The sequence below is a fragment of the Oncorhynchus nerka genome, linkage group LG15, assembly GCF_034236695.1.
Source record: "Oncorhynchus nerka isolate Pitt River linkage group LG15, Oner_Uvic_2.0, whole genome shotgun sequence".
Taxonomy (NCBI): Eukaryota; Metazoa; Chordata; class Actinopteri; order Salmoniformes; family Salmonidae; genus Oncorhynchus; species Oncorhynchus nerka.
The window spans coordinates 2,268,430-2,412,608 of record NC_088410.1 but is presented as its reverse complement, the minus strand read 5'-3'; the positions used below and the strand labels follow the sequence as shown (position 1 = coordinate 2,412,608).

At 43.2% G+C, this 144,179-nt stretch overlaps 4 protein-coding genes across 4 annotated transcripts; all 4 read left to right on the top strand.

Annotated features, from left to right (window-relative positions):
* Positions 1–35,142: 35,142 nt before the first annotated feature.
* Positions 35,143–56,135, top strand: LOC135559952 (trichohyalin-like). The gene is made up of 6 exons (XM_065000846.1): positions 35,143–36,126; positions 38,254–38,296; positions 41,397–42,236; positions 52,738–52,912; positions 53,403–54,164; positions 56,008–56,135. Exons 1-6 carry the CDS (start codon positions 35,425–35,427, stop codon positions 56,108–56,110), a joined length of 2,625 nt encoding a protein of 874 aa, XP_064856918.1. The 5' UTR covers positions 35,143–35,424; the 3' UTR covers positions 56,111–56,135.
* A 13,737-nt stretch (positions 56,136–69,872) lies between these two features.
* Positions 69,873–89,803, top strand: LOC135559950 (zinc finger protein 883-like). The gene is made up of 2 exons (XM_065000844.1): positions 69,873–70,489; positions 88,398–89,803. Exons 1-2 carry the CDS (start codon positions 70,120–70,122, stop codon positions 89,633–89,635), a joined length of 1,608 nt encoding a protein of 535 aa, XP_064856916.1. The 5' UTR covers positions 69,873–70,119; the 3' UTR covers positions 89,636–89,803.
* Positions 89,804–95,221: 5,418 nt separating this feature from the next.
* Positions 95,222–112,972, top strand: LOC135559951 (zinc finger protein 501-like). The gene is made up of 2 exons (XM_065000845.1): positions 95,222–95,812; positions 111,358–112,972. Exons 1-2 carry the CDS (start codon positions 95,575–95,577, stop codon positions 112,329–112,331), a joined length of 1,212 nt encoding a protein of 403 aa, XP_064856917.1. The 5' UTR covers positions 95,222–95,574; the 3' UTR covers positions 112,332–112,972.
* Positions 112,973–119,036: 6,064 nt separating this feature from the next.
* On the top strand, positions 119,037–128,616 carry LOC135560299 (zinc finger and SCAN domain-containing protein 21-like). The gene is made up of 2 exons (XM_065002155.1): positions 119,037–119,603; positions 128,339–128,616. The coding sequence occupies exons 1-2, from the start codon at positions 119,258–119,260 to the stop codon at positions 128,614–128,616; spliced, it is 624 nt and encodes a 207-aa protein (XP_064858227.1). The 5' UTR covers positions 119,037–119,257.
* Positions 128,617–144,179: the final 15,563 nt, after the last annotated feature.

The window sequence follows — 144,179 nt, the reverse complement described above, 5'->3', positions numbered from 1 at the left end:
CTAACAAGATTGAGGAACAACACTGTTGATAACAACAACACTGTTGATAACAACCATAAGTTAGCGATTAGCATTAGCAGGGTAGGAGGGTAGAAGACACGGTTGCAGGAACAACATGCTGATTTTAGGTCTACACCATCACTGGTGTTATCAGGCTGTGTAGCTAAATTAGCGATTAGCATTAGCGGCTAACAAGATTGAGGAACAACACTGTTGATAACAACCATAAGTTAGCGATTAGCATTAGCAGGGTAGGAGGGTAGAAGACACGGTTGCAGGAACAACATGCTGATTTTAGGTCTACACCATCACTGGTGTTATCAGGCTGTGTAGCTCATTATAATAACTTCCTTATCGTTTGCACTCGCTGTATATAGACTTTTTGTTTTCTTTTGTTTTTACTGGTGTTATTGACTGTATGTTTTGTTTACTCCACGTGTATCTCTGTGTTGTTGTTTGTGGTCTCCTACTGCTTTGCTTTATCTTGGCCAGGTCGCAGTTGTAAATGAGAACTTGTTATAGAACTAAGTTAAGCCTAACCTGGTTAAACTACCATTATGACATCGTTGACCACCTGGTTAAACTACCATTATGACATCGTTGACCACCTGGTTAAACTACCATTATGACATCGTTGACCACCTGGTTAAACTACCATTATGACATCGTTGACCACCTGGTTAAACTACCATTATGACATCGTTGACCACCTGGTTAAACTACCATTATGACATCGTGACCACCTGGTTAAACTACCATTATGACATCGTGACCGCCTGGTTAAACTACCATTATGACATCGTTGACCACCTGGTTAAACTACCATTATGACATCGTGACCACCTGGTTAAACTACCATTATGACATCGGTGACCACCTGGTTAAACTACCATTATGACATCGTTGACCACCTGGTTAAACTACCATTATGACATCGTTGACCACCTGGTTAAACTACCATTATGACATCGTTGACCACCTGGTTAAACTACCATTATGACATCATGACCACCTGGTTAAATAAAGGTGAAATAAATAACATTACGCTTGCTCTTACTCAGTACATTTATTAGCTAAGTTAGCGATTAGCATTAGCGGCTAACAAGATTGAGGAACAACACTGTTGATATAACAACCATAAGTTAGCGATTAGCATTAGCGGCTAACAAGATTGAGGAACAACACTGTTGATAACAACCATAAGTTAGCGATTAGCATTAGCGGCTAACAAGATTGAGGACCAACCTGCTAATAAAATACAAACTAGCTGTTTGCAGATGCAAGAAACACAAGCTAATAGTGTAATTATATCAAATGCTAGTAGATTTATATTTTAAGAAGCAAAGTGACAACTGCATGGTTGTTATCAACCATTGACGATGCAGACTGAACGCAAGTGTCTCGTTGTTGACGCGCTCCTGTGACAGAGGGACGTGGTCTGTGTGGAAAGCCGCATAGAGAGAGAGAGACAACACTCCTTGCTGTCCCCAGTCCACCTGGCCATGCTGCTGCTCCAGTTTCAACTTCCACCTGACTGTGCTGCTGCTCCAGTTTCAACTGTTCTGCCTTATTATTATTCGACCATGCTGGTCATTTATGAACATTTGAACATCTTGGCCATGTTCTGTTATAATCTCCACCCGGCACAGCCAGAAGAGGACTGGCCACCCCACATAGCTTGGTTCCTCTCTAGGTTTCTTCCTAGGTTCCGGCCTTTCTAGGGAGTTTTTCCTAGCCACCCCTCAGAGCCTGGTTCCTCTCTAGGTTTCTTCCTAGGTTCCGGCCTTTCTAGGGAGTTTTTCCTAGCCACCCCTCAGAGCCTGGTTCCTCTCTAGGTTTCTTCCTAGGTTTTGGCCTTTCTAGGGAGTTTTTCCTAGCCACCCCTCAGAGCCTGGTTCCTCTCTAGGTTTCTTCCTAGGTTTTGGCCTTTCTAGGGAGTTTTTCCTAGCCACCGTGCTTCTACACCTGCATTGCTTGCTGTTTGGGGTTTTAGGCTGGGTTTCTGTACAGCACTTTGAGATATCAGCTGATGTACGAAGGGCTTTATAAATACATTTGATTTGAAGTATCGAAAAAAAAAATGGACGTTACACACTGCTGCTTATCACATTTTAACAAACCAAACATTCAAAATAAAATAATATAGAAGGTCAAGTTAAAAACTCAAACCGGTCCGTGCTTCAACGCAAAAAACTGTATACCACCCAACCCTACTTTAGATGTATTGATGTATTTAGTGTATCAATACACCCAGTCACTACAAAGATACAGGCGTCCTACCTAACTCAGTGTATCAATACACCCAGTCACTACAAAGATGCAGGCGTCCTACCTAACTCAGTGTATCAATACACCCAGTCACTACAAAGATACAGGCGTCCTACCTAACTCAGTGTATCAATACACCCAGTCACTACAAAGATACAGGCGTCCTACCTAACTCAGGGTATCAATACACCCAGTCACTACAAAGATGCAGGCGTCCTACCTAACTCAGTGTATCAATACACCCAGTCACTACAAAGATACAGGCGTCCTACCTAACTCAGTTGCCATAGAGGAAGGAAACTGCTCAGGGATTTCACCATGAAGCCAATGGTGGCTTTTAAACAAAGTTGAATGGTTGTGATCGGAGCTAGAGTATCTACGCTCAAGCTGGGCAAAGTTGATGTCCACGTGTAGACTTCATCTGTAGGGATGTTAGTACACTTAACAAGAAATATAAATGCAACATGTAAAGTGTTGGTTCCATGTTTCAGGAGCTGAAATAAAATATTTCAGAAATGTTCCATACGCACTTAACGCTGATTTCTCTCTAATTTTGTGTTTCCATCCCTGTTAGCACTTCTCCTTTGCCAAGATAATCCATCCACCTGACAGGTGTGGCATATCAAAAAAGCTGATTAAACATCATGATCATTACACAGGTGCACTTTGTGCTGGGGGACAATAAAAGACCACTGATATGTACAGTTTTGTCACACAACACAATGCCACAGATGTCTCAAGTTTTGAGGGAGCGTGCAATTGGCATGCTGCTGACTGCAGGAATGTCCACCAGAGCCGTTGCTAGAGAATTGAATGTTCATGTCTCTACCATAAGCCGCCTCCAATGTCGTTTTGGAGAATTTGGCAGTACATCCAACCGGCCTCATAACTGCCGACCACGTGGGACCAGCTTCTTCATTTTAAGACCAGCCACCCGGACAGCTGGTGAAACTGTGGGTTTGCGCAACTGAAGATTTTCTGCACAAACTGTCAGAAACCGTCTCCGGGATGCTCATCTGCATGCTCGTCGTCCTCACCGGGGTCTTGACCTGATATTTCTCTGTCAAATCAGTTAACTGACAGCAGCTAGCTAGCATAGCTTTGTGATAGAGAGGATACCCAGCTGCAGCTATCACCAAGCTATTCTAACTAGCTGCTGTCAGCTAACTGATTTGACAGGGAAATATTAACTAGAGAGGTTAGCCAGCTGCAGCTATCACCAAGCTATTCTAGCTAGCTGCTGTCAGCTAACTGATTTGACAGGGAAATATTAACTAGAGAGGTTAGCCAGCTGCAGCTATCACCAAGCTATGCTAACTAGCTGCTGTCAGCTGACTGATTTGACAGGGAAATATTAACTAGAGGATAGCCAGCTGCAGCTATCACCAAGCTATTCTAGCTAGCTGCTGTCACCTTGGCTAAACACAGGGTCTAGCCTTTGACAGACCTGAATTAGAGATGGTGAGAAGGGGAGAAGTCCTCAACTTCAAAACGTTATTCTCTTCAGCAAAACTAGCTTACCTCATTTTACTCACTACTAGACTAGAAGAATGGGGTAATAATGTCTAGATGCTTTTTTCCAGGGGAGATTAGTTTATGAATTTCCTGGCTAGGCTGTGGGACAGTGGAGATTAGTTTATAAATTGCCTGGCTGGGCTGTGGGACAGTGGAGATTAGTTTATAAATTGCCTGGCTGGGCTGTGGGACAGTGGAGATGAGTTTATAAATTGCCTGGCTGGGCTGTGGGACAGTGGAGATGAGTTTATAAATTGCCTGGCTTGGCTGTGGGACAGTGGAGATTAGTTAATAAATTGCCTGGCAGGGCCTTGGGACAGTGGTTGTATAGGGATAATTCAAATATAATTGTTAACAGGCATTACCCAGGGATCATCATGAATAACTAACGGCTATTAACCAATCAGTATCCACGATCCAAATGTACTGTTTTATAATGAGGGCTCTAGTCACTAGATTAAACCTCAAAGGAAGACAGTTTTTATCATGAGGAGATTTCATTCAGGTCTCTCAGTTTAACCAAATACTCTTTGTTTTTGGCAGGAAAGAGACCAGCCTCTCACTCTGACAGACGGAAGAGTCCTTCAGGGGAACCAGACCCAGAGACTCCCAAACCAGCGAGACGACACCACTGCTCCCTGTGTAATATGAGTTTTAAGTGGTCATGGAAGCTGAAAGAGCATAAAATGACACACGTAGGAGAAAAGCCATTCCAATGCTCCCAGTGTGGAAAGAGTTTTACTTTGTTAGGGAGCCTGAACAAACATAAGAGAATACACACAGGAGAAAAGCCTTATCACTGCTCCCAATGTGGAAATAGTTTTATGTGGTTAGGGAGCCTGAACAAACATAAGCGAATACACTGGGAGAGAAGCCTTTCCCTGTTCCCATTGTGGAAAGAATTTTAGGTTGTTAGATACCCTGAAGGAGCACAAGAGGACACACACAGGGGAAAACCTTACCATTGCTCCCAGTGTGGAAATAGTTTTTCCCAGTTAGGGAACCTAAACAAACACAAAAAATACACTCTGGAGAGAAACCGTACCCCTGTTCCCATTGTGGAAAGAATTTTAGGTTGTTAGATAATCTGAAAGAGCATGAGAGAACACACACAGGGGAGAAACCTTACCAATGCTCCCAGTGTGGAAAGGATTTTACCCAGTTAGGGAACCTAAAAAAGCATGAGATAATCCACTCTAGAGAGAAGCCTTACCACTGCTCCCATTGTGAAAAGAGATTTACCCAGTTAGGGAGCCTGAACAAACATAAGAGAATACACTCTGGAGAGAAGCCTTACCCCTGTTCCCATTGTGGAAAGAATTTTAGGTTGTTAGATAATCTGAAAGAGCATGAGAGAACACACACAGGGGAGAAACCTTACCATTGCGCCCAGTGTGGAAAGGATTTTACCAAGTTAGGGAACCTAAAAGAGCATGAGAGGACACACACAGGGGAGAAGTCTTATCACTGCTCCCATTGTGGAAAGAGTTTTATCCAGCTAGGGAACCTGAATAAACATAAGAGAATACACTCTGGAGAGAAGCCTTACCCCTGTTCCCAGTGTGGAAAGAGTTTTACCCAGTTGGGGAACTTAAACAAACATAAGAGAATACACTCTGCAGAGAAACCTTAACATTGTTCCAAGTTAGGGAACCTGAAAAGGCATGAGAAACATAAACACAGTTTGGATAGAGTTTTAGTTCGGGAACCTAATTGTGGAAAGACATTTTCCCGGACAGAGAATCTGAAATCACATGAGAGCATAGACAAGGCTAGTGTTCTGACTTATGTTTTTGAGTGTTGTTTTTATCAAATCCCCCCCCCCCCCCCCCCCCCCCAAAAAAAAATAGTTACAATAAAGTTACAATTTAAAATGTTTTTTGATTATGGATTTGGATTGATTGAATAGAAATATGAACCCTCAGATGTTAATGATATGATTTGGAAAGTTGTCAAATGTAATTATTAAATGGAGGAATCTAATCCATTATCTAATCCATTATCTAATCCATTATCTAATCCATTATCTAATCCATTATCTAATCCATTATCTAATCCATTATCTAATCCATTATCTAATCCATTTTTACATTTTAAAACAGGTTCTCTGGCAGAAAATGCGTATCAGCCAATTACAATCAGGGATTTACTTGCAGGCTAAATTGAAGCGGTTCTTCATCAGATAACATGGCACACGTTACAGCCCTATGCTTGTGTTGGTTGCAGGAGCAGGACGCTGCTGTTTCCTGCTCTGCAAAGATCTCAGAAAAAGTACAAATGTATCACCTAAGAAGTAGATGTGAGCCCACCACCCAAATGTATCACATAAGAAGTAGATGTGAGCCCACCACCCAAATGTATCACATAAAAAGTAGATGGTGTATCTCACAATCGATTGTCCGTCCCGAATTTAGTGTGTTCGCTGTGACAAAGTTGATTATTTTCATAGGTTTGTGATATTCCACACAGTTGTATCTAGCGCGGCAGTGAATGGGGGGGAGCCCTGTGATGTATCTCTCCCTGAGTGAGAGAGGTGGGCACTTTGACAGAGTCCAACATTGTGTTCGAGGGGTTTAGGAACTTAGAGACATTTGACAAATTTGCCAATATTCCCCTTCTAGACTGTTGATTCGAGTCCTCCTGACTCGAGATAAACGTCTTTAAAGAACTGCAATACTGCCATCTGTAGGGCGATAATGAGACTGCCATCTGTAGGATGATAATGAGACTGCAATACTGCCATCTGTAGGGTGATAATGAGCCTGCAATACTGTCATCTGTAGGGTCATAATGAGACTGCCATCTGTAGGATGATAATGGGACTGCCATCTGTAGGGTGATAATGGGACTGCAATACTGCCATCTGTAGGGTGATAATGAGACTGCCATCTGTAGGGCGATAATGAGACTGCAATACAGCCATCTGTAGGATGATAATGACACTGCCATCTGTAGGATGATAATGAGCCTGCAATACTGCCATCTGTAGGGTCATAATGAGACTGCCATCTGTAGGGTCATAATGGGACTGCCATCTGTAGGATGATAATGAGACTGCAATACTGCCATCTGTAGGATGATCATGAGACTGCAATACAGCCATCTGTAGGATGATAATGAGAATGCAATACTGCCATCTGTAGGATGATAATGAGACTGCAATACTGCCATCTGTAGGATAATAATGGGAATACAATAATGCCATCTGTAGGATGATAATGGGACTGCAATACTGCCATCTGTAGGATGATAATGGGACTGCAATACTGCCATCTGTAGGGTGATAATCAGACTGCCGTCTGTAGGATGATAATGGGACTGTAATGATAATGGGACTGCAATACTGTAGGATGATAATGAGACTGCAATACTGCCATCTGTAGGATGATAATGGGAATGCAATAATGCCATCTGTAGGATGATAATGGGACTGCAATACTGCCATCTGTAGGATGATAATGGGACTGCAATACTGCCATCTGTAGGGTGATAATCAGACTGCCATCTGTAGGATGATAATGGGACTGCAATACTGCCATCTGTAGGATGATAATGAGACTGCAATACTGCCATCTGTAGGATGATAATGGGACTGCAATACTGCCATCTGTAGGATGATAATGGGACTGCAATACTGCCATCTGTAGGGTGATAATCAGACTGCAATACTGCCATCTGTAGGGTGATCATGAGACTGCAATACTGCCATCTGTAGGGTGATCATGAGACTGCAATACAGCCATCTGTAGGATGATAATGAGACTGCAATACTGCCATCTGTAGGATGATAATGAGACTGCAATACTGCCATCTGTAGGATGATAATGGGACTGCAATACTGCCATCTGTAGGATGATAATGGGACTGCAATACTGCCATCTGTAGGGTGATAATCAGACTGCCATCTGTAGGATGATAATGGGACTGCAATACTGCCATCTGTAGGGTGATAATGGGACTGCAATACTGCCATCTGTAGGGTGATAATGAGACTGCAATACTGCCATCTGTAGGTTGATAATGAGCCCGCCATCTGTAGGGTGATAAGGAGACTGCAATACTGCCATCTGTAGGGTGATCATGAGACTGCAATACTGCCATCTGTAGGGTGATCATGAGACTGCAATACTGCCATCTGTAGGATGATAATGAGACTGCAATACTGCCATCTGTAGGATGATCATGAGACTGCAATACAGCCATCTGTAGGATGATAATGAGACTGCCATCTGTAGGGTGATAAGGAGACTGCAATACTGCCATCTGTAGGGTGATAATGAGACTGCAATACAGCCATCTGTAGGATGATCATGAGACTGCAATACTGCCATCTGTAGGATGATAATGAGACTGCAATACTGCCATCTGTAGGATGATCATGAGACTGCAATACAGCCATCTGTAGGATGATAATGAGCCTGCAATACTGCCATCTGTAGGATGATAATGAGACTGCAATACTGCCATCTGTAGGATGATAATGAGACTGCAATACTGCCATCTGTAGGATGATAATGAGACTGCAATACTGCCATCTGTAGGATGATAATGAGACTGCAATACTGCCATCTGTAGGATGATAATGAGACTGCAATACTGCCATCTGTAGGATGATAATGAGACTGCCTGATCCATCTGTAGGATGATAATGAGACTGCCATCTGTAGGGTGATAATGAGAGTTAAACCTGTAAACATACCATATTCTAAACATTGGGTTTTAGGTCTGGGTTTCTGTACAGCACTTTGAGATATCAGCTGATGTAAGAAGGGCTATATAAATACATACATTTGATTTGATTTGGTTCTTTCCACATTATGGATATCAACGTTGTCGGTCCTACATTTTGGTGTTCCTATAATATAGTCTATTCAATATGGTTATTAGGCAATAGCACTGTGTTAGCACTGTGTTTGCACTGTGTTAGCACTGTGTTTGTGTTTAAGGCTGAAGAAAGAGGTAGTTCCTTATTCAATTCACTCTTCAGTAAATTTAGGATTTTAATTTCCTGATCGGCATTTTGTGCCGTAGAACCTGTTTTAAAAATGGAAACGGTTGCTTAATGTTTTGTATTTCTTAATTCTAAACCTTCATGAATTTAGTATTTTGGTTTCATTGAGTTCATTTGTGCACCAGGGCTCTCTATTCAGTCTGAAGTGTTACAGGTTCCGCTATAAAAATATAAAAGGTCATTTCGGATTGAGCAGACACGTGCAGGGTTTACCTTGAATGCCTTTACATTACAATCACGCTGGAAAGATGAACTTGGGCATAGTGGATTCAATAGAGCCCTTAGTCTTCAAGCTAAAGGTGTATGAACATGTGATAACGTAGTTCTGATAACGATAAGTTGCTGACAAAAAAAAACATTTCCCTGCTACTTCATGAATGTTTCCCATCGGTGTTATTAAAACATTTCCCTGCTACTTCATGAATGTTTCCCATCGGTGTTATTAAAACATTAACTAGCTACTTCATGAATGTTTCCCATCGGTGTTATTAAAACATTTCCCTGCTACTTCATGAATGTTTCCCATCGGTGTTATTAAAACATTTCCCTGCTACTTCATGAATGTTCCCATCGGTGTTATTAAAACATTTCCCTGCTACTTCATGAATGTTTCCCATCGGTGTTATTAAAACATTTCCCTGCTACTTCATGAATGTTTCCCATCGGTGTTATTAAAACATTTCCCTGCTACTTCATGAATGTTTCCCATCGGTGTTATTAAAACATTTCCCTGCTACTTCATGAATGTTTCCCATCAGTGTTATTAAAACATTTCCCTGCTACTTCATGAATGTTTCCCATCAGTGTTATTAAAACATTTCCCTGCTACTTCATGAATGTTCCCATCAGTGTTATTAAAACATTTCCCTGCTACTTCATGAATGTTTCCCATCAGTGTTATTAAAACATTAACTAGCTACTTCATGAATGTTTCCCATCGGTGTTATTAAAACATTTCCCTGCTACTTCATGAATGTTTCCCATCGGTGTTATTAAAACATTTCCCTGCTACTTCATGAATGTTTCCCATCAGTGTTATTAAAACATTTCCCAGCTACTTCATGAATGTTTCCCATCGGTGTTATTAAAACATTTCCTAGCTACTTCATGAATGTTTCCCATCAGTGTTATTAAAACATTACCTGCTACTTCATGAATGTTTCCCATCAGTGTTATTAAAACATTAACTAGCTACTTCATGAATGTTTCCCATCGGTGTTATTAAAACATTTCCCTGCTACTTCATGAATGTTTCCCATCGGTGTTATTAAAACATTTCCCTGCTACTTCATGAATGTTCCCATCTGTATTATTAAAACATTTCCCAGCTACTTCATGAATGTTCCCATCAGTGTTATTAAAACATTTCCTGCTACTTCATGAATGTTTCCCATCAGTGTTATTAAAACATTAACTAGGTACTTCATGAATGTTTCCCATCAGGTATTATTAAAACATTTCCTAGCTACTTCATGAATGTTTCCATCGGTGTTATTAAAACATTTCCCTGCTACTTCATGAATGTTTCCCATCAGTGTTATTAAAACATTTCCCTGCTACTTCATGAATGTTTCCCATCGGTGTTATTAAAACATTTCCCAGCTACTTCATGAATGTTTCCCATCGGTGTTATTAAAACATTTCCCTGCTACTTCATGAATGTTTCCCATCAGTGTTATTAAAACATTTCCCTGCTACTTCATGAATGTTCCCATCAGTGTTATTAAAACATTTCCCTGCTACTTCATGAATGTTTCCCATCAGTGTTATTAAAACATTAACTAGCTACTTCATGAATGTTTCCCATCAGTGTTATTAAAACATTTCCCTGCTACTTCATGAATGTTTCCCATCAGTGTTATTAAAACATTTCCTAGCTACTTCATGAATGTTTCCCATCAGTGTTATTAAAACATTAACCAGCTACTTCATGAATGTTCCCATCAGTGTTATTAAAACATTAACTAGCTACTTCATGAATGTTCCCATCAGTGTTATTAAAACATTTCCTGCTACTTCATGAATGTTTCCCATCGGTATTATTAAAACATTAACTAGGTACTTCATGAATGTTTCCCATCAGTGTTATTAAAACATTAACTAGGTACTTCATGAATGTTTCCCATCGGTGTTATTAAAACATTTCCTGCTACTTCATGAATGTTCCCCATTGGTATTAAACATTTCCGAGCTACTTCATGAATGTTCCCATCGGTGTTATTAAAACATTTCACTTCATGAATGTTTCCCATTGGTATTATTAAAACATTTCCTGCTACTTCATGAATGTTTCACTTCAGTGTTATTAAAACATTTCCTAGCTACTTCATGAATGTTTCCCATCAGTGTTATTAAAACATTTCCTGAAAAAACTACTTCATGAATGTTTGTAATAATAATTTATTAAAACATTTTTGTATCTGAATAAAGATTAAATAAATGTTTTTTTAACTATGTTATTAAAACATTCATTATCATGAATGTTTCCCATCTAGTGTACTTAAAAATTTAGGCTATTCTGAATGTTTCCCATCTGGAAGGTTATTAAAACATTTCAGGTCTGAGTGGGTGAATGGAGGGCATCAGGTAGATAAAACAGGTCTGAGTGGTGAATGGAGGACTTCATGAATGTTTAACAGGACAGGTCTTAAAACATTTCCTAGCTACTTCATGAATGTTTCCCATCGGTGATTAAAAGGACATTTCTGAGTGGGTGAATGTTCCCACTAGAAGTTATTAAAACATTAACTAGCTACTGGGTGAATGGAGGATTAAAACATTTCCAGGTACTGAGTGGGTGAATGTTTCACTAGAAGGTAGATTAAAACATTTCAGGTCTGAGGGGTGAATGTTCCCAGGACAGTGTTATTAAAACATTAACTGAGCTGGGTGAATGAATGTTTAGAAGGTAGATTAAAACAGGTCTTAAATGGAGGGCTAGAATGATCCCCAGGACAGGTCTGATTAAAACATTAACTAGAGGACTATGTTCCCATCAGTGTTATTAAAACATTAACTAGGTAGATCATGAATGTTTGATCAGTGAATGGATTAAAGGTAGATTAACTAGGACAGGTCTGGATGAATGTTGGAGGACAGAAGGTAGATAACAGGACAGGTCTGAGTGGGTGAATGTTCCTAGAAGGTAGATAAAACAGGTCTGAGCTACTGGGTGAATGTTTCCCATCAGTGTTATTAAAACATTTCCAGGACAGGTCTGAATGTTTCCCATCGGTGTTGGAGGAAAAGGTAGATTTCCAGGTCTGAGTGGGTGAATGTTTCGAGGACTAGAAGGTAGATAACATTTCCCAGGTATGAGTGGGTGAATGGAGGACTAGAAGGTTATTAAAACAGGACAGGTCTGAGTGGGTGAATGGAGGACTAGAAGGTTATTAAAACATTTCAGGACACTGATGAATGTTTGGAGGACGGTGTTAGGTAAAACAGGACAGGTCTAGCTGGGTGAATGAATGTTTCTAGAAGGTAGATAAAACATTTCTGAGTGGGTGAATGGAGGACTATCAGGTAGATAAAACATTCTGAGTGGGTGAAATGTTCCCATCAGAAGGTAAAACATTAACTAGCTAGGTCTGAATGTGAATGGAGGACTATCGGTGATTAAAACATTCTGCTAGTGGGTGAATGTTCCCATCAGTGTTATTAAAACATTAACTAGCTACTTCTGAATGGGTGAATGGAGGGCTGTTAGGTAGAAACATTTCACAGGTCTGAGTGGGTGAATGGAGGACTAGAAGGTAGATAAAACATTCTGGCTGTAGTGGGTGAATGGAGGACTAGAAGGTAGATAACAGGACAGGTCTGAGTGGGTGAATGGAGGACTAGAAGGTAGATAACATTTCCAGGTCTGAGTGGGTGAATGGAGGACTGTAGAAGGTAAAACAGGACAGGTCTGAGTGGGTGAATGGAGGACTAGAAGTTAGATAACAACATTAACTGGAGCTAGGTCATGAATGTTTCCCATCGGACTATTATAGATAAAACATTAACTAGGTACTGTCATGAATGTATAGCACCAGGCTGTATGAAAACTTAACTCAGGGTACTGTCATGAATGTTTCCATCGGTATTATTAAAACTTTATAGCACCAGGCTGTATGAACTGTATAGCGCCAGGCTGTATGAACTGTATAGCACCAGGCTGTATGAACTGTATAGCGCCAGGCTGTATGAACTGTAAAGCACCAGGCTGTATGAACTGTATAGCGCCAGGCTGTATGAACTGTATTAGGCTTAAAACTGTATAGCGCCAGGCTGTATGAACTGTATAGCACCAGGCTGTATGAACTGTATAGCATTTCCAGGCTGTATGAATGTATAGCACCATCAGTGTATATTCACCAGGCTGTAAAGTCGGGAAAATAGCACCAGATGCTGATTTGTAAGCACCAGGCTGTAATAATGTTGAACTTAATAGCAACCATTTTGAACTGTATCTGAATAAAGATTAAATGTAATATTTGAACTTATAGCTGTATGAACTGTATAGCCCAGGCTGTATGAACATTCTGTATAGCGCCAGGCTGTATGAGCTGTATAGCACCAGGCTGTAGTGTATAGCACCAGGCCAGGGAGTATGAACTGTATAGCACCAGGCTGTATGAACTGTATAGCACCAGGCTGTATGAACTGTATGAATGGAGCACCAGGCTGTAACAGAACTGTATAGCGGGTGTGGAGGGTATGAACTGTAGGCTAGCACCAGGCTGTATGAACTGTATAGCACCAGGCTGTATAACTGTATAGCACCAGGCTGTATGAATGGAGGCTGTACTAGAACTGTATAGCACCAGGCCAGGCTGTATGAACTGTATAGCGCCAGGCTGTATGAACTGTATAGCACCAGGCTGTATGAACTGTATAGCACCAGGCTGTATGAACTGTGAATGGAGCTGTATGAACTGTATAGCTCCAGGCTGTATGAACTGTATAGCACCAGGCTGTATGAACTGTATAGCACCAGGCTGTATGAACTGTATAGCTGTATGAATGGAGGATAGCTCCAGGCTGTATGAACTGTATAGCTGTATGAACTGTATAGCTGTATGAACTGTATAGCACCAGGCTGTATGAACTGTATAGCTGTATGAACTGTATAGCTGAGGCTGTATGAACTGTATAGCACCAGGCTGTATGAACTGAAGGTATAGCAGTATGAACTGTATAGCTGAATGAACTGTATAGACCAGGCTGTATGAACTGTATAGCTGTATGAACTGTATAGCTCCAGGCTGTATGAACTGTATAGCACCAGGCTGTATGAACTGTATAGCTGTATAACTGTATAGCGCCAGGCTGTATGAACTGTATAGCACCAGGCTGTATGAACTGTATAGGGCACCAGGCTGTAGATGAACTGTATAGCACCAGGCTGTATGACTAGAACTGTAGAGCACCAGGCTGTATGAACTGTATACTGTGGGTGACCAGGCTGTAGAACTGCATAGAAGGTGTATAGCACAGGACAGGCTGTATGAACTGTATGAATGGAGCACCAGGCTGTATGGAACTGTATAGCGCAGGCTGGTATGAACTGTATAGCACCAGGCTGAATGAGGTGAAGGTAGATAACCAGGCCAGGCTGTATGAATGGAGGTATAGCTCCAGGCTGTATGAACTGTATAGCACCAGGCCAGGGCTGTATGAACTGTATAGCACCAGGCTGTATGAACTGTATAGCACCAGGCTGTATGAACTGTATAGCGCCAGGCTGTAGAACTGTATAGGGCCAGGCTGTATGAACTGTATAGCACCAGGCTGTATGAACTGTATAGCACCAGGCTGTATGAACTGTATAGCACCAGGCTGTATGAACTGTATAGCGGGACAGGCTGTAGCTGGGTGAATGACCAGGCTGTAGAACTGGTATAACAGCACCAGGCTGTGAACTGTAATGGACCAGGCTGTATGAACTGTAGATAACAGGACAGGCTGAGTGGGTGAATGGAGCGCACCAGAAGGTAGAACTGTATAGCGGACAGGCTCTGAACTGTATAGCGCCAGGCTGAATGATGGACTAGAACTGTATAGCAACCAGGCTGTGATGATGCGCCAGGCTGTATGAACTGTATAGCACCAGGCTGTATGAACTGTATAGCACCAGGCTGTATGAACTGTATAGCGCCAGGCTGTATGAACTGTATAGCTGTATGAACTGTACCAGGCTGTATGAACTGTATAGCTCCAGGCTGTATGAACTGTATAGCACCAGGCTGTATGAACTGTATAGCTCCAGGCTGTATGAACTGTATAGCTGTATGAACTGTATAGCTGTATGAACTGTATAGCACCAGGCTGTATGAACTGTATAGCACCAGGCTGTATGAACTGTATAGCTCCAGGCTGTATGAACTGTATAGCGCCAGGCTGTATGAACTGTATAGCGCCAGGCTGTATGAACTGTATAGCTCCAGGCTGTATGAACTGTATAGCACCAGGCTGTATGAACTGTATAGCGCCAGGCTGTATGAACTGTATAGCACCAGGCTGTATGAACTGTATAGCACCAGGCTGTATGAACTGTATAGCGCCAGGCTGTATGAACTGTATAGCACCAGGCTGTATGAACTGTATAGCACCAGGCCAGGCTGTATGAACTGTATAGCACCAGGCTGTATGAACTGTATAGCACCAGGCTGTATGAACTGTATAGCTGGCTGTATGAGCTGTATAGCTGTACCAGGCTGTATGAACTGTATAGCACCAGGCTGTATGAACTGTATAGCACCAGGCTGTATGAACTGTATAGCTGCCAGGCTGTATGAACTGTATAGCGCCAGGCTGTATGAACTGTATAGCTCCAGGCTGTATGAACTGTATAGCACCAGGCTGTATGAACTGTATAGCACCAGGCTGTATGAACTGTATAGCTCCAGGCTGTATGAACTGTATAGCACCAGGCTGTATGAACTGTATAGCACCAGGCTGTATGAACTGTATAGCACCAGGCTGTATGAACTGTATAGCACCAGGCTGTATGAACTGTATAGCACCAGGCTGTATGAACTGTATAGCACCAGGCTGTATGAACTGTATAGCGCTGTAGGCTGTATAACTGTATGTATGAACTGTATAGCTCCAGGCTGTATGAGCTGTATAGCACCAGGCTGTATGAACTGTATAGCTGTATGAGCTGTATAGCACCAGGCTGTATGAACTGTATAGCACCAGGCTGTATGAACTGTATAGCTCCAGGCTGTATGAACTGTATAGCACCAGGCTGTATGAACTGTATAGTGCCAGGCTGTATGAACTGTATAGCAGGCTGTATGAACTGCACCAGGCTGTATGAACTGTATAGCACCAGGCTGTATGAACTGTATAGCACCAGGCTGTATGAACTGTATAGCACCAGGCTGTATGAACTGTATACCAGGCTGTATGAACTGTATAGCACCAGGCTGTATGAACTGTATAGCACCAGGCTGTATGAACTGTATAGCGCCAGGCTGTATGAACTGTATAGCGCCTGTATGAACTGTATAGCTCCAGGCTGTATAGCTCCAGGCTGTATGAACTGTATAGCTGTATGAACTGTATAGCACCAGGCTGTATGAACTGTATAGCGCCAGGCTGTATGAACTGTATAGCGCCAGGCTGTATGAACTGTATAGCTCCAGGCTGTATGAACTGTATAGCACCAGGCTGTATGAACTGTATAGCACCAGGCTGTATGAACTGTATAGCACCAGGCTGTATGAACTGTATAGCACCAGGCTGTATGAACTGTATAGCGCCAGGCTGTATGAACTGTATAGCACCAGGCTGTATGAACTGTATAGCGCCAGGCTGTATGAACTGTATAGCACCAGGCTGTATGAACTGTATAGCGCCAGGCTGTATGAACTGTATAGTGCCAGGCTGTATGAACTGTATAGCACCAGGCTGTATGAACTGTATAGCACCAGGCTGTATGAACTGTATAGCACCAGGCTGTATGAACTGTATAGCTCCAGGCTGTATGAACTGTATAGCACCAGGCCAGGCTGTATGAACTGTATAGCACCAGGCTGTATGAACTGTATAGCACCAGGCTGTATGAACTGTATAGCTGTATGAACTGTATAGCACCAGGCTGTATGAACTGTATAGCTGTATGAACTGTATAGCTCCAGGCTGTATGAACTGTATAGCACCAGGCTGTATGAACTGTATAGCACCAGGCTGTATGAACTGTATAGCACCAGGCTGTATGAACTGTATAGCACCAGGCTGTATGAACTGTATAGCACCAGGCTGTATGAACTGTATAGCACCAGGCTGTATGAACTGTATAGCACCAGGCTGTATGAACTGTATAGCACCAGGCTGTATGAACTGTATAGCACCAGGCTGTATGAACTGTATAGCTGTATGAACTGTATAGCACCAGGCTGTATGAACTGTATAGCTGTATGAACTGTATAGGGCCAGGCTGTATGAACTGTATAGCACCAGGCTGTATGAACTGTATAGCACCAGGCTGTATGAACTGTATAGCACCAGGCTGTATGAACTGTATAGCACCAGGCTGTATGAACTGTATAGCACCAGGCTGTATGAACTGTATAGCGCCAGGCTGTATGAACTGTATAGCACCAGGCTGTATGAACTGTATAGCTGTATGAACTGTATAGCACCAGGCTGTATGAACTGTATAGCACCAGGCTGTATGAACTGTATAGCTGTATGAACTGTATAGCACCAGGCTGTATGAACTGTATAGCACCAGGCTGTATGAACTGTATAGCGCCAGGCTGTATGAACTGTATAGCACCAGGCTGTATGAACTGTATAGCGCCAGGCTGTATGAACTGTATAGCTCCAGGCTGTATGAACTGTATAGCACCAGGCTGTATGAACTGTATAGCACCAGGCTGTATGAACTGTATAGCGCCAGGCTGTATGAACTGTATAGCGCCAGGCTGTATGAACTGTATAGCGCCAGGCTGTATGAACTGTATAGCGCCAGGCTGTATGAACTGTATAGCACCAGGCTGTATGAACTGTATAGCGCCTGTATGAACTGTATAGCTGTATGAGCTGTATAGCTCCAGGCTGTATGAACTGTATAGCTCCAGGCTGTATGAACTGTATAGCTCCAGGCTGTATGAACTGTATAGCACCAGGCTGTATGAACTGTATAGCGCCAGGCTGTATGAACTGTATAGCTCCAGGCTGTATGAACTGTATAGCGCCAGGCTGTATGAGCTGTATAGCACCAGGCTGTATGAACTGTATAGCACCAGGCTGTATGAACTGTATAGCTGTATGAACTGTATAGCTGTATGAACTGTATAGCTCCAGGCTGTATGAACTGTATAGCACCAGGCTGTATGAACTGTATAGCTGTATGAACTGTATAGCGCCAGGCTGTATGAACTGTATAGCACCAGGCTGTATGAACTGTATAGCACCAGGCTGTATGAACTGTATAGCTGTATGAACTGTATAGCACCAGGCTGTATGAACTTTATAGCACCAGCACCAGGCTGTATGAACTGTATAGCACCAGGCTGTATGAACTGTATAGCAGGCCAGGCTGTATGAACTGTATAGCTCCAGGCTGTATGAACTGTATAGCTGTATGAACTGTATAGCACCAGGCTGTATGAACTGTATAGCGCCAGGCTGTATGAACTGTATAGCGCCAGGCTGTATGAACTGTATAGCACCAGGCTGTATGAACTGTATAGCACCAGGCTGTATGAACTGTATAGCACCAGGCTGTATGAACTGTATAGCACCAGGCTGTATGAACTGTATAGCACCAGGCTGTATGAACTGTATAGCTGTATGAACTGTATAGCACCAGGCTGTATGAACTGTATAGCTGTATGAACTGTATAGCGCCAGGCTGTATGAACTGTATAGCACCAGGCTGTATGAACTGTATAGCACCAGGCTGTATGAACTGTATAGCGCCAGGCTGTATGAACTGTATAGCACCAGGCTGTATGAACTGTATAGCTGTATGAACTGTATAGCTCCAGGCTGTATGAACTGTATAGCACCAGGCTGTATGAACTGTATAGCGCCAGGCTGTATGAACTGTATAGCTGTATGAACTGTATAGCACCAGGCTGTATGAACTGTATAGCGCCAGGCTGTATGAACTGTATAGCGCCAGGCTGTATGAACTGTATAGCACCAGGCTGTATGAACTGTATAGCACCAGGCTGTATGAACTGTATAGCTGTATGAACTGTATAGCACCAGGCTGTATGAACTGTATAGCACCAGGCTGTATGAACTGTATAGCACCAGGCTGTATGAACTGTATAGCACCAGGCTGTATGAACTGTATAGCACCAGGCTGTATGAACTGTATAGCGCCAGGCTGTATGAATTGGCTCCAAACAAAATCCCCGTCGGCTGCTCAAGGACCCATAACGTTTTGAAGACCTGAAGAGGCAGGAAGTGCCAGCTCGAGTCAGCAGGATCTGCAGACAGCACTTCGTGGAGGAAGACGTCGCGACGAAGGGCACTTTCGATGCGGCAACCGGGAGTTTCCGATTGGAAAGGAGTCATAGGCCTTTCTGCTGGCGCCTACATTTTAAATGTCGGGGGGGTTACGGACCGATCAACATCACTATCTTCAGAGTCAAAGAGCAAAAGCGACTGAACTGGAGGAGACGAAGAGATCCACCGGGACCGTCACTAAAGAGCTCACGACCATCCGTACACAACCGAGTCCTGCCTCAATACGCCAAAGACGGAGCTGAGATCAGTGAGACGCAGAGTGAGATCAATGAGACACAGAGTGAGATCAGTGAGATCAGTGAGATCAGTGAGACGCAGAGTGAGATCAGTGAGACGCAGAGTGAGATCAATGAGACACAGAGTGAGATCAGTGAGATCAGTGAGACGCAGAGTGAGATCAGTGAGACGCAGAGTGAGATCAGTGAGATCAGTGAGACGCAGAGTGAGATCAGTGAGATCAGTGAGATCAGTGAGACGCAGAGTGAGATCAGTGAGATCAGTGAGACGCAGAGTGAGATCAGTGAGATCAGTGAGATCAGTGAGACGCAGAGTGAGATCAGTGAGATCAGTGAGACGCAGAGTGAGATCAGTGAGATCAGTGAGACGCAGAGTGAGATCAGTGAGACGCAGAGTGAGATCAGTGAGACGCAGAGTGAGATCAGTGAGACGCAGAGTGAGATCAGTGAGACGAGAGTGAGACGCAGGGTGAGATCAGTGAGATCAGTGAGACGCAGAGTGAGATCAGTGAGACGAGAGTGAGATCAGTGAGATCAGTGAGACGCAGTGAGATCAGTGAGATCAGTGAGACGAGAGTGAGATCAGTGAGATCAGTGAGACGCAGAGTGAGATCAGTGAGATCAGTGAGACGCAGAGTGAGATCAGTGAGACGCAGGGTGAGATCAGTGAGACGCAGAGTGAGATCAGTGAGACGCAGAGTGAGATCAGTGAGACGCAGAGTGAGATCAGTGAGACGCAGAGTGATATCAGTGAGCTCAGTGAGACACAGAGTGAGATCAGTGAGACGCAGGGTGAGATCAGTGAGACGCAGAGTGAGATCAGTGAGACACAGAGTGAGATCAGTGAGACGCAGAGTGAGATCAGTGAGATCAGTGAGACACAGAGTGAGATCAGTGAGACACAGAGTGAGATCAGTGAGACGCAGAGTGAGATCAGTGAGACGCAGAGTGAGATCAGTGAGATCAGTGAGACACAGAGTGAGATCAGTGAGATCAGTGAGACGCAGAGTGAGATCAATGAGATCAGTGAGACGCAGAGTGAGATCAGTGAGATCAGTGAGACGCAGAGTGAGATCAGTGAGACGAGGGTGAGATCAGTGAGACGCAGGGTGAGATCAGTGAGACAGAGTGAGATCAGTGAGACGAGTGAGATCAGTGAGACAGAGTGAGATCAGTGAGACGCAGTGAGATCAGTGAGACGCAGAGTGAGATCAGTGAGATCAGTGAGACGAGAGTGAGATCAGTGAGACGCAGAGTGAGATCAGTGAGACGCAGAGTGAGATCAGTGAGACGAGAGTGAGATCAGTGAGACGCAGAGTGAGATCAGTGAGACGCAGAGTGAGACGCAGGGTGAGATCAGTGAGATCAGTGAGACGAGAGTGAGATCAGTGAGACGCAGAGTGAGATCAGTGAGATCAGTGAGACGAGAGTGAGATCAGTGAGACGCAGAGTGAGATCAGTGAGATCAGTGAGACGCAGAGTGAGATCAGTGAGACGCAGAGTGAGATCAGTGAGACGAGAGTGAGATCAGTGAGATCAGTGAGACGCAGGGTGAGATCAGTGAGATCAGTGAGACGAGAGTGAGATCAGTGAGACGCAGAGTGAGATCAGTGAGATCAGTGAGACGCAGAGTGAGATCAGTGAGACGCAGAGTGAGATCAGTGAGATCAGTGAGACGAGAGTGAGATCAGTGAGATCAGTGAGACGCAGAGTGAGATCAGTGAGACGAGAGTGAGATCAGTGAGATCAGTGAGACGCAGAGTGAGATCAGTGAGACGCAGGGTGAGATCAGTGAGACGAGGGTGAGATCAGTGAGACAGAGTGAGATCAGTGAGACGCAGTGAGATCAGTGAGACAGAGTGAGATCAGTGAGACGAGTGAGATCAGTGAGACGAGAGTGAGATCAGTGAGATCAGTGAGACACAGAGTGAGATCAGTGAGACGAGAGTGAGATCAGTGAGACGAGAGTGAGATCAGTGAGACGAGAGTGAGATCAGTGAGACGCAGAGTGAGATCAGTGAGATCAGTGAGACGAGAGTGAGACGAGGGTGAGATCAGTGAGATCAGTGAGACGCAGAGTGAGATCAGTGAGACGCAGAGTGAGATCAGTGAGATCAGTGAGACGCAGAGTGAGATCAGTGAGACGCAGAGTGAGATCAGTGAGATCAGTGAGACGAGAGTGAGATCAGTGAGACGCAGAGTGAGATCAGTGAGATCAGTGAGACGCAGAGTGAGATCAGTGAGACGAGAGTGAGATCAGTGAGACGCAGAGTGAGATCAGTGAGATCAGTGAGACGCAGAGTGAGATCAGTGAGACGAGAGTGAGATCAGTGAGACGCAGAGTGAGATCAGTGAGACGCAGAGTGAGATCAGTGAGATGCAGAGTGAGATCAGTGAGATCAGTGAGACGCAGAGTGAGATCAGTGAGATGCAGAGTGAGATCAGTGAGACGCAGAGTGAGATCAGTGAGATGCAGAGTGAGATCAGTGAGACGCAGAGTGAGATCAGTGAGATCAGTGAGACACATAGTGAGATCAGTGAGATCAGTGAGACGCAGAGTGAGATCAGTGAGATCAGTGAGACGCAGAGTGAGATCAGTGAGACGAGTGAGACGCAGAGTGAGATCAGTGAGATCAGTGAGACGCAGAGTGAGATCAGTGAGACACAGAGTGAGATCAGTGAGACGCAGTGAGATCAGTGAGACACAGAGTGAGATCAGTGAGACGCAGAGTGAGATCAGTGAGACACAGAGTGAGATCAGTGAGACGCAGAGTGAGATCAGTGAGATCAGTGAGACGCAGAGTGAGATCAGTGAGATCAGTGAGACGCAGAGTGAGATCAGTGAGATGCAGAGTGAGATCAGTGAGATCAGTGAGACGCAGAGTGAGATCAGTGAGATCAGTGAGATGCAGAGTGAGATCAGTGAGACACAGAGTGAGATCAGTGAGATCAGTGAGACGCAGAGTGAGATCAGTGAAGACCATATCTCGCTGTATGAGCATGAGAGCTCAGAATCACAATCATCACTTAGCCAAGATATACTATCGATCACTTTGGGGGAAGCAGGCTGGTGTTCCTTGATATGGAGGAGCGGGCTGGTGTTCCTTGATATGGAGGAGCGGGCTGGTTTTATATGGAGAAGGAGAAGGCTGGTGTTCCCAGATATGGAGGAGGAGAAGGCTGGTGTTCCCTGATATGGAGGAGCGGGCTGGTGTTCCTTGATATGGAGGAGCGGGCTGGTTTTATATGGAGAAGGAGAAGGCTGGTGTTCCCAGATATGGAGGAGGAGAAGGCTGGTGTTCCCTGATATGGAGGAGGAGAAGGCTGGTGTTCCCAGATATGGAGGAGGAGAAGGCTGGTGTTCCCAGATATGGAGAAGGAGAAGGCTGGTGTTCCCAGATATGGAGGAGGAGAAGGCTGGTGTTCCCAGATATGAAGGAGGAGAAGGCTGGTGTTCCCAGATATGAAGGAGGAGAAGGCTGGTGTTCCCTGATATGGAGGAGCGGGCTGGTTTTATATGGAGAAGGAGAAGGCTGGTATTCCCAGATATGGAGGAGAAGGCTGGTATTCCCAGATATGGAGGAGGAGAAGGCTGGTGTTCCTGATATGGAGACGGAGAAGGCTGGTGTTCCCAGATATGGAGGAGAAGGCTGGTGTTCCCAGATATGGAGGAGAAGGCTGGTGTTCCCTGATATGGAGGAGAAGGCTGGTGTTCCCAGATATGGAGGAGAAGGCTGGTGTTCCCTGATATGGAAGAGGAGAAGGCTGGTGTTCCCAGATATGGAGGAGAAGGCTGGTGTTCCTGATATGAAGGAGGAGAAGGCTGGTATTCCTGATATGGAGGAGAAGGCTGGTGTTCCCAGATATGGAGGAGGAGAAGGCTGGTATTCCCAGATATGGAGGAGAAGGCTGGTGTTCCTGATATGGAGACGGAGAAGGCTGGTGTTCCCAGATATGGAGGAGAAGGCTGGTGTTCCTGATATTGAGACGGTGAAGGCTGGTGTTCCTGATATGGAGGAGGAGAAGGCTGGTATTCCCAGATATGGAGGAGAAGGCTGGTGTTCCTGATATGGAGAAGGAGAAGGCTGGTGTTCCCAGATATGGAGGAGGAGAAGGCTGGTATTCCCAGATATGGAGGAGCGGGCTGGTGTTCCTTGATATGGAGGAGGAGAAGGCTGGTGTTCCCAGATATGGAGAAGGAGAAGGCTGGTGTTCCCTGATATGGAGGAGGAGAAGGCTGGTGTTCCCAGATATGGAGGAGGAGAAGGCTGGTGTTCCTGATATGGAGGAGGAGAAGGCTGGTGTTCCCAGATATGGAGGAGGAGAAGGCTGGTGTTCCCAGATATGGAGGAGGAGAAGGCTGGTGTTCCCAGATATGGAGGAGGAGAAGGCTGGTGTTCCCAGATATGGAGGAGGAGAAGTCTGGTGTTCCTTGATATGGAGGAGGAGAAGGCTGGTATTCCCAGATATGGAGGAGGAGAAGGCTGGTGTTCCCTGATATGAAGGAGCGGGCTGGTGTTCCCTGATATGAAGGAGGAGAAGGCTGGTGTTCCCAGATATGGAGGAGGAGAAGGCTGGTGTTCCCAGATATGGAGGAGGAGAAGTCTGGTGTTCCTTGATATGGAGGAGGAGAAGGCTGGTGTTCCCAGATATGGAGGAGAAGGCTGGTATTCCCAGATATGGAGGAGCGGGCTGGTTTTATATGGAGAAGGAGAAGGCTGGTGTTCCCAGGTATGGAGGAGAAGGCTGGTATTCCCAGATATGGAGGAGCGGGCTGGTTTTATATGGAGAAGGAGAAGGCTGGTGTTCCCAGGTATGGAGGAGGAGAAGGCTGGTGTTACCAGATATGGAGGAGAAGGCTGGTGTTCCTGATATGGAGAAGGAGAAGGCTGGTGTTCCCAGATATGGAGGAGGAGAAGGCTGGTGTTCCCAGATATGGAGAAGGAGAAGGCTGGTGTTCTGGATATGGAGGAGGAGAAGGCTGGTGTTCCCAGATATGGAGGAGGAGAAGTCTGGTGTTCCCAGATATGGAGGAGAAGGCTGGTGTTCCCAGATATGGAGAAGGAGAAGGCTGGTATTCCCAGATATGGAGGAGAAGGCTGGTATTCCCAGATATGGACGAGAAGGCTGGTGTTCCCTGATATGGAGGAGAAGGCTGGTGTTCCCAGATATGGAGGAGAAGGCTGGTGTTCCCTGATATGGAAGAGGAGAAGGCTGGTGTTCCCAGATATGGAGGAGGAGAAGGCTGGTGTTCCCAGATATGGAGAAGGAGAAGGCTGGTGTTCCTGATATGGAGGAGGAGAAGGCTGGTATTCCCAGATATGGAGGAGAAGGCTGGTGTTCCTGATATGGAGGAGGAGAAGTCTGGTGTTCCTTGATATGGAGGAGCGGGCTGGTGTTCCCTGATATGGAGGAGCGGGCTGGTGTTCCCAGAAATGGAGAAGGAGAAGGCTGGTGTTCCCAGATATGGAGGAGGAGAAGGCTGGTGTTCCTGATATGGAGGAGGAGAAGGCTGGTGATCCCAGATTGTTGTTTTACCTGTTTCAACGGATGTGTTGACTTGTCCTGTTGTTTTACCTGTTTCAACTGATGTGTTGACTTGTCCTGTTGTTTTACCTGTTTCAACGGATGTGTTGACTTGTCCTGTTGTTTTACCTGTTTCAACTGATGTGTTGACTTGTCCTGTTCTACCTGTTTCAACTGATGTGTTGACTTGTCCTGTTGTTTTACCTGTTTCAACTGATGTGTTGACTTGTCCTGTTGTTTTACCTGTTTCAACGGATGTGTTGACTTGTCCTGTTGTTTTACCTGTTTCAACTGATGTGTTGACTTGTCCTGTTGTTTTACCTGTTTCAACTGATGTGTTGACTTGTCCTGTTGTTTTACCTGTTTCAACTGATGTGTTGACTTGGCATGTTGTTTCACCTGTTTCAACTGATGTGTTTACTTGTCCTGTTGTTTTACCTGTTTCAACGGATGTGTTGACTTGTCCTGTTGTTTTACCTGTTTCAACTGATGTGTTGACTTGTCCTGTTGTTTTACCTGTTTCAACTGATGTGTTGTCTTGTCCTGTTGTTTTACCTGTTTCAACTGATGTGTTGACTTGTCCTGTTGTTTTACCTGTTTCAACGGATGTGTTGACTTGTCCTGTTGTTTTACCTGTTTCAACTGATGTGTTGACTTGTCCTGTTGTTTTACCTGTTTCAACTGATGTGTTGACTTGTCCTGTTCTACCTGTTTCAACTGATGTGTTGACTTGTCCTGTTGTTCTACCTGTTTCAACTGATGTGTTGACTTGTCCTGTTGTTCTACCTGTTTCAACGGATGTGTTGACTTGTCATGTGGTTTTACCTGTTTCAACGGATGTGTTGACTTGTCCTGTTGTTTTACCTGTTTCAACGGATGTGTTGACTTGTCCTGTTGTTCTACCTGTTTCAACTGATGTGTTGACTTGTCCTGTTGTTTCACCTGTTTCAACTGATGTGTTTACTTGTCCTGTTGTTTTACCTGTTTCAACGGATGTGTTGACTTGTCCTGTTGTTTTACCTGTTTCAACTGATGTGTTGACTTGTCCTGTTGTTTTACCTGTTTCAACTGATGTGTTGTCTTGTCCTGTTGTTTTACCTGTTTCAACTGATGTGTTGACTTGTCCTGTTGTTTTACCTGTTTCAACGGATGTGTTGACTTGTCCTGTTGTTTTACCTGTTTCAACTGATGTGTTGACTTGTCCTGTTGTTTTACCTGTTTCAACTGATGTGTTGACTTGTCCTGTTCTACCTGTTTCAACTGATGTGTTGACTTGTCCTGTTGTTCTACCTGTTTCAACTGATGTGTTGACTTGTCCTGTTGTTCTACCTGTTTCAACGGATGTGTTGACTTGTCATGTGGTTTTACCTGTTTCAACGGATGTGTTGACTTGTCCTGTTGTTTTACCTGTTTCAACGGATGTGTTGACTTGTCCTGTTGTTCTACCTGTTTCAACTGATGTGTTGACTTGTCCTGTTGTTTTACCTGTTTCAACAGATGTGTTGACTTGTCATGTTGTTTTACCTGTTTCAACTGATGTGTTGACTTGTCCTGTTGTTTTACCTGTTTCAACGGATGTGTTGACTTGTCCTGTTGTTCTACCTGTTTCAACGGATGTGTTGACTTGTCCTGTTCTAGCTGTTTCAACTGATGTGTTGACTTGTCCTGTTGTTTTACCTGTTTCAACAGATGTGTTGACTTGTCCTGTTGTTTTACCTGTTTCAACAGATGTGTTGACTTGTCCTGTTGTTTTACCTGTTTCAACTGATGTGTTGACTTGTCCTGTTGTTTTACCTGTTTCAACGGATGTGTTGACTTGTCCTGTTGTTCTACCTGTTTCAACAGATGTGTTGACTTGTCCTGTTGTTCTACCTGTTTCAACTGATGTGTTGACTTGTCCTGTTGTTTTACCTGTTTCAACGGATGTGTTGACTTGTCCTGTTGTTCTACCTGTTTCAACGGATGTGTTGACTTGTCCTGTTGTTCTACCTGTTTCAACTGATGTGTTGACTTGTCCTGTTTTACCTGTTTCAACGGATGTGTTGACTTGTCCTGTTGTTTTACCTGTTTCAACTGATGTGTTAACTTGGCCTGTTCTACCTGTTTCAACGGATGTGTTGACTTGTCCTGTTGTTCTACCTGTTGCAACTGATGTGTTGACTTGTCCTGTTGTTTTACCTGTTTCAACTGATGTGTTGACTTGTCCTGTTGTTCTACCTGTTTCAACGGATGTGTTGACTTTTCCTGTTGTTTTACCTGTTTCAACTGATGTGTTGACTTGTCCTGTTGCTCTACCTGTTTCAACGGATGTGTTGACTTGTCATGTTGTTTTACCTGTTTCAACTGATGTGTTGACTTGTCCTGTTGTTTTACCTGTTTCAACTGATATGTTGACTTGTCCTGTTGTTCTACCTGTTTCAACTGATGTGTTGACTTGTCCTGTTGTTCTACCTGTTTCAACTGATGTGTTGACTTGTCCTGTTTTACCTGTTTCAACGGATGTGTTGACTTGTCCTGTTGTTTTACCTGTTTCAACTGATGTGTTGACTTGTCCTGTTGTTCTACCTGTTTCAACAGATGTGTTGACTTGTCCTGTTTTACCTGTTTCAACTGATGTGTTGACTTGTCCTGTTGTTTTACCTGTTTCAACGGATGTGTTGACTTGTCATGTTGTTTTACCTGTTTCAACGGATGTGACTTGTCCTGTTGTTTTACCTGTTTCAACGGATGTGTTGACTTGTCCTGTTGTTTTACCTGTTTCAACGGATGTGTTGACTTGTCATGTTGTTTTACCTGTTTCAACGGATGTGACTTGTCCTGTTGTTTTACCTGTTTCAACGGATGTGTTGACTTGTCCTGTTGTTTTACCTGTTTCAACGGATGTGTTGACTTGTCCTGTTGTTCTACCTGTTTCAACGGATGTGTTGACTTGTCCTGTTGTTTTACCTGTTTCAACTGATGTGTTGACTTGTCCTGTTTTACCTGTTTCAACGGATGTGTTGACTTGTCCTGTTGTTTTACCTGTTTCAACAGATGTGTTGACTTGTCCTGTTCTACCTGTTTCAACGGATGTGTTGACTTGTCCTGTTGTTTTACCTGTTTCAACTGATGTGTTGACTTGTCCTGTTGTTCTACCTGTTTCAACTGATGTGTTGACTTGTCCTGTTGTTTTACCTGTTTCAACTGATGTGTTGACTTGTCCTGTTGTTCTACCTGTTTCAACTGATGTGTTGACTTGTCCTGTTGTTTTACCTGTTTCAACTGATGTGTTGACTTGTCCTGTTGTTTTACCTGTTTCAACGGATGTGTTGACTTGTCCTGTTGTTTTACCTGTTTCAACTGATGTGTTGACTTGTCCTGTTGTTTTACCTGTTTCAACAGATGTGTTGACTTGTCCTGTTGTTTTACCTGTTTCAACTGATGTGTTGACTTGTCCTGTTGTTTTACCTGTTTCAACAGATGTGTTGACTTGTCCTGTTGTTCTACCTGTTTCAACTGATGTGTTGACTTGTCATGTTCTTTTACCTGTTTCAACTGATGTGTTGACTTGCCCTGTCATGTTTTGTTTTTGACTCTCTCTCTCTCTCAATCTATGAATGCTCTGCTATGAAAAGCCAACTGACATCCTGAGGCGTTGAACTGTTCCACCCTCTCCATGTTTTGACAGTGGGGATGGTGTGTTCAGGGTGATGAGCTGTGTTGCTTTTACGCCAAATTGAACTGTTGCACCCTCTATAGGTATTATTCTGATGTAAAAAACATTTGATTGATTGTTTGCTGGATGGATGGATGCTGTGTAGAAACAATACAAGGACTGACCAATAAGAGGCAAGGACTGACCAATAAGAGGCAAGGACTGACCAATAAGAGGCAAGGACTGACCAATAAGAGGCAAGGACTGACCAATAAGAGGTAAGGACTGACCAATAAGAGGTAAGGACTGACCAATAAGAGGTAAGGACTGACCAATAAGAGGTAAGGACTGACCAATAAGAGGCAAGGACTGACCAATAAGAGGCAAGGACTGACCAATAAGAGGTAAGGACTGACCAATAAGAGGCAAGGACTGACCAATAAGAGGTAAGGACTGACCAATAAGAGATGGATGGATGCTGTGTAGAAACAATACAGTGTCACCTTGTTCCTCTAGAGGCAAGGACTGACCAATAAGAGGCAAGGACTGACCAATAAGAGGTAAGGACTGACCAATAAGAGGCAAGGACTGACCAATAAGAGGTAAGGACTGACCAATAAGAGATGGATGGATGCTGTGTAGAAACAATACAGTGTCACCTTGTTCCTCTAGAGGCAAGGACTGACCAATAAGAGGTAAGGACTGACCAATAAGAGGCAAGGACTGACCAATAAGAGGTAAGGACTGACCAATAAGAGGTAAGGACTGACCAATAAGAGATGGATGGATGCTGTGTATTCACCTACTGTCTGAGTGATGGGACATTTGTGTAGTATCTGTAACATATTTTGGTATGTGTTTAATCTGCATCTTTAAACCTCGTAAAGTGTCCATCAGTAGTAGAAACAATACAGTGTCACCTTGTTCCTCTAGAGGCAAGGACTGACCAATAAGAGGCAAGGACTGACCAATAAGAGGTAAGGACTGACCAATAAGAGATGGATGGATGCTGTGTATTCACCTACTGTCTGAGTGATGGGACATTTGTGTAGTATCTGTAACATATTTTGGTATGTGTTTAATCTGCATCTTTAAACCTCGTAAAGTGTCCATCAGTAGTAGAAACAATACAGTGTCACCTTGTTCCTCTAGAGCAGGGGTGTCAAACTCATTTCGCATCGTGGGCCACATACGGCCTAGGGAGATGTCAAGTGGGCCGGACCATTAAAATTATACCATACTCTGCTACACTGCTCCACGAAATTGAAAATTTATGGAGTTGTATGAACAGTAGAATTCCATCACACAACTTTTGTTTTGAAGCTGCTGACTAACATTAAAGTGCACATTTTTTAAATCACCACAGTAAGGATTCATCTTCACAGAGCTGTATTCTTTCAATGCAAACAGTATCTAAGGCAGCATTTTAAAGGTGTTAGTCTAGTCTGGACTTGTATTTGTTCCTGAAACTTGGCATCTTTTGGCCTGTACAAGTGCATCAACACCAGGTGTCATGTCCTGACTAGCTGTCACTTTCAGAATGTCATTTAAGTGCTTGTTTGTGAGCCTTGAACGCATTTTTGTTTTATTGATATTCATCACTGAGAAAATTTGTTCACAAAGGTAGGTTGTCCCAAACATGCACAAAATTTTAGCAGCCAGGGCTGTTAATTTGGGGTACCCTGGTAGTAGATACTGATAAAATCTGTCCAGACCTACAGAGGCAAATTTGCCCTTGAAATCTGCATCACACTGCAAATCAATTATCTCTAGCTGAATTTCGACCGGCAGATCAGAAGCTTTAACTGTGAAAGGTGAGCGAAAAACTGAAAATTCTGTCTCAAGTTCACCAAATACCTGAAAACATTTCTCAAACTCCCGCAGTAGTCCTGCAATTTTGTCTTTGTACCGTTTCATGTCCGCATCAGGTCTGGTCACACACACATCTCTCAGACAGGGGAAATGAGCAGGGTTGCCATTTGCCAGTTGCATCTCCCACAAAGTCAGCTTCAACTTAAATGCATGTATGTTGTCAGAAAACTGTGTGACAACTTTTTTGCGGCCTTGCAACATTTTGTTCAGATTGTTCAAGTGTTCAGTAATATCAACCAAGAATGCAAGGTCCCGTAGCCATTCCTGAGATTGTAATTCCAACACCGGTTTTCCTTTTTCTCCATGAACTGTCCGATTTCCTCTCGTAGATCAAAGAAATGCCTCAGCACAGCGCCTCGGCTTAACCATCTCACTTCAGTGTGGTATGGCAGGCTGTGGGTAATGTTGCTGTCGCTGAGAAGTTTGTCAAACTGACGATGGTTCAGACCTCTGGACCGGATGAAATTTACAGTGCGAACAACCACCTCCATGACGTGGTCCATTTTCAGCGACTTGCAACACAATGCCTCCTGGTGCAAAATACAGTGAAATGTCCAGAAACGATCTCCTCCATTAAGGGCTTGTACTTTGTCTTTGAACTTTGTCGCGACACCTGCTTTCTTTCCGACCATGGATGGCGCGCCGTCTGTAGCCAGGCTGACAGCGCGGGACCAGTCCACTCCAACTCTGTCCAATGCAGCAACGACAGAGCCGAAAATGTCCTCGGCTGTTGTGGTGTCCGTCATTGGCACCAACTCAAGAAACTCTTCAGTAACAGTCAATGTCTCATCAACTCCTCGAATAAATATGGCCAGTTGGGCCACGTCTGTGATGTCAGTGCTCTCGTCAATTGCCACGGAAAATGCAATAAATGACTTGACTCTCTGTTTCAATTGACTGTCTAAATCTGCCGATAGTTCCGAAATCCTCTCTGCTATAGTATTCCTCGTCAGGCTAATATTGGCAAAAGCTTGTCGCTTCGGGACATACAAGTTCAGCCGCCTTCATCATGCATCGTTTAACAAAGTCACCGTCGGAATACGGCTTCGATGCTAATGCTATTTCGCTAGCAATTAGGTAGCTGGCTTTTACCGCTGCTTCACTGACTTCTCGGCTCTGGATGAAAGTTGACTGCTGTTTCCTCAGACCCGCCAGCAATTCGTTAATCTTATCTCTTCTCAGTTGTCCTTGCAAGCCGTCATATTTTTCGCTGTGATGAGTCTCGTAGTGGCGTCGAATATTATATTCCTTCAATACCGAAACTTGTTGCAAACACACCAAGCACGAAGGTTTTCCGTGCATCTCTGTAAATAAATAGGACGTGGTCCATTTTTCTTTGAAAATTCTACACTCCTTATCTACTTTTCTCCGTTTGGATAACGACATTTTGGCTAATGAGGGTGTAGCGGAGAGGTAGAGACCAAGGTATTAACAACGTCGTAACAAGCAGCAGATGGCGCATTGATACCGTCTGCTGTTTTCAGTCTGTCTCAGTGATGCGGCTTGTCTTCTACTCTGATGGAAAGAGTGCGCCCCTTAGCGGATAATCCATGAATTGCAGCGAATTAAAAATATTAATTCCATGTCTTTTATGCATTTTTTCCACTTTCAAATTATCCTGCGGGCCTGATCGAACCTCCTTGGGGGCCGGTTCCGGCCCGCGGGCCGTATGTTTGACACCCCTGCTCTAGAGGCAAGGACTGACCAATAAGAGGCAAGGACTGACCAATAAGAGGCAAGGACTGACCAATAAGAGGCGAGGACTGACCAATAAGAGGCGAGGACTGACCAATAAGAGGCAAGGACTGACCAATAAGAGGCAAGGACTGACCAATAAGAGGCAAGGACTGACCAATAAGAGGTAAGGACTGACCAATAAGAGGCAAGGACTGACCAATAGATGCAAGGACTGACCAATAAGAGGCAAGGACTGACCAATAAGAGGCAAGGACTGACCAATAGAGGCAAGGACTGACCAATAGAGGCAAGGACTGACCAATAGAGGCAAGGACTGACCAATAGAGGCAAGGACTGACCAATAAGAGGTAAGGACTGACCAATAAGAGGTAAGGACTGACCAATAGAGGCAAGGACTGACCAATAGAGGCAAGGACTGACCAATAAGAGGTAAGGACTGACCAATAGAGGCAAGGACTGACCAATAGAGGCAAGGACTGACCAATAGAGGCAAGGACTGACCAATAGAGGCAAGGACTGACCAATAGAGGCAAGGACTGACCAATAAGAGGCGAGGACTGACCAATAAGAGGCAAGGACTGACCAATAGAGGCAAGGACTGACCAATAGAGGCAAGGACTGACCTATAGAGGCAAGGACTGACCAATAGAGGCAAGGACTGACCTATAGAGGCAAGGACTGACCAATAGAGGCAAGGACTGACCTATAGAGGCAAGGACTGACCAATAGATGCAAGGACTGACCAATAGAGGCAAGGACTGACCAATAGAGGCAAGGACTGACCAATAGAGGCAAGGACTGACCAATAAGAGGCAAGGACTGACCAATAAGAGGCAAGGACTGACCAATAAGAGGCAAGGACTGACCAATAGAGGCAAGGACTGACCAATAAGAGGCAAGGACTGACCAATAGAGGCAAGGACTGACCAATAGAGGCAAGGACTGACCTATAGATGCAAGGACTGACCAATAAGAGGTAAGGACTGACCAATAAGAGGCAAGGACTGACCAATAGAGGCAAGGACTGACCAATAGAGGCAAGGACTGACCAATAAGAGGCAAGGACTGACCAATAAGAGGCAAGGACTGACCAATAAGAGGCAAGGACTGACCAATAGAGGCAAGGACTGACCAATAAGAGGCGAGGACTGACCAATAGAGGCAAGGACTGACCAATAGAGGCAAGGACTGACCTATAGAGGCAAGGACTGACCAATAGAGGCAAGAACTGACCTATAGAGGCAAGGACTGACCAATAGAGGCAAGGACTGACCAATAGATGCAAGGACTGACCAATAGAGGCAAGGACTGACCAATAGAGGCAAGGACTGACCAATAGAGGCAAGGACTGACCAATAGAGGCAAGGACTGACCAATCGAGGCAAGGACTGACCAATAAGAGGCAAGGACTGACCAATAGAGGCAAGGACTGACCAATAGAGGCAAGGACTGACCAATAGAGGCAAGGACTGACCAATAAGAGGCAAGGACTGACCAATAAGAGGCAAGGACTGACCAATAGAGGCAAGGACTGACCAATAAGAGGCAAGGACTGACCAATAGAGGCAAGGACTGACCAATAGAGGCAAGGACTGACCAATAGAGGCAAGGACTGACCTATAGATGCAAGGACTGACCAATAAGAGGTAAGGACTGACCAATAAGAGGCAAGGACTGACCAATAGAGGCAAGGACTGACCAATAAGAGGCAAGGACTGACCAATAAGAGGCAAGGACTGACCAATAAGAGGCAAGGACTGACCAATAAGAGGCAAGGACTGACCAATAGAGGCGAGGACTGACCAATAAGAGGCGAGGACTGACCAATAGAGGCAAGGACTGACCAATAAGAGGCAAGGACTGACCAATAAGAGGCAAGGACTGACCAATAAGAGGCAAGGACTGACCAATAAGAGGCAAGGACTGACCATCCATGAGATCAACATTCTAATCCTGTTTCTAGGATTTGTTTCACAACCATGTAGCCAGTTTCGCTTTGGATAAAAGGCTAAATGGTATATATTATTAAGAGCCTACTTTGACTTTGACAACTAGCTGTCCAGTGTAGGTACCATTCATTTCCACTAGATGGCAGCCACAGTTAGTTGAAGTCACTACTCTAGCGACAGAGACACGGGATTAGTGCGCGTTGAAAGTAGTTTTGTCTCCAAAGCCAAGTTTATCTGGTTACGCTTGAACCTGTTGTTATAGCGGACAAGCTAACTAATACTATTTTTTTTACATAAGGCGCAGGCATTAGGTCTATGTCTTGAAAAAAATTACAGCAGGCTAGATTTACTAAATGAACTGTTTTTTTTTTATTCAACCTCAAACCCACTATGTTAAATTCATTTTATTATGGGTATTGCGAGCTTTATAGATGAGACGATACGCAGGGATGACGCGCAGTATACCCCCTTCTCCGATAAACTGCCAGCCGATACGCCCTGCAAACAAAATCACAACACAAAAGTTAGTCTGATACCGAAACTAAATCACAATGTGTTTATAATGAGCACGTCCCATTATTTGGTTAGCATGAGATTTTGTATTAATCATGATGCCGTCTGCGATTCCAACTCCGGTCGTCGAATCAAAAAAAAAGGTTGACTGTGTTACCAGGACGACAAAACAGCACTGGTGACAATGTTTTTGCGGTTGTAGTGAAATACTTGACGATGCCCATCCACCAACGTAGAAATAGAAACAGAACAGATTTACTCTCTTCTTAGACTGGATTTCAATGAGAATGACATTTCTATAACACATATTTCTATGTCAATTTAGTTGTTGCGACCATTCCAGCTTTGTCTTTCCTAAACTGCGTTTACCCCACTCCAGTCAGCAGCAGAGATAGCGGATGTGCGTCTGTGACGTATAATCTAGTGGACGAGGTGTTTCTCCACCGTCATCAACAACAGCCAGTCAGACACCTCGGGAGTTTTCTAGCCGAAACAAAACCGAAACATTAGAGCTCTTGAGACGCTTTCAGTGTATATCATTCACTGTGTTTTAAAACAAATTTCGGTCGTATAGATAGTTACCTCCCCCCCTTCCATTTAATTTAATATGTACGTTACTAATCAGCAAGCTGAATAGCTAAAATAGCCTAGCACTAGGCTAGTCGCACGTGTTAACTAGCTATTGTATTTATTTTACCAGGTAGTTAGCTAACATCCCCGAACATGAGCTCACTAAACTTCTCTCCTCCTGTTAAAGAAGAGGAGGATGTCTGCCGGACGGAGAAAGAGGGTCTGTGGCTGAACCATGTCGTGAAAGAGGAGGAAGAAGCTCTGGTCAAAGAGGAGGAGGAAGAGGAGGCAGTTACAATACAACAACAAGTAGAGGGTGAGACTGTTGCCGTGAAAGAGGAAGAGGAAGACGTCTCAGTTAAAGAAGAGGAATACGAGTTCAGAGTGAAAGAGGAAGAGGAAGATGTTACGGTAAAAGAAGAGGTGATGGAAGTTACAGTGAAAGAAGAGGAAGACGAGTTCAGAGTGACAGAGGAGTTTACTGAGGAGGAAGACGAGTTCAGAGTGACAGAGGAAGAGGAGGTTGTTACTGAGGAGGAAGAGGAAGACGAGTTCAGAGTGACAGAGGAGTTTACTGAGGAGGAAGAGGAAGACGAGTTCAGAGTGACAGAGGAGGAGGAGGAAGTGGATGCACCATTGAGAGCATCCTGTCGGGCTGTATCACAGCTTGGTACGGCAACGGCTCCGCCCACAACTGCCAGAGGGGGGCGTGGTCTGCCCAACGCATCACCGGGGACAAACTACCTGCCCTCCAGGACACCTACACCACCCGATGTCACAGGAAGGCCAAAAATATCACCAAGGACAACAGCCACCCGAGACACTGTCTGTTCACCCCGCTATCATCCAGATCAGGTCAGTACAGGTGCATCAAAGCTGAGAGACTGAAAAAACAGCTTCTATCTCAAGGCCATTGGACTGTTAGACAGCCATCACTAGCACATTAGAGGCTGCTGCCCTATAGGCATAGACTTTAAGGAATGACTGGCCACTTTAAGGAATGGAACACTAGTCACTTTAATCATGTTTACACATTAGAGGCTGCTGCCCTATAGACTATAGACTAGGAATCACTGGCCACTTTAAGGAATGGAACACTAGTCACTTTTAATCATGTTTACACATTAGAGGCTGCTGCCCTATAGACTATAGACTAGGAATCACTGGCCACTTTAAGGAATGGAACACTAGTCACTTTAATCATGTTTACACATTAGAGGCTGCTGCCCTATAGACTATAGACTAGGAATCACTGGCCACTTTAAGGAATGGAACACTAGTCATTTTAATAATGTTTACACATTAGAGGCTGCTGCCCTATAGACTATAGACTAGGAATCACTGGCCACTTTAAGGAATGGAACACTAGTCACTTTAATCATGTTTAAATATAATGTCTAAATATTTATATATTCTTAATTCCATTCCTTTAGATTGTGTGTTTCGTTAGATATTATATATTATATATATATATAGATATTACTCGTTAGATATTGCTGCACTGTAGGAACTAGAAAACACAAGCATTTCACTACACCCGCAATAACATCTGCTGACCATGTGACCAATAACATCTGCTAACCATGTGACCAATAACATCTGCTGACCATGTGTATGTGACCAATAACATCTGCTAACCATGTGTGTGACCATTAACATCTGCTGACCATGTGACCATTAACATCTGCTAACCATGTGTATGTGACCAATAACATCTGCTAACCATGTGACCAATAACATCTGTTAACCATGTGACCAATAACATCTGCTAACCATGTGACCAATAACATCTGCTAACCATGTGTATGTGACCAATAACATCTGCTAACCATGTGTATGTGACCAATAACATCTGCTAACCATGTGACCAATAACATCTGCTAACCATGTGACCAATAACATCTGCTAACCATGTGACCAATAACATCTGATAACCATGTGTATGTGACCAATAACATCTGATAACCATGTGACCATTAACACCTGCTAACCATGTGACCAATAACATCTGCTAACCATGTGTATGTGACCAATAACATCTGCTAACCATGTGTATGTGACCAATAACATCTGCTGAACACGTGTATGTGACCAATAACATCTGCTAACCATGTGTATGTGACCATTAACATCTGCTAACCATGTGACCAATAACATCTGCTAACCATGTGTATGTGACCATTAACATCTGGTAACCATGTGACCAATAACATCTGCTAACCATGTGACCATTAACATCTGCTAACCATGTGACCAATAACATCTGCTAACCATGTGTATGTGACCAATAACATCTGCTAACCATGTGACCATTAACATCTGCTAACCATGTGTATGTGACCATTAACATCTGCTAACCATGTGACCAATAACATCTGCTAACCATGTGTATGTGACCAATAACATCTGCTAACCATGTGACCAATAACATCTGCTAACCATGTGTATGTGACCAATAACATCTGATAACCATGTGACCATTAACACCTGCTAACCATGTGACCAATAACATCTGCTAACCATGTGTATGTGACCAATAACATCTGCTAACCATGTGTATGTGACCAATAACATCTGCTGAACACGTGTATGTGACCAATAACATCTGCTAACCATGTGTATGTGACCATTAACATCTGCTAACCATGTGACCAATAACATCTGCTAACCATGTGTATGTGACCATTAACATCTGGTAACCATGTGACCAATAACATCTGCTAACCATGTGACCATTAACATCTGCTAACCATGTGACCAATAACATCTGCTAACCATGTGTATGTGACCAATAACATCTGCTAACCATGTGACCATTAACATCTGCTAACCATGTGTATGTGACCATTAACATCTGCTAACCATGTGACCAATAACATCTGCTAACCATGTGTATGTGACCAATAACATCTGCTAACCATGTGACCAATAACATCTGCTAACCATGTGTATGTGACCAATAACATCTGATTTGATCTATAGGATGCCGTGTTTGGAGTGAAGGAGGAGGAGGGAGTGATAACTGGTAAGTTGGTGGAAGAGGAGACCAGATTAACTCCCGTATGTTCTGTTTATAGAATGAATCTCAACAGAGTGTTTTAGTGGGGAGGAGGAGTGTTTTAGTGGGAGGAGGAGACCTGATTAACTCCAGTATGTTCTGTTTATAGAATGAATCTCAACAGAGTGTTTTAGTGGGAGGAGGAGACCTGATTAACTCCAGTATGTTCTGTTTATAGAATGAATCTCAACAGAGTGTTTTAGTGGGAGGAGGAGACCTGATTAACTCCAGTATGTTCTGTTTATAGAATGAATCTCAACAGAGTGTTTTAGTGGGAGGAGTGTTTTAGTGGGAGGAGGAGGGAGAGATAACTGGTAAGTTGGTGGAAGAGGAGGAGACCTGATTAACTCCAGTATGTTCTGTTTTAAAACAGATCTGGAAATAGAATAGATTCAAATCCAGGCTGACAACAGAGGAGGAGTGTTTTAGTGGGGAGGAGGAGTGTTTTAGTGGGGAGGAGGAGTGTTTTAGTGGGGAGGAGGAGTGTTTTAGTGGGGAGGAGGAGTGTTTTAGTGGGGAGGAGGAGTGTTTTAGTGTGGAGGAGGAGTGTTTTAGTGGGGAGGAGGAGTGTTTTAGTGGGAGGAGTGTTTTAGTGGGGAGGAGGAGTGTTTTAGTGGGAGGAGGAGTGTTTTAGTGGGAGGAGGAGTGTTTTAGTGGGAGGAGGAGTGTTTTAGTGGGGAGGATGAGTGTTTTAGTGGGAGGAGGAGTGTTTTAGTGGGGGGAGGAGTGTTTTAGTGGGAGGAAGAGTGTTTTAGTGGGGAGGAGGAGTGTTTTAGTGGGAGGAGGAGTGTTTTAGTGGGAGGAAGAGTGTTTTAGTGGGGAGGAGGAGTGTTTTAGTGGGAGGAGGAGTGTTTTAGTGGGGAGGAGGAGGAGGAGTGTTTTAGTGGGAGGAGGAGTGTTTTAGTGGGGAGGAGGAGTGTTTTAGTGGGGAGGAGGAGTGTTTTAGTGGGGAGGAGTGTTTTAGTGGGAGGAGGAGTGTTTTAGTGGGGAGGAGGAGTGTTTTAGTGGGAGGAGGAGTGTTTTAGTGGGGGAGGAGTGTTTTAGTGGGAGGAAGAGTGTTTTAGTGGGGAGGAGGAGTGTTTTAGTGGGAGGAGGAGTGTTTTAGTGGGGGAGGAGTGTTTTAGTGGGAGGAAGAGTGTTTTAGTGGGGAGGAGGAGTGTTTTAGTGGGAGGAGGAGTGTTTTAGTGGGAGGAAGAGTGTTTTAGTGGGGAGGAGGAGTGTTTTAGTGGGAGGAGGAGTGTTTTAGTGGGGAGGAGGAGGAGGAGTGTTTTAGTGGGAGGAGGAGTGTTTTAGTGGGGAGGAGGAGTGTTTTAGTGGGAGGAGGAGTGTTTTAGTGGGGAGGAGGAGTGTTTTAGTGGGAGGAGGAGTGTTTTAGTGGGGAGGAGGAGTGTTTTAGTGGGAGGAGGAGTGTTTTAGTGGGGAGGAGGAGTGTTTTAGTGGGGAGGAGGAGTGTTTTAGTGGGGAGGAGGAGGAGGAGTGTTTTAGTGGGAGGAGGAGTGTTTTAGTGGGAGGAGGAGTGTTTTAGTGGGAGGAGGAGTGTTTTAGTGGGGAGGAGTGTTTTAGTGGGGAGGAGGAGTGTTTTAGTGGGGAGGAGGAGTGTTTTAGTGGGAGGAATGTTTTAGTGGGGAGGAGGAGTGTTTTAGTGGGAGGAAGAGTGTTTTAGTGGGAGGAAGAGTGTTTTAGTGGGGAGGAGGAGTGTTTTAGTGGGAGGAGGAGTGTTTTAGAGGAGGAGTGTTTTAGTGGGGAGGAGGAGTGTTTTAGTGGGGAGGAGGAGTGTTTTAGTGGGAGGAGGAGTGTTTTAGTGGGGAGGAGTGTTTTAGTGGTGAGGAGGAGTGTTTTAGTGGGAGGAATGTTTTAGTGGGGAGGAGGAGTGTTTTAGTGGGAGGAGGAGTGTTTTAGTGGGAGAGGAGTGTTTTAGTGGGGAGGAGGAGTGTTTTAGTGGGAGGAGGAGTGTGTTAGTGGGGGAGGAGGAGTGTTTTAGTGGGGAGGAGTGTTTTAGTGGGGAGGAGGAGTGTTTTAGTGGGGAGGAGGAGTGTTTTAGTGGGAGGAGGAGTGTTTTAGTGGGAGGAGGAGTGTGTTAGTGGGGGGAGGATGAGTGTTTTAGTGGGGAGGAGGAGTGTTTTAGTGGGAGGAGGAGTGTTTTATGTTTTAGTGGGAGGAGGAGTGTTTTAGTGGGAGGAGGAGTGTTTTAGTGGGGAGGAGGAGGAGGAGTGTTTTAGTGGGAGGAGGAGTGTTTTAGTGGGGAGGAGGAGTGTTTTAGTGGGGAGGAGGAGTGTTTAGTGGGAGGAGGAGTGTTTTAGTGGGAGGAGGAATGTTTTAGTGGGAGGAGGAGTGTTTTAGTGGGAGGAGGAGTGTTTTAGTGGGAGGAGGAGTGTTTTAGTGGGAGGAGGAGTGTTTTAGGAGTGTTTTAGTGGGAGGAGGAGTGTTTTAGTGGGGAGGAGGAGTGTTTTAGTGGGAGGAGGAGTGTTTTAGTGGGAGGAGAAGTGTTTTAGTGGGAGGAGGAGTGTTTTAGTGTGGAGGAGGAGTGTTTTAGTGGGGGAGGAGTGTTTTAGTGGGAGGAGGAGTGTTTTAGTGTGGAGGAGGAGTGTTTTAGTGGGGGAGGAGTGTTTAGTGGGAGGAGGAGTGTTTTAGTGGGGAGGAGAAGGAGGAGTGTTATAGTGGGAGGAGGAGTGTTTTAGTGGGGAGGAGGAGTGTTTTAGTGGGGAGGGGGAGTGTTTTAGTGGGAGGAGGAGTGTTTTAGTGGGGAGGAGGAGTGTTTTAGTGGGGAGGAGGAGTGTTTTAGTGGGGAGGAGGATTGTTTTAGTGGGGAGGAGGAGTGTTTTCGTGGGAGGAGGAGTGTTTTAGTGGGGAGGAGGAGTGTTTTAGTGGGGAGGAGGAGTGTTTTAGTGGCTCGAGTGGAAGGCGGGGTTAAAGATGTTCTTGAGTGAGAAGGTGTGGTCTCAGGTGTTGTTTCTAAGCAACAACTAATCAGCCTGGAGCATTCTACTTGTCGGATCACTGATTGTGTGGTGTTTTTTTAAATATATTTTTTAAATGTTCTTTTGACTTTTTTTTTTTTTCATACCAGAGAGAACTCCGGTGCGCTCTGCAGTGCGTTCCTGTCCGCTTTGCCCTAAGGTTGTGGTCGGCTTCAGCCAGCACCTGAGGCACACGCACAACGTGAGGAACACGGAGGAGAGGATCCTCCTTTGTAATTGGCAGTCGGGCCGTGTCAACATCAGGCAGGAGCCGTGCCCAGTGACGGGATGCTCCGCCCACGCCAGCCGGCTGGACCGGCACATGGAGTCGCACACAGAGCTCGACAGATCGCAGAGGAGACGAGCTTTAGGGGAACTCAGGAGACGGCTGACCATGGAGCGGCTGGCCGCGTTGAGGGCGTCCAACCCTGTCGTCCCGCTGGCCACCCATTTGGATATTGCGGAAACAAAGCAGGAAGAGGAGGAAGAGGAGGAAGAGGAGGACGTGAGCTGCGGAGATTATTCCTGCCACTGCCAGGCGCCCATCCTGAGGCTGCGGAAAGCTTTGCAAGAGCGCGATGAGGCCCTGACCAAGAGAAGTGCGACATTCCAATCCCTTAGAGAGGACAACCTGAAGCTGACCTCTGAACTGAATAGAGCGAGGAAGAGGTATCAGCTACTGAAAAGGCAGAAGGAGACGAGTGTCAGGGCGAGGTCAGCGAACGCGAGGTCAGGGAAGACGAGGTCAGGGAAGACGAGTGTCAGGGCGAGGTCAGCGAACGCGAGGTCGGGGAAGACGAGGTCAGCGAAGAGGTCCAGGTTTCAGACCGCGTCAGACACAGAACAAGAGGAGCTACAGCAGGACCAAGTCGTAGGTTCAGGAGCCCAGATAGAGGAGGCCACGGCGCCCAAATCTAGCAGCCAAACTCCCTTCCCGGGCTCTGCTCTGAGTAAGTACTGTCTTTAAATAGTATTTTTGTATTTGAATAGCCTAAAGGCTTTTTGTTTTGCCTCACTGTTTTTGTGTTCACGTTGTAGAAAAGGGTCCAGCTGATCACAGTTAGTCCGCTGGGTCTGGCCTGCTTCACTCTGCCCCAGACTCCACCCGTCCTCCGCTGTGTCTGGCCTGCTTCACTCTGCCCCAGACTCCACCCGTCCTCCGCTGTGTCTGGCCTGCTTCACTCCGCCCCAGACCCCACCCGTCCTCCGCTGTGTCTGGCCTGCTTCACTCCGCCCCAGACCCCACCCGTCCTCCGCTGTGTCTGGCCTGCTTCACTCCGCCCCAAACCCCACCCGTCCTCCGCTGTGTCTGGCCTGCTTCACTCTGCCCCAGACCCCACCCGTCCTCCGCTGTGTCTGGCCTGCTTCACTCCGCCCCAGACTCCACCCGTCCTCCGCTGTGTCTGGCCTGCTTCACTCCAGCCCAGACCCCACCCGTCCTCCGCTGTGTCTGGCCTGCTTCACTCCGCCCCAGACTTCACCCGTCCTCCGCTGTGTCTGGCCTGCTTCACTCCGCCCCAGACTCCACCCGTCCTCCGCTGTGTCTGGCCTGCTTCACTCCGCCCCAGACTCCACCCGACCCAGAAAAGGGTCCAACTGATCACAGTAACGACCTTCAGAAAGTATCCTCACCCCTTATTTCACATTTTGTTGCTTCAACTTGAATTCAAAATGGATGAAATTGATTTCTCTCTACAGACCCCCCCATTATGACAAAAGCTAAACATGTTTGTAGAAATGTTTTGCAAATTTATTGCAAATTAAATACAGAAATATCTCATTTACTTAAGTATTCACACCCCTGAGTAAATACATTGTAGAAGCACCTTTGGCAGCGATTACAGCTGTGAGTCTGTCTGTCTGGGTCTCTAAAAGTTTTTCACACCAGGATTGTGCAACATTTGCCCATTAATTCTTTTCAAAATTCTTAAAGTTTTGTCAAATTGTCTGTTGATCATTGCTAGACATCCATTTTCAGGTCTTGCCATAGATTTAAGTCAAAACTGTAAACTTGGCCGCTCAGGAACATTCACTGTCTTGTTAAAGCAACTCCCGTGCAAACTGAACCAGACTTCCCTCTAGGATTTGGCCTTGTGTTTTAGGTTATTGTCCTGCTGAAAGGTGAATTCATCTCCCAGTGTCTGGTGGAAAGCAAACTGAACCAGACTTCCCTCTAGGATTTGGCCTTGTGTTTTAGGTTATTGTCCTGCTGAAAGGTGAATTCATCTCCCAGTGTCTGGTGGAAAGCAGACTGAACCAGGTTATTGTCCTGCTGAAAGGTGAATTCATCTCCCAGTGTCTGGTGGAAAGCAGACTGAACCAGGTTATTGTCCTGCTGAAAGGTGAATTCATCTCTGTTAGAGGAAATTATAGTTGAAATGATTAATTATGTATACATTATTGATTAGAACCATTTATTCTAATACTATTATGTTATGATATGAAAAGGATGAGTTTTTGGTTCAGCTGTTACTGAAAATGTAAGCAGAACGAATTAATTGTCTGTGCCTCTTGGGGGGGGGGGGTTTAAGGGGAAGGGATGAGATAGCATTTCAGACAGATAAGAATGTTTTGGTTGGATTCCATTAGTGGAGAGATGCTAGTGGTTGGAATGTAGTTTTATGGGAGGAGCAGGAAGATAGTACCAGACCTAATAAACAATGGGCTCTTGTGAGAATCGGAGAGAGGGTGGGAAACTGATGATGTCATTTTCAGTTTATAACCTGTGAAAATGTGTGTAAGCATTTAGTACTCTCTTGTAATAAACGCTGTTACTTTTGGCTTTTAAGACTGGTCTCAATCTACTTCATGCATAATTAATGAACTTACACCTCATTAATGAATTAGAAATTAGTGCGAATTGGTTTTGGCAATAAAACATAAAGGAATTTAGAATTCCTCTATCAATCTCCCAGTGTCTGGTGGAAAGCAAACTGAACCAGACTTCCCTCTAGGATTTGGCCTTGTGTTTTAGGTTATTGTCCTGCTGAAAGGTGAATTCATCTCCCAGTGTCTGTTGGAAAGCAAACTAAACCAGGTTTTCCTCTAGGATTTTGCCTGTGCTTAGTTCCATTCTGTAGATTTTTTTATCCTGAAAAACTCTCCAGTCCTTAACAATGACAAGCATACCCATAACATGACGCATGATGCTTGAAAATATGGAGGAGTGGTACTCACATTTTTTGTTTTTTTTACCCATCTACCAATAGGTGCCCTTCTTTACGAGGCATTGGAAAAACCCTCCCTGGTCTTTGTGGTTGAAGCTGTGTTTGAAATGCACTGCTCGACTGAGGGACATTACAGATAATTGTATGTGTAAGGTACAGAGATGAGGTAGTCATTCAAAAATAATTTGAAACACTATTATTACACACACACAGTGAGTCCATGCTACTTATCTTATACCTGGTAAAATAAGGGTTAGATAAACTTAAGTGCATTTTTACTCCTCGGCGTTACCATAACATAAGGGTTTGAAAACTTATTGACTCATCACATTTCAGCTTTTTAATTTTTAATTCATTTGTAAAAACAAAATATGAAAAACGTAATTCCACTTTGACATTATGGGGTATCGTGTGAAGGCCAGTGACAAACATATGTGGACGGACCACTAGAGGGCAGGCTGGGCTCATGGATAGTTGCCCAACAGAGCCTGGGAGACAAGGTAACCAGAGTCAATTAAGCACAGCTGACGGTACTAATGAGATACTCTCCTTCCCCTATAAAAGAGAGAATGGAACCAGAAGAGAGAGGGGAAACTATCTCTGGAAGATGGCCACCGAGAGAGAGAAGCTGTGCTGAAAGAACCACTAAGACGGTGACAAAACCGTGATTTATGTTTGTTGTAGTTTAAAGATTATCCTATTGTGTTCTTGTTTCATCTGGAGAAGAAGATGTGTGTTTTTCCTTGGAAGATTTTTCATTGATTATGTTTGAATGTTTTTGTTGACAAAATACTCTCAATAGAGAACCGTGTTCAATCAGAAAAACCTTTTTCCTGACTCGTTTATTCCACCTTCCCGCTTTAGAGTGACGCCTAATTACTTGGTACGCTCACATTGGTGGAGGATGCTGGCATTAGGTGGACGAGTGACACAAGGATAAGTGAGTAAATCAAGATTCTTCCAGTAGACCCGGAGGAACCATTCAAGAACAATGGATAACGCCCTACTACAACAATTGATCACGGCACAGCGGACAACCATAGAACTCCTGCAACAACAGCTGAACCGACTAGAAGAACCTAGAGTTAAGCCAAGAGCGGCTGCTCACGCCATCTTACCTCGTCTCTCCAAGGAGGATGATATTGAGGCCTTCCTCATGACCTTCGAAAGGACGGCCACCTTGGAAGAGTGGCCGCCCACAGAATGGGCGAGCGCATTAGCCCCTCTTTTGACCGGGGTGGCTCAGGAAGCCTATTTTGACCTGGATTCCCACGAAGCTGCGGACTATGGGCGACTAAAAAACCGAGATCCTGTCCCGGTACCAGCTGACTGCCAGAGATAGGGCTGTAAAGTTCCATCAATGGACCTATACAGCTGATCAACCCGTCCGTGCCCAGATCTTCGCCTTAATACGACTGACGAAACAGTGGCTAGAACCTGGAAAGGGAGTAGGACATGTGATAGAGACTCTCGTAGTGGACAAGATATTGAGAGAATTACCCAGTGACTTAAAAAGGGTTGTGGGGCAAGCCAACCCGTTGTCAGCCGACGACATAGCCCAGGCGGTGGAAACATATCGGTCTACAGGGGAGTTGTTAAAAAGTGACAAGGAGGAACGGAAGGAGTCTTGCAATCCCGTACCACGACTCACCCCGGCGCTCGCCACCGAAACGTCCAAGCCCCTCCCGGAGGTGGGAGAAGTCAGCCACCACACAGCAGGGTCGGTGTTATAAATGTCAGTCTCCCAACCATTATGCCCCACAATGTCCTAGCAAGGATGAGCCCATGGTCACGGAGTCATCACTGCCTACCCCCACACATCCCGTTTTGAGGGGGCAGGATCAACACTGTTGGTTAGCAGAGATAGCCCCAGCATCAGAGATTCCGGTGCAAGTCGAAGGACAAGATGTGGTAGCTATTCTCGACTCGGGAAGTATGGTTACGTTAGTAGAGGAGCGGATGGTGACCTCCGCAACACTGCTACCAGACAAAGTAGCCGTATCCTGTATCCATGGAGACACCCACTATTACCCCACTGTGAATCTGCCTATTCTCACTCCAAAAGGAAGGTGTACAGTCAGGGCCGGGAAAGTGCCGCAGCTGAAGGTGCCATTATTGATCGGGAGAGACTGTCCCTTATATAAGGAGCTTCGGCAGATGACGTTATGCACGGGAAGAAGGGGGACAGGAAAGAAGAGAAAATCCAAGCCCGAGGTAGTAGTCCTACAAGGAGACGTAGCCGCGTCCTCGTCCTCTGCAGCAGAGGAAGAAATAGCGACCCAACGTTTACGACAGATATTCCAAGAAACCACCGATGAAGACACATGTGAAGGGCTATACACAACGCAGGAAGGAAGGAGCAACCAGGCGTTAAGGGATATATTTGAAGCTCCATCCGAGGAGGGAACCTGGAAGGGATTCTCCTCGGTCACCCCTGATGGGGATGTGGAACAACCTCCACATCCCTCTACCGAGGTCGACCTGCCCCAGGAATTAAAGGGACAGTTCGGCACCTCGCAGCATAGAGACCCAGACCTAAGGGAGGCCATGAGGAAGGTGAAGGTGATCGACGGGAGGAACGTCGATGGATCAGGTGAGCCCCCTCTTCCTTACTATGCAATCAGGCGGGGTCTCTTATACTGGGTCGTACGACGAAGGGGGGAAAACCAGGAATTACTAATGGTGCCTAGGCCATACAGAGATACAGTTCTACAGTTAGCCCATTCCCACGTCCTAGGAGGACACCTGGCACGAGACAAGACTATTGACAGAATCATGCAGAGATTCTATTGGCCCCGGGTCACCCGGGATGTGGCCAGGTATTGTAGGACGTGTGATCAATGTCAACGTACAGCCCCACGGCCACACCTACGTAACCCTTTGATTCCTCTCCCCATCATAGAGACTCCCTTTGAACGCATAGCTATGGACCTCGTAGGACCCCTCCCAAAATCCGCCAGAGGACACGAGTACATCCTAGTGGTTATAGATTACGCTACCAAGTTCCCGGAGGCCATACCCCTGCGTAACATGTCGTCAAAGGGAATTGCCAAGGAGTTATTCCTGATGTTCTCTCGTGTGGGCCTCCCCAAGACTATCTTGACTGATCAAGGAACCCTGTTCATGTCCCGGTTGATGAAGGACTTGTGTCGGTTATATCAGGTTCAACAGATACGTACAAGCATATTCCACCCTCAAACAGACGGGTTGTGTGAACGCTTGAACAAAATGATAAAAAGCATGTTGAGAAGGGTGGTGTCCCGAGATGGGAAAAACTGGGACATGCTTCTCCCACACTTAATGTTTGCCCTGCGAGAAGTACCCCAGGCATCCACTGGATTCTCTCCGTTTGAATTGCTCTATGGCAGACCCTGTCGAGGAATCCTCGACTTAGCCAAGGAGACCTGGGAGACCCAACCATGCCCCTTTCGATCCACAATAGAACACGTTACCCTGATGAGAGACCGCCTGTCAGCAGTGTGGCCCATAGTCAAGGAGCATATGGAGAAGGCCCAAAGGACCCAAGGCCGGGCCTATGATAAGTCTGCGACCCCCGTGAGTTCACCGTGGGAGAGAAAGTGATGGTGCTTGTGCCCACGGCCGAACATCGCTTGCTGGCGCAGTGGAGGGGGCCCTACGAGGTAATAAAAAGGGTCTCACCGGTCAATTACCTCATCAAGCAACCTGACAGGAGGAAGAAGGTCCAAATCTATCACATAAACCTGCTGAAGACATACCATGGACGAGAGGAGGAGGTGGCTTTGATGGCCCTGGAGGGCAAAGGAAAAGAGGAGGCTCTACCACAGGTGCGCCGTGGCCAAACTCTCCTACCGGAGCAGTCAAGACAGCTAGACAAGCTGATTATGAACTTCGGTCGAATATTCTCTCCATTCCCAGGACAAACAGATGTCCTGTTCCACCATATCCACACTGAACCCGGCAAGAAGGTGCATATCCGCCCTTACAGGATTCCTGAGGCTCGCAGAGTCATCGCTAAGAAAGAGGTGAGGGAGATGTTGAGGATGGGCGTGATCGAGCCCTCGACGAGTGAGTGGTCCAGTCCCATAGTCCTGGTCCCCAAATCCGATGGTAGTATGAGACTCTGCAACGACTTTAGGGGCGTGAATGCCATCTCTACATTCGATGCGTATCCCATGCCCCGCGTGGATGAACTCTTGGAGCGCTTAGGAAAGGCCAAGTTCATCACTACCCTGGATTTGACGAAGGGATATTGGCAAGTGCCGGTGGCTCCGGAGGATCGCCCAAAGACTGCCTTCGCCACTCCAGAGGGGCTTTTCCAGTATGTGAGGATGCCCTTCGGACTGCACGGTGCCGCTGCAACCTTCCAACGCCTCATGGATGCCATTCTACGGCCCCATCAAGAGTATGCAGCGGCGTACATAGACGATGTGGTCATCCACAGCGAGGACTGGGATAGTCACCTCCTGCGATTACGGGCGGTGCTCGTGAGTTTGGAAGCCACAGGGTTGACAGCCAATCCAAATAAATGCTGCCTGGGTTTGTCCGAAGCGGAATACCTGGGGTACACCGTGGGGAATGGGAAAATACGCCCACAGGCAGAGAAGACCAGGGCAATTCGTGACTGGCCTCGACCCCGGACCAAGCGAGACGTTCGGGCCTTCTTAGGGATAACAGGATATTATCGCCGTTTTATCCCGGGATATGCAACCATTGCCAACCCCCTCACAAACCTCATCAGGAAAAACCTGCCAAACCAGGTAGAGTGGAAAGACGAGACGGAAGAGGCCTTTCAATTGTTAAAAGATGGCCTGTGTTCTGATCCCGTTCTACAGGCTCCGGACTTCTCACAAGAGTTCATTGTGCAGGTCGACGCCTCGGATACAGGGCTCGGGGCCGTACTAGCTCAGGGTAAAGGTGAAGCAGAGAAGCCGATTCTCTTCATTAGTAGGAAACTCAGCGATCGGGAACAGAGGTATGCGACCGTAGAGAAAGAGGCCTTAGCCATCAAGTGGGCCCTCGATTATCTCCGGTACTACCTACTGGGTCGGAGGTTTGCATTAGTTACTGACCATGCGCCCCTCACGTGGATGGCTGGTAAGAGAAACAATAACAACAGAATAGCCAGATGGTTTTTGTCTTTACAACCATTCTCTTTCCATGTCATCCACAGGGCCGGATCGAGGAACGGGAATGCAGACGCGCTGTCCCGACGCGACCAAGACGGTGCGTCTGGCGCCCGACCCTCCGGTTCGGTCCTGGGGGGGAAGGTATGTGGACGGACCACTAGAGGGCAGGCTGGGCTCATGGATAGTTGCCCAACAGAGCCTGGGAGACAAGGTAACCAGAGTCAATTAAGCACAGCTGACGGTACTAATGAGATACTCTCCTTCCCCTATAAAAGAGAGAATGGAACCAGAAGAGAGAGGGGAAACTATCTCTGGAAGATGGCCACCGAGAGAGAGAAGCTGTGCTGAAAGAACCACTAAGACGGTGACAAAACCGTGATTTATGTTTGTTGTAGTTTAAAGATTATCCTATTGTGTTCTTGTTTCATCTGGAGAAGAAGATGTGTGTTTTTCCTTGGAAGATTTTTCATTGATTATGTTTGAATGTTTTTGTTGACAAAATACTCTCAATAGAGAACCGTGTTCAATCAGAAAAACCTTTTTCCTGACTCGTTTATTCCACCTTCCCGCTTTAGAGTGACGCCTAATTACTTGGTACGCTCACACATATCTATGTTTAATTCTTGTTCAATTCAAGCTGTGACAATAAGTGGAAAAAGTTAAGCGGTGTGAAGGTCCTGTAACTTTAGGGTCACTTCTGTAGGGCCCGTCCTCCGCTGTGTCTGGCCTGCTTCACTCCGCCTCAGACCCCACCCGTCCTCTGCTGTATCTGGCCTGCTTCACTCTGCCCCAGACCCCACCCGTCCTCCGCTGTGTCTGGCCTGCTTCACTCCGCCCCAGACCCCACCGTCCTCCGCTGTGTCTGGCCTGCTTCACTCTGCCCCAGACTCCACCCTGAGTTCACTTTGAGTCCACTGCCCTGTCCTATTTGTCCTGACTGTGCAGGTGACTATTCAAGTCTGATTTGATTCATCTGAGGGAATAGAATCAAATGCTTCTTTGTCTTCAAATGATTTGTGTTAGAAACATATTTAGAAAAACAGCCTGTCTGATTTATGTTGTGAGGTCTATCTTAAGTCCTAAATGTTATGTGTCCTAAAATATTATGTTTCTATGATTAGGTGTGTTTATAGAGGGGTTCAGGAAGATCTGTGAAGGATGTTTCTATGATTAGGTGTGTTTATAGAGGGGTTCAGGAAGATCTGTGAAGGCCCCAGTCTAAAATATTATGTCTTTGATTAGGTGTGTTTATAGAGGGGTTCAGGAAGATCTGTGAAGGATGTGTCTTTGATTAGGTGTGTTTATAGAGGGGTTCAGGAAGATCTGTGAAGGCCACAGTCCTAAAATGTTATGTGTCTTTGATTAGGTGTGTTTATAGAGGGGTTCAGGAAGATCTGTGAAGGCCCCAGTCCTAAAAATGTTATGTCTTAGATTAGGTGTGTTTATAGAGGGGTTCAGGAAGATCTGTGAAGGCCCCAGTCCTAAAATGCTATGTGTCTTTGATTAGGTGTGTTTATAGAGGGGTTCAGGAAGACCTGTGAAGGTCCCAGTCCTAAATTTTATGTGTCTTTTATTAGGTGTGTTTATAGAGGGGTTCAGGAAGATCTGTGAAGGATGTGTCTTTGATTAGGTGTGTTTATAGAGGGGTTCAGGAAGATCTGTGAAGGATGTGTCTTTGATTAGGTGTGTTTATAGAGGGGTTCAGGAAGATCTGTGAAGGATGTGTCTTTGATTAGGTGTGTTTATAGAGGGGTTCAGGAAGATCTGTGAAGGATGTGTCTTTGATTAGGTGTGTTTATAGAGGGGTTCAGGAAGATCTGTGAAGGCCCCAGTCCTAAAATGTTATGTGTCTTTGATTAGGTGTGTTTATAGAGGGGTTCAGGAAGATCTGTGAAGGCCCCAGTCCTAAAATGTTATGTCTTTGATTAGGTGTGTTTATAGAGGGGTTCAGGAAGATCTTTGATTAGGTGTGTTTATAGGGGGTTCAGGAAGATCTGTGAAGGCCAGTCCTAAAATGTTATGTTTCTTTGATTAGGTGTGTTTATAGAGGGATTCAGTTCCTAAAATGTTATGTTTCTTTGATTAGGTGTGTTTATAGAGGGGTTCAGGAAGATCTGTGAAGGATGTGTCTATGTGTCTTTGATTAGGTGTGTTTATAGAGGGGTTCAGGAAGATCTGTGAAGGCCCCAGTCCTAAAATGTTATGTGTCTTTGATTAGGTGTGTTTATAGGCCCTGTGAAGGCCCCAGTCCTAAAATGTTATGTGTCTTTGATTAGGTGTGTTTATAGAGGGGTTCAGGAAGATCTGTGAAGGCCCCAGTCCTAAAATGTTATGTTTCTTTGATTAGGTGTGTTTATAGAGGGGTTCAGGAAGATCTGTGAAGGATGTGTCTTTGATTAGGTGTGTTTATAGAGGGGTTTCAGGAAGATCTGTGAAGGCCACAGTCCTAAAATGTTATGTGTCTTTGATTAGGTGTGTTTATAGAGGGTTTCAGGAAGATCTGTGAAGGCCCCAGTCCTAAAATGTTATGTGTCTTTGATTAGGTGTGTTTATTAGGTGTGTTTATAGGGGTTTCAGGAAGATCTGTGAAGGTCACAGTCCTAAAATGTTATGTGTCTTTGATTAGGTGTGTTTATAGAGGGTTTCAGGAAGATCTGTGAAGGCCCCAGTCCTAAAATGTTATGTGTCTTTGATTAGGTGTGTTTATAGAGGGGTTCAGGAAGATCTGTGAAGGCCCCAGTCCTAAAATGTTATGTTTCTTTGATTAGGTGTGTTTATAGAGGGGTTCAGGAAGATCTGTGAAGGCCCCAGTCCTAAAATGTTATGTGTCTTTGATTAGGTGTGTTTATAGAGGGGTTCAGGAAGATCTGTGAAGGCCCCAGTCCTAAAATGTTATGTGTCTTTGATTAGGTGTGTTTATAGAGGGGTTCAGGAAGATCTGTGAAGGCCCCAGTCCTAAAATGTTATGTGTCTTTGATTAGGTGTGTTTATAGAGGGGTTCAGGAAGATCTGTGAAGGCCACAGTCCTAAAATGTTATGTTTCTATGATTAGGTGTGTTTATAGAGGGGTTCAGGAAGATCTGTGAAGGCCACAGTCCTAAAATGTTATGTTTCTATGATTAGGTGTGTTTATAGAGGGGTTCAGGAAGATCTGTGAAGGATGTGTCTTTGATTAGGTGTGTTTATAGAGGGGTTCAGGAAGATCTGTGAAGGCCCCAGTCCAAACAATAAGCTGAAGCAAAACTGTGTCGCGAAGCTCAAGAGTGTGCTGCAATTTTTGAAGTTCATGGCGAAGGATGAGAAATATCCATCCACTCTCAGTTTCCTGGCACACCGGGACAACATGAGGAGGTGAGCAGAGATTAACAACACACTAATGTATGTGGTGATGTGTGTGTGTGTGTGTGTGTGTGTGTGTGTGTGTGTGTGTGTGTGTGAGCAGAGATCTGTCTTTCTCCTTTAGTCTCATCAGCGTTCATTAACAACACACTAATGTGTGTGTGTGTGTGTGTGTGTGTGTGTGTGTGTGTGTGTGTGTGTGTGTGTGTGTGTGTGTGTGTGGAGGTGAGCAGAGATCTGTCTTTCTCCTTTAGTCTCATCAGCGTTCATTAACAACACACTAATGGATGTGGTGGTGTGTGTGTGTGTGTCTGTGTGTGTGTGTGTGTGTGTGTGTCTGTGTGTGTGTGTGTGTGTCTGTGTGTGTGTGTGTGTCTGTGTGGTCCTAAAATGTTATGTTTCTTTGATTAGGTGTGTTTAGGGGTTCAGGAAGATCTAAAAAAAATGTACGTGTGCGTGTGGTGTGTGTGTGTATTGGTGTGTGTGTGTATGTGTGTTTTAGATGGTTTCAGACCCTTCAGCAGAACAAGGCCGTCGCCACGGTCAACCACTACACCTCGACTATCGGTGCATTTCTCCAATACTCCGAGGAGACCCCTCCGCCCGGCTGCCGGCTGACCAAAAACCACTGGAAGGACATCAACAGGGCCATGAAGGAGATCAACAAGTCAGTGAAAGGAGCCGTCTCCAACCAGGAAGGCAAGGGGGTGTCCACAAAGAGCCTGCTGGAGTGCAAGGGGGTGTCTACAAAGAGCCTGCTGGAGTGCAAGGGGGTGTCCACAAAGAGCCTGCTGGAGTGCAAGGGGGTGTCCACAAAGAGCCTGCTGGAGTGCAAGGGGGTGTCCACAAAGAGCCTGCTGGAGTGCAAGGGGGTGTCCACAAAGAGCCTGCTGGAGTGCAAGGGGGTGTCCACAAAGAGCCTGCTGGAGTGCAAGGGGGTGTCTACAAAGAGCCTGCTGGAGTGCAAGGGGGTGTCTACAAAGAGCCTGCTGGAGTGCAAGGGGTGTCTACAAAGAGCCTGCTGGAGTGCAAGGGGTGTCTACAAAGAGCCTGCTGGAGTGCAAGGGGGTGTCTACAAAGAGCCTGCTGGAGTGCAAGGGGGTGTCTACAAAGAGCCTGCTGGAGTGCAAAGGGGTGTCTACAAAGAGCCTGCTGGAGTGCAAGGGGGTGTCTACAAAGAGCCTGCTGGAGTGCAAGGGGGTGTCTACAAAGAGCCTGCTGGAGTGCCAGTCTCTTGCCAAGGACAAGATCCCCCAAGTGCTGAGTAAGTCAATCTGGGATGTCACTGTTATTCCACTCTTCTAGACGTCAGAGATGTTCACAGGATATTATGGGAAGCTGTCTGTTATTATTATAGATGTTCACATGACATTATGGGAAGCTGGCTGTTATTATTATAGATGTTCACAGGACATTATGGGAAGCTGGCTGTTATTATTATAGATGTTCACAGGACATTATGGAAGCTGGCTGTTATTATTATAGATGTTCACAGGACATTATGGAAGCTGGCTGTTATTATTATAGATGTTCACAGGACATTATGGGAAGCTGTCTGTTATTATTATAGATGTTCACAGCACATTATGGAAGCTGGCTGTTATTATTATAGATGTCAGAGATGTTCACAGGACATTATGGAAGCTGTCTGTTATTGTTATAGATGTTCACAGGACATTATGGAAGCTGTCTGTTATTATTCTAGATGTTCACAGGACATTATGGAAGCTGTCTGTTATTATTATAGATGTCCACAGGACATTATGGAAGCTGTCTGTTATTATTATAGATGTTCACAGGACATTATGGAAGCTGTCTGTTATTATTATAGATGTTCACAGGACATTATGGAAGCTGTCTGTTATTATTATAGATGTTCAAAGGACATTATGGGAAGCTGTCTGTTATTATTATAGATGTTCACAGGACATTATGGAAGCTGTCTATTATTATAGATGTTCACAGGACATTATGGAAGCTGTCTGTTATTATTATAGATGTTCACAGGACATTATGGAAGCTGTCTGTTATTATTATAGATGTTCACAGGACATTATGGAAGCTGTCTGTTATTATTATAGATGTCAGAGATGTTCACAGGACATTATGGAAGCTGTCTGTTATTGTTATAGATGTTCACAGGACATTATGGGAAGCTGTCTGTTATTATTATAGATGTTCACAGGATATTATGGAAGCTGTCTGTTATTATTATAGATGTTCACAGGACATTATGGAAGCTGTCTGTTATTATTATAGATGTCAGAGATGTTCACAGGACATTATGGAAGCTGTCTGTTATTATTATAGATGTTCACAGGACATTATGGAAGCTGTCTGTTATTATTATAGATGTTCACAGGATATTATGGAAGCTGTCTGTTATTATTATAGATGTTCACAGGACATTATGGAAGCTGTCTGTTATTATTATAGATGTCAGAGATGTTCACAGGACATTATGGAAGCTGTCTGTTATTATTATAGATGTTCACAGGACATTATGGAAGCTGTCTGTTATTATTATAGATGTTCACAGGACATTATGGGAAGCTGGCTGTTATTATTATAGATGTTCACAGGACATTATGGGAAGCTGGCTGTTATTATTATAGATGTCAGAGATGTTCACAGGACATTATGGAAGCTGTCTGTTATTATTATAGATGTTCACAGGACATTATGGAAGCTGTCTGTTATTATTATAGATGTTCACAGGACATTATGGAAGCTGTCTGTTATTATTATAGATGTTCAAAGGACATTATGGAAGCTGTCTGTTATTATTATAGATGTTCAAAGGACATTATGGAAGCTGTCTGTTATTATTATAGATGTCAGAGATGTTCACAGGACATTATGGAAGCTGTCTGTTATTATTATAGATGTTCACAGGACATTATGGAAGCTGTCTGTTATTATTATAGATGTTCACAGGACATTATGGAAGCTGTCTGTTATTATTATAGATGTTCAAAGGACATTATGGAAGCTGTCTGTTATTATTATAGATGTTCACAGGACATTATGGAAGCTGTCTGTTATTATTATAGATGTTCACAGGACATTATGGAAGTTATCCTGTTTTTATTCTCATGTTCCCACAGAAACCTTGGAAGAAACAATGACCCAGAGGAACCAGAACCGATTTTATGGATTCCTGTGTGCCTATTTCACCTCCATGTACGGCCACAGCCCGGGCCTTTATAGAAACATGATGGTGAAGGAGGTGGAGGAGGTCCAACGCGGCCTGTCTGGGACCTGTCTGATCAACGTAAGTCTATAACCAACCGTACACCTGAACATGGTCCAGTGGGGCCTGTCTGGGACCTGTCTGATCAACGTAAGTCTATAACCGTACACCTGAACGTGGCCCAGTGGGGCCTGTCTGGGACCTGTCTGATCAACGTAAGTCTATAACCGTACACCTGAACGTGGCCCAGTGGGTCCTGTCTGGGACCTGTCTGATCAACTTAAGTCTATAACCGTACACCTGAACGTGGCCCAGTGGGGCCTGTCTGGGACCTGTCTGATCAACGTAAGTCTATAACCAACCGTACACCTGAACGTGGCCCAGTGGGGCCTGTCTGGGACCTGTCTGATCAACGTAAGTCTATAACCAACCGTACACCTGAACGTGGCCCAGTGGGGCCTGTCTGGGACCTGTCTGATCAACGTAAGTCTTTAACCGTACACCTGAACGTGACCCAGTGGGGCCTGTCTGGGACCTGTCTGATCAACGTAAGTCTATAACCGACCGTACACCTGAACGTGGCCCAGTGGGACCTGTCTGGGACCTGTCTGATCAACGTAAGTCTATAACCGTACACCTGAACGTGGCCCAGTGGGGCCTGTCTGGGACCTGTCTGATCAACGTAAGTCTATAACCGTACACCTGAACGTGGCCCAGTGGGGCCTGTCTGGGACCTGTCTGATCAACGTAAGTCTATAACCGTACACCTGAACGTGGCCCAGTGGGGCCTGTCTGGGACCTGTCTGATCAACGTAAGTCTATAACCTGAACGTGGTTTGTTGGTTTTGGAAACGACTGCAGGCACCACAGCGTTAATGCCTGTTTTTTTCTTCCCCTCCATTTTCTAATAGGTGGGAAACGCAAAACAAATGCAAACCAGGATCCAGATGTCCCTGACCGAAGAGGAGTACTCTTGGTTTTCAGACTTCCTGAAATTAATGCACTGCCTCCCAGGGGGAAAGAAAGCCCAGTACTTCTTTTTCAATTCCACCAACACTGAGATCAAGAACCTGCCCGTCTACCTGAGGGAGGCGTGGAAGGAGATGGGCCTGCCTGGAAGCCCGACCTTCACTGACCTGCGGACTTCCATCTTCAGTCATGTCAGTCAAATGGGATATAAATGAAAAGATACTACTCTCAACCGGCTGACCCCTGAAAGCCATCAAAATATCATATTTTATCTGTTTGTTTGTGTTTCTTACAGGTCAAAAACGTTCTCCCGAATGCCGACGGGGAAACGTTGGCCGACTTCGTGCGCCACGACAGCCGGATGGAAGCCAAACGTTACGCGGTGAATCCTTCCAAAGCTGGTGAAACCAGCGCCTTCCGTGAGACGCCGTTGAAGGGGAGAAGGTACCGCACCGCGGGCGCCGCAGAGAACCAGCCATCCACCTCCAGAAAGCAGAAGACGAGAGAGAGGAAGTCTCCGAGCGGAGCACCACCCCTGAAGAGACCGAGGTGCAGTACTAGGAGTCTGGCACGTCCCCCGGGGAGGAGCAGCAGGAACGGACAAACTCTAGGAAAATAAGATATTCAGAGACAACGCAGATCAGATTACACTTGTACACCGTTTAACACTCAAGAACAAACAGATACTCGGGCGTGGTGGTCTCCTCCAACTGAAGGGCATGGTGGTCTCCTCCAACTGAAGGGCATGGTGGTCTCCTCCAACTGAAGGGCATGGTGGTCTCCTCCAACTGAAGGGCGTGGTGGTCTCCTCCAACTGAATGGCATGGTGGTCTCCTCCAACTGAAGGGCATGGTGGTCTCCTCCAACTGAAGGGCATGGTGGTCTCCTCCAACTGAAGGGCATGGTGGTCTCCTCCAACTGAAGGGCATGGTGGTCTCCTCCAACTGAATGTCGTCGCTCGCCTCCCACTGTGTCAGGTTCTGAAACAGCTGAGGTCCATTTAAAGCCCCAAACAGACTCCAGGAGAAAGAAGGATGAGGAAAGAGGGGGGTTGACCTCTGACAGTCAGGTGAAAGAGGGGGGGTTGACCTCTGACAGTCAGGTGGAAGAGGGGGGGTTGACCTCTGACAGTCAGGTGGAAGAGAGGGGAGCTGTCTTCTGACAGTCAGGTGGAAGGAGGGGAGCTGTCTTCTGACAGTCAGGTGGAAGGAGGGGAGCTGTCTTCTGACAGTCAGGTGGGAGGGGAGCTGTCTTCTGACAGTCAGGTGGAAGGAGGGGGAGCTGTCTTCTGACAGTCAGGTGGAAGGAGGGGAGCTGTCTTCTGACAGTCAGGTGGAAGGAGGGGAGCTGTCTTCTGACAGTCAGGTGGAAGGAGGGGAGCTGTCTTCTGACAGTCAGGTGGAAGGAGGGGAGCTGTCTTCTGACAGTCAGGTGGAAGGAGGGGAGCTGTCTTCTGACAGTCAGGTGGAAGGAGGGGAGCTGTCTTCTGACAGTCAGGTGGAAGGAGGGGAGCTGTCTTCTGACAGTCAGGTGGAAGGGGGGAGCTGTCTTCTGACAGTCAGGTGGAAGGAGGGAGCTGTCTTCTGACAGCCAGGTGGAAGGAGGGGAGCTGTCTTCTGACAGTCAGGTGGAAGGAGGGGAGCTGTCTTCTGACAGTCAGGTGGAAGGAGGGGAGCTGTCTTCTGACAGTCAGGTGGAAGGACTCAGACTTCCACTCAGACACACCACTCAGACACACCACTCAGACACACCACTCAGACACACCACTCAGACACACCACACAGACACACCACAGACACACTCAGACACACACTCAGACAGACACACCACTCAGACACACCACTCAGACAGACACACCACTCAGACACGACACACTCAGACACACCACTCAGACACACCACACAGACACACTCAGACAGACACACCACTCAGACACACTCAGACAGACACACCACTCAGACACACCAGTCAGACAGACACACCACTCAGACACAGACACACTCAGACAGACACATTATTAAAAGTCATTTAATGTCATTTCATTTTATTTCTCGTTTAGATTCAATAAAATATTGTTACTAGTTCTCCAATGTGTTGTTTTCATTTCAGAGGTTGAATGTCAAACAGGAAGGGAGATTTAAAACAGGATGGAGTGAAGTAACATATGGTCATATCTCAGGGAATGTTAAACAGGAAGGGAGATTTAAAACAGGAAGGGAGATTTAAAACAGGATGGAGTGAAGTAACATAGGATCATATCTCAGGGAATGTCAAACAGGGATGGAGATTTAAAACAGGATGTAGTGAAGTAACATATGGTCATATCTCAGGGAATGTCAAACAGGAAGGGAGATTTAAAACAGGATGGAGTGAAGTAACACAGGATCATATCTCAGGGAATGTCAAACAGGAAGTAGTGAAGTAACATAGGATCATATCTCAGGGAATGTCAAACAGGAAGTAGTGAAGTAACATAGGATCATATCTCAGGGAATGTCAAACAGGAAGGGAGATTTAAAACAGGATGGAGTGAAGTAACATAGGATCATATCTCAGGGAATGTCAAACAGGAAGTAGTGAAGTAACGTAGGATCATATCTCAGGGAATGTCAAACAGGAAGTGAGATTTAAAACAGGATGGAGTGAAGTAACAGGATCATATCTCAGGGAATGTCAAACAGGAAGGGAGATTTAAAACAGGATGGAGTGAAGTAACAGCATCATATCTCAGGGAATGTCAAACAGGAAGGGAGATTTAAAACAGGATGGAAAGTAACAGGATCATATCTCAGGGAATGTCAAACAGGAAGGGAGATTTAAAACAGGATGGAGTGAGTAACAGGATCATAACATAGGATCATATCTCAGGGAATGTCAAACAGGAAGGGAGATTTAAAACAGGATGGAGTGAAGTAACATAGGGTCATATCTCAGGGAATGTCAAACAGGAAGGGAGATTTAAAACAGGGTGGAGTGAAGTAACATAGGATCATATCTCAGGGAATGTCAAACAGGAAGGGAGATTTAAAACAGGATGTAGTGAAGTAACATAGGATCATATCTCAGGGAATGTCAAACAGGAAGGGAGATTTAAAACAGGATGGAGTGAAGTAACATAGGATCATATCTCAGGGAATGTCAAACAGGAAGGGAGATTTAAAACAGGATGGAGTGAAGTAACACAGGATCATATCTCAGGGAATGTCAAACAGGAAGGGAGATTTAAAACAGGAAGTAGTGAAGTAACATAGGATCATATCTCAGGGAATGTCAAACAGGAAGGGAGATTTAAAACAGGATGGAGTGAAGTAACATAGGATCATATCTCAGGGAATGTCAAACAGGAAGGGAGATTTAAAACAGGATGGAGTGAAGTAACACAGGATCATATCTCAGGGAATGTCAAACAGGAAGGGAGATTTAAAACAGGATGGAGTGAAGTAACATAGGATCATATCTCAGGGAATGTCAAACAGGAAGTAGTGAAGTAACAGGATCATATCTCAGGGAATGTCAAACAGGAAGGGAGATTTAAAACAGGATGGAGTGAAGTAACATAGGATCATATCTCAGGGAATGTCAAACAGGAAGGGAGATTTAAAACAGGATGGAGTGAAGTAACATAGGATCATATCTCAGGGAATGTCAAACAGGAAGTAGTGAAGTAACATAGGATCATATCTCAGGGAATGTCAAACAGGAAGGGAGATTTAAAACAGGATGGAGTGAAGTAACAGGATCATATCTCAGGGAATGTCAAACAGGAAGTAGTGAAGTAACATAGGATCATATCTCAGGGAATGTCAAACAGGAAGGGAGATTTAAAACAGGATGGAGTGAAGTAACATAGGATCATATCTCAGGGAATGTCAAACAGGAAGTAGTGAAGTAACGTAGGATCATATCTCAGGGAATGTCAAACAGGAAGTGAGATTTAAAACAGGATGGAGTGAAGTAACACAGGATCATATCTCAGGGAATGTCAAACAGGAAGGGAGATTTAAAACAGGATGTAGTGAAGTAACATAGGATCATATCTCAGGGAATGTCAAACAGGAAGTGAGATTTAAAACAGGATGGAGTGAAGTAACATAGGATCATATCTCAGGGAATGTCAAACAGGAAGGGAGATTTAAAACAGGATGGAGTGAAGTAACATAGGATCATATCTCAGGGAATGTCAAACAGGAAGGGAGATTTAAAACAGGGTGGAGTGAAGTAACATAGGATCATATCTCAGGGAATGTCAAACAGGGAAGGGAGATTTAAAACAGGATGGAGTGAAGTAACATAGGATCATATCTCAGGGAATGTCAAACAGGAAGGGAGATTTAAAACAGGATGGAGTGAAGTAACATAGGATCATATCTCAGGGAATGTCAAACAGGAAGGGAGATTTAAAACAGGAAGTAGTGAAGTAACGTAGGATCATATCTCAGGGAATGTCAAACAGGAAGTGAGATTTAAAACAGGATGGAGTGAAGTAACATAGGATCATATCTCAGGGAATGTCAAACAGGAAGGGAGATTTAAAACAGGATGGAGTGAAGTAACACAGGATCATATCTCAGGGAATGTCAAACAGGAAGGGAGATTTAAAACAGGATGTAGTGAAGTAACATAGGATCATATCTCAGGGAATGTCAAACAGGAAGGGAGATTTAAAACAGGATGGAGTGAAATAACATAGGATCATATCTCAGGGAATGTCAAACAGGAAGTAGTGAAGTAACAACAGGATCATATCTCAGGGAATGTCAAACAGGAAGGGAGATTTAAAACAGGATGGAGTGAAGTAACATAGGATCATATCTCAGGGAATGTCAAACAGGAAGTAGTGAAGTAACATAGGATCATATCTCAGGGAATGTCAAACAGGAAGGAGATTTAAAACAGGATGGAGTGAAGTAACATAGGATCATATCTCAGGGAATGTCAAACAGGAAGTAGTGAAGTAACATAGGATCATATCTCAGGGAATGTCAAACAGGAAGGGAGATTTAAAACAGGATGGAGTGAAGTAACATAGGATCATATCTCAGGGAATGTCAAACAGGAAGGGAGATTTAAAACAGGAAGGGAGATTTAAAACAGGGTGGAGTGAAGTAACATAGGATCATATCTCAGGGAATGTCAAACAGGAAGGGAGATTTAAAACAGGATGAGATTTAAACATAGGATCATATCTCAGGGAATGTCAAACAGGAAGGGAGTTTAAAACAGTGAAGTAACATAGGATCATATCTCAGGGAATGTCAAACAGGAAGTCAAACAGGAGATTTAAAACAGGATGGAGTGAAGTAACATAGGATCATATCTCAGGGAATGTCAAACAGGAAGGAGATTTAAAACAGGATGGAGTGAAGTAACACAGGATCATATCTCAGGGAATGTCAAACAGGAAGGGAGATTTAAAACAGGATGTAGTGAAGTAACATAGGATCATATCTCAGGGAATGTCAAACAGGAAGGGAGATTTAAAACAGGATGGAGTGAAATAACATAGGATCATATCTCAGGGAATGTCAAACAGGAAGTAGTGAAGTAACACAGGATCATATCTAATGTCAAACAGGAAGGGAGATTTAAAACAGGATGGAGTGAAGTAACATAGGATCATATCTCAGGGAATGTCAAACAGGAAGTAAAACAGGAAGTAACATAGTGATAACATAGGATCATATCTCAGGGTCAAACAGGAATGTCAAACAGGAAGTAGTGAAGTAACATAGGATCATCATCTCAGGGAATGTCAAACAGGAAGGGAGATTTAAAACAGGATGGAGTGAAGTAACATAGGATCATATCTCAGGGAATGTCAAACAGGAAGTAGTGAAGTAACATAGGATCATATCTCAGGGAATGTCAAACAGGAAGGAGATTTAAAACAGGATGGAGTGAAGTAACATAGGGTCATATCTCAGGGAATGTCAAACAGGAAGGGAGATTTAAAACAGGAAGGGAGATTTAAAAAACAGGGTTTAAAACAGGAGTGAAGTAACATAGGATCATATCTCAGGGAATGTCAAACAGGAAGGGAGATTTAAAACAGGATGGAGTGAAGTAACATAGGATCATATCTCAGGGAATGTCAAACAGGAAGTAGTGAAGTAACAGGATCATATCTCAGGGAATGTCAAACAGGAAGGAGATTTAAAACAGGATGGAGTGAAGTAACATAGGATCATATCTCAGGGAATGTCAAACAGGAAGGGAGATTTAAAACAGGATGGGAGTGAAGTAACATAGGATCATATCTCAGGGAATGTCAAACAGGAAGGGAGATTTAAAACAGGATGTAGTAACATAGAAGTAACATAGGATCATATCTCAGGGAATGTCAAACAGGAAGGGAGATTTAAAACAGGATGGAGTGAAGTAACATAGGATCATATCTCAGGGAATGTCAAACAGGAAGTAGTGAAGTAACACAGGATCATATCTCAGGGAATGTCAAACAGGAAGGAGATTTAAAACAGGATGGAGTGAAGTAACATAGGATCATATCTCAGGGAATGTCAAACAGGAAGTAGTGAAGTAACATAGGATCATATCTCAGGGAATGTCAAACAGGAAGGAAGTAGTGAAGTAACATAGGATCATATCTCAGGGAATGTCAAACAGGAAGGGAGATTTAAAACAGGAAGTAGTGAAGTAACATAGGATCCTATCTCAGGGAATGTCAAACAGGAAGTAGTGAAGTAACATAGGATCATATCTCAGGGAATGTCAAACAGGAAGGAGATTTAAAACAGGAAGGAGTGAAGTAACATAGGATCATATCTCAGGGAATGTCAAACAGCAAGTCAGTGAATGTAACAGGAAGTAGGATCATATCTCAGGGAATGTCAAACAGGAAGGGAGATTTAAAACAGGAAGTAGTGAAGTAACATAGGATCCTATCTCAGGGAATGTCAAACAGGAAGTAGTGAAGTAACATAGGATCATATCTCAGGGAATGTCAAACAGGAAGGGAGATTTAAAACAGGAAGTAGTGAAGTAACATAGGATCCTATCTCAGGGAATGTCAAACAGCAAGTAGTGAAGTAACATAGGATCATATCTCAGGGAATGTCAAACAGGAAGGGAGATTTAAAACAGGAAGTAGTGAAGTAACATAGGATCATATCTCAGGGAATGTCAAACAGGAAGTAGTTTAAAACAAGTAACATAGGATCATATCTCAGGGAATGTCAAACAGGAAGGGAGATTTAAAACAGGATGGAGTGAAGTAACACAGGATCATATCTCAGGGAATGTCAAACAGGAAGGGAGATTTAAAACAGGATGGAGTGAAGTAACATAGGATCATATCTCAGGGAATGTCAAACAGGAAGGGAGATTTAAAACAGGAAGTGAGATTTAAAACAGAACTGAGTGAAGTAACAGCAAATACGTTGAATGAACAACTTCTGAGCATGTAGATCCTCACAAGGTTGACGAAATGACCTCATATCTTTCTGTCTAATACGGCTATTTACTGCTGTTGCTCTCATTAGAGGCTTTCTGTAAGTCGTCAGGCCTAACTGTCCTGTCCAAGTTTAGCTGGAGTTTAGTCCCAAAGGATTTAAGAGGATTGGTTGACTACAGGCTTAACTGTCCTGTCCAAGTTTAGCTGGAATTTATCCCCAAAGGATTTAAGAGGATTGGTTGACTACAGGCCTAACTGTCCTGTCCAAGTTTAGCTGGAATTTATCCCCAAAGGATTTAAGAGGATTGGTTGACTACAGGCCTAACTGTCCTGTCCAAGTTTAGCTGGAATTTATCCCCAAAGGATTTAAGAGGATTGGTTGACTACAGGCCTAACTGTCCTGTCCAAGTTTAGCCCCAGAGGATTTAAGAGGATTGGTTGACTACAGGCCTAACTGTCCTGTCCAAGTTTAGCCCCAAAGGATTTAAGAGGATTGGTTGACTACAGGCCTAACTGTCCTGTCCAAGTTTAGCTGGAATTTAGCACCAAAGGATTTAAGAGGATTAGTTGACTATAGGCCTAACTGTCCTCTCCAAGTTTTGTAAGTATACTGAACAAAAATATAAACACAACAGGGTTGGTCCCATGTTTCATGAGCTGAAATAAAAGATCACATAATTTTTTTCATACACACACAAAAAAAAGTTTTTTTTTTCTCTCTCAAATTTTGTTCAGAATTTCTCGTTTGTCAAGATAATTCAACCACCTGACAGGTGTGGTATATCAAGAAGCTGATTAAACAGCATGATCATTACACAAGTGCACCTTGTGCTGGGGACATTAAAAAGCCACTCTAAAATGTGCAGTTTTGTGTCGCGACACAATGCCACAGATGTCTTAAGTTTTGAGGGAGCGTGCAATTGGCATGCTGACTGCAGGAATATCAAACAGAGCTGTTGAATGTTCATTTCTCTACCATAAGCCACCCCCAATGGCTTTTTTGAGAATTTGGCAGCACGTCCAACCGGCCTTACAACCACATACCATGTGCAAACACATCCAGCTTCTTCACCTGTGGGAGGGGAGAGATTCTGAGGAGTATTTCTGTATGTAATAAAGCTATTTTGTGGGGGGGGGGGGGATTCTGATTGGCTGGGCCTGGCTCACTAGTGGGTGGGCCTCTGCCCTCCCAGCCCCACCCATTGCTGGGACTGGCTCCACAGTGGGTGGGCCTATGCCCTCCCAGCCCCACCCATGGCTGTGCCTGATTCACTAGTGGGTGGGCCTCTGCCCTCCCAGCCCCACCCATGGCTGTGCCTGATTCACTAGTGGGTGGGCCTCTGCCCTCCCAGCCCCACCCATGGCTGTGCCTGATTCACTAGTGGGTGGGCCTCTGCCCTCCCAGCCCCACCCATGGCTGGGCCTGGCTCCCTAGTGGGTGGGCCTATGCCCTCCCAGCCCCACCCATGGCTGGGCCTGGCTCCCTAGTGGGTGGGCCTCTGCCCTCCCAGCCCCACCCATGGCTGGGCCTGGCTCCCTAGTGGGTGGGCCTCTGCCCTCCCAGCCCCACCCATGGCTGTGCCTGATTCACTAGTGGGTGGGCCTCTGCCCTCCCAGCCCCACCCATGGCTGGGCCTGGCTCCCTAGTGGGTGGGCCTATGCCCTCCCAGCCCCACCCATGGCTGGGCCTGGCTCCCTAGTGGGTGGGCCTCTGCCCTCCCAGCCCCACCCATGGCTGGGCCTGGCTCCCTAGTGGGTGGGCCTCTGCCCTCCCAGCCCCACCTATGGCTGTGCCTCTGCCCAGTCATGTGAAACCCATAGATTAGGGCTTAATTCATTTGTTTCAATTGGTTGATTTTCTTCTATGAACTGCAACTCTGTAAAAATCTTTGCAATTGTGTTGCGTTTATAATTTCGGGTCAGTATAGTTAGGCTTAAGTGTCGTCTCGAATTTTAGCTGGAATTTAGCGCCGAGAGGATTTAAGAAATGTGATTGGTTGACGATAGGCCAATGACTGATTTAGAGGTGTCGGGTTAAATGCGGAAGACGCATTTGGGTTGAATGCATTCAGTTATGCAACTGATTTGAGTATCTCCCCCTTTGCCCTACTTCACGTTGTGCAATTTGAGCTACTCCAGGAAGTGACGTTGCAGACTAGCTCAATGCTGCCCCCTCTCATTGAGGAACTCCAATTGAAGGCCGACCGGGGTACTGCAGGCTTCTATTCGAGACTAAATTATCATTAGAACTTCTGTGTCCGGTTTTAAAATAATCGGTTCAAGGACATACATCTGGTGTATTAAAAGCAATTATTAGTAAAATAATTGTTTTCGAAATTGTATTTTATTTACACGAAGATTTACCACGAAGAATGCATTTTGTTTCTTCCCATTCACTATAATTGGGGATCCTGTTTTCTGCCTGTTGAACCGGAGTCGGCTTTGAACTTCCGTGGTTCAAAAGAAGGGGCGGTCGTTCCCCCCTGATTCATATTTACAGTCAGCGGTTGGAATCGGCGGTTTGCGTTACAAAATAAAAGTCCCTCACTGAAAGGGATGTATACGAAGACAAATGGTGAAATCATATTTGGACTAGATAAAGCTAAACAAGGTTGGAATGTTGTTATATAAATTCAACTAAATACAATAATTAGTTAATTTGACCTTATATTGTATTTGATTTTTTAAATCAGTTGAAAACGCATTGTGGATGTATTAGTCTTCAGGATTTGAAGTGACGACATACTGCTACGTCACAGCCTTACCTACAGTATGGGTTGTATCAGTCTACTCAGTGACAACAACTGGGAAGTTTGTTTTTTTACCAATATGTCCCGTATTGTGGGATTGTGGGAAATCCTCATCCCAGTCAGTCTATTGTGTGTATTGGACATTCATATTGCCCATTTAGTAAAGGGGCAGATCAGCTTTAATAATGCAGATAGATTGTAGCTTCCATCCATGTAATTGTCTGCATCATTTCCAATCCCCCATATATATATATATACTGTTCCTAGGCCGTCATTGAAAATAAGAATTTGTTCTTAACTGACTTGCCTAGTTAAATAAAGGTAAAATAAAAAAATAAAAAAATATATTGTAAACATATACAGTACCAGTCAAACGTTTGGACACACCTCCTCATTCCAGGTTTTTTCTTTATTTTTTTTTATTTTTTACTATTTTCTACATTGTAGAATAATAGTGAAGACATCAAAAATATGAAATAACACATATGGAATCATGTAGTAACCCCCAAAAAATTGTTAAACAAGATTCTTCAAATTCTTCAAAGTAGCCACCCTTTGCTTTGATGACAGCTTTGCACACTCTTGGCATTCTCTCAACCAGCTTCATAAGGTATTCACCTGGAATGCATTTCAAAGAACAGGTGTGCCTTGTTAAAAGACCATTTGTGGAATTTATTTCCTTCTTAATGAGTTTGAGCCAATCAGTTGTGTTGTGACAAGGTAGGGGTGGTGTACAGAAGATATCCCTAATTGATTCCATATGTGTTATTTCACAGTTTTGATCTCTTAACTATTATTTTACAATGTAGAAAATAGTAAAATAAAGAAAACCCCTTGAATGAGTAGGTGTTTCCAAACCTTTGACTGGTACTGTATTAGTAATCAGTTTCATTCTTGCCTTGCAGTGTACACAGACGGTTCCAAGGATCCCGTGAAGGGGTTTACTGAAGCAGGTGTATTTATGAGTGTACACAGACGGTTCCAAGGATCCCGTGAAAGAGTTTACAGAAGCAGGTGTATTTATGAGTGTACACAGACGGTTCCAAGGATCCCGTGAAGGGGTTTACAGAAGCAGGTGTATTTATGAGTGTACACAGACGGTTCCAAGGATCCCGTGAAAGAGTTTACAGAAGCAGGTGTATTTATGAGTGTACACAGACGGTTCCAAGGATCCCGTGAAGGGGTTTACAGAAGCAGGTGTATTTATGACTAGTAATCTGATGGGACTGCATCAGTTTAGTGCATTAATTAAAGATCAGGAGAGTCAGAACGTGAGGATTTATGGGTAGAAATAAATGACGCTGTCGATTGGCTTACAGAGATACGCTATTGATGTTCAGTTGTATTGGATTTCCGGGCTCAAACAGGAGTTAATGGACATTAATATTGTCGAGATAAGTAGCGATCAAGAGCAGTGCAGGATACACAGGTGGAGTTGTGTTAAGAGAGGAAATTAAAACCTTCTGGAAAATAGGTTATTTAATTTATTATAATTTATTGTACATTTTTTACATTTGAGTCATTTAATAAAGCAGACAGAGCGACTAACCCTAGTGAGTGCGTTCGCTTTCGTACTGCCCCCCCCCCCCCCCCAGACAGAGCGACTAACCGTAGTTAATAAAGCAGACAGAGAGACTAACCCTAGTGAGTGCATTCGCTTTCGTACTGCCCCCCCCCAGACAGAGCGACTAACCGTAGTTAATAAAGCAGACAGAGCGACTAACCGTAGTGAGTGCGTTCGCTTTTAATAAAGCGTACTGCCCCCCCCCCCAGACAGAGCGACTAACCGTAGTTAATAAAGCAGACAGAGCGACTAACCCTAGTGAGTGCATTCGCTTTCGTACTGCCCCCCCCCAGACAGAGCGACTAACCGTAGTTAATAAAGCAGACAGAGAGACTAACCCTAGTGAGTGCATTCGCTTTCGTACTGCCCCCCAGACAGAGCGACTAACCGTAGTTAATAAAGCAGACAGAGCGACTAACCGTAGTGAGTGCATTCGCTTTCGTACTGCCCCCCTGTTATGGTTGTAAGATGGCACAATGATGCCATCTGTTGGTAAATGTTCGTTACTGCAACTCGTGGGCTTTACCGGTTCTGCTTGAGATACCCGGTTGAGTTGTGATGTACTGAACAAGACTGGATACTCGCATCAATGCCTCTGTCTCGTCATTTAACATTCAACCCCCCCCCCCTGCGATACAAGGAAATCTGTACGGGCGATCGTGTCGTGCTAACAGAAGGGATGGAGTTATGTGATCTAGGAATAAGATGAGGGCATACGGAATTTAATTCGGAATTTAATTTCTCTTTGGAATTGATAGAGGAACAAGGGGCTCTGGAATGGGTAATGGGGCTGTATGGTAGAGGGAATGGGTTGGGGAAATGTAACGATGTAGACAGGGAGAGGTTGTATGACAGGGTCAGAGACGTTTGGACTGGGAATAGGATTGGGTGGTGGTGATGGGAGTAGTTTGGACTGGGAATAGGATTGGGTGCTAGTGATGGGAGTAGTTTAGTTTGTAGGGAATTATTTTATTTAGTTAGATATGCAGGGTTAGATAAGAGAAGATTATAGCGGTAGTGATAGGTCGTAACCGGACTCACACTCCAGTACAGTAGGGGGCGGTGTTTGCACCTCTCGGTCGGTTAAATAAAATCTAAAAGAAGAAAGACAACAACAGCTGGTCAGCCATCACCGTAGCTTGCTAACCAACATAGCGGAACCGTCCCATTTAGACGCTTTCTGGTATATGAGCCACTCTGATTTGAACACATTTCTGTCGTTTAGCTAATTGTCTCATTTAATGTCCTATTTACCTTGTTATTAGTCAGCTAGCTGGCTTGTTAAGTTAGCATTAGCCTAGCTAGCTAACTGTTAGCTAACATCCCCCGACCATGAGTTCACCAAGCTACTCGCCTCCTGATGAAGAGGAGGAGGTCTGCTGGACGGAGAAAGAGGGTCTGTGGCTGAACGTTGTCGTGAAAGAGGAGAATCAAGAGGAGGATGTTACAGTAAAACAAGAAGTAGAGGAAGAGGAGGATGTTACAATACAAAAACAAGTAGAGGGTGAGGCTGTTACAGTGAAAGAAGAAGAGAAATACGTTTCAGTGAAAGAAGAGGAAGACCCGATCAGAGTGAAAGAAGAAGAAGAAGAGGAGGATGTGACTGTAAAAGAAGAGGTTGCAGTTTTTGGAGTGAAGGAGGAGAAAGAGGGAGAGATAACTGTCATATTGGAAGAGGAGTCAGGAGATCTTATTAACACCGGTAAGTACTGTCTTAAGGAAGACGAGTTCTAGAATCTAGTGAGTTTTAGGAAGACGAGAGTTCTAGAATCTAGTGAGTTTTAGGAAGACGAGAGTTCTAGAATCTAGTGAGTTTTAGGAAGACGAGAGTTTTAGAATCTAGTGAGTTTTAGGAAGACGAGAGTTCGAGAAGCTAGTGAGTTTTAGGAAGACGAGAGTTCGAGAAGCTAGTGAGTTTTAGGAAGACGAGAGTTCGAGAAGCTAGTGAGTTTTCGTATTCTAAAATAAATCAAATTAAAATGAATAAAAGATGGGATAAAGGATCTCAGATTGTTATAATGGGGATACAGTACAATATCTCCTAGAGGACAATTGACCAATAGACACACATTATTCCCCATTTGCCTCACTCAATACATTTGGAAAACACAAAACCTAACCGGAGACTGAACTAAATTATATTACAGAACAAACAAATGGCTCATCTTTCTGGGCCAGATTCCCCTAGACCCAGACAGTTTACTTACTGAACTAAATTATATTACAGAACAAACAAATGGCTCATCTTTCTGGGCCAGATTCCCCTAGACCCAGACAGTTTACTTACTGAACTAAATTATATTACAGAACAAACAAATGGCTCATCTTTCTGGGCCAGATTCCCCTAGACCCAGACAGTTTACTTACTGAACTAAATTATATTACAGAACAAACAAATGGCTCATCTTTCTGGGCCAGATTCCCTAGACCCAGACAGTTTTACTTAATGAACTAAATTATATTACAGAACAAACAGACAGTTTTACTTGTTACCTAAAATCCACAAAGCCTCGGATACTTGGACTGTCCCTTTTCGGTGTTCCATACGGACCTCAGATAGTGAGTGATTGTGGCTCAGAGTCCTATAATATAGCAGAGAGTATATAGACTCTTACATTAAATCCTCTTATCTCAGAAACATTCTAGTTATGTTCAAGATACTTACGAATTCCTCAACAAATGGAAGGAAATGAAAATATCCAAGAATACATTTTCTCTCGTCTATTGATATTGTTTCTCTTTACACTAATATAGAGACCAGACTAGGATTACAAGCAGTTTACACTAATATAGAGACTAGACTAGAATTACAAGCAGTTTACACTAATATAGAGACTAGACTAGGATTACAGGCAGTTTACACTAATATAGAGACTAGACTAGGATTACAAGCAGTTTACACTAATATAGAGACTAGACTAGGATTACAAGCAGTTTACACTAATATAGAGACTAGGATTACAGGCAGTTTACACTAATATAGAGACTAGGATTACAGGCAGTTTACACTAATATAGAGACTAGACTAGGATTACAAGCAGTTTACACTAATATAGAGACTAGACTAGGATGACAAGCAGTTTACACTAACATAGAGACTAGGATTACAGGCAGTTTACACTAATATAGAGACCAGACTAGGATTACAATCAGTTTACACTAATATAGAGACCAGACTAGGATTACAGGCAGTTTACACTAATATAGATACTAGGATTACAAGCAGTTTACACTAATATAGAGACTAGACTAGGATTACAAGCAGTTTACACTAATATAGAGACTAGGATTACAAGCAGTTTACACTAATATAGAGACTAGACTAGGATTACAGGCAGTTTACACTAATATAGAGACTAGGATTACAAGCAGTTTACACTAATATAGAGACTAATATAGAGACTAGGATTACAAGCAGTTTACACTAATATAGAGACTAGGATTACAAGCAGTTTACACTAATTATTTACACTAATATAGAGACTAGGATTACAAGCAGTTTACACTAATATAGAGACTAGACTAGGATTACAAGCAGTTTACACTAATATAGAGACTAGGATTACAAGCAGTTTACACTAATATAGAGACTAGACTAGGATTACAAGCAGTTTACACTAATATAGAGACTAGACTAGGATTACAAGCAGTTTACACTAATATAGAGACTAGGATTACAAGCAGTTTACACTAATATAGAGACTAGGATTACAAGCAGTTTACACTAATATAGAGACTAGACTAGGATTACAAGCAGTTTAGAGACTAGGATTACTAATATTTAGAGACTAGGATTACAAGCAGTTTACACTAATATAGAGACTAGACTAGGATTACAAGCAGTTTACACTAATATAGAGACTAGGATTACAAGCAGTTTACACTAATATAGAGACTAGGATTACAAGCAGTTTACACTAATATAGAGACTAGGATTACAGGCAGTTTACACTAATATAGAGACTAGACTAGGATTACAAGCAGTTTACACTAATATAGAGACTAGGATTACAAGCAGTTTACACTAATATAGAGACTAGGATTACAAGCAGTTTACACTAACATAGAGACTAGACTAGGATTACAAGCAGTTTACACTAATATAGAGACTAGGATTACAAGCAGTTTACACTAACATAGAGACTAGACTAGGATTACAAGCAGTTTACACTAATATAGAGACTAGGATTACAAGCAGTTTACACTAATATAGAGACTAGGATTACAAACAGTTTACACTAACATAGAGACTAGGATTACAAGCAGTTTACACTAATATAGAGACTAGACTAGGATTACAAGCAGTTTACACTAATATAGAGACTAGACTAGGATTACAAGCAGTTTACACTAATATAGAGACTAGGATTACAAGCAGTTTACACTAATATAGAGACTAGGATTACAAGCAGTTTACACTAATATAGAGACTAGGATTACAAGCAGTTTACACTAATATAGAGACTAGGATTACAAGCAGTTTACACTAACATAGAGACTAGGATTACAAGCAGTTTACACTAATATAGAGACTAGGATTACAAGCATTTTACACTAATATAGAGACTAGACTAGGATTACAAGCAGTTTACACTAATATAGAGACTAGGATTACAAGCAGTTTACACTAACATAGAGACTAGGATTACAAGCAGTTTACACTAATATAGAGACTAGGATTACAAGCAGTTTACACTAATATAGAGACTAGGATTACAAGCAGTTTACACTAATATAGACATTTACATTTACATTTAAGTCATTTAGCAGACGCTCTTATCCAGAGCGATTTACAAATTGGTGCTTTCACCTTATGACATCCAGTGGAACAGCCACTTTACAATAGTGCATCTAGGTCTTTTAAGGGGGGTGAGAAGGATTACTTTATCCTATCCTAGAGAGACTAGGATTACAAGCAGTTTACACTAATATAGAGACTAGGATTACAAGCAGTTTACACTAACATAGAGACTAGGATTACAAGCAGTTTACACTAATATAGAGACTAGGATTACAAGCAGTTTACACTAATATAGAGACTAGACTAGGATTACAAGCAGTTTACACTAACATAGAGACTAGACTAGGATTACAAGCAGTTTACACTAATATAGAGACCAGACTAGGATTAGTGCCAGGTTAATATTCCCCTAACCTTAACCGTGCCAGGAACGTTCTATAAAGCTATAGGGAACAGCCCCTTTGGGCATAATTTGTTTGACCAATCAGCAGCAGCTACAGGTTGGGTGAAACAGCCCCTTTGGGCATAATTTGTTTGACCAATCAGCAGCAGCTACAGGTTGGGTGGAACAGCCCCTTTGGGCATAATTTGTTTGACCAATCAGCAGCAGCTACAGGTTGGGTGGAACAGCCCCTTTTACTCCTTTTGAAGTTCCTATTTGTTCGTTGTCTAGTTATCTTAAATGATTACCTTCAGGACAATGAAGTCAAGGTATTGGAGTGTCCATCACAAAGCCCTGACCTCAAGCCTATAGAAAATGTGTTTGACCAATCAGCAGCAGCTACAGGTTGGGTGGAACAACCCCTTTACCTTCAGGCCAATGAAGTCAAGGTATTGGAGTGTCCATCACAAAGCCCTGACCTCAATCCTATAGAAAATGTGTTGGGCAGAACTGAAAAAGCGTGTGCGAGCAAGGAGGCCTACAAACCTGACTCAGTTACACCAGCTCTGTCAGGAGGAATGGGCCAAAATGCACCCAATTTATTGTGGGAAGCTTTTTGAAGGCTACCTGAAACGTCTGACCCAAGTTAAACAATTTAAAGCCAATGCTACCGAATACTAATTGAGTGTATGAGAAATTTCTGACCCACTGGGAATCTGATAAAAATAAATAAAATCTGAAATAAATAATTCTTTCTACTATTATTCTTAAAATAAAGTGGTGATCCTAACTGTCCTAAAACAGGGATTTTTTTACTAGGATTAAATGTCAGGAATTGTGAAAAACTGAGTTTAAATGTTTTTGGCTAAGGTGTATGTAAACGTTTCCGTCTTCAACTGTAGTTTGTGTTTATAAATAGTTTGTGAAAATTGTGAGTTTCTTTGTTTTGTAGGTGTTTCCAATGACATCATCAACCAATTAGTACGCAATTAAGTAGGCAAAGCTAGGAGCCTCTTTGGATTCCCAATACCCTGGGTCCATAGTGAAACAGCTGCCAACAACGTCTCTCTTCTTACAACCAGCGGGGCAACTGAGAGACCTTGTTGGCAGCTGTTTACATGTAGACCCTGGAATAGGGTGTTGGGAAGCCATACCATTACCAGAGAGGCTCCTGGACTGGTCTAGACCCTGGAATAGGGTGTTGGGAAGCCATACCATTACCAGAGAGGCTCCTGGACTGGTCTAGACCCTGGAATAGGGTGTTGGGAAGCCATACCATTACCAGACATGCTCCTGGAATGGTCTAGACCCTGGACTGGTCTAGACCCTGGAATAGGGTTTTGGGAAGCCATACCATTACCAGAGAGGCTCCTGGACTGGTCTAGACCCTGGAATAGGGTGTTGGGAAGCCATACCATTACCAGACAGGCTCCTGGACTGGTCTAGACCCTGGAATAGGGTGTTGGGAAGCCATACCATTACCAGACAGGCTCCTGGACTGGTCTAGACCCTGGAATAGGGTGTTGGGAAGCCATACCATTACCAGAGAGGCTCCTGGACTGGTCTAGACCCTGGAATAGGGTGTTGGGAAGCCATACCATTACCAGAGAGGCTCCTGGACTGGTCTAGACCCTGGAATAGGGTGTTGGGAAGCCATACCATTACCAGAGAGGCTCCTGGACTGGTCTAGACCCTGGAATAGGGTGTTGGGAAGCCATACCATTACCAGACAGGCTCCCGGACTGGTCTAGACCCTGGAATAGGGTGTTGGGAAGCCAGTGAGGCCCCTGGAGCAGCAGAACTTTGGTAATGGTATGAGATTCACTGCTGTCTGAATGTAGAAGGTTCTGGAATGGTCACCAATTAGAGTTGTAGATGGTAAGGCTCTGGACTGGTCACCCATTAGAGCTGTAAGGCTCTGGACTGGTCACCCATTAGAGTTGTAAGGCTCTAGACTGGTCACCCATTAGAGTTGTAGATGGTAAGGCTCTGGACTGGTCACCCATTAGAGTTGTAGATGGTAAGGCTCTGGACTGGTCACCCATTAGAGTTGTAAGGTTCTGGACTGGTCACCCATTAGAGTTGTAGATGGTAAGGCTCTGGACTGGTCACCCATTAGAGTTGTAAGGTTCTGGACTGGTCACCCATTAGAGTTGTAGATGGTAAGGCTCTGGACTGGTCTCCCATTAGAGTTGTAAGGTTCTGGACTGGTCACCCATTAGAGTTGTATATGGTAAGGTTCTGGACTGGTCTCCCATTAGAGTTGTAAGGTTCTGGACTGGTCACCCATTAGAGTTGTAAGGTTCTGGACTGGTCACCCATTAGAGTTGTAAGGTTCTGGACTGGTCACCCATTAGAGTTGTAAGGTTCTGGACTGGTCACCCATTAGAGTTGTAAGGCTCTGGACTGGTCACCCATTAGAGTTGTAAGGCTCTGGACTGGTCACCCATTAGAGTTGTAGATGGTAAGGCTCTGGACTGGTCACCCATTAGAGTTGTAAGGCTCTGGACTGGTCACCCATTAGAGTTGTAGATGGTAAGGTTCTGGACTGGTCTCCCATTAGAGTTTTTTTGTTGTTGTGTGATTTGGACTAATCCCCTCTACAACACGGAACTCCACTAATCTACTGACGGAACGCAAGAGGTGGCTAACAACAGACCTCCATCCTATGCTAGCTTGCTACCGATGTCCTGGCTAGCTGTCTAAATCGCCGTGACCCCCAAACCAACCTCTCCACTCCCTGGACCCTTTTGATCACTCGACTAAGGATGCCTCTCCTTAATGTCAATATGTCTTGTCCATTGCTGTTCTGGTTAGTGTTTATTGGCTTATTTCACTGTAGAGCCTCTAGTCCTGCTCACTATACCTTATCCAACTTATTAGTTCCACCACCCACACATGCAATGACATCTCCTGGTTTCAATGATGTTTCTAGAGACAATATCTCTCTCTTCATCACTCAATACCTAGGTTTACCTCCACTGTACTCACATCCTACCATACCTTTGTCTGTACATTATACCTTGATGCTATTTTATCGCCCCCAGAAACCTCCTTTTACTCTCTGTTCCAGACGTTCTAGACGACCAATTCTTTTTGCTTTTAGCCGTACCCTTATTCTTCTCCTCCTATGTTCCTCTGGCGATGTAGAGGTGAATCCAGGCCCTGCAGTGCCTAGCTCCACTCCTATTCCCCAGGCGCTCTCTTTTGATGACTTCTGTAACCGTAATAGCCTTGGTTTCATGCATGTTAACATTAGAAGCCTCCTCCCTAAGTTTGTTCTTTTCACTGCTTTAGCACACTCTGCCAACCCGGATGTTCTAGCTGTGTCTGAATCCTGGCTTAGGAAGACCACCAAAAATTCAGAAATTTTAATTCCAAACTACAACATTTTCAGACAAGATAGAACTGCCAAAGGGGCGGTGTTGCAATCTACTGCAAAGATAGCCTGCAGAGTTCTGTCCTACTATCCAGGTCTGTACCCAAACAATTTGAACTTCTACTTTTAAAAATCCACCTCTCTAAAAACAAGTCTCTCACCGTTGCCGCCTGCTATAGACCACCCTCTGCTCCCAGCTGTGCTCTGGACACCATATGTGAACTGATTGCCCCCATCTATCTTCAGAGCTCGTGCTGCTAGGCGACCTAAACTGGAACATGCTTAACACCCCAGCCATCCTACAATCTAAACTTGATGCCCTCAATCTCACACAAATTATCAATGAACCTACCAGGTACCCCCAAAGCCTTAAACACGGGCACCCTCATAGATATCATCCTAACCAACTTCCCCTCTAAATACACCTCTGCTGTCTTCAACCAAGATCTCAGCGATCACTGCCTCATTGCCTGCATCCGTAATGGGTCAGCGGTCAAACGACCTCCACTCATCACTGTAAAACGCTCCCTGAAACACTTCAGCGAGCAGGCCTTTCTAATCGACCTGGCCGGGGTGTCCTGGAAGGATATTGATCTCATCCCGTCAGTAGAGGATGCCTGGATATTTTTTTAAAATGCCTTCCTAACAATCTTAAATAAACATGCCCCATTCAAGAAAATTAGAACCAGGAACAGATATAGCCCTTGGTTCTCCCCAGACCTGACTGCCCTTAACCAACACAAAAACATCCTATGGCGTTCTGCATTAGCATCGAACAGCCCCGTGATATGCAGCTGTTCAGGGAAGCTAGAAACCGTTATACACAGGCAGTTAGAAAAGCCAAGGCTAGCTTTTTCAAGCAGAAATTTGCTTCCTGCAACACTAACTCTAAAAAGTTCTGGGACACTGTAAAGTCCATGGAGAATAAGAACACCTCCTCCCAGCTGCCCACTGCACTGAAGATAGGAAACACTGTCACCACTGATAAATCCACCATAATTGAGAATTTCAATAAGCATTTTTCTACGGCTGGCCATGCTTTCCACCTGGCAACTCCTACCCCGGTCAACAGCACTGCACCCCCAACAGCAACTCGCCCAAGCCTTCCCCATTTCTCCTTCTCCCAAATCCATTCAGCTGAAGTTCTGAAAGAGCTGAAAAATCTGGACCCCTACAAATCAGCCGGGCTAGACAATCTGGACCCTTTCTTTCTAAAATTATCTGCCGAAATTGTTGCCACCCCTATTACTAGCCTGTTCAACCTCTCTTTCGTGTCATCTGAGATTCCCAAAGATTGGAAAGCAGCTGCGGTCATCCCCCTCTTCAAAGGGGGACACTCTTGACCCAAACTGCTACAGACCTATATCTATCCTACCATGCCTTTCTAAGGTCTTGAAAGCCAAGTCAACAAACAGATTACCGACCATTTCGAATCTCACCATACCTTCTCTGCTATGCAATCTGGTTTCAGAGCTGGTCATGGGTGCACCTCAGCCACGCTCAAGGTCCTAAACGATATCTTAACCGCCATCGATAAGAAACATTACTGTGCAGCCGTATTCATTGATCTGGCCAAGGCTTTCGACTCTGTCAACCACCACATCCTCATCGGCAGACTCGACAGCCTTGGTTTCTCAAATGATTGCCTCGCCTGGTTCACCAACTACTTCTCTGATAGAGTTCAGTGTGTCAAATCGGAGGGTCTGCTGTCCGGACCTCTGGCAGTCTCTATGGGGGAGCCACAGGGTTAAATTCTTGGACCGACTCTCTTCTCTGTATACATCAATGAGGTCGCTCTTGCTGCTGGTGAGTCTCTGATCCACCTCTACGCAGACGACACCATTCTGTATACTTCCGGCCCTTCTTTGGACACTGTGTTAACAACCCTCCAGGCAAGCTTCAATGCCATTACAACTCTCCTTCCGTGGCCTCCAATTGCTCTTAAATACAAGTAAAACTAAATGCATGCTCTTCAACCGATCGCTACCTGCACCTACCCGCCTGTCCAACATCACTACTCTGGACGGCTCTGACTTAGAATACGTGGACAACTACAAATACTTAGGTGTCTGGTTAGACTGTAAACTCTCCTTCCAGACCCATATCAAACATCTCCAATCCAAAGTTAAATCTAGAATTGGCTTCCTATTTCGCAACAAAGCATCCTTCACTCATGCTGCCAAACATACCCTTGTAAAATTGACCATCCTACCAATCCTCGACTTTGGCGATGTCATTTACAAAATAGCCTCCAATACCCTACTCAACAAATTGGATGCAGTCTATCACAGTGCTATCCGTTTTGTCACCAAAGCCCCATATACTACCCACCATTGCGACCTGTACGCTCTCGTTGGCTGGCCCTCGCTTCATACTCGTCGCCAAACCCACTGGCTCCATGTCATCTACAAGACCCTGCTAGGTAAAGTCCCCCTTATCTCAGCTCGCTGGTCACCATAGCATCTCCCACCTGTAGCACACGCTCCAGCAGGTATATCTCTCTAGTCACCCCCAAAACCAATTCTTTTTTGGCCGCCTCTCCTTCCAGTTCTCTGCTGCCAATGACTGGAACGAACTACAAAAATCTCTTAAATTGGAAACACTTATCTCCCTCACTAGCTTTAAGCACCAACTGTCAGAGCATCTTACAGATTACTGCACCTGTACATAGCCCACCTATAATTTAGCCCAAACAACTACCTCTTTCCCAACTGTATTTAATTTATTTATTTATTTTGCTCCTTTGCACCCCATTATTTTTATTTCTACTTTGCACATTCTTCCATTGCAATACTACCATTCCAGTGTTTTACTTGCTATATTGTATTTACTTTGCCACCATGGCCTTTTTTGCCTTTACCTCCCTTCTCACCTAATTTGCTCACATTGTATATAGACTTGTTTTTTTTTTTTTTTTTTTACTGTATTATTGACTGTATGTTTGTTTTACTCCATGTGTAACTCTGTGTCGTTGTATGTGTCGAACTGCTTTGCTTTATCTTGGCCAGGTCGCAATTGTAAATGAGAACTTGTTCTCAACTTGCTTACCTGGTTAAATAAAGGTGAAATAAAAAATAAATCAATAAAGAGTTGTAGATGGTAAGGCTCTGGACTGGTCTCCCATTAGAGTTGTAGATGGTAAGGCTCTGGACTGGTCACCCATTAGAGTTGTAGATGGTAAGGTTCTGGACTGGTCTCCCATTAGAGTTGTAGATGGTAAGGCTCTGGACTGGTCTCCCATTAGAGTTGTAGATGGTAAGGCTCTGGACTGGTCACCCATTAGAGTTGTAAGGCTCTGGACTGGTCACCCATTAGAGTTGTAAGGTTCTGGACTGGTCACCCATTAGAGCTGTAGATGGTAAGGTTCTGGACTGGTCACCCATTAGAGTTGTAAGGCTCTGGATTGGTCACCCATTAGAGTTGTAAGGCTCTGGACTGGTCACCCATTAGAGCTGTAAGGCTCTGGACTGGTCACCCATTAGAGTTGTAGATGGTAAGGCTCTGGACTGGTCACCCATTAGAGTTGTAGATGGTAAGGTTCTGGACTGACTGGTCACCCATTAGAGTTGTAGATGGTAAGGTTCTGGACTGGTCACCCATTAGAGTTGTAGATGGTAAGGCTCTGGACTGGTCACCCATTAGAGTTGTAAGGCTCTAGACTGGTCTCCCATTAGAGTTGTAAGGCTCTGGACTGGTCACCCATTAGAGTTGTAAGGTTCTGGACTGGTCACCCATTAGAGTTGTAAGGCTCTGGACTGGTCACCCATTAGAGTTGTAAGGCTCTGGACTGGTCACCCATTAGAGTTGTAAGGTTCTGGACTGGTCACCCATTAGAGTTGTAAGGCTCTGGACTGGTCACCCATTAGAGTTGTAAGGCTCTGGACTGGTCTCCCATTAGAGTTGTAGATGGTAAGGCTCTGGACTGGTCTCCCATTAGAGTGGTAAGGCTCTGGACTGGTCACCCATTAGAGTTGTAGATGGTAAGGTTCTGGACTGGTCACCCATTAGAGTTGTAGATGGTAAGGCTCTGGACTGGTCACCCATTAGAGTTGTAGATGGTAAGGTTCTGGACTGGTCACCCATTAGAGCTGTAAGGCTCTGGACTGGTCACCCATTAGAGTTGTAGATGGTAAGGTTCTGGACTGGTCACCCATTAGAGCTGTAAGGCTCTGGACTGGTCACCCATTAGAGTTGTAGATGGTAAGGCTCTGGACTAGTCACCCATTAGAGTTGTAAGGCTCTGGACTGGTCACCCATTAGAGTTGTAAAGGCTCTGGACTGGTCACCCATTAGAGTTGTAAAGGCTCTGGACTGGTCACCCATTAGAGTTGTAGATGGTAAGGTTCTAGACTGGTCTCCCATTAGAGTTGTAGATGGTAAGGCTCTGGACTGGTCACCCATTAGAGTTGTAAGGTTCTGGACTGGTCACCCATTAGAGTTGTAAGGTTCTGGACTGGTCACCCATTAGAGGTGTAAGGTTCTAGACTGGTCACCCATTAGAGTTGTAAGGCTCTGGACTGGTCACCCATTAGAGCTGTAGATGGTAAGGTTCTGGACTGGTCACCCATTAGAGCTGTAAGCCTCTGGACTGGTCACCCATTAGAGTTGTAGATGGTAAGGTTCTGGACTGGTCACCCATTAGAGCTGTAAGGCTCTGGACTGGTCACCCATTAGAGTTGTAGATGGTAAGGCTCTGGACTAGTCACCCATTAGAGTTGTAAGGCTCTGGACTGGTCACCCATTAGAGTTGTAAAGGCTCTGGACTGGTCACCCATTAGAGTTGTAAAGGCTCTGGACTGGTCACCCATTAGAGTTGTAAGGTTCTGGACTGGTCACCCATTAGAGCTGTAAGGTTCTAGACTGGTCACCCATTAGAGCTGTAAGGCTCTGGACTGGTCACCCATTAGAGTTGTAGATGGTAAGGTTCTGGACTGGTCACCCATTAGAGCTGTAAGGCTCTGGACTGGTCACCCATTAGAGTTGTAGATGGTAAGGCTCTGGACTAGTCACCCATTAGAGTTGTAAGGCTCTGGACTGGTCACCCATTAGAGTTGTAAAGGCTCTGGACTGGTCACCCATTAGAGTTGTAAAGGCTCTGGACTGGTCACCCATTAGAGTTGTAGATGGTAAGGTTCTAGACTGGTCTCCCATTAGAGTTGTAGATGGTAAGGCTCTGGACTGGTCACCCATTAGAGTTGTAAGGTTCTGGACTGGTCACCCATTAGAGTTGTAAGGTTCTAGACTGTTCACCCATTAGAGCTGTAAGGTTCTAGACTGGTCACCCATTAGAGTTGTAAGGTTCTAGACTGTTCACCCATTAGAGCTGTAAGGTTCTAGACTGTTCACCCATTAGAGCTGTAAGGTTCTAGACTGGTCACCCGTGTGTTAATGTTATGCAAGGTATCCAGTACATGACAGAGATTCACTATCTAACATGATAATAACCATCTCCTAACTCAGAGACAAAGTGGAAATCAGCATGTGACATTCAAGAAGAAACTGAGCAAAGAGCAAGTTTCCATGACTTGAGTTTCATTAAGTTTCATTAAGAGGCAGGCTAGGATAACCTCATATCCTATATTCAGAAACACCCAGAGGGAGGCTAGGATAACCTCATATCCTATATTCAGAAACACCCAGAGACAGGCTAGGATAACCTCATATCCTATATTCAGAAACACCCAGGGGAGGCTAGGATAACCTCATATCCTATATTCAGAAACACCCAGAGACAGGCTAGGATAACCTCATATCCTATATTCAGAAACACCCAGAGACAGGCTAGGATAACCTCATATCCTATATTCAGAAACACCCAGAGGGAGGCTAGGATAACCTCATATCCTATATTCAGAAACACCCAAGGCATGGTGAGAGACAGGCTAGGATAACCTCATATCCTATATTCAGAAACACCCAGAGGGAGGCTAGGATAACCTCATATCCTATATTCAGAAACACCCAGAGGCAGTCTAGGATAACCTCATATCCTATATTCAGAAACACCCAGAGGGAGGCTAGGATAACCTCATATCCTATATTCAGAAACACCCAGAGGCAGGCTAGGATAACCTCATATCCTATATTCAGAAACACCCAGAGGGAGGCTAGGATAACCTCATATCCTATATTCAGAAACACCCAAGGCATTGAGAGAGACAGGCTAGGATAACCTCATATCCTATATTCAGAAACACCCAGAGGGAGGCTAGGATAACCTCATATCCTATATTCAGAAACACCCAGAGGCAGTCTAGGATAACCTCATATCCTATATTCAGAAACACCCAGAGGGAGGCTAGGATAACCTCATATCCTATATTCAGAAACACCCAGAGGCAGGCTAGGATAACCTCATATCCTATATTCAGAAACACCCAGAGGGAGGCTAGGATAACCTCATATCCTATATTCAGAAACACCCAGAGGGAGGCTAGGATAACCTCATATCCTATATTCAGAAACACCCAAGGCATGGTGAGAGACAGGCTAGGATAACCTCATATCCTATATTCAGAAACACCCAGAGGGAGGCTAGGATAACCTCATATCCTATATTCAGAAACACCCAGAGGCAGTCTAGGATAACCTCATATCCTATATTCAGAAACACCCAGAGGGAGGCTAGGATAACCTTCATATCCTATATTCAGAAACACCCAGGGGGAGGCTAGGATAACCTCATATCCTATATTCAGAAACACCCAGAGGGAGGCTAGGATAACCTCATATCCTATATTCAGAAACACCCAGAGGCAGGCTAGGATAACCTCATATCCTATATTCAGAAACACCCAGGGGGAGGCTAGGATAACCTCATATCCTATATTCAGAAACACCCAGAGGCAGTCTAGGATAACCTCATATCCTATATTCAGAAACACCCAAGGCATGGTGAGTTTCATTAAGAGAGGCTAGGATAACCTCATATCCTATATTCAGAAACACCCAAGGCTTGGTGAGTTTCATTAAGAGAGGCTAGGATAACCTCATATCCTATATTCAGAAACACCCAGAGGGAGGCTAGGATAACCTCATATCCTATATTCAGAAACACCCAGAGGGAGGCTAGGATAACCTCATATCCTATATTCAGAAACACCCAAGGCTTGGTGAGTTTCATTAAGAGAGGCTAGGATAACCTCATATCCTATATTCAGAAACACCCAGAGGGAGGCTAGGATAACCTCATATCCTATATTCAGAAACACCCAGAGGGAGGCTAGGATAACCTCATATCCTATATTCAGAAACACCCAGGGCATGGTGAGTTTCATTAAGAGACAGGCTAGGATAACCTCATCCTATATTCAGAAACACCCAAGGCATGGTGAGTTTCATTAAGAGAGGCTAGGATAACCTCATATCCTATATTCAGAAACACCCAGAGGGAGGCTAGGATAACCTCATATCCTATATTCAGAAACAACCAAGGCATGGTGAGTTTCATTAAGAGAGGCTAGGATAACCTCATATCCTATATTCAGAAACACCCAGAGGGAGGCTAGGATAACCTCATATCCTATATTCAGAAACACCCAAGGCATGGTGAGTTTCATTAAGAGACAGGCTAGGATAACCTCATATCCTATATTCAGAAACACCCAGAGACAGGCTAGGATAACCTCATATCCTATATTCAGAAACACCCAGAGGCAGGCTAGGATAACCTCATATCCTATATTCAGACACACCCAGAGGGAGGCTAGGATAACCTCATATCCTATATTCAGAAACACCCAGAGGGAGGCTAGGATAACCTCATATCCTATATTCAGAAACACCCAGAGGGAGGCTAGGATAACCTCATATCCTATATTCAGAAACACCCAGAGACAGGCTAGGATAACCTCATATCCTATATTCAGAAACACCCAGGGGGAGGCTAGGATAACCTCATATCCTATATTCAGAAACACCCAGAGACAGGCTAGGATAACCTCATATCCTATATTCAGAAACACCCAGAGACAGGCTAGGATAACCTCATATCCTATATTCAGAAACACCCAGAGGGAGGCTAGGATAACCTCATATCCTATATTCAGAAACACCCAAGGCATGGTGAGAGACAGGCTAGGATAACCTCATATCCTATATTCAGAAACACCCAGAGGGAGGCTAGGATAACCTCATATCCTATATTCAGAAACACCCAAGGCATGGTGAGTTTCATTAAGAGACAGGCTAGGATAACCTCATATCCTATATTCAGAAACACCCAAGGCATGGTGAGTTTCATTAAGACAGGCTAGGATAACCTCCTATCCTACATTCAGAAACACCCAGAGGGAGGCTAGGATAATCTCATATCCTATATTCACAAACACCCAGAGAAAGGCTAGGATAACCTCATATCCTATATTCAGAAACACCCAGAGGGAGGCTAGGATAACCTCATATCCTATATTCAGAAACACCCAGAGACAGGCTAGGATAACCTCATATCCTATATTCAGAAACACCCAGAGGGAGGCTAGGATAACCTCATATCCTATATTCAGAAACACCCAAGGCATGGTGAGAGACAGGCTAGGATAACCTCATATCCTATATTCAGAAACACCCAAGGCATGGTGAGTTTCATTAAGAGACAGGCTAGGATAACCTCATATCCTATATTCAGACACACCCAGAGGGAGGCTAGGATAACCTCATATCCTATATTCAGAAACACCCAGAGGGAGGCTAGGATAACCTCATATCCTATATTCAGAAACACCCAGAGGGAGGCTAGGATAACCTCATATCCTATATTCAGACACACCCAGAGGGAGGCTAGGATAACCTCATATCCTATATTCAGAAACACCCAGAGACAGGCTAGGATAACCTCATATCCTATATTCAGAAACACCCAGGGGGAGGCTAGGATAACCTCATATCCTATATTCAGAAACACCCAGAGACAGGCTAGGATAACCTCATATCCTATATTCAGAAACACCCAGAGACAGGCTAGGATAACCTCATATCCTATATTCAGAAACACCCAGAGACAGGCTAGGATAACCTCATATCCTATATTCAGAAACACCCAAGACATGGTGAGTTTCATTAAGAGACAGGCTAGGATAACCTCATATCCTATATTCAGAAACACCCAAGGCATGGTGAGTTTCATTAAGACAGGCTAGGATAACCTCATATCCTATATTCAGAAACACCCAAGGCATGGTGAGAGACAGGCTAGGATAACCTCATATCCTATATTCAGAAACACCCAAGGCATGGTGAGTTTCATTAAGAGACAGGCTAGGTTCTTATAGGCTTATAGTGTTTTGATTATTGATTGATTATCAATAATTATATCTGGTTGTGATAGTTGCAAAATATTTTTGGGGGATGCAGCAGTTGTTAGTGCAAATGCTAATGCTAGACTGGTAGCAAAGAATGCTAACATTTATTGACATAGGCTGGTAGCAAAGCTGTTAGCTAGGATGCTAATGCTAGGCTGGTAGCAAAGCTGTTAGCTGGAATGCTAACGCTTATTGACATAGACTGGTAGCAAACCTGTTAGCTGGAATGCTAACGCTTATTGACATAGGCTGGTAGCAAAGCTAGCCAACGCGCATTTTACTGGTTGAAGTGTTTTTTAAAAGTTGATTTGCGACAACACAAACATTATAGGACATTCAAACGAGCCTTTACAATCCAATAATCCAAAAGTAGTGTGAAATGCACTCATATTCAACCTGTAAATGGAGGCTATTTTTGCTGTCAGCCTATGAGAACTCCCCTGAGTTTAGAGCTTATAGAGCTTTTTTTATTTTAATTGTTTTTTTTACCCCTTTTTCTCCCATATTTCATGGTATCCAATTGTTGTTTTTAGTAGCTACTATCATGTCTCATCGCTACAACTCCCGTACAGGCTCGGGAGAGACGAAGGTTGAAAGTCATGCGTCCTCCGATACACAACCCAACCAAGCCTCACTGCTTCTTAACACTGCGTGCATCCAACCCGGAAGCCAGACGCACCAATGTGTCATGTTTGTGTTGTCGCAAATCAACTAGGTTAGCCCGGCCCGCCACAGGAGTCGCTGGTGCGCAATGAGACCAGGATATCCCTACCGGCCAACCCTAACCCGGACCTCTAGGCCAATTGTGCGTCGCCCCACGGATCTCCCGGTCGGTTACGACAGAGCCGGTGACGACAGAGCCGGATACGACAGAGCCTGGGCGCGAACCCAGAGTCACAGCTGGCGTTGCAGTACAGCGCCACCCCTAGACACAGAGCTTAATGTGAGTTTCCTTCAGTAGCACTCCTGATCTTGCACTTATATTGCGCTGTAATATTCAGAATACATCGGGTGGAAGGGTAGCTTAGTGGTTAGAGCGTTGGACGGTTGCAAGTTCAAATCCCCAAGCTGACAAGGTACAAGGTCTTTCTGTCCCTGAACAAGGCAGTTAACCCACTGTTCCTAGGCTGTCAATGAATTTGTTCTTAACTGACCTGCCTAGTTAAATAAAAGTAAAATAAATGTAAAAAACATTGTGAAAAACTAAAAACAACCTGAGGATTATTAACATTGTTTGAAATGTTTCTATGAACTATTTGGATTTTTCATCTGGCTGTTGTGATTGCCTTTGAGCCTGTGGATTACTGAACAAAACGCGTGAACAAAACTGAGGTTTTTGGATATAAAAAGAGACTTTATTGAACAAAACTAACATTTATTGAGTAAATGGGAGTATTGTGAGTGCAACCATATGAAGATCATCAAAGGTAAGTGATTCATTTTATTGCTATTTCTGACTTGTGTAACTTCTCTACTTGGCAGGTTAATGTTTGTAATGATTTGTCTGCCGGGCGCTGTTCTCAGATTATCACATGGTAGGCTTTCGCCATAAAGCCTTTTTGAAATCTGACACCGTGGTTGGATTAACAAGAAGTTGATCTTTAAACTTGTATGTTTTATGAATTTTTATAATGACTATTTCTGTTTTTGAATTTGGATGTTTGCAATTTCACTGGATGTTAGTCGTGTGCTAGCGTCCCACGTACCCTAGTGAGGTTAAACATTCATTAAAGACGTACATTATTGTACAACTTTTACCTCAAACAGTGGATTTCAGCCTTTAACCGTTTGACTTTGTTGTTCACACAGGAGAGAGACTGAACTATCGTGGATCCTCTGGGGAGCCTCAACAACCTCATGATGCTGACAGGGCAGAGACGAGTTTCTCCAGATCAGAACACCTCAAGAAACACCAGCAGAGACCGTCAGGGAAGAAACCTCACCGCTGCTCTGACTGTGGGAAGAGTTTCACCTCTTCTTCAGATCTTAAAATACACCAGAGAATCCACACGGGAGAGAAACCTTACAGCTGCTCCGACTGTGCAAGGAGTTTTACTACACGTAGCCAGATGATATCTCATCGGAGAACACACACAGGAGAGAAACCTTTCAGTTGTGATCGATGTGGGAAGAGTTTTGCTCAGTCAGGCAACCTGACAATTCACCAGAGAACACACACGGGTGAGAAACCTTACCACTGCTCCGACTGTGGAATGAGTTTTACTACCTCAGGTGGACTGATATCACACCAGAGAACACATACAGGAGATCAGTGTGGGAAGAGTTTTCCTGCCGCAAGGAACCTGAATCTATCACACACAGCTGATCTGACTGTACACCAGAGAAGCCACACTGTAGAGAAACCATACCGTTGCTCAGACTGTGGGATGAGTTTTACTACATCAAGCGGACTGATATCACACCAGAGAATCCACACGGGAGAGAAACTATACCACTGCTCAGATTGTGGGATGACTTTTGCTGGATTAGACAAACTGACGATACACCAGAGGTTACACACAGAGAGGACTTTTAGTTGTGGTCAATGTGGGAAAAGCTTTGCCGCAGCAACAAACCTGATAGTTCACCAGAGAACACACACGGGAGAGAGGCCTTATAGCTGCGATGAATGTGGCAAGAGATTCACTCAGTCAGCACACCTGACTGTACACCAGAGAACCCACACGGGAGAGCAGCCGTATAGCTGCGATGAATGTGGGAAACATTTTGCTTTGCCAGGAAACCTGACTGTACACAAGAGAACACACACCGGAGAGAAACCTTACAGCTGTGATGTATGCGAGGATAGTTTTGCAACCTGGACTGCCCTGGCTACACACAAACGAATCCACACGGGTGAGAAACCGTACCACTGCTCCGACTGTGGAATGAGCTTTACTTCCTCAAGCGACTTGAGAAGACACCAGAGAAAACACACAGGAGAGAAGCCTTATAGCTGTGATCAGTGTGGGAAGAGCTTTATTCGCTCAGACTCCCTGGCAAAACACAAGAAAATACATGCAGGAGAACCACAGAGTGTGGAATGATCTCCAACACCAGACCTTGGTAGTAGAGCACAGAGTGTGGAATGACATCCAACACCAGACCTGGGTAGTAGAACACAGAGTGTAGCATGATCTCCAACACCAGACCTGGGTAGTAGAACACAGAGTGTAGAATGACCTGGGTAGTAGAACACAGAGTGTAGAATGATCTCCAACAACACCAGACCTGGGTAGTAGAACACAGAGTGTGGAATGATCTCCAACACCAGACCTGGGTAGTAGAACACAGAGTGTGGAATGATCTCCAACACCAGACCTGGGTAGTAGAACACAGAGTGTGGAATGAACACAGAGTCTCCAACACCAGACCTGGGTAGTAGAACACAGAGTGTGAAATGACATCCAACACCAGACCTGGGTAGTAGAACACAGAGTGTGGAATGATCTCCAACACCAGACCTGGGTAGTAGAACACAGAGTGTGGAATGATCTCCAACACCAGACCTGGGTAGTAGAACACAGAGTGTGGAATGAGCTCCAACACCAGACCTGGGTAGTAGAACACAGAGTGTGGAATGACCTCCAACACCAGACCTGGGTAGTAGAACACAGAGTGTGGAATGATCTCCAACACCAGACCTGGGTAGTAGAACACAGAGAGTAATGATCTATTTGTAATCGAACTATTGATGTCGTAGTGTTTGTGTTCAACTTGTTACATAATAATATAATTTATAATATTGTAAAATCCCACAACTTTTGACAGCTCTAAACTCAAATGATTTTTAATTTTGTAAATGGAACATTTATAGAAAATGTTATAGAGAGGAGGAACAATACATGTGATGTTTTGATGTAGTTGCTTTCCAAAAGCCTGAGGAAGTTCATGTTGGAAAAGTAGGGTATGAGACATATCATGTAGCCTCGGCTCCAGGTTTCATTATTGTAATCTGTTTTTCACAGCTACTATAAAAATCTAGAATAAACTAAGTGCTCTTTCCAAACATCCCTATGACCACAAGACGTTGACAATACGTCTTATTTAACGTATTGTCGACCACAAGACTTTGACAATACGTCTTATTAACGTATTGTGCTCACTGGGATGTATAGTGTTCGACATGTCTTATTGTTGTCATGTTATGATCTCTTATCTTTTTGTCTGTTTGGGGGGGTATGAGAGGGGGGAGCGAGGGTCAGAGATGACAATATGTCTTATTAACGTATTGTGCTCACTGGGATGTATAGTGTTCGACATGTCTTATTGTTGTCATGTTATGATCTCTTATCTTTTTGTCTGTTTGTTTTATAAAAATGACCATAGGGTCAGAGACGGGGGAGAGAGCGAGGGTCAGAGACGGGGGAGAGAGCGAGGGTCAGAGACGGGGGAGAGAGCGAGGGTCAGAGAGGGAGAGCGAGGGTCAGAGAGGGAGAGCGAGGGTCAGAGAGGGAGAGCGAGGGTCAGAGGGAGAGCGAGGGTCAGAGGGAGAGCGAGGGTCAGAGAGGGAGAGCGAGGGTCAGAGATGGAGAGCGAGGGTCAGAGGAAGAGGGAGCGAGGGTCACAGAGGGAGAGCGAGGGTCAGAGATGGAGAGCGAGGGTCAGAGGAAGAGGGAGCGAGGGTCAGAGAGGAAGAGGGAGCGAGGGTCAGATGGAGCGAGCGAGGGTCAGAGAGAGAGTGAGGGTCAGAGAGAGAGCGAGGGTCAGAGGGAGAGCGAGGGTCAGAGAGGAAGAGGGAGAGCGAGGGTCAGAGAGGAAGAGGGAGAGCGAGGGTCAGAGGGAGAGCGAGGGTCAGAGGGAGAGCGAGGGTCAGAGGGAGAGCGAGGGTCAGAGGGAGAGCGAGGGTCAGAGGGAGAGCGAGGGTCAGAGGGAGAGAGCGAGGGTCAGAGAGAGAGAGCGAGGGTCAGAGAGGGAGAGCGAGGGTCAGAGAGGGAGAGCGAGGGTCAGAGGGAGAGCGAGGGTCAGAGGGAGAGCGAGGGTCAGAGAGGGAGAGCGAGGGTCAGAGAGAGAGCGAGGGTCAGAGGGAGAGCGAGGGTCAGAGAGGGAGAGCGAGGGTCAGAGAGGGAGAGCGAGGGTCAGAGAGGGAGAGCGAGGGTCAGAGAGAGAGTGTGAGGGTCAGAGGGAGCGAGCGAGGGTCAGAGAGAGATTGAGGGTCAGAGGGAGAGCGAGGGTCAGAGGGAGAGCGAGGGTCAGAGGGTCAGAGGGAGAGCGAGGGTCAGAGAGGGAGAGCGAGGGTCAGAGAGGGAGAGCGAGGGTCAGAGAGAGAGAGCGAGGGTCAGAGGGAGAGCGAGGGTCAGAGAGGGAGAGCGAGGGTCAGAGAGGGAGAGCGAGGGTCAGAGAGGGAGAGCGAGGGTCAGAGAGGGAGAGCGAGGGTCAGAGAGGGAGAGCGAGGGTCAGAGAGAGAGAGAGTGAGGGAGGAAAAGTATTGTCATGTTTTGTTGATTTTCAGAATGCTTTTGATCCATGATGGATTATATATTTTTTAAACTCCAATGTGACGTTGGGGGTAAAGTATCATCAAATATATTTACTCAAACAACAGCTAAACGCTCCAAACATCCCTATGAGCAACAAGTGTTTTTGGTTGAATAGTTTCTGCCACTAAATGTCATATTGTTGTCTTTTTGTCTGTTTGAAATTGACACCATATATACAGTGCCTTGCGAAAGTATTCGGCCCCCTTGAACTTTGCGACCTTTTGCCACATCATCATTAGTCATTTAGGTCAACATTGGATCATTCAGAGATCCTCACTGAACTTCTGGAGAGAGTTTGCTGCACTGAAAGTTAAAGGGGCTGAATCATTTTGCACGCCCAATTTTTCAGTTTTTGATTTGTTAAAAAAGTTTGAAATATCCAATAAATGTCGTTCCACTTCATGATTGTGTCCCACTTGTTGTTGATTCTTCACAAAAAAATACAGTTTTATATCTTTATGTTTGAAGCCTGAAATGTGGCAAAAGGTCGCAAAGTTCAAGGGGGCCGAATACTTTCGCAAGGCACTGTACCTGTTATGATCTGCCTTCTTGTCTACTGTTTTAAATTAACACCATTTATACATCATGGATCAATTGATTATTATTCATTTTATATAATTGAATGTTGTGACAAATAGTTTTAAAAAAAAGTGTACAGTATGTTAAAGGACCTCTGAGAGAGAGGGTCAGAGTATAAGGGGTCAGCTGGTGCGCGATGTCTATAATATTAAAGAAGTCTCAAGGTATTGCACGCCTGAGGTAGAGTACCTCATGATAAGCTGTAGACCACACTATCTACCTAGAGAGTTTTCATCTGTATTATTCATAGCCATCTATTTACCACCACAGACCGATGCTGGCACTAAGACCGCACTCAACCAACTCTGAGGCCATAAGCAAACAGGAAAGTGCTCACCCAGAAGCGGTGCTCCTAGTGGCCGGGGACTTTAATGCAGGCAAACTGAAATCAGTTTTACCTCATTTCTACCAGCATGTTAAATGTGCAACCAGAGGGGAAAAACTCTCTCCATACAGAAATGGTTTTTTTGAGATCGGTGTGGAAAAACTTGACTGGCCTGCACAGAGCCCTGACCTCAACCCAATCGAACTCCTTTGTGATGAATTGGAAGGCCCGACTGCGAGCCAGGCCTAATCGCCCAACATCAGTGGCCCGAGCAGGTGTCCACATACTTTTGATCACATTAGTATTCGTAATGTAGTTATATGGGGTCATTAATAGTAGTAATAGTTCGTATTCCCCTGAGTCCATAGAGAGACCTAAGACAACAACATGGCAAGGCAGCAACACAACATGGTAGCAACACACCATGACAACAACATAGCAAGGCAGCAACACAACATGGTAGCAACACACCATGACAACAACATAGCAAGGCAGCAACACAACATGGTAGCAACACACCATGACAACAACATAGCAAGGCAGCAACACAACATGGTAGCAACACACCATGACAACAACATAGCAAGGCAGCAACACAACATGGTAGCAACACACCATGACAACAACATAGCAAGGCAGCAACACAACATGGTAGCAACACACCATGACAACAACATAGCAAGGCAGCAACACAACATGGTAGCAACACAGCATGGTAGCAACACACCATAGCAAGGCAGCAACACAACATGGTAGCAACACACCATGACAACAACATAGCAAGGCAGCAACACAACATGGTAGCAACACACCATGACAACAACATAGCAAGGCAGCAACACAACATGACACACAACATAGCAAGGCAGCAACACACCATGACAACAACATAGCAAGGCAGCAACACAACATGGTAGCAACACACCATGACAACAACATAGCATGGCAGCAGCACAGCATGGTAGCAACACAACATAGCATGGTAGCAACACAACATAGCAAGGCATTAGCACAACATGGTAGCAACATAGCAAGGCAGCAACACAACATGGTAGCAACACAACATAGCAAGGCAGCAACACAGCATGGTAGCAACACAACATAGCAAGGCATTAGCACAACATGGTAGCAACACAACATAGCATGGTAGCAACACAACATAGCAAGGCATTAACACAACAAGGCAGCAACACAACAAGGCAGCAACACAGCATGGCAGCAACACAACATAGCAAGGCATTAGCACAACATGGTAGCAACACAACATAGCAAGGCAGAAACACAACAAGGCAGCAACACAGTATGGCAGCAACCCTTCATGGTAGCAACACAACATAGCAAGGCATTAACACAACATGGTAGCAACACAACATAGCAAGGCAGCAACACAACAAGGTGGTAGCAGAACAAAACATGGTACAAACATTATTGGGCACAACATCACAAAGGGCAAGAAGGTAGAGAACAATACATCACACAAAGCAGCCACAACTGTCAGTAAGAGTGTGGTAGTCTCAGGGTTGTCTGGGATAGCTCTGTGTGTGGTAGTCTCAGGGTTGTCTGGGATAGCTCTGTGTGTGGTAGTCTCAGGGTTGTCATGGTTGTGTCAGGGTTGTGTAGCTCTGTGTGTGGTAGTCTCAGGGTTGTCTGGGATAGCTCTGTGTGTGGTAGTCTCAGGGTTGTCTGGGATAGCTCTGTGTGTGGTATCCTCAGGGTTGTCTGGGATAGCTCTGTGTGTGGTATCATCAGGGTTGTCTGGGATAGCTCTGTGTGTGGTAGTCTCAGGGTTGTCTAGGATAGCTCTGTGTGTGGTATCCTCAGGGTTGTCTGGGATAGCTCTGTGTGTGGTATCCTCAGGGTTGTCTGGGATAGCTCTGTGTGTGGTAGTCTCAGGGTTGTCTGGGATAGCTCTGTGTGTGGTATCCTCAGGGTTGTCTGGGATAGCTCTGTGTGTGGTATCCTCAGGGTTGTCTGGGATAGCTCTGTGTGTGGTAGCCCTGTGTGTGGTAGTCTCAGGGTTGTCTGGGATAGCTCTGAGTGTGGAATCCCTGTAATTTCATCAGCAGAGTCTCTAAACATATTCCAAGTAGCGATAGCAAAGCAGTCCTGTAGCATAGTCTCTGAATCAGGTCACCATTTTTAAGCATAATCGAGGGAAATTGGTTGGGGGGGGGGGGGGGGGGTTCATGGGGAGGGGGGCTGTATGTTATACATTAGTAGGGATGTATTTGTTTATTTAATTTGACAAAAAATGGCACAGAGTGAAGCAAACCATGATTTGATCGTTTCCTCCAGCAGGTGGCAGTATGCCCCTTAAAACGTCTGTTTGCTGAGCTCTGTTATACTGGAGAAGAAGAAGAAGAAGAAGTTAGCCAGTCGGCCACCTCGGTAGCTTGCCAGACAATATAACCGAACCAGTAAAGCTCTTTAGACGGTTTAATGTATATTAGCCACTGTGTTTTGAACACACTTCTGTCAATCTAGCTAATTATATAATTTCATTGCCTATTTACGTTGTTATTGTTATTAGTTAGCTAACGGTAGCTGGCTGGTTAAGTTAGCATTAGCCTTGTTAGCTAACTGTTATCCCTCATCCCCGACCATGAGTTCACCAAGCTACTCGCCTCCTGATGAAGAGGAGGAGGAGGAGGTCTGCTGGACGGAGAAAGAGGGTCTGTGGCTGAACGTTGTCGTGAAAGAGGAAGAGCAGGATGTTACAGTGAAAGAGGAAGAGGCTTTTTCAGTGAAAGAGGAAGAGGAGGATGAGGCTTTTACAGTGAAAGAAGAAGAGGAAGACTCGTTCAGAGTGAAAGAGGAAGAGGAAGCCGAGGAGACGGGAGGTAAACGATTAACACACCAGTAAATACTAATCTTACAAAACAGGGGGCACAAACTGCAGTTGTTGAACTGATGTGGGGGGTAAAGGGGTAATCTGTAGTTGTTGAACTGATGTGGGGGTTTAAAGGGATGATCTGTAGTTGTTGAACTGATGTGGGGGGTTTAAAGGGGTGATCTGTAGTTGTTGAACTGATGTGGGGGTTTAAAGGGGTGATCTGTAGTTGTTGAACTGATGTGGGGGTTTAAAGGGGTGATCTGTAGTTGTTGAACTGATGTGTGGGGGGTTTAAAGGGGTGATCTGTAGTTGTTGAACTGATGTGGGGGTTTAAAGGGTGATCTGTAGTTGTTGAACTGATGTGGGGGGGTGTAAAGGGGTGATCTGTAGTTGTTGAACTGATGTGGGGGGTTTAAGGGGTGATCTGTAGTTGTTGAACTGATGTGGGGGGTTTAAAGGGGTGATCTGTAGTTGTTGAACTGATGTGGGGGGTTTAAAGGGGTGATCTGTAGTTGTTGAACTGATGTGGGGGGGTTTAAAGGGGTGATCTGTAGTTGTTGAATTGATGTGGGGGGTTTAAAGGGGTGATCTGTAGTTGTTGAACTGATGTGGGGGGTAAAGGGGTGATCTGTAGTTGTTGAACTGATGTGGGGGTTTAAAGGGGTGATCTGTAGTTGTTGAACTGATGTGGGGGGTAAAGGGGTGATCTGTAGTTGTTGAACTGATGTGGGGGGTTTAAGGGGTGATCTGTAGTTGTTGAACTGATGTGGGGGGTTTAAAGGGGCGATCTGTAGTTGTTGAATTGATGTGGGGGGTTTAAAGGGGGTGATCTGTAGTTGTTGAACTGATGTGGGGTTTAAGGGGTGATCGGCATCCATATTTGGACTTATATAGCCATTGATACTTGAAGAATAAAACACATGCCTTAGTTCAACTGTCGTATCCCAAACACTGTATAGCCTCAACATGGGAAACACTATAAGGTTCGATGTCATGGATGGTCAGTCCTTTGGTCTGTGAATGGGAGTGGATACAGTTCTCCAGCCACATCTGTCAGGTTTTAAGAACGGGCAATTCCATGGTAAAGTACCCCCCCCCCTCTGCAAATACAAAGCAAAGTTGATGATGATTATAAATATAAATGCTGATGATTATATATATATATATAAATACTGATGATTATATATATAAATACTGATGATTATATATATAAATACTGATGATTATATATATATATATAAATGCTGATGATTATATATATATATATAAATGCTGATGATTATATATATATAAATGATGATGATTATATATATATATATAAATGCTGATGATTATATATATAAATGCTGATGATTATATATATATATAAATGCTGATGATTATATATATAAATGCTGATGATTATATATATAAATGCTGATGATTATATATATATATAAATGCTGATGATTATATATATAAATGCTGATGATTATATATATAAATGCTGATGATTATATATATATATAAATGCTGATGATTATATATATATATAAATGCTGATGATTATATATATATATAAATGCTGATGATTATATATATATATAAATGCTGATGATTATATATATATATAAATGCTGATGATTATATATATAAATGCTGATGATTATATATATATATATAAATGCTGATGATTATATATATATATATAAATGCTGATGATTATATATATATAAATGATGATGATTATATATATAAATGCTGATGATTATATATATATATATAAATGCTGATGATTATATATATATATAAAAATGCTGATGATTATATATATATATATAAATGCTGATGATTATATATATATATATAAATGCTGATGATTATATATATATATAAATGCTGATGATTATATATATATATAAATGCTGATGATTATATATATATATATAAATGCTGATGATTATATATATATATATAAATGATGATGATTATATATATATATATAAATGCTGATGATTATATATATATATATAAATGCTGATGATTATATATATATATATAAATGATGATGATTATATATATAAATGCTGATGATTATATATATATATAAATGATGATGATTATATATATATATAAATGCTGATGATTATATATATATAAATGATGATTATATATATATATATAAATGCTGATGATTATATATATATATATAAATGATGATTATATATATATATATATATAAATGCTGATGATTATATATATAAATGCTGATGATTATATATATATATATAAATGCTGATGATTATATATATATATATAAATGCTGATGATTATATATATATATATAAATGATGATGATTATATATATATATATAAATGCTGATGATTATATATATATATATAAATGCTGATGATTATATATATAAATGATGATGATTATATATATATATATAAATGCTGATGATTATATATATATATAAATGATGATTATATATATATATAAATGCTGATGATTATATATATAAATGCTGATGATTATATATATATATAAATGATGATTATATATATATATAAATGCTGATGATTATATATATAAATGCTGATGATTATATATATATATAAATGCTGATGATTATATATATATATAAATGCTGATGATTATATATATAAATGCTGATGATTATATATATATATATAAATGATGATGATTATATATATATATATAAATGATGATGATTATATATATAAATGCTGATGATTATATATATATATATAAATGCTGATGATTATATATATATATATAAATGCTGATGATTATATATATATATAAATGATGATGATTATATATATAAATGCTGATGATTATATATATAAATGCTGATGATTATATATATATATATAAATGCTGATGATTATATATATAAATGCTGATGATTATATATATATATAAATGCTGATGATTATATATATAAATGCTGATGATTATATATATATATATAAATGATGATGATTATATATATATATATAAATGATGATGATTATATATATAAATGATGATGATTATATATATATATAAATGCTGATGATTATATATATATATATAAATGCTGATGATTATATATATATATAAATGCTGATGATTATATATATAAATGCTGATGATTATATATATAAATGATGATGATTATATATATATATAAATGCTGATGATTATATATATAAATGCTGATGATTATATATATATATATAAATGCTGATGATTATATATATATATATAAATGATGATGATTATATATATATATAAATGCTGATGATTATATATATAAATACTGATGATTATATATATATATATAAATGCTGATGATTATATATATATATATAAATGCTGATGATTATATATATAAATGCTGATGATTATATATATATAAATGATGATGATTATATATATATATAAATGCTGATGATTATATATATAAATGCTGATGATTATATATATAAATGCTGATGATTATATATATATATATAAATGATGATGATTATATATATATATAAATGCTGATGATTATATATATAAATGATGATGATTATATATATAAATGCTGATGATTATATATATATATGCTGATGATTATATATATATATAAATGATGATGATTATATATATAAATGCTGATTATATATATATATATAAATGCTGATGATTATATATATATATATAAATGATGATGATGATTATATATATAAATGCTGATGATGATTATATATATATATATAAATGCTGATGATTATATATATATATATAAATGCTGATGATTTATATATATACATATAAATACTGATGATTATATATATATATATAAATGCTGATGATGATTATATATATATATATAAATGCTGATGATTATATATATATATATAAAATGCTGATGATTATATATATAAATGCTGATGATTATATATATATATATATAAATGCTGATGATTATATATATATTTATATATGCTGATGATTATATATATATATAAATGCTGATGATTATATATATATATATAAATGCTGATGATTATATATATATATAAATGCTGATGATTATATATATATATATAAATGCTGATGATTATATATATATATATAAATGCTGATGATTATATATATAAATACTGATGATTATATATATAAATACTGATGATTATATATATAAATGCTGATGATTATATATATATATATATATATAAATGCTGATGATTATATATATATATATAAATGCTGATGATTATATATATATATATAAATGCTGATGATTATATATATATATATAAATGCTGATGATTATATATATATATATAAATGCTGATGATTATATATATATATATAAATGCTGATGATTATATATATATATATAAATGCTGATGATTATATATATATATATATAAATGCTGATGATTATATATATATATATAAATGCTGATGATTATATATATATATATAAATGCTGATGATTATATATATATATAAATGCTGATGAATAATACAGTCCCCTCTCCATCTATATAATAATACAGTCCCCTCTATATAATAATACAGTCCCATCTCTCCCTTTATATAATAATACAGTCCCCTCTCTCCCTCTATATAATAATACAGTCCCCTCTATATAATAATACAGTCCCATCTCTCCCTCTATATAATAATACAGTCCCCTCTCTCCCTCTATATAATAATACAGTCCCCTCTCTCCCTCTATATAATAATACAGTCCCCTCTATATAATAATACAGTCCCATCTCTCCCTCTATATAATAATACAGTTCCCTCTCTCCCTCTATATAATAATACAGTCCCCTCTATATAATAATACAGTCCCATCTCTCCCTCTATATAATAATACAGTCCCCTCTATATAATAATACAGTCCCATCTCTCCCTCTATATAATAATACAGTCCCCTCTATATAATAATACAGTCCCCTCTCCCCCTCTATATAATAATACAGTCCCTTCTCCCCCTCTATATAATAATACAGTTCCCTCTCCCCCTCTATATAATAATACAGTCCCCTCTATATAATAATACAGTCCCCTCTATATAATAATACAGTCCCATCTCTCCCTCCATATAATAATACAGTCCCCTCTCTCCCTCTATATAATAATACAGTCCCCTCTCTCCCTCTATATAATAATACAGTCCCCTCTCTCCCTCTATATAATAATACAGTCCCCTCTATATAATAATACAGTCCCATCTCTCCCTCTATATAATAATACAGTCTCCTCTCTCCCTCTATATAATAATACAGTCCCCTCTCTCCCTCTATATAATAATACAGTCCCCTCTCCCTCTATATAATAATACAGTCCCCTCTATATAATAATACAGTCCCCTCTATATAATAATACAGCCCCCTCTCTCCCTCTATATAATAATACAGTCCCCTCTATATAATAATACAGTTCCCTCTCTCCCTCTATATAATAATACAGTCCCCTCTCTCCCTCTATATAATAATACAGTCCCCTCTCTCCCTCTATATAATAATACAGTCCCCTCTCTCCCTCTATATAATAATCCAGTCCCCTCTATATAATAATACAGTTCCCTCTCTCCCTCTATATAATAATACAGTCCCATCTCTCCCTCTATATAATAATACAGTCCCCTCTATATAATAATACAGTCCCCTCTCTCCCTCTATATAATAATACAGTCCCCTCTCTCCCTCTATATAATAATACAGTCCCCTCTCTCCCTCTATATAATAATACAGTCCCCTCTCTCCCTCTATATAATAATACAGTCCCCTCTCTCCCTCTATATAATAATACAGTCCCTCTCTCCCTCTATATATAATAATACAGTCCCCTCTCTCCCTCTATATAATAATACAGTCCCCTCTCTCCCTCTATATAATAATACAGTCCCCTCTATATAATAATACAGTCCCCTCTCTCCCTCTATATAATAATACAGTCCCCTCTATATAATAATACAGTCCCCTCTATATAATAATACAGTCCCCTCTCTCCCTCTATATAATAATACAGTCCCCTCTCTCCCTCTATATAATAATACAGTCCCCTCTCTCCCTCTATATAATAATACAGTCCCCTCTATATAATAATACAGTCCCCTCTCTCCCTCTATATAATAATACAGTCCCCTCTCTCCTCTATATAATAATACAGTCCCCTCTATATATATAATACAGTCCCCTCTCTCCTCTATATAATAATACAGTCCCCTCTCTCCCTCTATATAATAATACAGTCCCCTCTCTCCCTCTATATAATAATACAGTCCCCTCTCCCTCCCTCTATATAATAATACAGTCCCCTCTCTCCCTCTATATAATATACAGTCCCCTCTCTCCTCTATATAATAATACAGTCCCCTCTCTCCCTCTATATAATAATACAGTCCCCTCTCTCCCTCTATATAATAATACAGTCCCTCTATATAATAATACAGTCCCCTCTCTCCCTCTATATAATAATACAGTCCCCTCTATATAATAATACAGTCCCCTCTATATAATAATACAGTCCCCTCTCTATATAATAATACACCCTCTATATAATAATACAGTCCCCTCTCTCCCTCTATATAATAATACAGTCCCTCTCTCCTCTATATAATAATACAGTCCCCTCTATATAATAATACAGTCCCCTCTCTCCCTCTATATAATAATACAGTCCCCTCTCTCCCTCTATATAATAATCCAGTCCCCTCTCCCTCTATATAATAATACAGTCCCCTCTCTCCTCTATATAATAATACAGTCCCCTCTATATAATAATACAGTCCCCTCTCTCCCTCTATATAATAATACAGTCCCCTCTCTCCCCCCTATATAATAATACACTCCCTCTCTCCCTCTATATAATAATACAGTCCCCTCTATATAATAATACAGTCCCCTCTCTCCCTCTATATAATAATACAGTCCCCTCTCTCCCTCTATATAATAATACAGTCCCTCTCTCCCTCTATATAATAATACAGTCCCCTCTCTCCCTCTATATAATAATACAGTCCCCTCTATATAATAATACAGTCCCCTCTCTCCCTCTATATAATAATACAGTCCCCTCTCTCCCTCTATATAATAATACAGTCCCCTCTCTCCCTCTATATAATAATACAGTCCCCTCTATATAATAATACAGTCCCCTTTCTCCTCTATATAATAATACAGTCCCCTCTCTCCCTGTATATAATAATACAGTCCCCTCTCTCCCTCTATATAATAATACAGTCCCCTCTATATAATAATACAGTCCCCTCTTTCCCTCTATATAATAATCCAGTCCCCTCTATATAATAATACAGTCCCCTCTCTCCCTCTATATAATAATACAGTCCCCTCTCTCCCTCTATATAATAATACAGTCCCATCTCTCCCTCCATATAATAATACAGTCCCCTCTCTCCCTGTATATAATAATACAGTCCCCTCTATATAATAATACAGTCCCCTCTCTCCCTCTATATAATAATACAGTCCCCTCTCCCCTCTCAGTCCCCTCTATATAATAATACAGTCCCCTCTCTCTCTATATAATAATACAGTCCCCTCTCCATCTATATAATAATACAGTCCCCTCTCAGTCCCTCTATATAATAATACAGTCCCCTCTATATAATAATACAGTCCCATATAATAATACTCTCCCTCTATATAATAATACAGTCCCCTCTCTCCCTTTATATAATAATACAGTCCCCTCTATATATTAATACAGTCCCCTCTCTCCCTCTATATAATAATACAGTCCCCTCTCCATCTATATAATAATACAGTCCCCTCTCTCCCTCTATATAATAATACAGTCCCCTCTCTCCCTCTATATAATAATACAGTCCCATCTCTCCCTCTATATAATAATACAGTCCCCTCTCTCCCTCTATATAATAATACAGTCCCCTCTCTCCCTCTATATAATAATACAGTCCCCTCTCTCCCTCTATATAATAATACAGTCCCCTCTATATAATAATACAGTCCCCTCTATATAGTAATACAGTCCCCTCTATATAATAATACAGTCCCCTCTCTCCCTCTATATAATAATACAGTCCCCTCTCTCCCTCTATATAATAATACAGTTCCCTCTCTCCCTCTATATAATAATACAGTCCCCTCTCTCCCTCTATATAATAATACAGTTCCCTCTCTCCCTCTATATAATAATACATTCCCATCTCTCCCTCTATATAATAATACAGTCCCCTCTATATAATAATACAGTCCCCTCTATATAATAATACAGTCCCCTCTCTCCCTCTATATAATAATACAGTCCCCTCTCTCCCTCTATATAATAATACAGTCCCCTCTATATAATAATACAGTCCCCTCTCCCCTCTATATAATAATACAGTTCCCTCTCTCCCTCTATATAATAATACAGTCCCCTCTCTCCCTCTATATAATAATACAGTCCCCTCTCTCCCTCTATATAATAATACAGTCCCCTCTATATAATAATACAGTCCCCTCTATATAATAATACAGTCCCCTCTATATAATAATACAGTCCCCTCTATATAATAATACAGTCCCCTCTATATAATAATACAGTCCCTCTCTCCCTCTATATAATAATACAGTCCCCTCTCTCCATCTATATAATAATACAGTCCCCTCTATAATAATCTCCCTCTAATACAGTCCCATCTCTCCCTCTATATAATAATACAGTCCCCTCTCTCCCTCTATATAATAATACAGTCCCCTCTCTCCCTCTATATAATAATACAGTCCCTCTCTCCCTCTATATAATAATACAGTCCCCTCTATATAATAATACAGTCCCCTCTCTCCCTCTATATAATAATACAGTCCCCTCTCTCCCTCTATATAATAATACAGTTCCCTCTCTCCCTCTATATAATAATACAGTCCCCTCTATATAATAATACAGTTCCCTCTCTCCCTCTATATAATAATACAGTCCCATCTCTCCTCTATATAATAATACAGTCCCTCTCTCCCTCTATATAATAATAATATAATAATACAGTCCCCTCTATATAATAATACAGTCCCCTCTCTCCCTCTATATAATAATACAGTCCCATCTCCCTCTCTATATAATAATACAGTCCCCTCTATATAATAATACCCCTCTCTCCCTCTATATAATAATACAGTCCCTCTATATAATAATACAGTCTCTCTCTCTCCCTCTATATAATAATACAGTCCCCTCTCTCCCTCTATATAATAATACAGTCCCCTCTCTCCTCTATATAATAATACAGTCCCCTCTCCCTCTATATAATAATACAGTCCCCTCTATATAATAATACAGTCCCCTCTATATAATAATACAGTCCCCCTCTCTCCTCTATATAATAATACAGTCCCTCTCTATATAATAATACAGTCCCTCTCTCCCTCTATATAATAATACAGTCCCCTCTCTCCCTCTCCCCCTCTATATAATAATACAGTCCCCTCTATATAATAATACAGTCCCCTCTATATAATAATACAGTCCCCTCTCCCCCCTCTATATAATAATACAGTCCCCTCTCTCCCTCTATATAATAATACAGTCCCCTCTCTCCCTCTATATAATAATACAGTCCCCTCTCTCCCTCTATATAATAATACAGCCCCCTCTCTCCCTCTATATAATAATACAGTCCCCTCTCTCCCTCTATATAATAATACAGTCCCCTCTCTCCCTCTATATAATAATACAGTCCCCTCTATATAATAATACAGTCCCCTCTATATAATAATACAGTCCCCCTCTCTCCCTCTATATAATAATACAGTCCCCTCTCTCCCTCTATATAATAATACAGTCCCCTCTATATAATAATACAGTCCCCCTCTCTCCCCTCTATATAATAATACAGTCCCCTCTCTCCCCCCTCTATATAATAATACAGTCCCCTCTCTCCCTCTATATAATAATACAGTCCCCTCTCCCCTCTATATAATAATACAGTCCCCTCTATATAATAATACAGTCCCCTCTCTCCCTCTATATAATAATACAGTCCCCACTATATAATAATACAGTCCCCAATATAATAATACAGTCCCCTCTCTCCCTCTATATAATAATACAGTCCCCTCTCTCCCTCTATATAATAATACAGTCCCCTCTCTCCCTCTATATAATAATACAGTCCCCTCTATATAATAATACAGTCCCCTCTCTCCCTCTATATAATAATACAGTCCCCTCTCCCTCTATATAATAATACAGTCCCCTCTCTCCCTCTATATAATAATACAGTCCCCTCTCCCTCTATATAATAATACAGTCCCCTCTATATAATAATACAGTCCCCTCTCTCCCTCTATATAATAATACAGTCCCCTCTCTCCCTCTATATAATAATACAGTCCCCTCTCTCCCTCTATATAATAATACAGTCCCCTCTATATAATAATACAGTCCCCTCTCTCCCTCTATATAATAATACAGTCCCCTCTCTCCCTCTATATAATAATACAGTCCCTCTCTCCCTCTATATAATAATACAGTCCCCTCTCTCCCTCTATATAATAATACAGTCCCCTCTCTCCCTGTATATAATAATACAGTCCCCTCTCTCCCTCTATATAATAATACAGTCCCCTCTCTCCCTCTATATAATAATACAGTCCCCTCTCCCCTCTATATAATAATACAGTCCCCTCTATATAATAATACAGTCCCCTCTCTCCCTCTATATAATAATACAGTCCCCTCTCTCCCTCTATATAATAATACAGTCCCCTCTCTCCCTCTATATAATAATACAGTCCCCTCTATATAATAATACAGTCCCCTCTCTCCCTCTATATAATAATACAGTCCCCTCTCTCCCTCTATATAATAATACAGTCCCCTCTCTCCCTCTATATAATAATACAGTCCCCTCTCTCCCTCTATATAATAATACAGTCCCCTCTCCCTCTATATAATAATACAGTCCCCTCTATATAATAATACAGTCCCCTCTCTCCCTCTATATAATAATACAGTCCCCTCTCCATCTATATAATAATACAGTCCCCTCTCTCCCTCTATATAATAATACAGTCCCCTCTATATAATAATACAGTCCCCTCTCTCCCTCTATATAATAATACAGTCCCCTCTCTCCTTTATATAATAATACAGTCCCCTCTATATAATAATACAGTCCCTCTCTCCCTCTATATAATAATACAGTCCCCTCTCCATCTATATAATAATACAGTCCCCTCTCTCCCTCTATATAATAATACAGTCCCCTCTCTCCCTCTATATAATAATACAGTCCCCTCTCTCCCTCTATATAATAATACAGTCCCCTCTCTCCCTCTATATAATAATACAGTCCCCTCTATATAATAATACAGTCCCCTCTATATAATAATACAGTCCCCTCTATATAATAATACAGTCCCCTCTATATAATAATACAGTCCCCTCTATATAATAATACAGTCCCCTCTCTCCCTCTATATAATAATACAGTCCCCTCTCCCTCTATATAATAATACAGTCCCTCTCTCCCTCTATATAATAATACAGTCCCCTCTCTCCCTCTATATAATAATACAGTTCCCTCTCTCCCTCTATATAATAATACAGTCCCATCTCTCCTCTATATAATAATACAGTCCCCTCTATATAATAATACAGTCCCCTCTATATAATAATACAGTCCCCTCTCTCCCCTCTATATAATAATACAGTCCCCTCTCTCCCTCTATATAATAATACAGTCCCCTCTATATAATAATACAGTCCCCTCTATATAATAATACAGTTCCCTCTCTCCCTCTATATAATAATACAGTCCCCTCTCTCCCTCTATATAATAATACAGTCCCCTCTCCCTCTATATAATAATACAGTCCCCTCTATATAATAATACAGTCCCCTCTATATAATAATACAGTCCCCTCTATATAATAATACAGTCTCCTCTATATAATAATACAGTCCCTCTCTCCCTCTATATAATAATACAGTCCCCTCTCTCCATCTATATAATAATACAGTCCCCTCTATATAATAATACAGTCCCATCTCTCCCTCTATATAATAATACAGTCCCCTCTCTCCCTCTATATAATAATACAGTCCCCTCTCTCCTCTATATAATAATACAGTCCCCTCTCTCCTCTATATATAATAATACAGTCCCCTCTATATATATAATACAGTCCCCTCTCTCCCTCTATATAATAATACAGTCCCCTCTCTCCCTCTATATAATAATACAGTCCCCTCTCTCTATATAATAATACAGTCCTCTATATAATAATACAGTCCCCCCTCTATATAATAATACAGTCCCCTCTCCCTCTATATAATAATACAGTCCCCTCTCTCCCTCTATATAATAATACAGTCCCTCTCTCCCTCTATATAATAATACAGTCCCCTCTATATAATAATACAGTCCCCTCTATATAATAATACAGTCCCTCTCTCTCCCCTCTATATAATAATACAGTCCCATCTCTCCCTCTATATAATAATACAGTCCCTCTATATAATAATACAGTCCCCTCTCTCCCTCTATATAATAATACAGTCTCCTCTATATAATAATACAGTCTCCTCTCCTCTATATAATAATACAGCCCCCTCTCTCCCTCTATATAATAATACAGTCCCCTCTCTCCCTCTATATAATAATACAGTCCCCTCTCCCTCTATATAATAATACAGTCCCCTCTATATAATAATACAGTCCCCTCTATATAATAATACAGTCCCCTCTCCCCTCTATATAATAATACAGTCCCCTCTATATAATAATACAGTCCCCTCTCCCTCTATATAATAATACAGTCCCCTCTCTCCCTCTATATAATAATACAGTCCCCTCTATATAATAATACAGTCCCCTCTATATAATAATACAGTCCCCTCTATATAATAATACAGTCCCCTCTCCCCTCTATATAATAATACAGTCCCCTCTCTCCCTCTATATAATAATACAGTCCCCTCTCTCCCTCTATATAATAATACAGTCCCCTCTCTCCCTCTATATAATAATACAGTCCCCTCTCTCCCTCTATATAATAATACAGTCCCCTCTCTCCCTCTATATAATAATACAGTCCCCTCTCCCTCTATATAATAATACAGTCCCCTCTATATAATAATACAGTCCCCTCTATATAATAATACAGTCCCCCTCTCTCCCTCTATATAATAATACAGTCCCCTCTCTCCCTCTATATAATAATACAGTCCCCTCTATATAATAATACAGTCCCCCTCTCTCCCTCTATATAATAATACAGTCCCCTCTCTCCCTCTATATAATAATACAGTCCCCTCTCTCCCTCTATATAATAATACAGTCCCCTCTCTCCCTCTATATAATAATACAGTCCCCTCTCCATCTATATAATAATACAGTCCCCTCTATATAATAATACAGTCCCCTCTCTCCCTCTATATAATAATACAGTCCCCTCTCTCCCTCTATATAATAATACAGTCCCCTCTCCATCTATATAATAATACAGTCCCCTCTATATAATAATACAGTCCCCTCTCTCCCTCTATATAATAATACAGTCCCCTCTCCCTCTATATAATAATACAGTCCCCTCTATATAATAATACAGTCCCCTCTCTCCCTCTATATAATAATACAGTCCCCTCTATATAATAATACAGTCCCCTCTCTCCCTCTATATAATAATACAGTCCCCTCTATATAATAATACAGTCCCCTCTATATAATAATACAGTCCCTCTCTCCTCTATATAATAATACAGTCCCCTCTCTCCCTCTATATAATAATACAGTCCCCTCTCTCCCTCTATATAATAATACAGTCCCCTCTCTCCTCTATATAATAATACAGTCCCCTCTCTCCCTCTATATAATAATACAGTCCCCTCCTCCCCCTCTCCCTCTATATAATAATACAGTCCCCTCTATATAATAATACAGTCCCCTCTCCATCTATATAATAATACAGTCCCCTCTATATAATAATACAGTCCCATCTCTCCCTCCATATAATAATACAGTCCCCTCTATATAATAATACAGTCCCTCTCTCCCTCTATATAATAATACAGTCCCCTCCTCCCTCTATATAATAATACAGTCCCCTCTCTCCCTCTATATAATAATCCAGTCCCCTCTATATAATAATACAGTCCCCTCTCTCCCTCTATATAATAATACAGTCCCCTCTCTCCCTCTATATAATAATACAGTCCCCTCTCTCCCTCTATATAATAATACAGTCCCCTCTCCCTCTATATAATAATACAGTCCCCTCTATATAATAATACAGTCCCCTCTCTCCCTCTATATAATAATACAGTCCCCTCTCAGTCCCCCTATATATAATAATACAGTCCCCCCTCTCTCTCCCTCTATATAATAATACAGTCCCCTCTATATAATAATACAGTCCCCTCTCTCCCTCTATATAATAATACAGTCCCTCTCTCCCTCTATATAATAATACAGTCCCCTCTCTCCCTCTATATAATAATACAGTCTCCTCTCTCCCTCTATATAATAATACAGTCCCCTCTATATAATAATACAGTCCCCTCTCTCCCTCTATATAATAATACAGTCTCCTCTCTCCCTCTATATAATAATACAGTCCCCTCTCTCCCTCTATATAATAATACAGTCCCCTCTCTCCTCTATATAATAATACAGTCCCCTCTATTTAATAATACAGTCCCATCTCTCCCTCTATATAATAATACAGTCCCCTCTCTCCCTCTATATAATAATACAGTCCCCTCTCTCCCTCTATATAATAATACAGTCCCCTCTATATAATAATACAGTCCCCTCTATATAATAATACAGTCCCCTCTCTCCCTCTATATAATAATACAGTCCCCACTATATAATAATACAGTCCCCTCTCTCCCTCTATATAATAATACAGTCCCCTCTATATAATAATACAGTCCCCTCTCTCCCTCTATATAATAATACAGTCCCCTCTATATAATAATACAGTCCCCTCTATATAATAATACAGTCCCCTCTCTCCCTCTATATAATAATACAGTCCCCTCTATATAATAATACAGTCCCCTCTATATAATAATACAGTCCCCTCTATATAATAATACAGTCCCATCTCTCCCTCTATATAATAATACAGTCCCCTCTATATAATAATAACCATAATATTGGTGACCTAAAGTCATCTGGATCACTGCCTAATGTTTCAGCAACTGTAATAACTTATTGGAAGAATAAAATAATTGACTAATGTTTCTGAAAAATGAAGGTTGTTCACTTGACTGTCTTATTAATGGTAGAAGAAAGACAATGACAAATTACAGTGACTGTCTGACTTTGTTGTTCACACAGGAGAGAGACGTGACTATAGTGGATCCTCTGGGGTGACTGTCTGACTTTGTTGTTCACACAGGAGAGAGACGTGACTATAGTGGATCCTCTGGGGTGACTGTCTGACTTTGTTGTTCACACAGGAGAGAGACGTGACTATAGTGGATCCTCTGGGGAGACTGTCTGACTTTGTTGTTCACACAGGAGAGAGACGTGACTATAGTGGATCCTTTGGGGTGACTGTCTGACTTTGTTGTTCACACAGGAGAGAGACGTGACTATAGTGGATCCTCTGGGGAGCCTCAACAACATCATGATGCTGAAGAGGCAGAGAAGAGTCTCTCCAGAGCAGAACACCTCAAGAAACCCCAGCAGAGACCCACAGGGAAGAATCCTCACTGCTGCTCTGACTGCGGGAAAGGTTGCAAATCTTCATCAGAACTTAAAATACACCAGAGAACACACACAGGAGAGAAACCTTATAGCTGTGGTCAATGTGGGAGGAGTTTTACTATATCAAGCCATTTGACTTCACACCAGAGAACACACACAGGAGAGAAACCTTATAGCTGTGATCAATGTGAGAAGTGTTTTACTATATCAAGCCATCTGACTTCACACCAGAGAACACACACAGGAGAGAAACCTTATAGCTGTGATCAATGTGGGAAGAGTTTTGCTGCATCAAGCAATCTGACTTCACACCAGAGAACACACACAGGAAAGAAACCTTATAGCTGTGATCAATGTGGGATGAGTTTTGCTGCCTCAAGCAATCTGACAAGACACCAGAGAATACACACAGGAGAGAAACCTTATAGCTGTGATCAATGTGGGAAGTGTTTTACTATATTGAGCTCTCTGACTTCACACCAGAGAACACACACAGGAGAGAAACCTTATAGCTGTGATCAATGTGGGAAGAGTTTTACTATATCAAGCTCTCTGACTTCACACCAGAGAATACACACAGGAGAGAAACCTTATAGCTGTGATCAATGTGGGAAGTGTTTTACTATATCAAGCTCTCTGACTTCACACCAGAGAACACACACAGGAGAGAAACCTTATAGCTGTGATCAATGTGGGAAGTGTTTTACTATATCAAGCCATCTGACTTCACATCAGAGAACACACACAGGAGAGAAACCTTATCTCTGTGATCAATGTGACAAGAGATACTCCGATAAAAGATCTCTGATTAAACATCAGAAAATACATGAAGAAGTTGTTTCATGATATCAATGAAATAATGTCACAATGTAGAATGTCTTAACATTGTAGTAGGAGTAGTTTAATGATGTCACAATGTAGAATGTTTTAACATTGTAGTAGGAGTGTTATAATGATGTCACAATGTAGAATGTTTTAACATTGTAGTAGGAGTGTTTTAATGATGTCACAATGTAGAATGTTTTAACATTGTAGTAGGAGTATTTGAATGATGTCACAATGTAGAATGTTTTAACATTGTAGTGGGAGTGTTTTAATGATGTCACAATGTAGAATGTTTTAACATTGTAGTAGGAGTATTTGAATGATGTCACAATGTAGAATGTTTTAACATTGTAGTAGGAGTATTTGAATGATGTCACAATGTAGAATGTTTTAACATTGTAGTAGGAGTGTTTTAATGATGTCACAATGTAGAATGTTTTAACATTGTAGTAGGAGTGTTTTAATGATGTTACAATGTAGAATGTCTTAACATTGTAGTAGCAGCACTTCAACATTCAAAATGTAGCCAGTGGTTTTCTACAAGTTGAAAAAGCTGCTTGTTTAAAAAAATACATGTAATTGATAATTGTTGCAGATGTTTGTGTATAAACACACATGAAAGCAGTACAATAAATTGGACTATAATCCATTTTTATTAACAATCTGATATCACTCCAGTATTTCTTGACAGCATTCAAATGCTAATTGTCTTTATTCCGCCTCCTGAAGAAGCATGACTCAAGTCACCTTCTCATATTTCAAACATTCAGCCTGATAAAAGATACATGTTTTATTATTCCATGCGTCACCATTAAGTGAAGTATTGCCAATACGTATTAACAAAGGGGTGAACATTTGGTTTTACACCAGCGAGTACACACAGGAAATAAACCTCACTGCTGCCCTGACTTTGGGAAGAGTTTTTCAACATCACGGTCTTTACAATCTCACCAAGGAATTCACACGAGAGAGAGAGAACCAATGGCTGTGAGGTATGTGGAATGACTTTTACTGCCTCGAGTGAACTGATTTTACACCAGAGAACACACCACACGCATTCCAGAGAACCATACCACTGCTCCGACCAGAGAACACACCACACGCATTCCAGAGAACCATACCACTGCTCCGACCTTGGGAACAGATGTGTTTCATCAAGCAGCCTGAAAATACACAGGAGAGAAGCTTTATAACTGTGATGTATGTGGGAATTATTGTGTTCTCTGGCTGTACACCAGCGAACCCACACAGAAGAAAGACCTTACCTCTGCTCTGACTGTGGCACGAGTTTTGTTAGGACACACACAAGAGCCAAGCCGTATGTCTGTGATCAGTGTGGGAAGGGATTCACTCAAATCGGTACTCTGGCTTCACACCAGAGAACTCACACCGGAGTGTCAGGAAGACTGACTATACACAAGCTAACACACACACAAGAGAGGCCTCACCACTGCTCTTGACTGTGGTAAGAGTTTCACTTTTATTGGGACTTTAAAACGCCACAAGCGAATCCACACAGGAGAGAAATCTTATGGCTTTGATCAGTGTGACAAGAGATACTCTCATTCAAGTTCTCTGATTAAACATCAGAAAATACCTGCAGGAGATCCACAGAGTGTGGAATGATCTCCAACACCAGACCTGGGTAGTAGAACACAGAGTGTGGAATGATCTCCAACACCAGACCTGGGTAGTAGAACACAGAGTGTAGAATGATCTCCAACACCAGACCTGGGTAGTAGAACACAGAGTGTGGAATGATCTCCAACACCAGACCTGGGTAGTAGAACACAGAGTGTGGAATGATCTCCAACACCAGACCTGGGTAGTAGAACACAGAGTGTAGAATGATCTCCAACACCAGACCTGGGTAGTAGAACACAGAGTGTGGAATGAGCTCCAACACCAGACCTGGGTAGTAGAACACAGAGTGTGGAATGATCTCCAACACCAGACCTGGGTAGTAGAACACAGAGTGTGGAATGATCTCCAACACCAGACCTGGGTAGTAGAACACAGAGTGTAGAATGAGCTCCAACACCAGACCTGGGTAGTAGAACACAGAGTGTAGAATGATCTCCAACACCAGACCTGGGTAGTAGAACACAGAGTGTAGAATGACCTCCGCCAAGACCTGGGTAGTAGAACACAGAGTGTAGAATGATCTCCAACACCAGACCTGGGTAGTAGAACACAGAGTGTGGAATGATCTCTAACACCAGACCTGGGTAGTAGAACACAGAGTGTAGAATGATCTCCAACACCAGACCTGGGTAGTAGAACACAGAGTGTAGAATGATCTCCAACACCAGACCTGGGTAGTAGAACACAGAGTGTAGAATGATCTCCAACACCAGACCTGGGTAGTAGAACACAGAGTGTGGAATGATCTCCAACACCAGACCTGGGTAGTAGAACACAGAGTGTGGAATGATCTCCAACACCAGACCTGGGTAGTAGAACACAGAGTGTAGAATGATCTCCAACACCAGACCTGGGTAGTAGAACACAGAGTGTGGAATGATCTCCAACACCAGACCTGGGTAGTAGAACACAGAGTGTGGAATGATCTCCAACACCAGACCTGGGTAGTAGTAGAATTATGGTCAGATTTGCCAAATGGAAGATGAGGGAGAGCTTTGTACGTGTGTATAGAGTTTTCTCCTCTTGCACATTTAACATGTTGATAGAGATTTGGTAAAATTTGGTAAAACTGATTTACATTTCCCTGCATTAAAGTCCCCGGCCACTAGGAGCGCCGCCTCTGGATGAGCACTTTCTTGTTTGCTTATGGCGGAACACAACTCATTCAATGCGGTCTTAGTGCCATCCTCCAGCTGTTTATATACCACAGTCAAAGAATACAGTTGAAAACTCTCTAGGTAGATAGTGTTGTCTACAGCTTATCATGAGAAACTCTACCTCAGACCAGCAATAGCTCGAGACTTCCTAAGATATAGTGCACCAGCTGTTGTTTACAAAAATACATAGTCTGCTGCCCCTTGTCTTACCAGACGCCGCTGTTCTATCCTGCCGGTACAGCGTATAACCAGCTGTATGTTGATAGTGTCGTCGTTCAGCCACGACTCAGTGAAGTATAAGATATTACAGTTTTGAATGTCCCGTTGGTAGTTTAATCTTCTGCGTAGGTCATCGATTTTATTGTCCAAAAGATTGCACATTTGCTAGCGAAATGGAAAGAAGTGGGGGCTTATTCGATCGCCTACGAATTTCCAGAAGGCAGCCCGCCCTCTGGTCTCTTTATTTCTCCACCTCCTCTTCACACAGATGGCAGGTTGTCCTGGAAACAGACACGCAAGGCTCTGGGCCTGTTCCCGAGGGAGCTGTTTATCAGAGTCGTCAGAAAAGATAAATGTTTCTGCTAGTCCGTGAGTAATCGCAGTCTTGATGTCTAGAAGTTATTTTTGGTCATAAGAGACAACATTAAAAAGAGTTACAAACAATGCAAATAAACAATTTAAAAAAACACAATCGGTTGGGGGCCTTCTTCTCCGGCGCCATTCCACTCTGTGTTCTACTACCCAGGTCTGGTGTTGGAGATCATTCCACACTCTGTGTTCTACTACCCAGGTCTGGTGTTGGAGATCATTCCACACTCTGTGTTCTACTACCCAGGTCTGGTGTTGGAGATCATTCCACACTCTGTGTTCTACTACCCAGGTCTGGTGTTGGAGATCATTCCACACTCTGTGTTCTACTACCCAGGTCTGGTGTTGGAGATCATTCTACACTCTGTGTTCTACTACCCAGGTCTGGTGTTGGAGATCATTCTACACTCTGTGTTCTACTACCCAGGTCCAAAAGGGTCCCAGTTACATCACAAATTGTCATTTTGTTCGATAAACTCCTTCTTTTATATCCATAAAAACTCAGTTTAGCTGGCGCGCTTCAGTCAATAATCCACCCAGTTTCCCCTCCATCAAAATGCATACGAAATGTATCCAAACAAGTCAATCAACGTTTATAATCAAACCTAGTACGCAAATAAAACGATCAAATTTAAAAGACGGAGAATCGGTTATTATCTTTACCGCAGAAAAATACCAGAGAACGCGCTCTCAATCATGCGCATGAAAACACGACAGCCAAAATGGGAGCCACCTAGAAAAACTACAATTTCTGGCTCATTTTTCAAAAAAAAACAGCCTGAAACTCTTTCTAGCGAATGTTGACATCTAGTGGAAGCCCTAGGAACTGCAGGTCTGGACAGCACCCATCATAATGTTGACATCTAGTGGAAGCCCTAGGAACTGCAAGTCTGGACATCACCCATCACATCACATAACATAACATTGACATCTAGTGGAATCCCTAGGAACTGCAAGTCTGGACAGCACCCATCACATCACATAACATAACATAATGTTGACATCTAGTGGAAGCCCTAGGAACTGCAAGTCTGGACAGCACCCATCACATCACATAATATAATGGTGACATCTAGTGGAAGCCCTGGGAACTGCAAGTCTGGACAGCACCCATCACATCACATAACATAACATAATGGTGACATCTAGTGGAATCCCTAGGAACTGCAAGTCTGGACAGCACCCATCACATCACATAATATAATGGTGACATCTAGTGGAAGCCCTGGGAACTGCAAGTCTGGACAGCACCCATCACATCACATAACATAACATAATGGTGACATCTAGTGGAATCCCTAGGAACTGCAAGTCTGGACAGAACCCATCACATTACATAACATAACATAATGGTGACATCTAAATCAGGAACTGCAAGTCTGGACAGAACCCATCACATTACATAACATAACATAATGGTGACATCTAGTGGAATCCCTAGGAACTGCAAGTCTGGACAGCACCCATCACATCACATAATATAATGGTGACATCTAGTGGAAGCCCTGGGAACTGCAAGTCTGGACAGCACCCATCACATCACATAACATAACATAATGGTGACATCTAGTGGAATCCCTAGGAACTGCAAGTCTGGACAGAACCCATCACATTACATAACATAACATAATGGTGACATCTAGTGGAATCCCTAGGAACTGCAAGTCTGGACAGAACCCATCACATTACATAACATAACATAATGGTGACATCTAGTGGAAGCCCTAGGAACTGCAAGTCTGGACAGCACCCATCATAATGTTGACATCTAGTGGAAGCCCTAGGAACTGCAAGTCTGGACAGAACCCATCACATTACATAACATAACATAATGGTGACATCTAGTGGAAGCCCTAGGAACTGCAAGTCTGGACAGCACCCATCATAATGTTGACATCTAGTGGAAGCCCTAGGAACTGCAAGTCTGGACATCACCCATCACATAACATAATGGTGACATCTAGTGGAAGCCCTGGGAACTGCAAGTCTGGACAGCACCCATCACATCATGGTGACATCTAGTGGAAGCCCTAGGAACTGCAATCGGACACAATTACACCCTGTTATAAAAGTTGCAGCCATTGAAATCAGTGGTGGGATGACGTTTTCTTTGGGGGGGGGATGGTGGTTTGTCCTCTGGGTTTTAACTGCCATTTTTTATTTTTTTTATTTTACCTTTATTTTACCAGAACAAGTTCTTATTTTCAATGACGGCCTAGGAACAGTTGGTTAACTGTCTGTTCAGGGGCAGAACGACAGATTTGTACCTTGTCAGCTCAGGGGTTTGAACTTGCAACCTTCTGGTTACTAGTCCAACGCTCTAACCACTAGGATACCCTGCCGTCAGTTCTGTTGTACATCACATACATTATTTTAACATTTTTAGAAACTTAGAAACTAGAGTGTTTTCTATCCAAATCTACCAATTATATGCAGATCCTATCTTCTGGGCAGAGTAGCAGGCAGTTTACTCTTTTCATCTAGACGTCAAAATACCGCCCCTTAGACCAAAGAGGTTCATTCATGTTCCACTTTTTAAGTAATAAAATAAGCATGGCATTCAAATTGCCCCCCTGTCGTTTTACAAGATATAAACCCCAGTAACAGTTAAAACAATTATTTGGGAGATAGTTTATCTGTTACAAATGTCAACAACTAAAAAATCTGACATGAAGAAATGCACTTTATTTTTTTATATATAATTTGGAACGCCTCTCCATTCTTTTTTTTTGTGAAATTGAGCAAACTCAAAAATAACACAGTGCCTTACAGGATTATTTTCTGTGTGTAAACATCTTACAAAAACCCCTGGCTCTGCGAGAATCAGTCCACTACATGTGTTTAGTACTGGGAGGCCTAGGAACAGTGGGTTCATTGCCTGTTCAGGGGCAGAATGACAGATTTCTACCTTGTCAGTTTGGGGATTTGAACTTGCAACCTTTCGGTTACTAGTCCAACGGGGGTGAATGGAGGAATGTGTGTGTGTGTACTGGTATGTTGCATTAATCAACTCCTTATCCAATCAGAACACACAGTGTGTCAGGTTTGTGTGTGTGTAAAATATACACATTGTTTCAAGTGATCACCGTGAAAGTGAATTGATCAACTATAAGTATCATTACTATTATACTGTATGTTGTAACGTTATAAAAAACAATTGAAAGTGATTCACTTTTGTTGTTGTCTCGATAATAAAATAAACGGGTTTCCCCCACTCGGTTCAGCGGACGGTGATGTGGATCATTTATTTGGTTTCGCTGGTGTGACGTATAATCTAGGGGACGGGACGCGTCTTCAACAACAACAACAACACGGCTACTATGGATTTAACTGCCTCGGTAGCTTGCTAGCCAAAATTTAAAAAAAAACTAAAATATTAAAGCTCTTTTACATGGTTTCGGTGTATATTAACCACTGTATTTTAAACACACTTTTGTCGTCTTATCCCGTTTAAATTAACATTTACTCTGTTGTTATTAGTCAGGTAGCCCGGTTTGATAAATTGGCCTAGCACTAGGCTAGTCGCTAATGCTAACTAGCTAGCTGTCATCCTTGACCATGAGTTCACTAAACTACTCTCCTCTTGCTAAAGAAGAAGAGGTCTGCTGGACGGAGAAAGAGGGTCTGTGGCTGAATGTTGTCGTGAAAGAGGAGAAGGAAGAAGAGGATGTCACAGTAAAACAAGAAGTAGAAGGTGAGGCTTTTACAGTGAAAGAAGAAGAGAAAGACGTTTCAGTGAAAGAAGAGGAAGACTCGTTCAGAGTTAAAGAGGAGGAGGATGTTACTGTAAAAGAAGAGGAGGAGGAGAGAGAGGAAGATGCAGTTTTTGGAGTGAAAGAGGAGATGACTGTCATATCGAAAAAGGAGGAAGAGGAGGAGGAGACAGGAGACCTGATTAACACCGGTAAGTACTGTCTTAAGAACAGGGTCACAACATCTGCAGTTGAACTGATGTGCGATTTCAAAGGGTCAATCTGCAGTTCCTACATCTGTTTTTGGACTATAAATAGCCGTTGTTTCTTGAATAATAGAACTTATAAACTTAAACTTTCTTTAAAAAAAAAATAAAAGAATGTAGGTTATATTATTTAGATTATTTCAAGGCTATAGCCAACAAAGAAATACGCTCAGCATTTTAAACAACATTTCGTTCTATTAAATCATTACAGTCTGAACTGTATAGCCTATAGCCTGTGATTTATTCAGAGTTAAATACAAATTAAATGGAAAAAGGACTTAGTGCCTTTGAATTCATTTTTAGAAACACGAGTTTGGCCAGTCTGGGGCTTCAGGCTCATGCGATGGTGGCTGGAGAATATCCTCTCCACACATGCAGAGCCACTGGAGAAGCTAAACACCCATTTGGTCACTCTTGACAGGCAGAGATGCAGAGCCCCTGGGGATGCTAAACACCCTTCAGGCCACTCTTGACAGGCAGAGATGCAGAGCCACTGGGGATGCTAAACACCCTTCAGGCCACTCTTGACAGGCTGGGCAGAGATGCAGAGCCCCTGGGGATGCTAAACACCCATTTGGTCACTCTTGACAGGCAGAGATGCAGAGCCCCTGGGGAAGCTAAACACCCTTCAGGCCACTCTTGACAGGCAGAGATGCAGAGCCCCTGGGGATGCTAAACACCCTTCAGGCCACTCTTGACAGGCAGAGATGCAGAGCCACTGGGGATGCTAAACACCCTTCACGCCACTCTTGACAGGCAGAGATGCAGAGCCCCTGGGGAAGCTAAACACCCTTCAGGCCACTCTTGACAGGCAGAGATGCAGAGCCCCTGGAGAAGCTAAACACCCTTCAGGCCACTCTTGACAGGCAGAGATGCAGAGCCACTGGGGATGCTAAACACCCTTCAGGCCACTCTTGACAGGCAGAGATGCAGAGCCCCTGGGGAAGCTAAACACCCTTCAGGCCACTCTTGACAGGCTGGGCAGAGATGCAGAGCCCCTGGGGATGCTAAACACCCTTCAGGCCACTCTTGACAGGCAGAGATGCAGAGCCCCTGGGGATGCTAAACGCCCTTCAGGCCACTCTTGACAGGCAGAGATGCAGAGCCCCTGGGGATGCTAAACACCCTTCAGGCCACTCTTGACAGGCAGAGATGCAGAGCCCCTGGGGATGCTAAACGCCCTTCAGGCCACTCTTGACAGGCAGAGATGCAGAGCCCCTGGGGATGCTAAACACCCTTCAGGCCACTCTTGACAGGCAGAGATGCAGAGCCCCTGCGGAAGCTAAACACCCTTCAGGCCACTCTTGACAGGCAGAGATGCAGATTTGAGATTTTTCTATAGATAGGCCTAAAGGTTTTTAGGCAAAAATCAAAACGGAAAGCGCTCCTTGAACGTGGGAAAATGACTATTGGGCCAAAAATCAATTATGGCCTATAGTATAGATAATAAAACCAAAAATTAACTAACCGTTTAAGAGATCAGATTTTTTTGTTTATAAATACTTTGCTACAATGACACACTTAGTTATCTACCTACTTTGTTCCATTCTTTTAGCATCTAGTAATCTACACCACCATTGCTTTTGGGATACGTGTCTGTTCAGATTATTTAGTTGTGGACAGTCCATCACCACACTCCCTCTCTTGCTCTTGGTCCTCAGTCCATCACCACACTCTCTCTCTTGGTCCTCAGTCCATCACCACACTCCCTCTCTTGGTCCTCAGTCCATCACCACACTCCCTCTCTTGGTCCTCAGTCCATCACCACACTCCCTCTCTTGCTCTTGGTCCTCAGTCCATCACCACACTCCCTCTCTTGCTCTTGGTCCTCAGTCCATCACCACACTCCCTCTCTTGCTCTTGGTCCTCAGTCCATCACCACACTCCCTCTCTTGGTCCTCAGTCCATCACCACACTCCCTCTCTCTCTTGGTCCTCAGTCCATCACCACACTCCCTCTCTTGCTCTTGGTCCTCATCTTTGTAAGTCACTTTGATTTTGTACCTGTGTGTTTTATCAGTTTCTATATGTAAAATATTTGAGTGAACTCCATGACAGTAGATTAAGGGGATAATAGAAGCACGTAAATAGACGACAGATGCATGCTGGGCCGGGCCCTGAGCTCGTGAAGTGAAGAGCTACTGGAGCGAAATTGGAGAAAGCCGACGGTCTTCTGGGTAGTTTGGGTGAGACCCAGGTGGTATACCCTCTAGCCTTCTGGGTAGTTTGGGTGAGACCCAGGTGGTATACCCTCTAGCCTTCTGGGTAGTTTGGGTGAGACCCAGGTGGTATACCCTCTAGCCTTCTGGGTAGTTTGGGTGAGACCCAGGTGGTATACCCTCTAGCCTTCTGGGTAGTTTGGGTGAGACCCAGGTGGTATACCCTCTAGCCTTCTGGGTAGTTTGGGTGAGACCCAGGTGGTATACCCTCTAGCCTTCTGGGTAGTTTGGGTGAGACCCAGGTGGTATACCCTCTAGCCTTCTGGGTAGTTGGGTGAGACCCAGGTGGTATACCCTCTAGCCTTCTGGGTAGTTTGGGTGAGACCCAGGTGATATACCCTTCAGCCTTCTGGGTAGTTTGGGTGAGACTCAGGTGGTATACCCTCCAGCCTTCTGGGTAGTTTGGGTGAGACCCAGGTGGTATACCCTCTAGCCTTCTGGGTAGTTGGGTGAGACCCAGGTGGTATACCCTCTAGCCTTCTGGGTAGTTTGGATGAGACCCAGGTGGTATACCCTCTAGCCTTCTGTGTAGTTTGGGTGAGACCCAGGTGGTATACCCTCCAGCCTTCTGGGTAGTTTGGGTGAGACCCAGGTGGTATACCCTCTAGCCTTCTGGGTAGTTTGGGTGAGACTCAGGTGGTATACCCTCTAGCCTTCTGGGTAGTTTGGGTGAGACCCAGGTGGTATACCCTCTAGCCTTCTGGGTAGTTTGGGTGAGACCCAGGTGATATACCCTCTAGCCTTCTGGGTAGTTGGGGTGAGACCCAGGTGGTATACCCTCTAGCCTTCTGGGTAGTTTGGGTGAGACCCAGGTGGTATACCCTCTAGCCTTCTGGGTAGTTTGGGTGAGACCCAGGTGATATACCCTCCAGCCTACTCGGTAGTTTGGGTGAGACCCAGGTGGTATACCCTCTAGCCTTCTGGGTAGTTGGGTGAGACCCAGGTGGTATACCCTCTAGCCTTCTGGGTAGTTTGGGTGAGACCCAGGTGATATACCCTTCAGCCTTCTGGGTAGTTTGGGTGAGACTCAGGTGGTATACCCTCTAGCCTTCTGGGTAGTTTGGGTGAGACCCAGGTGGTATACCCTCTAGCCTTCTGGGTAGTTTGGGTGAGACCCAGGTGGTATACCCTCTAGCCTTCTGGGTAGTTGGGTGAGACCCAGGTGGTATACCCTCTAGCCTTCTGGGTAGTTTGGGTGAGACCCAGGTGATATACCCTTCAGCCTTCTGGGTAGTTTGGGTGAGACTCAGGTGGTATACCCTCCAGCCTTCTGGGTAGTTTGGGTGAGACCCAGGTGGTATACCCTCTATCCTTGTGGGTAGTTGGGTGAGACCCAGGTGGTATACCCTCTAGCCTTCTGGGTAGTTTGGGTGAGACCCAGGTGATATACCCTTCAGCCTTCTGGGTAGTTTGGGTGAGACTCAGGTGGTATACCCTCCAGCCTTCTGGGTAGTTTGGGTGAGACCCAGGTGGTATACCCTCTATCCTTCTGGGTAGTTGGGTGAGACCCAGGTGGTATACCCTCTAGCCTTCTGGGTAGTTTGGGTGAGACCCAGGTGGTATACCCTCCAGCCTACTCGGTAGTTTGGGTGAGACCCAGGTGGTATACCCTCTAGCCTTCTGGGTCGTTTGGGTGAGACCCAGGTGGTTGTATTTTGAACCAGAAGCCAACAACAGCAGTTTCCAGGCAACAATAGATGTATAAAAGACCTGCCTTGACTACCTCATAGTTCTACACCAAAGGCTCTGTGACAGACCTGCCTTGACTACCTCATAGTTCTACAACAAAGGCTCTGTGACAGACCTGCCTTGACTACCTCATAGTTCTACACCAGACCTGCCTTGACTACCTCATAGTTCTACACCAGACCTGCATTGACCTCCTCATAGTTCTACAACAAAGGCTCTGTGACAGACCTGCCTTGACTACCTCATAGTTCTACACCAGACCTGCCTTGACTACCTCATAGTTCTACAACAAAGGCTCTGTGACAGACCTGCCTTGACTACCTCATAGTTCTACACCAAAGGCTCCGTGACAGACCTGCCTTGACTACCTCATAGTTCTACACCAAAGGCTCTGTGACAGACCTGCCTTGACTACCTCATAGTTCTACAACAAAGGCTCTGTGACAGACCTGCCTTGACTACCTCATAGTTCTACACCAGACCTGCCTTGACTTCCTCATAGTTCTACACCAGACCTGCCTTGACTACCTCATAGTTCTACACCAGACCTGCCTTGACTACCTCATAGTTCTACACCAAAGGCTCTGTGACAGACCTTCCTTGTCTTTCTCATAGTTCTACACCAAAGGCTCTGTGACAGACCTTCCTTGTCTTTCTCATAGTTCTACACCAAAGGCTCTGTGACAGACCTGTCTTGTCTTCCTCATAGTTCTACACCAAAGGCTCTGTGACAGACCTGCCTTGACATCCTCATAGTTCTACACCAAAGGCTCTGTGACAGACATCGAAATTGAGTTCAGGTGCATCCTGTTTCCATTGATCATCCTTGAGATGTTTCTACAACTTAATTGGAGTCCACCTGTGGTCAATTCAATTAATTGAACATGATTTGGAAAGGTACACACCTGTCTATATATATATATTTTTTTTTTTAAAATTTTACTAGGCAAGTCAGTTAAGAACAAATTCTTATTTTCAATGACGGCCTAGGAACAGTGGGTTAACTGCCTGTTCAGGGCAGAACGACAGATTTGTACCTTGTCAGCTCGGGGATTTGAACTTGCAACCTTTCGGTTACTAGTCCAACGCTCTAACCACTAGGCTACCCTGCTGCCCCCTATATAAGGTCCCACAGTTGACAGTGCATGTCAGAGAACAAAAAAACCAAGGTAGAAGGAAGACAGGACAGGATCGTGTCGAGGCACAGTTCTGGGGAAGGATACCAAAAAAATGTCTGCAGCATTGAAGGTCCCCAAGAAGACATTGGCCTCAATCATTATTACATGGAATAAGTTTGGAACCACCAAGACTCTTCTGGCTGCCCGGCCAAACTGAGCAATCAGGGGGGAAGGGCCTTGGTCAGGGAGGTGATCAAGAACTCGATGTTCACTCTGATCATCATGTCTGGAGGAAACCTGGCACCATCCCTACGGTGAAGCATAGTGGCGGCAGCACCATGCTGTGGGGATGTTTTTCAGCGGCAGGGACTGGGAGACTAGTAAGGATCGCAGAGCAGCCAGAGCCTGAACTTGAACCCAACCGAACATCTCTGGAGAGACCAGAAAAAAGCTCCCCGTCCAATCTGACAGAGAGGATCCTCGACTTCGGCGATGTCATCTACAAAATAGCCTCCAACACTCTAACTCAGCAAATTGGATGCAGTCTATCACAGTGCCATCCGTTTTGTCACCAAAGCACCATACACTACCCACCACTGCTACCTGTATGCTCTCGTTGGCTGGTCATTGGCTTCATATTCGTCGCCAAACCCACTGGCTCCAGGTCATCTGTAAGTCTTTGCTAGGAAAAGCCGCGCCTTATCTCAGCTCACTGGTCACCATAGCAGCACCCACTCGTAGCACGCGCTCCAGCAGGTATATCTCATTGGTCACCCCCAAAGCCAAAATCCTCCTTCGGCCGCCTTTCCTTCCAGTTCTCTGCTGTCAATGACTGGAACGAACTGCAAAAATCACTGAAGCTGGAGACTCATATCTCCCTCAGTAGCTTTAAGCACCAGCTGTCAGAGCAGCTCACAGATCACTGCACCTGTACATAGTCCATCTGTAAACAGCCCATCCAACTACTCCCCATACTGTTATTTATTTTATTTATTTTGCTCCTTTGCACCCCAGTATCTCTACTTGCACGTTCATCTTCTGCACATCTATCACTCCAGTGTTTAATTGCTATATTGTAGTTATTTAACCACCATGGCCTATTTATTGCCTTACCTCTCTTACCTTACCTCATTTGCACACACTGTATATAGACATTTTCTATTATATAATAGACTGTATGTTTTGTTTATTCCATGTGTAACTCTGTGTTGTTGTATGTGTCGAACTGCTTTGCTTTATTCTTGGCCTGGTCGCAGTTGTCAAATGAGAACTTGTTCTCAACTAGCCTACCTGGTTAAATAAAGGTGTTCTCAACTAGCCTACCTGGTTAAATAAAGGTGTTCTCAACTAGCCTACCTGGTTAAATAAAGGTGTTCTCAACTAGCCTACCTGGTTAAATAAAGGTGTTCTCAACTAGCCTACCTGGTTAAATAAAGGTGTTCTCAACTAGCCTACCTGGTTAAATAGAGGTGTTCTCAACTTGCCTCCCTGGTTAAATAAAGGTGAAATAAATACAATTAAAATAAATAGACATTACTACTAACGTGAAATGACGAAATATGACTGATGTTCATCACTAGACTGTCTTATTAGTTTAGTACTATTAGTTAATGCTAGCAGATATCAGACTTCCAGTCATTGTGCTAACAATTAGCTACGCAAATCTACCGCTAATGTCCTTCAATACTGGACACCGAGACCAAAATGGTATCTGTGAGTTAGAGACCTTCAGTACTGGACACTGGTATCTGTGAGTTAGAGACCTTCAGTACTGGACACAGAGACCAAAATGGTAGCCGTGAGTTAGAGACCTTCAATACTGGACACAGAGACCAAACTGGTATCCGTGAGTTAGAGACCTTCAATACTGGTTACACAGAGACCAAACTGGTATCCGTGAGTTAGAGACCTTCAATACTGGACACAGAGACCAAACTGGTATCCGTGAGTTAGAGACCTTCAATACTGGACACAGAGACCAAAATGGTATCCGTGAGTTAGAGACCTTCAATACTGGACACAGAGACCAAAATGGTATCCGTGAGTTAGACCTTCAATACTGGACACAGAGACCAAAATGGTATCCGTGAGTTAGAGACCTTCAATACTGGACACAGAGACCAAAATGGTATCCGTGAGTTAGAGACCTTCAATACTGGACACAGAGACCAAACTGGTATCGGTGAGTTAGAGACCTTCAATACTGGACACAGAGACCAAAATGGTATCCGTGAGTTAGAGACCTTCAATACTGGACACAGAGACCAAACTGGTATCCGTGAGTTAGAGACCTTCAATACTGGACACAGAGACCAAAATGGTATCCGTGAGTTAGAGACCTTCAATACTGGACACAGAGACCAAAATGGTATCCGTGAGTTAATCTGAGACCTTCAATACTGGACACAGAGACCAAAAATGGTATCCTTGTCCAAACCGTGAGTTAGACCTTCAATACTGGACACAGAGACCAAAATGGTATCCGTGAGTTAGACCTTCAATACTGGACACAGAGACCAAAATGGTATCCGTGAGTTAGAGACCTTCAATACTGGACACAGAGACCAAACTGGTATCGGTGAGTTAGAGACCTTCAAACTGGTACTGGACACAGAGACCAAAATGGTATCTGTGAGTTAATCTGACTGGGGAAGTGAATGGTTCTGGACACAGAGACCAAAATGGTATCCGTGAGTTAGAGACCTTCAAACTACTGGACACAGAGACCAAAATGGTATCCGTGAGTTAGAGACCTTCAATACTGGACACAGAGACCAAACTGGTATCGGTGAGTTAGAGACCTTCAATACTGGACACAGAGACCAAAATGGTATCGGTGAGTTAATCTGACTGGGGAAGTGAATGGTTCTCCTTGTCCAAACTGGTATCCGTGAGTTAATCTGACTGGGGAATGGTTCTCCTTGTCCAATGGTATCCGTGAGTTAATCTGACTGGGGAAGTGAATGGTTCTCCTTGTCCAAACTGGTATCCGTGAGTTAATCTGACTGGGGAAGTGAATGGTTCTCCTTGACCAAACTGGTATCCGTGAGTTAATCTGACTGGGGAAGTGAATGGTTCTCCTTGTCCAAACTGGTATCCGTGAGTTAATCTGACTGGGGAAGTGAATGGTTCTCCTTGTCCAAACTGGTATCCGTGAGTTAATCTGACTGGGGAAGTGAATGGTTCTCCTTGACCAAACTGGTATCCGTGAGTTAATCTGACTGGGGAGGTAAATGGTTCTCCTTGTCCAAACTGGTATCCGTGAGTTAATCTGACTGGGGAAGTGAATGGTTCTCCTTGTCCAAACTGGTATCCGTGAGTTAATCTGACTGGGGAAGTGAATGGTTCTCCTTGACCAAACTGGTATCCGTGAGTTAATCTGACTGGGGAAGTGAATGGTTCTCCTTGACCAAACTGGTATCCGTGAGTTAATCTGACTGGGGAAGTGAATGGTTCATTAAAGGTTAGAAGAAATGTGTAACAATAAAAAAGTTTGTAAAATAATTGTAAATTGTTCTCCTTGTCCAAAAAATCCCCAAAGAAAATCAATTTAAAAAAAGGTTAATTGAAATGAAAAATTAATTAAAAAAAAATTAGTTTGTAAAATAATTTACATATTCACTATATTGACTTGTGTGACTTTGTTGTTCAAACAGGAGAGAGACGTGACTATAGTGGATCCTCCGGGGAGCCTCAACAACCTCATGATGCTGACGAGGTTGAGAAGAGTCTCTCCACGTCAGAACACATCAAGAAACACCCGCGGAGATTAATCTATTCAGCAGAACTTAAAAGACATCAGAGAATCAACACAGGAGAAAAATCTCATAGCTGTGATCAATGTGGGAAGAGTTTTGCTAAGGCAGGAGGCCTGGCAACACACCACAGAATACACACGGAGAAAAACCGTACCACTGCTCCGACTGTGGAATGAGCTTCGCTACCTCAAGCCAGCTGATAAGACATCAGAAAACACACACAGGAGAAAAGCCTTATTGCTGTGATCAGTGCGGGAAGAGATTCATTCAATCAGCGAACCTGACCGTACACAAGAGAATACACACCGGAGAGAAACCGTACCACTGCTCCAACTGCGCGAAGAGCTTTTCTACTTCAAGCGGATTGATAACACACCAGCGAACACACACAGGAGAGAAGCCTTACCACTGCTCTGACTGTGGAAAGAGCTGTACCACCTCGAGTGCACTGATATCACACCAGCGTACACACACAGGAGAGAAGCATTACCACTGCCTTGATTGCGGGAAGAGTTTTGCTACTTTAAGCAACCTGACACAACACCAGCGAACACACACAGTAGGAAAGCCTCATAGCTGTGATCAATGTGAGAAGAGATACTCCCATCTAATGTCTCTGATTAAACATCAGAAAATACATGAAGAAGATCCAGACCTGGGTAGTAGAACACAGAGTGTAGAATGATCTCCAACACCAGACCTGGGTAGTAGAACACAGAGTGTAGAATGATCTCCAACACCAGACCTGGGTAGTAGAACACAGAGTGTGGAATGGTCTCCAACGCCAGACCTGGGTAGTAGAACACAGAGTGTGGAATGACCTGGGTAGTAAAACACAGAGTGTGGAATGATCTCCAACACCAGACCTGGGTAGTAGAACACAGAGTGTGGAATGACCTCCAACACCAGACCTGGGTAGTAGAACACAGAGTGTAGAATGACCTGGGTAGTAGAACACAGAGTGTGGAATGATCTCCAACACCAGACCTGGGTAGTAGAACACAGAGTGTGGAATGATCTCCAACACCAGACCTGGGTAGTAAAACACAGTGTGGAATGATCTCCAATACTAGACCTGGGTAGTAGAACACAGAGTGTAGAATGATCTCCAACACCAGACCTGGGTAGTAGAACACAGAGTGTGGAATGAGCTCCAACACCAGACCTGGGTAGTAGAACACAGAGTGTAGAATGACCTCCAACACCAGACCTGGGTAGTAGAACACAGAGTGTGGAATGATCTCCAACACCAGACCTGGGTAGTAGAACACAGAGTGTAGAATGACCTCCAACACCAGACCTGGGTAGTAGAACACAGAGTGTGGAATGAGCTCCAACACCAGACCTGGGTAGTAGAACACAGAGTGTAGAATGATCTCCAACACCAGACCTGGGTAGTAGAACACAGAGTGTGGAATGAGCTCCAACACCAGACCTGGGTAGTAGAACACAGAGTGTGGAATGATCTCCAACACCAGACCTGGGTAGTAGAACACAGAGTGTGGAATGAGCTCCAACACCAGACCTGGGTAGTAGAACACAGAGTGTGGAATGAGCTCCAACACCAGACCTGGGTAGTAGAACACAGAGTGTGGAATGAGCTCCAACACCAGACCTGGGTAGTAGAACACAGAGTGTGGAATGATATCTTTTGATGCAGCTGGTTCAACTCGTTTCATCCTTCAGTATTTCTTAAATAATACTATTGACAGCTCTAATGTCAAGTGATTAGATGTCCTAGTTTTTAAATGATCAAACATTTATAGAAACATTTTATAGAATAAACATCAGGGACATATGAAAACACCTGTGGTTGCACAGAGTGTGGAATGACCTCCAACTGGGTAGTAGAACGTGAATGACTGCCAATACAGACCTGGGTAGTAGAACAACAATTCCCATTACTGTGATGCTGCCACCACTAGAACACAGAGTGTAGAATGACTAGTAAACATTAATGACGACCTGGGTAGTACTTGAAAAAAAACCTACAGAGGGTTTTACTCAGTGTTGTGCTGTATTGGATTTTGTCATTACGGGGTATTGTGATGTCATTACGGGGTATTGTGATGTCATTACATTGTGATGTCATTACATTAATACAGAGGGTTTTACTCAGTGTTGTGCTGTATTGGATTTTGTAAAACACAACCAGACCTGGGTATTGTGATGTTATTGTGATGTCAACACATTAATACAGAGGGTTTTACTCAGTGTTGTGCTGTGGATTGGATTTTGACCTCATCGTATTTCACCATTATTTTTAACTAGGCAAGTCAGTTAAGAACAAATTCTTATTTTACAATGACGGCCTATCCCGGCCAAATCCGGACGACGTTGGGCCAATTGTGTGGCTCCCTATGGACTGAACCGGCTGACGGAACATTGAACCGGCTAACGGAACATTGAACCAGCTAACGGAACATTGAACCAGCTGACGGAACGTTGAACCAGCTGACGGAACGTTGAACCAACTAACGGAACATTGAACCAACTAACATTGAACCAACTAACGGAACATTGAACCAGTTACTACGGAACTAACGGAACATTGAACCAGCTGACGGAACATTGAACCAACTAACATTGAACCAACTAACGGAACATTGAACCAGTTACTACGGAACTAACGGAACATTGAACCAGCTAACGGAACATTGAACCAGCTAACGGAACATTGAACCAGCTAACAGAACATTGAACCAGCTAACGGAACATTGAACCAGCTAACGGAAAACATTGAACCAACTAACGGAACGTTGAACCAGCTGACGGAACGTTGAACCAGCTGACGGAACGTTGAACCAGCTAACGGAACATTGAACCAGCTAACGGAACATTGAACCAGCTGACGGAACGTTGAACCAGCTAACGGAACGTTGAACCAGCTAACGGAACGTTGAACCAGCTAACGGAACATTGAACCAGCTGACGGAACATTGAACCAGCTAACGGAACATTGAACCAGTTACGGAACATTGAACCAGCTAACAGAACATTGAACCAGCTAACGGAACGTTGAACCAACTAACGGAACATTGAACCAGCTAACGGAACATTGAACCAACTAACGGAACATTGAACCAGCTAACGGAACATTGAACCAGCTAACGGAACATTGAACCAGCTGACGGAACATTGAACCAGCTGACGGAACATTGAACCAGCTAACGGAACATTGAACCAGTTACGGAACATTGAACCAGCTAACAGAACATTGAACCAGCTGACGGAACATTGAACCAGCTAACGGAACATTGAACCAGTTACGGAACATTGAACCAGCTAACAGAACATTGAACCAGCTAACGGAACATTGAACCAGCTAACGGAACATTGAACCAGCTAATGGAACATTGAACCAGCTGACGGAACATTGAACCAGCTGACAGAACATTGAACCAGCTAACGGAACATTGAACCAGCTGACGGAACATTGAACCAGCTAACGGAACATTGAACCAGCTAACGGAACATTGAACCAACTAACGGAACATTGAACCAGCTAACGGAACATTGAACCAGCTGACGGACATTGAACCAGCTGACGGAACGTTGAACCAGCTAACGGAACGTTGAACCAGCTAACGGAACGTTGAACCAGCTGACGGAACATTGAACCAGCTGACGGAACATTGAACCAACTAACGGAACATTGAACCAGTTACTACGGAACATTGAACCAGCTGACGGAACATTGAACCAGCTGACGGAACATTGAACCAGCTAACGGAACATTGAACCAGCTAACGGAACGTTGAGTCAGCTAACGGAACGTTGAACCAGCTAACGGAACGTTGAACCAGCTAACGGAACGTTGAGTCAGCTAACGGAACGTTGAACCAGCTAACGGAACGTTGAACCAGCTAACGGAACGTTGAACCAGCTAACGGAACGTTGAGTCAGCTAACGGAACGTTGAACCAGCTGACAGAACGTTGAGTCAGTTCTACATGTTCCTAAACATGTACAATGTTCCAAATGTCATATTGTTGATAAATATGTAATTCTCTTATATTTTAGTTGAATCTGTATTTGTCTTCTACAAATCACACCGTAATACCTGAGGGTAAATCATTTCTATTTTATTCAATTGAGTATTGTAACAAGTACAAAAAAGCTAATGTGTTTGAGAATGAGTCAACTGTGTTGGGTGTATTGTGAGGGTCAAAAGAGAGAGGGAGGGAGGGAGGGAGAGAGAGGGCAGGTAAGAGAGGAGAGAAATAGACAAATGGAGGGAGAGAGAGAGAGGGCAGGTGGGTAAGAGAGAAATAGACAACTGGAGGGAGAGAGAGAAGTAGACAGATGGAGAGGAAGAGAGAGGGCAGGTGGGTAAGAGAGGAGAGAAATAGACACACCGAGAGAAAGGGTGGGTAAGAGAGGAGAGAAATAGACAGAGAGAGAGAGGGCAGGTGGGTAAGAGAGGAGAGAAATAGACAACTGGAGGGAGAGAGAGAAGTAGACAGATGGAGAGGAAGAGAGAGGGCAGGTGGGTAAGAGAGGAGAGAAATAGACACACCGAGAGAAAGGGTGGGTAAGAGAGGAGAGAAATAGACAGAGAGAGAGAGGCAGGTGGGTAAGAGAGGAGAGAAATAGACAGAGAGAGAGAAAGGGTGGGTAAATAGAGAGAGAGAAAGGTGGGTAAGAGAGAGAAATAGACAGAGAGAGAGAAAGGGTGGGTAAGAGAGGAGAGAAATAGACAGAGAGAGAGAAAGGGTGGGTAAGAGAGAGAGAGAAAGAAAGGGTGGGGTAAGAGAAGGAGAGAAATAGACAGAGAGAAGAGGGTGGGTAAGAGAGGAGAGAAATAGACACACCGAGAGAAAGGGTGGGTAAGAGAGGAGAGAAATAGACAGAGAGAGAGAGGGCAGGTGGGTAAGAGAGGAGAGAAATAGACAGAGAGAGAGAAAGGGTGGGTAAGAGAGGAGAGAAATAGACAGAGAGAGAGGGCAGGTGGGTAAGAGAGGAGAGAAATAGACAGAGAGAGAGAAAGGGTGGGTAAGAGAGGAGAGAAATAGACAGAGAGAGAAAGGGTGGGTAAGAGAGGAGAGAAATAGACAGAGAGAGAGGGCAGGTGGGTAAGAGAGGAGAGAAATAGACAGAGAGAGAGGGCAGGTGGTTAAGAGAGGAGAGAAATAGACAGAGAGAGAGAAAGGGTGGGTAAGAGAGGAGAGAAATAGACAGAGAGAGAGAAAGGGTGGGTAAGAGAGGAGAGAAATAGACAGAGAGAGAGAAAGGGTGGGTAAGAGAGGAGAGAAATAGACAGAGAGAGAGAAAGGGTGGGTAAGAGAGGAGAGAAATAGACAGAGAGAGAGAAAGGGTGGGTAAGAGAGGAGAGAAATAGACAGAGAGAGAGAAAGGGTGGGTAAGAGAGGAGAGAAATAGACAGAGAGAGAAAGGGCAGGTGGGTAAGAGAGGAGAGAAATAGACAGAGAGAGAGAAAGGGTGGGTAAGAGAGAAGGAGAGAAATAGACAGAGAGAGAGAAAGGGTGGGTAAGAGAGGAGAGAAATAGACAGAGAGAGAGAAAGGGTGGGTAAGAGAGGAGAGAAATAGACAGAGAGAGAGAAAGGGTGGGTAAGAGAGGAGAGAAATAGACAGAGAGAGAGAAAGGGCAGGTGGGTGAGAGAAGGAGAGAAATAGACAGAGAGAGAGAAAGGGTGGGTAAGAGAGGAGAGAAATAGACAGAGAGAGAAAGGGCAGGTGGGTGAGAGAAGGAGAGAAATAGACAGAGAGAGAGGGAAGGAGAGAAGTAGACAGATGGAGAGAGAGAGAGGGTAATCATAATAATATTATATAAATATATATAAAACCATAATCATTATGCTTAATTCTATGTAAAAAAATATGTAAATTTGTCTGCATATCTCTTGATCTGTCTGTATCCTGACTGGTGGTTCTTTCTGTTAAAGAAAATAAATATGCTTCTCTGCTTCTCTGCTAAAATCTGGGTAGAAGAGTGACATGTGTGAGTCTTATTCAGTACCTTTAGTTATTGCTTGATTTCCCAAGTCTACCAGCCTTACCAGCAGACAGATAGTACATACTATATATACTATATATACATATACATACTATATATACATATACATACTATATATACATATATATACTATATATACATATACAGACTATATATACATATATATACTATATATACATATAAAGACTATATATACATATATATACTATATATACATATACATACTATATATACAGATATATACTATATATACATATAAAGACTATATATACATATATATACTATATATACATATACATACTATATATACATATACAGACTATATATACATATACATACTATATATACATACTATATATACATATACAGACTATATATACATATACATACTATATATACTATACTATATATATAGATATACATATATATACATATACATAGACATACTATATATACATACAAATATATATACATACTATATATACATACTATAGATACATATACATACTATATATACATATACAGACTATATATACATACTATATATACATACTATATATACATATACATACTATATATACATATACATACTATATATACATACTATATATACATATACAGACTATATATACATACATACTATATTACATACTATATATATACATACATATATATACATATTAGACATACTATATATACATATACATGACTATATATACATACTATATACCAGCAGACATGTCAGATAGTTAGACATGCTACTCTACCAGCAGACATGTCAGATAGTTAGACATGCTACTCTACCAGCCAGATAGTTAGACATGCTACTCTACCAGCCAGATAGTTAGACATGCTACTCTACCAGCAGACATGTCAGATAGTTAGACATGCTACTCTACCAGCCAGATATATCAGATAGTTAGACATTAGACATGCTACTCTACCAGCCAGATAGTTAGACATGCTACTCTACCAGCCAGATAGTTAGACATGCTACTCTACCAGCAGACATGTCAGATAGTTAGACATGCTACTCTACCAGCAGACATGTCAGATAGTTAGACATGCTACTCTACCAGCAGACATGTCAGATAGTTAGACATGCTACTCTACCAGCCAGATAGTTAGACATGCTACTCTACCAGCAGACATGCCAGATAGTTAGACATGCTACTCTACCAGCCAGATAGTTAGACATGCTACTCTACCAGCAGACATGCCAGATAGTTAGACATGCTACTCTACCAGCCAGATAGTTAGACATGCTACTCTACCAGCCAGATAGTTAGACATGCTACTCTACCAGCAGACATGTCAGATAGTTAGACATGCTACTCTACCAGCCAGATATATCAGATAGTTAGACATGCTACTCTACCAGCCAGATAGTTAGACATGCTACTCTACCAGCCAGATAGTTAGACATGCTACTCTACCAGCAGACATGTCAGATAGTTAGACATGCTACTCTACCAGCAGACATGTCAGATAGTTAGACATGCTACTCTACCAGCAGACATGTCAGATAGTTAGACATGCTACTCTACCAGCCAGATAGTTAGACATGCTACTCTACCAGCAGACATGCCAGATAGTTAGACATGCTACTCTACCAGCCAGATAGTTAGACATGCTACTCTACCAGCAGACATGCCAGATAGTTAGACATGCTACTCTACCAGCCAGATAGTTAGACATGCTACTCTACCAGCAGACATGCCAGATAGTTAGACATGCTACTCTACCAGCCAGATAGTTAGACATGCTACTCTACCAGCAGACATGCCAGATAGTTAGACATGCTACTCTACCAGCCAGATAGTTAGACATGCTACTCTACCAGCAGACATGTCAGATAGTTAGACATGCTACTCTACCAGCCAGATAGTTAGACATGCTACTCTACCAGCCAGATAGTTAGACATGCTACTCTACCAGCAGACATGTCAGATAGTTAGACATGCTACTCTACCAGCCAGATAGTTAGACATGCTACTCTACCAGCAGACATGTCAGATAGTTAGACATGCTACTCTACCAGCCAGATAGTTAGACATGCTACTCTACCAGCCAGATAGTTAGACATGCTACTCTACCAGCAGACATGTCAGATAGTTAGACATGCTACTCTACCAGCAGACATGTTAGATAGTTAGACATGCTACTCTACCAGCCAGATAGTTAGACATGCTACTCTACCAGCAGACATGTCAGATAGTTAGACATGCTACTCTACCAGCCAGATAGTTAGACATGCTACTCTACCAGCAGACATGTCAGATAGTTAGACATGCTACTCTACCAGCCAGATAGTTAGACATGCTACTCTACCAGCCAGATAGTTAGACATGCTACTCTACCAGCAGACATGTCAGATAGTTAGACATGCTACTCTACCAGCCAGATAGTTAGACATGCTACTCTACCAGCAGACATGCAGATAGTTAGACATGCTACTCTACCAGCCAGATAGTTAGACATGCTACTCTACCAGCCAGATAGTTAGACATGCTACTCTACCAGCAGACATGTCAGATAGTTAGACATGCTACTCTACCAGCAGACAGATAGTTAGACATGCTACTCCAGCCAGCAGACATGCCAGATAGTTAGACATGCTACTCTACCAGCCAGATAGTTAGACATGCTACTCTACCAGCAGACATGCCAGATAGTTAGACATGCTACTCTACCAGCCAGATAGTTAGACATGCTACTCTACCAGCAGACATGCCAGATAGTTAGACATGCTACTCTACCAGCCAGATAGTTAGACATGCTACTCTACCAGCAGACATGTCAGATAGTTAGACATGCTACTCTACCAGCCAGATAGTTAGACATGCTACTCTACCAGCCAGATAGTTAGACATGCTACTCTACCAGCAGACATGTCAGATAGTTAGACATGCTACTCTACCAGGCAGATAGTTAGACATGCTACTCTACCAGCAGACATGTCAGATAGTTAGACATGCTACTCTACCAGCCAGATAGTTAGACATGCTACTCTACCAGCCAGATAGTTAGACATGCTACTCTACCAGCAGACATGTCAGATAGTTAGACATGCTACTCTACCAGCAGACATGTTAGATAGTTAGACATGCTACTCTACCAGCCAGATAGTTAGACATGCTACTCTACCAGCAGACATGTCAGATAGTTAGACATGCTACTCTACCAGCCAGATAGTTAGAAATGCTACTCTACCAGCAGACATGTCAGATAGTTAGACATGCTACTCTAGCAGCCAGATAGTTAGACATGCTACTCTACCAGCCAGATAGTTAGACATGCTACTCTACCAGCAGACATGTCAGATAGTTAGACATGCTACTCTACCAGCCAGATAGTTAGACATGCTACTCTACCAGCAGACATGTCAGATAGTTAGACATGCTACTCTACCAGCCAGATAGTTAGACATGCTACTCTACCAGCAGACATGCCAGATAGTTAGACATGCTACTCTACCAGCAGACATGTCAGATAGTTAGACATGCTACTCTACCAGCCAGATAGTTAGACATGCTACTCTACCAGCAGACATGCCAGATAGTTAGACATGCTACTCTACCAGCCAGATAGTTAGACATGCTACTCTACCAGCCAGATAGTTAGACATGCTACTCTACCAGCAGACATGCCAGATAGTTAGACATGCTACTCTACCAGCAGACATGCCAGATAGTTAGACATGCTACTCTACCAGCCAGATAGTTAGACATGCTACTCTACCAGCAGACATGCCAGATAGTTAGACATGCTACTCTACCAGCAGACATGTCAGATAGTTAGACATGCTACTCTACCAGCCAGATAGTTAGACATGCTACTCTACCAGCCAGATAGTTAGACATGCTACTCTACCAGCCAGATAGTTAGACATGCTACTCTACCAGCAGACATGTCAGATAGTTAGACATGCTACTCTACCAGCAGACATGTTAGATAGTTAGACATGCTACTCTACCAGGCAGATAGTTAGACATGCTACTCTACCAGCAGACATGTCAGATAGTTAGACATGCTACTCTACCAGTCAGATAGTTAGACATGCTACTCTACCAGCAGACATGTCAGATAGTTAGACATGCTACTCTACCAGCAGACATGTCAGATAGTTAGACATGCTACTCTACCAGCCAGATAGTTAGACATGCTACTCTACCAGCAGACATGTCAGATAGTTAGACATGCTACTCTACCAGCCAGATAGTTAGACATGCTACTCTACCAGCAGACATGTCAGATAGTTAGACATGCTACTCTACCAGCAGACATGTCAGATAGTTAGACATGCTACTCTACCAGCAGGCATGTCAGATAGTTAGACATGCTACTCTACCAGCAGACATGCCAGATAGTTAGACATGCTACTCTACCAGCAGACATGTCAGATAGTTAGACATGCTACTCTACCAGCAGACATGCCAGATAGTTAGACATGCTACTCTACCAGCCAGATAGTTAGACATGCTACTCTACCAGCAGACATGCCAGATAGTTAGACATGCTACTCTACCAGCAGACATGCCAGATAGTTAGACATGCTACTCTACCAGCCAGATAGTTAGACATGCTACTCTACCAGCAGGCATGTCAGATAGTTAGACATGCTACTCTACCAGCAGACATGCCAGATAGTTAGACATGCTACTCTACCAGCAGACATGTCAGATAGTTAGACATGCTACTCTACCAGCCAGATAGTTAGACATGCTACTCTACCAGCCAGATAGTTAGACATGCTACTCTACCAGCAGACATGTCAGATAGTTAGACATGCTACTCTACCAGCAGACATGTTAGATAGTTAGACATGCTACTCTACCAGCCAGATAGTTAGACATGCTACTCTACCAGCAGACATGTCAGATAGTTAGACATGCTACTCTACCAGCCAGATAGTTAGACATGCTACTCTACCAGCAGACATGTCAGATAGTTAGACATGCTACTCTAGCCAGATAGTTAGACATGCTACTGTCAGAGATAGTTAGACATGCTACTCTACCAGCCAGATAGTTAGACATGCTACTCTACCAGCAGACATGTCAGATAGTTAGACATGCTACTCTACCAGCCAGATAGTTAGACATGCTACTCTACCAGCCAGATAGTTAGACATGCTACTCTACCAGCCAGATAGTTAGACATGCTACTCTACCAGCCAGATAGTTAGACAGACATGCCAGATAGTTAGACATGCTACTCTACCAGCAGACAGATAGTTAGACATGCTACTCTACCAGCCAGATAGTTAGACATGCTACTCTACCAGCCAGATAGTTAGACATGCTACTCTACCAGCAGACATGCCAGATAGATAGTTAGACATGCTACTCTACCAGCCAGATAGTTAGACATGCTACTCTACCAGCAGACATGAGATAGTTAGACATGCTACTCTACCAGCAGACATGAGATAGTTAGACATGCTACTCTACCAGCCAGATAGTTAGACATGCTACTCTACCAGCAGACATGTCAGATAGTTAGACATGCTACTCTACCAGCCAGATAGTTAGACATGCTACTCTACCAGCAGACATGATAGTTAGACATGCTACTCTACCAGCCAGATAGATAGTTAGACATGCTACTCTACCAGCCAGAGATAGTTAGACATGCTACTCTACCAGCAGACATGTCAGATAGTTAGACATGCTACTCTACCAGCCAGATAGTTAGACATGCTACTCTACCAGCAGACATGTCAGATAGTTAGACATGCTACTCTACCAGCCAGATAGTTAGACATGCTACTCTACCAGCCAGATAGTTAGACATGCTACTCTACCAGCAGACATGTCAGATAGTTAGACATGCTACTCTACCAGCATGTCAGATAGTTAGCAGATAGTTAACATGCTACTCTACCAGCCAGATAGTTAGACAGCTACTCTACCAGCAGATAGTTAGACATGCTACTCTACCAGCAGACATGTCAGATAGTTAGACATGCTACTCTACCAGCAGACAGTTAGACATGCTAGCAGACATGTCAGATAGTTAGACATGCTACTCTACCAGCCAGATAGTTAGACATGCTACTCTACCAGACATGTCAGATAGTTAGACATGCTACTCTACCAGCAGACATGATAGTTAGACATGCTACTCTACCAGCAGACATGCTACTCTAGATAGTTAGACATGCTACTCTACCAGCAGATAGTTAGACATGCCAGATAGTTAGACATGCTACTCTACCAGCAGACATGTCAGATAGTTAGACATGCAGACATGTCAGATAGTTAGACATCTACCAGCCAGATAGTTAGACATGCTACTCTACCAGCCAGATAGTTAGACATGCTACTCTACCAGCAGACATGTCAGATAGTTAGACATGCTACTCTACCAGCAGACATGTCAGATAGTTAGACATGCTACTCTACCAGCAGTTAGACATGCTAGCCAGATAGTTAGACATGCTAGTTAGACATGCTACTCTACCAGCAGACATGTCAGATAGTTAGACATGCTACTCTACCAGCCAGATAGTTAGACATGCTACTCTACCAGCCAGATAGTTAGACATGCTACTCTACCAGCAGACATGTCAGATAGTTAGACATGCTACTCTACCAGCCAGATAGTTAGACATGCTACTCTACCAGCAGACATGTCAGATAGTTAGACATGCTACTCTACCAGCCAGATAGTTAGACATGCTACTCTACCAGCCAGATAGTTAGACATGCTACTCTACCAGCAGACATGTCAGATAGTTAGACATGCTACTCTACCAGCCAGATAGTTATAGTTAGACATGCTACTCTACCAGCAGACATGATAGATAGTTAGACATGCTACTCTACCAGCCAGATAGTTAGACATGCTACTCTACCAGCAGACATGTCAGATAGTTAGACATGCTACTCTACCAGCAGACATGTTAGATAGTTAGACATGCTACTCTACCAGCCAGATAGTTAGACATGCTACTCTACCAGCAGACATGTCAGATAGTTAGACATGCATGCTACTCTACCAGCCAGATAGTTAGACATGCTACTCTACCAGCAGACATGTCAGATAGTTAGACATGCTACTCTACCAGCCAGATAGTTAGACATGCTACTCTACCAGCAGACATGTCAGATAGTTAGACATGCTACTCTACCAGCCAGATAGTTAGACATGCTACTCTACCAGCAGACATGTCAGATAGTTAGACATGCTACTCTACCAGCCAGATAGTTAGACATGCTACTCTACCAGCTAGATAGTTAGACATGCTACTCTACCAGCAGATAGTTAGACATGCTACTCTAGAGCCAGATAGTTAGACATGCTACTCTACCAGCAGACATGTCAGATAGTTAGACATGCTACTCTACCAGCATGTCAGATAGTTAGACATGCTACTCTACCAGCAGACATGAGATAGTTAGACATGCTACTCTACCAGCAGACATGTCAGATAGTTAGACATGCTACTCTACCAGCAGACATGTCAGATAGTTAGACATGCTACTCTACCAGCAGACATGCCAGATAGTTAGACATGCTACTCTACCAGCCAGATAGTTAGACATGCTACTCTACCAGCAGACATGTCAGATAGTTAGACATGCTACTCTACCAGCAGACATGTCAGATAGTTAGACATGCTACTCTACCAGCCAGATAGTTAGACATGCTACTCTACCAGCAGACATGTCAGATAGTTAGACATGCTACTCTACCAGCAGACATGCCAGATAGTTAGACATGCTACTCTACCAGCAGACATGTCAGATAGTTAGACATGCTACTCTACCAGCAGACATGTCAGATAGTTAGACATGCTACTCTACCAGCCAGATAGTTAGACATGCTACTCTACCAGCCTTACCAGCAGACATGTCAGATAGTTAGACATGCTACTCTACCAGCCAGATAGTTAGACATGCTACTCTACCAGCAGACATGCCAGATAGTTAGACATGCTACTCTACCAGCAGACATGTCAGATAGTTAGACATGCTACTCTACCAGCCAGATAGTTAGACATGCTACTCTACCAGCAGACAGAGATAGTTAGACATGCTACTCTACCAGCAGACATGTCAGATAGTTAGACATGCTACTCTACCAGCATGAGTTAGACATGCTACTCAGATAGTTAGACATGCTACTCTACCAGCAGACATGTCAGATAGTTAGACATGCTACTCTACCAGCAGACATGATAGTTAGACATGCTACTCTACCAGCCAGATAGTTAGACATGCTACTCTACCAGCAGACATGTCAGATAGTTAGACATGCTACTCTACCAGCAGACATGACTCTACCCAGATAGTTAGACATGTCAGATAGTTAGACATGCTACTCTACCAGCCAGATAGTTAGACATGCTACTCTACCAGCCAGATAGTTAGACATGCTACTCTACCAGCAGACATGTCAGATAGTTAGACATGCTACTCTACCAGCAGACATGCCAGATAGTTAGACATGCTACTCTACCAGCAGACATGTCAGATAGTTAGACATGCTACTCTACCAGCAGACATGTCAGATAGTTAGACATGCTACTCTACCAGCCAGATAGTTAGACATGCTACTCTACCAGCAGACATGTCAGATAGTTAGACATGCTACTCTACCAGCAGACATGTCAGATAGTTAGACATGCTACTCTACCAGCCAGATAGTTAGACATGCTACTCTACCAGCAGACATGTCAGATAGTTAGACATGCTACTCTACCAGCAGATAGTTAGACATGCCAGATAGTTAGACATGCTACTCTACCAGCAGACATGTCAGATAGTTAGACATGCTACTCTACCAGCATGACCAGCAGATAGTTAGACATGCTACTCTACCAGCAGAGACATGCTACAGATAGTTAGACATGCTACTCTACCAGCAGACATGTCAGATAGTTAGACATGCTACTCTACCAGCAGACATGTCAGATAGTTAGACATGCTACTCTACCAGCCAGATAGTTAGACATGCTACTCTACCAGCCAGATAGTTAGACATGCTACTCTACCAGCAGACATGTCAGATAGTTAGACATGCTACTCTACCAGCAGACAGATAGTTAGACATGCTACTCTACCAGCAGACATGCCAGATAGTTAGACATGCTACTCTACCAGCAGACATGTCAGATAGTTAGACATGCTACTCTACCAGCAGACATGCCAGATAGTTAGACATGCTACTCTACCAGCCAGATAGTTAGACATGCTACTCTACCAGCAGACATGAGATAGTTAGACATGCTACTCTACCAGCAGACATGCTACAGAGATAGTTAGACATGCTACTCTACCAGCCAGATAGTTAGACATGCTACTCAGCAGACATGTCAGATAGTTAGACATGCTACTCTACCAGCAGACATGAGATAGTTAGACATGCTACTCTACCAGCCAGATAGTTAGACATGCTACTCTACCATGTCAGATAGTTAGACATGCTACTCTACCAGCCAGATAGTTAGACATGCTACTCTAGCAGACATGCCAGATAGTTAGACATGCTACTCTACCAGCAGACATGATAGTTAGACATGCTACTCTACCAGCAGACATGTCAGTTAGACATAGTTTAGACATGCTACTCTACCAGCCAGATAGTTAGACATGCTACTCTACCAGCAGACATGTCAGATAGTTAGACATGCTACTCTACCAGCCAGATAGTTAGACATGCTACTCTACCAGCAGACATGCTCAGATAGTTAGACATGCTACTCTACCAGCAGACATGTCAGATAGTTAGACATGCTACTCTACCAGCAGCCAG

What these genes read in the sequence shown, in the direction of transcription:
- LOC135559951 (XM_065000845.1), top strand. Translation starts at nt 95,575, where the DNA reads ATGAGTTCACCAAGCTACTCGCCTCCTGATGAAGAGGAGGAGGAGGAG. An exon ending in GGAAGCCGAGGAGACGGGAG is followed by an intron (nt 95,813 to 111,357) that starts GTAAACGATTAA and finishes TTGTTCACACAG; the next exon opens with GAGAGAGACGTGACTATAGT.
- LOC135559950 (XM_065000844.1), top strand. Translation starts at nt 70,120, where the DNA reads ATGAGTTCACCAAGCTACTCGCCTCCTGATGAAGAGGAGGAGGTCTGC. An exon ending in AGGAGATCTTATTAACACCG is followed by an intron (nt 70,490 to 88,397) that starts GTAAGTACTGTC and finishes TTGTTCACACAG; the next exon opens with GAGAGAGACTGAACTATCGT.
- LOC135560299 (XM_065002155.1), top strand. Translation starts at nt 119,258, where the DNA reads ATGAGTTCACTAAACTACTCTCCTCTTGCTAAAGAAGAAGAGGTCTGC. An exon ending in AGGAGACCTGATTAACACCG is followed by an intron (nt 119,604 to 128,338) that starts GTAAGTACTGTC and finishes TTGTTCAAACAG; the next exon opens with GAGAGAGACGTGACTATAGT.
- LOC135559952 (XM_065000846.1), top strand. Translation starts at nt 35,425, where the DNA reads ATGAGCTCACTAAACTTCTCTCCTCCTGTTAAAGAAGAGGAGGATGTC. An exon ending in GGAGGAGGGAGTGATAACTG is followed by an intron (nt 38,297 to 41,396) that starts GTAAGTTGGTGG and finishes TTTTCATACCAG; the next exon opens with AGAGAACTCCGGTGCGCTCT. An exon ending in CTTCCCGGGCTCTGCTCTGA is followed by an intron (nt 42,237 to 52,737) that starts GTAAGTACTGTC and finishes GTCTTTGATTAG; the next exon opens with GTGTGTTTATAGAGGGGTTC.